The sequence below is a fragment of the Engystomops pustulosus genome, chromosome 3 (assembly GCF_040894005.1).
Source record: "Engystomops pustulosus chromosome 3, aEngPut4.maternal, whole genome shotgun sequence".
NCBI lineage: Eukaryota > Metazoa > Chordata > Amphibia > Anura > Leptodactylidae > Engystomops > Engystomops pustulosus.
The window spans coordinates 14,351,063-14,495,241 of NC_092413.1; the positions used below are offsets into that span (position 1 = coordinate 14,351,063).

Below are 144,179 nucleotides of genomic sequence, written 5' to 3' on the forward strand. Positions count from 1 at the left end.
ATAGGCACCTCATGCCGGAACGTAGTAAACCGCATTTTGTCTTCATCCCAAATCTATGTGAAAAGTGACCTGTAATCTACCACTGTCAGCTCAATCCCATCCCCATTATTTCATCTTTATAGTTTTAACCCTAATGGTTGACTAAAGGCTTACAGGAAGGATATAGGAATATTGCATGCTGAGAAATCTCTCCACTGGGGTCTACCGAAGATCATTTCTCCACTGCACAAGGGTCTGCCGGAAATCACTTCTTCACAGCACTGAGGTCTACCAGAAATCACTTTTTCACAGCACTGGGGTCTACCAGAAGTCATTTTTCCACTGCACTGGGGTCTACCAGAATCACTTCTTCACAGCACTGGGGTCTACAGGAGATCACTTCTTCACATCACTGGGGTCTACCGGAGATTACTTCTTCACAGCACTGGGCTCTACCGGAGATCACTTCTTCACAGAACTAGGGTCTACCAAAAATAATTTTTCCACTGCACTGGGTTCTACCGGAAATCACTTCTTCACTGCACTGGGGTCTACTGGAGATCACTTCTTCACTGCACTGGGGTCTACCGGAGATCACTTCTTCACTGCACTGGGGTCTACCGGAGATCACTTCTTCAAAGCACTGGGGTCTACCAGAAAACATTTTTCCACTGCACCGGGTCTACCAGCATCACTTCTTCACAGCACTGGGGTCTACCGGAGATCACTTCTTCACAGCACTGGGGTCTACCAGAATCACTTCTTCACAGCACTGGGGTCTACCGGAGATCACTTCTTCACAGCACTGGGGTCTACCGGAGATCACTTCTTCACAGCACTGGGGTCTACCAGAAATCACTTCTTCACAGCACTGGGGTCTACCGGAGATTACTTCTTCACAGCAATGGGGTCTACCGGAGATCACTTCTTCACAGCACTGGGGTCTACCGGAGATCACTTCTTCACAGCACTGGGTTCTACCGGAAATCTCTTCTTCACAGCACTGGGGTCTGATACATCTGAGATAATTTTTCCACTAAGACCACAGTGAGATCATTTCTCCCCTGCACTGGGGTCTACCTGAGATAATTTCTTCACAGCCCTAAGGTCTACCTGAGATTTTTCTCCACTGCATTGGGGTCTACCTGATATCATATCTCCACTGCACTGGAGTCTACTTGAGATAATTTTTTGACCATGATGGGGTGTACCTGAGATCCTTTCTCCACAGCAAAAGAATCTAGCAGAGATCATTCCTTCACTGTACTAGGGTCTACTTGAGATAATTTCTGCACTGGATCTACCTGAGATCATTACTGCACTGTACTGGGGTCTACCTGAGATCATTTCTCCACTGCAGATAATTGCCCATTCTTTTATCCAAATCACCATCCATGTCAATGTTCACATATTACTGGTTCTGGTGGATATTGATGCAAATGGTGATTTGGGGCCAATGTCCTAGTGACATGATTGACTTGTCAGACCAAAGGGCAGGTGCGTAGCTAAAAATTATTGGGCACTGTAGAAAACATTTGACTGTTCCCCACCTAACACACACCCATAACCAAGGGAACCTGTCACCAGCCACCAAATGACATCTACTCTCTTGGATTTTGTCCTAAGGGTCACATTGTCATCTAAACAAAACACCAATCAGCGATCTAGACTGGCACTGATCTAGACTGGCACTCTCATAGTTGGTTTTATCTGTTAAATAAACTAGGTTTTGGTACCATATTTAGGCAATAGCGGTCAACGCAATTTAAAAAGTTAGATAACGACCCACATATAGCTCCGGGCCCATGGCAGTCTTAACCTCCCCTACTTATACAGTAGGGGAAGTGACTTCCTAGGTGACCCCCAAAGACCTATCTAATTAGGATAGAAGTACAGGTAGAATTCCCTTTAAGATCATTGGCCTACAAAGGTTGCAACACCCACATAGGACCCACCATTCCCATCTGGTTTTATGTCATTACCTTTGCCAGCCAACCACTGGCTGCATCATATTTTCTAGAATTTTTAGGAAATTCAACAATTTTTATTGGCAGCCATTTTGATAGACCCTTCGGTTTAATAATAAAAGATGGTTGATTGGTACATGAAGCACCACAATTTTATTGTTGCCCGTATCTTAAGATTCCCCTTCAGTTTAACAGTAATTTATCATGTTTGGTTGGTCGGTAGAGGAAGTACCACCATTTTTATTGTTGCCCATTTCTTAAGATGCCCCCTTCAGTTTAACAGTCATTTATCGTGTTTGGTTGGTCGGTAGAGGAAGTACCACCATTTTTATTGTTGCCCGTATCTTAAGATGCCCCCTACATTTTTAAAAATAATTTATCGTGTTTGGTTGGTCAGTACAGGAAGTACCACCATTTTTATTGTTGCCCGTATCTTAAGATGCCCCCTACGATTTAACGGTAATTTATTGTGTTTGATTGGTCGATAGAGCAAGCACCAGTATTTTTATTGTTGCCCATATCTAAAGATGCCCCCTTCACTTTAACGGTAATTTATCATGTTTGGTTGGTCGGTTGAGGAAGCATCGGTATTTTTATTGTTGCCCGTATCTAAAGATGCCCCCTTCACTTTAACGGTAATTTATCATGTTTGGTTGGTCGGTTGAGGAAGCATCGGTATTTTTATTGTTGCCCGTATCTTAAGATGCCCCCTACGTTTTTAAAAATAATTTATCGTGTTTGGTTGGCCGGTACAGGAAGTACCACCATTTTTATTGTTGCCCGTATCTTAAGATGCCCCCTACGATTTAACGGTAATTTATTGTGTTTGATTGGTCGATAGAGGAAGCACCAGTATTTTTATTGTTGCCCATATCTAAAGATGCCCCCTTCACTTTAACGGTAATTTATCATGTTTGGTTGGTCGGTTGAGGAAGCATCGGTATTTTTATTGTTGCCCGTATCTAAAGATGCCCCCTTCACTTTAACGGTAATTTATCATGTTTGGTTGGTCGGTTGAGGAAGCATCGGTATTTTTATTGTTGCCCGTATCTAAAGATGCCCCCTTCACTTTAACGGTAATTTATCATGTTTGGTTGGTCGGTTGAGGAAGCATCGGTATTTTTATTGTTGCCCGTATCTTAAGATGCCCCCTACGTTTTTAAAAATAATTTATCGTGTTTGGTTGGCCGGTACAGGAAGTACCACCATTTTTATTGTTGCCCATATCTTAAGATGCCCCCTTTGGTGTAATGGTAATTTATCATGTTTGGTTGGTCGGTTGAGGAAGCACCAGTATTTTATTGTTGCCCGTATCTTAAGATGCCCCCAACGGTCTTAAAAATAATTTATCGTGTTTGGTTGGCCGGTACAGGAAGTACCACCATTTTTATTGCCGCTCATTTCTTACGAGTAACTTATCATGATGACTGATAACTGGTTTGGGCCACCGGGTGTTGGATGTTGTTTAAGATATTTTTATTTTCACCCTGGGAACATACCGTTCTGTGATGTAATTTATTTTTATAGTCTTAGATTCACTGATGTAGAGACATCCCTGGCATTTTTGACATTTTTAAGCGAGTGTTTGCTGTGTGTTTAGTTTCAGGATACCTGTCTAATGTGTCGGCATCGCAGACCTATGACATTCTTCTAATTCTTCCTGGCAATGACTACCCAATTGTCCATTGTATGCAAAACCGTGGTGTTGCTGTAATGGCATGTTAGATATTAACTCTCAGGCTTGAGGAAGAACGTTGGCTTTGTGTTATGTAGACGTCATTATTTGTTCTCCCGTCTTACAGGTGTAATGTATCGAGCACCATCCAGGTGGTCAGAGAAGATAAGGGAAGGGAAGAACTTCCCTCCTTGATGGAGATGGAGCTGGTCTAGTCTGGAATCTTTCTTTGTTTGGGGGTCTGGTTTGATGTATGACCCTGATAACATGGTCGGTGGTCTATCTATGTTTAAGACGAACCTTTTTAGTCATAAGGTCTCTGTATTTGTTAAGTATGAGTTGGTATTTGTGGCCTGTGTCTGTTTAGGGGTTAGGTCTAGGATTGGTATTTGTGTTATATCAGCTGGTCTGAGGTCTGTATTCTATTACAGTGTACAGGCGGTCCCCTACTTAAGGACACCCGACTTACAGATGACCCCTAGTTACAGACGGACCTCTCTGCCCACTGTGACATCTGGTGAAGCTCTCTGGATGTTACTATAGTCCCAGGCTGCAATGATCAGCTGTGAGGTGTCTGTAATGAAGTTTCCTTGGTCCCATTAGAGCAAAAAATTATGTCTGGAGCTACAATTATAAAATATACAGTTCCAACTTACATACAAATTCAACTTAAGTACAAACTCAAGGAACTTGAACTTTGATTACGGGATCTGGCATAGACTGCAATTATTTTTGAGGTCTGGGGTCTCATTTTTGTAAAGGTCTGGTTTGGGGGGGTGTTTCGATTGTAAGATACAAGTTATTCATGTCCAGTAGGTAACTAGTGGTCATTTAAGGTCTCGCAAAAGTCTGGAAAATACATCTCTATATAAATGTCAGCCAGCGATGCCAAATAAAGATATTTTTAATGTTTTATCTTCGCGTTTGTAAAGCCTTGTAGATGACACAATCTCAGGTCTGTAGGGTGGACGTCGTCCAACATTGTAGCTATTTATGGGGTAAAGAAATAGCAGAAAATATCCCATTGGGGGTCAGTGCTGCAGTTTGTCTATAAACTGTTTGAGTCCTGGTATTTTTTTTTACATACCATTAATATGACGCAAAATTTTTCACGTTGCTTCCCACATATAGTAATGTTTATCTTGAAGGCCTGGGGTTTGGCTGTGGTACAGCGGCGCGGTCCCTGTGTGGCCCGATCATCCCGTGATTTGTTGTGTGATACGGTAGCTTTGTTTATTTGTCTAGCGCTCGCCCGGAATCCATGAACGTGATAACGTTACTCCATATATTTTTTAGGATATTTTTAGGCTCGCGAGTTCTCGTCATGCCTGTTATTGTAACAGCGCATACTTCTCAGGCTACTTTGATCCTAGAATAATTTATTAATCAATGACATTAACTTATACAAGATCTCGCTCTCCACCGGGATTTCTTCAACCATGTAATAGCTGACGGCGACAAGCCAAGTTCTCTCCTACAATTATCAGAGCTGTGAGATGATTGTGCTCAGAGGAGAGGAAGCTTGTCCTAATATATCAATAGGACGCGCCATCCAAGTGCTGCTATAGGGATCATGACCCTAATGAGAAGGAGGGCTTTGCCTTTGTTCTTTGAAGTTGAAGTCACTAATGCACAACCTGTTATGAAAAATACACCAAATACAAAAATAGCCATCAATACCTCTTCTCCAAGAATAACTAATAGGAATATAACTACTATAATACTGCCCCCTATGTACAAGAATATAACTACTATAATACTGCCCCCTATGTACAAGAATATCACTACTATAATACTGCCCCTATGTACAGGAATATAACTACTATAATACTGCCCCCTGTGTACAGGAATATAACTACTATAATACTGCCCCCATGTACAGGAATATAACTACTATAATACTGCCCCTATGTACAGGAATATAACTACTATAATACTGCCCCCTATGTACAAGAATATAACTACTATAATACTGCCCCCTATGTACAAGAATATAACTAATATAATACTGCCCCCTATGTACAGGAATATAACTACTATAATACTGCCCCCTATGTACAAGAATATAACTACTATAATACTGCCCCCTACGTACAGGAATATAACTACTATAATACTGCCCCTAGGTACAAGAATATAACTACTATAATACTGCCCCCTATGTACAAGAATACAACTACTATAATACTGCCCCCTATGTACAGGAATATAACTACTATAATACTGCCCCTATGTACAGGAATATAACTACTATAATACTGCCCTCTATGTACAAGAATATAACTACTATAATACTGCCCCTATGCACAAGAATATAACTACTATAATACTGCCCCCTATGTACAAGACTATAACTACTATAATACTGCCCCCTATGTACAAGAATATAACTACTATAATACTGCCCCCTACGTACAGGAATATAACTACTATAATACTGCCCTCTATGTACAAGAATATAACTACTATAATACTGTCCCCTATGTACAAGAATATAATTACTATAATACGGCCCCCTATGTACAAGAATATAACTATTATAATTCTGCCTCCTATGTAAAAGAATATAACTGCTATAATACTGCCCCCTATGTACAAGAATATAACTACTATAATACTGCTCCCTATGTACAAGAATATAACTACTATAATACTGCCCCCTATGTACAAGAATGTAACTACTATAATACTGCCCCCTATGTACAAGAATATAACTACTATAATACTGCCCCCTATGTACAAGAATATAACTACTATAATACTGCCCCTATGTACAGGAATATAACTACTATAATACTGCCCCCTATGTACAAGAATATAACTACTATAATACTGCCCCCTATGTACAAGAATATAACTACTATAATACTGCCCCTATGTACAAGAATATAACTACTATAATACTGCCCCTATGTACAGGAATATAACTACTATAATACTGCCCCCTATGTACAAGAATATAACTACTATAACACTGCCCCCTATGTACAAGAATATAACTACTATAATACTGTCCCCTATGTACAGGAATATAACTACTATAATACTGCCCCCTATGTACAAGAATATAACTACTATAATACTGCCCCTATGTACAGGAATATAACTACTATAATACTGCCCCCTATGTACAAGAATATAACTACTATAATACTGCCCCCTATGTACAAGAATATAACTACTATAATACTGCCCCTATGTACAAGAATATAACTACTATAATACTGCCCCTATGTACAGGAATATAACTACTATAATACTGCCCCCTATGTACAAGAATATAACTTCTATAACACTGCCCCCTATGTACAAGAATATAACTACTATAATACTGTCCCCTATGTACAGGAATATAACTACTATAATACTACCCTCTATGTACAAGAATATAACTACTATAATACTGCCCCCTCTGTACAAGAATATAACTACTATAATACTGCTCCCTATGTACAAGAATATAACTACTATAATACTGCCCCCTGTGTACAAGAATATAACTACTATAATACTGCCCCCTATGTACAAGAATATAACTACTATAATACTACCCCTATGTACAGGAATATAACTACTATAATACTGCCCCCTATGTACAAGAATATAACTACTATAATACTGCCCCCTATGTACAGGAATATAACTACTATAATACTGCCTCCTATGTACAAGAATATAACTACTATAATACTGCCCCTATGTACAGGACTATAACTACTATAATACTGCCCCCATATGTACAAGAATATAACTACTATAATACTGTCCCCTATGTACAGGAATATAACTACTATAATACTACCCTCTATGTACAAGAATATAACTACTATAATACTGCCCCCTCTGTACAAGAATATAACTACTATAATACTGCTCCCTATGTACAAGAATATAACTACTATAATACTGCCCCCTGTGTACAAGAATATAACTACTATAATACTGCCCCCTATGTACAAGAATATAACTACTATAATACTACCCCTATGTACAGGAATATAACTACTATAATACTGCCCCCTATGTACAGGAATATAACTACTAAAATACTTCCCCTATGTACAGGAATATAACTACTATAATCCGGCCTTTATGTACAAGAATATAACTACTATAATACTGCCCTCTATGTACAAGAATATAACTACTATAATACTGCCCCCTATGTACAGGAATATAACTACTATAATACTACCCTCTATGTACAAGAATATAACTACTATAATACTGCCCTCTATGTACAAGAATATAACTACTATAATACTGCCCCCTATGTACAGGGATATAACTACTATAATACTGCCCCTATGTACAAGAATATAACTACTATAATACTGCCCCCTATGTACAGGAATATAACTACTATAATACTGCCCCCTATGTACAAGAATATAACTACTATAATACTGCCCCCTAGGTACAAGAATATAACTACTATAATACTGCCCCCTATGTACAGGGATATAACTACTATAATACTGCTCCCTATGTACAAGAATATAACTACTATAATACTGCCCCCTATGTACAAGAATATAACTACTATAATACTGCCCCCTATGTACAAGAATATAAGTACTATAATACTGCTCCCTATGTACAAGAATATAACTACTATAATACTGCCCCCTATGTACAAGAATATAACTACTATAATACTGCCCCCTATGTACAAGAATATAACTACTATAATACTGCCCCCTATGTACAAGAATATAACTACTATAATACTGCCCCCTATGTACAAGAATATAACTACTATAATACTGCCCCCTATGTACAAGAATATAACTACTATAATACTGCCCCCTATGTACAGGAATATAACTACTATAATACTGCCCCCTATGTACAGGAATATAACTACTATAATACTGCCCCCTATGTACAAGAATATAACTACTATAATACTGCCCCCTATGTACAAGAATATAACTACTATAATACTGCCCCCTATGTACAAGAATATAACTACTATAATACTGCCCCCTATGTACAAGAATATAACTACTATAATACTGCCCCCAATGTACAGGAATATAACTACTATAATACTGCCCCCTATGTACAAGAATATAACTACTATAATACTGCCCTCTATGTACAAGAATATAACTACTATAATACTGCCCCTATGCACAAGAATATAACTACTATAATACTGCCCCCTATGTACAAGACTATAACTACTATAATACTGCTCCCTATGTACAAGAATATAACTACTATAATACTGCCCCCTATGTACAAGAATATAACTACTATAATACTGCCCCCTATGTACAAGAATATAACTACTATAATACTGCCCCCTATGTACAAGAATATAACTACTATAATACTGCCCCCTATGTACAAGAATATAACTACTATAATACTGCCCCCTATGTACAAGAATATAACTACTATAATACTGCCCCCTATGTACAGGAATATAACTACTATAATACTGCCCCCTATGTACAGGAATATAACTACTATAATACTGCCCCCTATGTACAAGAATATAACTACTATAATACTGCCCCCTATGTACAAGAATATAACTACTATAATACTGCCCCCTATGTACAAGAATATAACTACTATAATACTGCCCCCTATGTACAAGAATATAACTACTATAATACTGCCCCCAATGTACAGGAATATAACTACTATAATACTGCCCCCTATGTACAAGAATATAACTACTATAATACTGCCCTCTATGTACAGGAATATAACTACTATAATACTGTGTAATATTTGTGCCCTGTGCTCATGTAGGAAACATTGAATACACTTTATCTACATTTGCACACTATCACCAGGACTCTGTATTCCCTATGGTTCTGCTGGAGAATTCCAATGAAAAGCTGAGTATTTTATCGCTCTCTTACTTCAGATAATATTAATGTAATAAACTCCTTATCACGGCTGCCAGTCCAGCGCTGCTTCCTTTTTGGACACCAGTGAAAACAATGTTCCAAAAAAGTTGATTCTTCTTCAGACAAAGCTTAAGGAATGTTATCCGTCCATTGACTTCAATCACATTCACAATAAAGTGGAGATATCTGTAATTGTTGCGATGCTGGGGCCGTGGATACGTTGAAGGATCTAGTCATTGTTTCAAAAAATGTACTTTATAGCTCAGCCAACAGGAAACATGGACACATTCGATGATTCATACAGATACGAAGCCTAAAATCTGGACGACCTTACCCCCTCGTAGTCAGACTTGACCTGCTGTCCTTCACACCATGTATTACAAGCAAAGCCCGTGAGGAATGATCAATGGCCGAGGTTCAAAGGAACCTATCAATGTAACAATACAATGGAGAGATGGGTGGAAGGGGGCGAGCCTATCTTATTTACCCTGGACATGTTAAGATTTCGGAGCTCAACGCTGCTGTCAGGAAGAAGGAAATTTAATTACAAGAGGGGGGGGATAGAGACCAAGAATAACAAAGCAACTTTTTCTTAACAAGTTTTGGGAAGGACATGAAATCTATTGGCCTCCTGAAAAGACTCAAATATTTGGTTCAACCTTCGAAACGGAAAAGTCTGGATGGACAAAAGATGAAATGAAAATTTATGGACTCGAAGGAGGGTTTGGGAATGTGTAATGTAAACCAGGATGAGCCTTAGTCGTAGGGTGTCGTAGGCCAAGGATTTGGGAAGAAGCCCAGTGCCCGAGCCTTCTAGGGGGACCTTTGCCACCCAAACTAACCACCAAATTTGATACTCAGGAGGATCTTCACCCATGAAATCCTTGTACATCTGTTCCTGCTCCCAATACACATGTACACAAGGACCTTTATACGTCCTCCAAAGATCTTGAGACCTCAGATAGACAGCAAGCAGAAGGGACACATCCTCCATTCCCCAAGAAGCTGATTCTAGGACCAGATGTAGGAAGTGATTCCAGACTTGTAGGGGCAATGATATTCATACAGCCAATGGGGCTCATTTACTAAGGGTCCGAATGCCGCATTTTCGTCGGGTTTCCCGAATATTTCCGATTTGCGCCGAATTGCCCCGGGATTATGGTGCATGCGATCGGATTGTGGTGCATCGCCGTCAGCTTTCACGTGACAGAAATCGGGGGAGTGGCTGTCGGACAACCCGATGGATTTGGAAAAACCACGAACTTTAAAAAAGAATTTGTGTCGCAAGATCAGCACTTACATGCACTGGGAAGAAGAAGTTGAACTCTGGCGGACCTCGGCGCAGCAGCGACACCTGCTGGATATCAGGCGCACGATCTTAGTGAATCGCGGTACACCCGAATCCTCGTCGGACAACGCACTGCGGGATCGCGACTGGACCGGGTAAGTAAATGTGCCCCAATGTCTTAATATGCCCCTTTGTAGGCCAAAAAAATATGCAAGTGAAATGTATAAGGTGACCAAAAACCTGCGTAAAAAATTATGGTTGGAGTGAACTTAAAGAGGACCTTTCACGATCTCCATCAACTCCAACTATAATAGATACCACTCCAATGATCTGGATCTCTGTAGATCTCATTGTTCCTCAATAATCAATGCCATTATTTTTGGATCTTTACTGTGAGATGGGCGGAGCCAGGTATCTGCTTCAGTTATGGAACGCCCATCTGACAATAGAGAGACTAAATAGTATATAATTTATGGAAAGTACCATTAAACTGTGCTATTGAGGCTCCCTACTGTCAGATGACTGGTTCTGAGATGGATTAGACTAACTAGCTCCTCCCATAAAAATTAATAAGTTATAGTTAACTTAGTGATCTCCTGCCGATTCTGTTCCACACTTTGCCTGCCCCCACTGATCTTTTCTTGGACTGGAAAGTAGACACCAGATGCTTCCCAGGTACCAATTAGTCTCTACTGTCTGTCTCTAGTAGACACACAAAAATGACCTCTCAACCCATCACCGATTGAACGTTATCACCAATGTGGCTGGTGAGTGGCTGAACAGTCAATTCCTGTTTGTCTACACAGTCTTGGCTGTAGAGGCCTAGGAAGTGCTAAGTGTAACTGGAGTGTTGGGGGATTTGTATATATAATCAGAATTATTAGTGCATACCCTTTTCATAACTTTATTTGCTAACATTTCTTAGGATGTTGTATTTCCACCTAAACTAACTTTGTCAATTCACAATTCTGTCCACAATTGACAGTTAACAAAATAATATATTCTATTATTAATGGGGTTGACTTCATTGGCTGATTACTGTATTCCCCACCCCCAAAAACTCCTAGTGATGATCTGAGATCTGAGCCTCAGCCACTGTTTAATTTCCCTGCAGTGCCACCAGTGGAGAACAGGAGCATTACACATCTTTAGTCTTCCAGAGAGAAAATAAACTCTTTTTAGTTACTCTCTGCTCTAGATGTCTACTCTGTTATAAGATAAATGGGTTCCTCACCAGACAGATCCATTAAAGGCACAATGTCTTGTTGGTAGAAGGATTGTATACAACAATTATAGATGTAGTTGTATAATTGCACACATCGTATAAAACACTAACATAGAAGAGCCGTGAGGTACAATAGTTGTGTTTCCAACCTCTGTAAACTGTATCGCCGTGCCAAACCAACCGGTTACATCATATATGAAAAAAATAACAGGACCAAGACCGCGAGAGTAGCCGCCTTGCCAAGAAATAGTAAACTGTCCCCTTGTAAAAGTTACGAAATGGAGAAGGAACTCGTTTCAACTTAACGAGCCTTCGAGAAGAGGCCTACCAACCTTCGACACAACCTAAGATGATATCATCCTATAGAGATGTTTTATCAAGAAACCCGCATGTAACGGGTCCTCACATCTCTAGAACACAATGTACAGCATAGTTTATGTAGTCTACATCTCCCCCATAACATGGCAAACAGCCAAAACATGATCCAAGCCCAAAGTAACTAAAAATGGTAACACTCAGCAATGCAAATGACAGACTAGATATGATGCAGTCACAAACTCAAGAGGCCACGATCAGGAGCGGTTGATTTTTTTTTTACCCCAAAGTTCATTCATTTATGTACTTAATATTTTTTACAATTTTTCAAAAATTTTACAATTCTTTTAAGGCACCAGTGCGAAGGCTATACCAATGGGTTAACTCGGTCTGACTATGTATCTGACAGAACTCCGTATCTAAGAATCCCTGGCAAGGAAAACTGGCCTCTTGGCTCTTTCTTGCGCCGTGGACCCAGAATACTAGTGTGAAGGCAATAACAGTGGGTCCTATTTCTGTATCTGAAAACTCTGGCCAATACAAAGTGGAATCTTTGTTCTCTTGACACCCAAAACATATGTCCCGCAAGCCATCAGAGCTCAACTGATGATTATACAGCATTATTCTTGAGGGTGCTCTCTTGTGTAAGAGTCAGTTCTCCCTTCAACCTAACTTCAAAGTGGGTCTTTACAAACAATAACCCTGATGGTCAGAAGGAAATACCAATGGGTCACATTGGCTTTCCTAATTGCCAATAAGAAGTGATGACATCATTCTGCTAGAATAGATATACAAAAATACTGCACTCTAGGCCTCAACAAACAATAACCCTGGTGGCAGAAGGTCCCTCTTGAAGAACAAAACCACCAATGCAAAGGAAATGCCAATTGGTCACATTGGCCCACCTATTAGCCAATGTGATGTGATTCTTTTATTGAATACATACAAAAATAATCTAATCTGGGTCTCCACAAATAGTAACCCTGGTGGGTTAGATGTAAATTAGAAGGTGGCAGAAGGTCACTCTTGAAGTTCAACACCACCAATGCAAAGGCAATACCAATGGTTCACCTTATTGGCAACAAAACTCAGTTAATTTCCAGAACTCCATATCTGAAAGCCCCAAACAAGGCAAAGTAGCCTACTGGCTCCCCTTGACATACTCCTTTAGGTCTGGCTCCCAATAACATACCCTTTAGGTCTGGCTCCCCATGACACACAGCTTGACGTCTGGCTTCCCATGACCCACCACTTGAGGTCTGGCTCTCCCTGAGGTTTGACAAGCCTTGTAGTCTTGAAGGTCGTGAAGAAGTAACCTTGGGTTTGGCCACTGCCTTTCAGTCTTTCAATACCCATTAACCCAATAGACCCTCTGAGGGTTTATCATTATCAGCCTATTATACGTAGCTGATACTTTTTGACAAGCGCATGAAGGAAGCTGCCACATTGCCGGCTGATCATTACCTTGACAGGAGGCCATGATATTACAGGTTGAGGCTCCAGAATGAGCACATCGGTTCTGCTGGGAACATCTCATCTGCATTCTGTTCCTTTCAATCTTCTTTTGACACATAAATGAATAAATTGCTGTTACACCCAATCCCGTGACAAGCCAAATATATGACTTCATTAGACGGATCCAGCCACAGCTGAGAACACACACGCAGCTATTCTTATTGTACGGTCACATGGCCAAGAAAAAAAAAACTGAAGTATAGATTGCCCACCTCATCCAACGTGCCAGCCTTGCTATGGCTCATCATTTCTCTTGGAATGGTGATGATCTTAAAGGAGTTGTCTTGCAACTTAAAGGGGTCAACTTGAGTTTTTTTCACCCCCCTTATCCAACACAATCATGGGTGGAAGTAGACAAAAAAAGACCAGGGTGTATAGACACTGGTGGGGACAAAACCTTTAGGGCAACCAGAGACACTCTATAAGAGATAGAGATACACAATAAAACATTAACTATTCAATGCTTTTTCACGAGAGACCTCGTTCTGTAATGGCCGTGTGGTCTGGACATGCTGTGAACAATGGCCGTGATAAGCTGACCTCTTAAAAATCCATTAACACGCCGCTGATAAGATTACGGGGCTCATTAGGAGCGAAAAATCATTTTTATTTCATCATTTAAGTGTTAAAAATGCCAAAGTGGTTTCCATTAGCCGCCATAGAGTTATGTTTATTTTAGTGCGTTATGTGAGAATTGTCAGCTCAATGCCAGATGTCTGCGCACAGCTACAGAGGACAAATGGTCAGTGACACTTCTCAATAAGTAAGGACCATCGACAAGTGAACCTGCACTTACACTTGCCCTTAAATTTATCATTGAGATTACATGGTTATTGATGTCTGATCTCTAGCATTCCAGCCTTAGGGAACCTTGGGTCGTCAGGGTCACTAGGAGTTTTTGCATGAGCTGGGAAATTTGAGGCAAGAGGGTTGAAACCTGAGAAAGACCTGATGGAGACTGCCAGGCAGTATTAAGAAATTTTTGATGCAATAGCAAACTTTTGACTGGGGCCATCTTACCCCCTTCCCCTTTGTGGTTTGACATACAGCTACCCCTCCTTTAGAACCCCTTGATCCCTCCCTCTATTATGCCAGCAAAGTATAACACCCCCCTTTTAGTGGTCCCCATATAGACCTCCCCTACAATACCCCCCCACACATGTAGGAGACCCACCACCTATAATACCCCTTTTTTCCTGCCCTCCTCACCTATAATTCCCCCACTCTGTTGGCCCTCCACTTAAAATGTTCCCCTTCTGATTAGAGATGAGCGGAACCGATGTCCGTGTTCAGGTTGGCGGCGCAACCCGGACATAATGCCAGATTGAGGGCCAAACAGTCAATCCAGCAAATTGACGCCTCTTGCAACAAGCCATGGCAAATTCCCTCACCCTTGCCCCTTCCCCCTTCCCAATCAAGGCCAAATGCAAGGGGCAGCAATTTGCCAGATTGGCTGTTTGCACAACAATTCGGTATTATATCCGGGTGGCACGGCCGAACATTGGGTCCGCTCATCTCTACTCCTAATCTATAACCCTTCCAACATATTATTTGTGCTATTTTCCTAATCATATGCTCCTCTTTCTGTACCCCCAAATTGTGTCCCCCTTTTCAGTTCCCCCACCTTATGTACCCTTGTCTTCATTTATAGGGCCCTCAAAGTTTGCTTAAGATGTCAAAGTCATCCCTGCCCAATCCATGACTCTGTTGCAACCTTGTGAGCCTGTTGCAGAGAAGTCGAGACACCTGTATATTAAGGTCAAAATGTCAAGGTCATTAAAATAACACCATAGGAAGAAGCCCTATACTAAACTATCGTACAGTGTGTAGCACACTTTAGATATAGAGAGCTACAAACGGTTCGGGACCGATCCAGAAAAATCCCAAAACAAGTACAAAAAATTGTTGAGATAAAAAACTTTTTTATTCTCCGGCCGGAGCTCCAAGTCAGTAGGCTGTATTTTTTTGTAGTGTTCCAAGAATCTTAATTTTTTATAATAAAGTTCACTTATTCCATTACATAAGAAAGTACTCCAATCGGAATAGACCACTGTTCAGAACATCCTTAGTGCGTTTTTCTCCCTTCAACTCCACCACTCGGCACAGTAGGTCGCTAGGAAAAAGTAGACGCACAAAATTATGTAGTAGGGAAACGCCCCGGAAGAAGCTGAAGGTGGCGAAACCCAGGGTTGGGCGAACTTGTTAAACTGGCGTCCCATTGATCATTTTATATGCGCATTTTAATATTACTTTTGTATAATTTTAAAAAATAAAACTTTCATCACAAGAACATTATACTACTACGCTATTTTGTGCGTCTACTTTTTCCTAGCGACCTACTGTGCCGAGTGGTGGAGTTGAAGGGAGAAAAACGCACTAAGGATGTTCTGAACAGTGGTCTATTCCGATTTGACTACTTTCTTATGTAAGTGAACTTTATTATGAAAATTAAGATTCTTGGAACACTACAAAAAGATACAGCCTACATACTTGGAGCTCCGGTCGGAGAATAAAAAGGTTTTTTATCTCAACAATTTTTTTGTACCTATACTAAACTGTTGTGGTGATGTACTCTGTCCACAACCCATTACTCCAAATAGATACATTACCAAATGGTTCTTCCTTTTTTTTACATATTATGGAGGGAATTTATTAAGACTGGTGTTTTGAATGCCAGTCCTAAATATTCTCCCACTGGCGGTCCTGCACCTGTATCTGCTAAGAGGCTCCAGCCTCTTAGTAAATAAGGGCGCAAACTCAGCTAGTTCCTACTTTAGTAGACCTGCTATGGTACGTTCCAGTTTTTGGGCGGGCTGGGTGTTCACACTCCTGCCCACCCTCTGTCTGCCTTGCTCCCCGCCCACTTCCTGACATGCCCAAAGTGGCTAGGGGAAATGGGAAAATTGGCAAGAATGGGGGGGGGTGTCTTTTCATGTGCCTTTTCCACCAGTTTTCTGCAAAATGATTCTCCACCCATTAATCCATATCCATCAGTACCATTGGCTGTACGATGGGATAAAAATTTTTTTGGTAAAGCAGAGAAATAATGAAAGTGTCATGGGTTATCCCGCGTCCAGTGCAGTTCCATTAGGAACACGATCTTACTAGGTTCAGCCGTGCTCTGAGTTACCATTCAATCCTTTACATTCTCTGCACATTCCAAGGATCAAGCTGTTATGATATCAAAAGATATTAAAAAAGATTTTTCTATGAAAAGCAGATGTTTTTCCACATGGTATTAAAATGATGGAAGAAAAACCTTGCCGGGGAGCAGTCACACGAGAAGCTACAAGTTTTGTTTGACTAGTTTCTCTGATAAGGTCCCGTGTTATTGTTGTGTATGGCGGCCCCAGCATATTTGTCTACTCATGATTCCCAAAGAATTTTCATCCATTGTTCTGTACAATGGGGCTCCAAATCTGTAAAAACAGGAAAATAAAAGTAGAATAATCAAAGCAGAACACAATGTTAAAGGGACATGGATTTCTGTGGCTGTGTTTTTAAATTGTGTTTACCTTTAACATATAAAAAAATTTAGGAAAATACTTTTGATTAAAATTTTCCTAGCATTAACTGCATACAACGCTTATGCCCACCTATAACAAACCCTGTGATCAGCATCAGTGGCATCCTCTGTCCGTGAGGTGTGCAGCTGAAGATGCTCTGACAAGTGTCATTTTGTTTCATCCTGTCCTTACTAGTCTGAATACCACTGCACACATTTCCTAGGAGCCTCAATTGATTTCCGCCACACCCATCTGTCTCCTGTGAATTTTGTTCTGGTTTGCAAACAGTTAATCCACTGTGATGGACAGAATCTCCCTCCACTCACATTTCTGTCAGAGAACGAATCCAATCATCTTCCAGGCTATCTCATAAAAGTTTTTTCTGAATAGTTCATCCTTGCTTTCTTTAGTCTTATTTTGAGCTAGCTGGCATTCATCTTGACTTTTGTATCTTTGATTCTTCTTTTGCCTGTTTTCTGACTGTCCATTTTGCTGGCAATTTTGTACTGCATTTGTCCTCTTGGGTCTGACCTGTATCTTTTATTCTCTTTGGTGTTTTTATCTTACTGTCTTTGTCTCTTTCTTTGCACTTTAGTGCAGGAAGGGGACGTTGACCAGTTGCCATCTACCACTAAGGTTATGCTGGTCAATTAGTCAGGGACTGCTGGAAGTAGCTGTAGTCTACTGTCTTTGTCTGTACTTCTTAGCCATCCAGGCTGTTCTCTAACCCTGCATAACACCCTGATACTAATATATAAAACATATGTAAAAGGTCATGTTGTGTGCGTTTTGTTTGTTTTTAATTAACTATCCATAGTCTTGTTTTTGTGCATACGGAGCATGCACACTATTTCTAACCATTATGTGACCTGTATTCTGAATTGTTTAGCAGTTTTGAATTCTCTATTGTCTCAGAGATGGTGGCAGGAAACAAGCTGTTATGATACCTCCCATTCCCCACACACACATGAAGCAGAGTCTTCCCCGTAAATTTCTTAGTCATTAAGAAGTATCAACACACAGGACATAATAGAGAAGCACTGACCAGTACAGATGTGAATTAATCAATTTTGGTGAGTTAGAAACTTAAGATTGACCTAGTCTAGTCTTTTGCCTATGTCTTTCCCTACTTGGTTTACTCCTCCCCCTTCTCTCCCCATAGACTTCTCTCCCCTTAGCCAAGTCCCTCTTGTTCTAGCAAGATGTATTAAGCATGGATTTCAGAGTCAATAACATTTGAAGAAGAAGCGGGAGGAGGAAAAGAGCGTAAAAATGAGAAAGAAGCATTTTTCTCTGGAAATATACATCAGAGAATAGTAATAATAAATTGCCTGCACTATTAAGTTATGAAACAGTAGTAGACTTTACTCATCAATATAACCCAAGGCCGTTCCATACAAACATAGAGACCTATACAAGGACAAATTCCCAAGTAGACCTGGACATGATAATCTAAAGTTCTCCGATCTACCATCCATTGACTTCTAGGACAGCAAAACCTATATGAGACGGGTCAGAGGGACCTGAATTTCCCTGTTCGGCTGATTGCCATGGGTCGGATCTATATCAGAAATATATCTTTAGTGATACTCGCCCCTCTAGGGATAATTCAAATCCTTAAGCCCTGAAGGATCACATAAAGTTACAATCCTATAGAACGTTCAGTCTTGAGGCTTATCTGACCCTTCCAAGGTTTCTCGAAGCAGTGAAGGGGTAAACAGAGGATTGAGATATATTACAGAACATTCGTGTAGGAGCTGCGGCCCATAAAGTCTTAAATGAAACTTAATCAGTCTTCCAGCCATAAAAAATGTGAGTTCACGTAGGGATCTTTTTAACATTCTCCCAGAAAACCAATGCTAAAAACATGTTTAGTGGACGGCAAGGAGATCCTGGCGGCTCGAGATTCTGGTTTTATTGTTAATGTTTTATCTTCTTCTCCTCCGAAGTCAGAAGGAATGTTGACATAACAAGACTCCCGGGAGCGGAGCAGGACCTTGGGATGGAGTTAAGGGGATGGCCATTATTGTTACCATATTTTATGACTGCTCCTCTGCCGCTAATAAAGTTTTTGTTATATATTACGTTAATTCTAATAAAAATATGGTTTAACGTCTTTGTTTCAAAGGCATTTCCTGAGAATTCTATCATTTTTTTACTTCTTCAGACTGGGACAGGCAACTCAGACATGTTTATTTTTCTAGGCTTTAGCTACTAATGACTAGAGATGAGCGGACCCATAGTTTTAGTTTGGGTTTTGGCGTTCAGGTCGGGTCATGGATAGGAGCAAAGGACATCAATTTGCCAGATTGGCTGTTCGCCCACCAATTGGCAAAACATCAGGGTTGTAGTTTGATCTATCTTAAGGATAGGTTATTAGTATAGATGAGTGGACCTATACTTTTAGTTGGGTTTGACATTGAGGTCTGACCATCGCTAGTAGCGAGGGGAATCAATTTGTCGGATTGGCTGTTTGTCCGCCAAACGGCAATACATCCGGGTTACATGGGTTGTAGTTTAATCTATGTTAAGGATAGACTATTAGTAGAGGTGAGTGGACCTGTACTTTTAGTTGGGTTTGACATTCAGGTCCGGCCATCGCTAGCATCAAGGGGCAACAATTTGCCGGGTTGGCTGTTCGCCCGCCAATCGGCAATACATCTGGGTTGCATGGGTTGTAGTTTGATCCATCTTAAGGATAGGTTATTAGTAGAGATGAGTGGACCTGTACTTTTAGTTGGGTTTGGCCTTCAGGTCCAGCCATGGCTAGTAGCAAGGGGCATTAATTTGCCGGATTGGCTGTTCATCCGCCAATCGGCAAAACATCTGGGTTGCATGGGTTGTAGTTTGATCTATGTTAAGGATAGGCTATTAGTAGAGGTGAGTGGACCTGTTCTTTTAGTTGGGTTCGGCGTTCAGGTCTGACCATTGCTAGTAGCAAGGGGCATCAATTTGTCGGATTGGCTGTTCGCCTGCCAATCGGAAATACATCTGAGTTCTATGGGTTGTAGTTTGATCTATCTTAAGGATAGGTTATTTGTAGAGATGAATGGACCTTTACTTTTAGTTCAGTTTGGTGTTCAGGTCGGCCATGGCTAGTAGCAAGGGCCATCAAAAAATTTGGGTCATCCGGCCATGCCCCTTGCGTCTAGCCATGGGCAAACCGGAAAACCCAACCCAAACTAAAACAATGGGTCCGCTCATCTCTACTAATAGCCTATCCTTAAGATAGATAATCTATAGGTGATTGGTGGAAATACAACTCCCAGCACCCCTGCCAACTAGTTGTTTGATACTTAGAGTCTTCTATCACCGCTCATTTTGGGAGTGGTAAGTATTGGATCCTCAAATATCTCTTAGGTTCAGAATTACAGCTCCAGTTTGTTTGTTACCTCTATTAACAGGATAACAATTGGACTGAATGGGTCCAACTGCTGGGACCTCTGATTGCCCATCACGAGAATTGACCCCCCACTGATAATACTGTCTACAAGAGTGCGGCAGATATAAGAGTGCTGTGCTCGACAATTTCCAACGCTTCCATAATATGGAATGGAGCAGCATTGTTGTCCTGTGGATAGGGGATAACAGTAGTTTTTGGTACAACCCTTTAATATCGAATTTTGTTCCAAAATAATAGACATATAGATATATAGAGGCAGTTGCTTTTCCTGCTAACCGCCACGGATGGTCTGCCACCTAAGATAGGGAAATGTATACAGAGTAATGGGATTGGGCAGCGTATATGAGCATTATTTTTATTACTGTACGGTGGTATTCACTGAGGTATTCTGTGGCACAGATACTTATGGACTGGCACTGTAAATGGTAGAGGCACTGTAAAGTATTGTGCCTTAGGCAACTGCATACCAATGTTTCTTAGGATAGGGCCATGTAAGGTCTGGTTACTGGAACCATTCTTCACAGTAAGCCGCAATCACCAGAAGTGGAACTCTAATCTCTGATTGCTGGAAAAGATGAGTTTGAATGAAGTTAAAGGAAATCTACCATCAAAATCAAACATAACAAACCAGGGACACTCATAGATGGGCTAGCAGGGCAGTTCCCAGAGCCCTTCCATGCTGCAAATGCACAAGCTGTTATACTGTGCATGGACTGTGTGCTGAAACTTCCTGTTGTGTAGTGATATTATAGCAGGCAAAGGGAGGGGAGACAATGTAACAGCCTGTAAATCTGCTAATGAAGGAGCTCTGAGAACCGGCCCAGTAGCCCGTCTGGCTCATCAGCATAATTTTAAAAGTTGATTTTAGAAGGAAGGAGGCTGTGGATAAGAAATATAAGAAGATACCACAGTCCTGGTGTCTGGATCTATGAGTAATGTCCCTGGTTTATCAGGAAGGATTTTTGATCTTAGATTTCCTTAAAATTCCTTGGACCCAGTGGAGGCAGAACTGGCCTGTCAGGTTACATTTTAGCATAATGGAAGTGCACATTTGTTTGATCATCTCCATTAGGTTTCGGGTACAGGATGGGAAAGATGATGAGCTGAAGGGAGGAGTGGGTGAAACAAAAATTTGGTTAAATTGTACAGGTATTTACTTACATGTGTAAGGTTTTTTTAGGCTAAAATACAACTGTTTTTAAGGAGATATTCTGGTAATTCTTTAGAGATCCAATTACTGCCGCTGTGCAGATTTGCCTGATTCAATGAAATGACTCTAAGGGGTCCTTTTCTTGATAGTCTCTTCAGACAGCTGATGATCAGGGTTGTTGTATCCTGTCGATCTAATATGATCACATATTGCAAGCAAAAGCAATTATTGTATTAAAAAATGTACCCCTATAAAGTGTACCTCATCTTTCAACAAAATTAGCAGTCCAGTTCATGTACATCTGTAAAATTGTCTCAGCTTCTCTTGAAGTGGGCGGGACTTTCTGCATGTGACATCAGCTAAGGGCATTGAGGCCAGAGCACTGAGGACATGCACATGAACCTGCACAGGCAGAGCAGTTAATCAGGGCACATAATCAGTATTTCTTGTACAGACTGTTTTTTTAAATTAATTCACTGATTTTTTATTTTTTTTTTGCTATTATACTATATGGAAGCTGCCTCCTATCTGCAGACCACTTCTTTACTGTGCAATGAGGTCTGTTTGAAGAGGATTCATTGTGTACACACTGTGCTGTGTGTGTAGGATCTGATAGCCTTTCACTAGAATTGATGGGGAGCCTAAGCTCTGTCTTTATTTGTGCATGCATCTGCACTTTTATACATATACATCTCTGCCACATTCAAACTTTCAAACACAAACAGCCCTGCTACATACCATTCCTGGGGAAGGAAAAGACTTCCATCCCGACTGCGGCATGTTTGTTATTGGAAGACCTGAAGCATGTGGTCAGTCACATGCCTAGTACATCACCCCAGGTCCTGTGTTTTTTTACATGCTGCCAGGAATGATCGAGATTGATATTCTCAGGAGTACGCACCTCTCCTAGTGCCCCTAATGCCACCCATCCTCTACTCCTCTCCAGCATCTAGATATGGATTCCCATGACCAATGCTGGAGAAAGCATTTGACAACAATTCTAATACCTGTATCCTGCTGCTGTCTTCTTCCTATCCTGAGATACATCCTGGTATATATATCAGCTCTATCCTCTCAGCTTCTTCTGAAGTGGGCGGAACTTCCTGGTTGCGACATCAGCTAAGGTCACTGAGGCTGGAGCATGTGACACAAAGGCAGGGAGAGCAGCCTGGAGGTACAAGGTAAAATCCCTGCTAGAAGGCAAACGGCTGAAGATAGCTAATAAGTTAGGCAAAAGTTTTTCTCTTTACAGTTCTACTTTAAAGTATTCTGGGATTTGGATGTATATGTACGCCGTTCTTAGAGATTTCTTCTTAAAAAAAACATAAAAGACACAACTTTACAACTGAAATAATTTATTTACCACTACAGCACCACGAAAACAAACATACAAAGTGTTAAAATACAGAATAAATCAGTCAAAAATACAGCTGAACTGGTTGTATATTTTCTTTCCCTACACGGTCTATACAGGTGTATTGTTGATTTAAAAAAAAAAAGAATTTTTTGAAAAAAAAAAATGTAACCAAAACTTTTTTTTTGTTTTTTTTTTGAAACAACACATTATAAAAGAGAAAAATAAACCTAATTCCAATGGTAACACAGAAATTCAGAAGTGGTAAGTGAAAAAAAAATAATTTTTTTTTGACTAAACAATGCACTTTTGAAGAAATCCATTTCGCTCACATTTAATTGCGTCTACCGCAGGGTAATGGGTTTGACATGCAAAATAAAGAAGCCTTTGCTATCCAAAATCCCACCAGTAACCATTACTCATTGACTTCTCCCTTTAATCATCTCAACCCTTCAAAATTGCTTTACTGAAAACTTGGCGTATTTCCTGGAAAGCCAAACAAAAACTTCTAAGAATGGTGAAGTCAATAATATATATATTTTTTTAATTTTTGTTTTTAAAAAAAGTTCATGTTAAAAAAAAAAATTAAAAATTAAATACACCTTTTATAGGTTGTTACTTGTTTATATGGTGCCTCTCGGCCCTTTATAAAATATTTTACACTGAAATTATTGGAATAATGGCGTAGTCACTGCACCTTCCTAGCAAAAAATAAAAATTTAAAAAAAACAAAAACAACAGATAAAAAAAGACAATAAAATAAAATCACTTACACATTGTTTCCTGCTCATATTTATAACTATTTACAGAGTTGAGAAGAAATAATAATTTTTGTTTTGTTTTTCCGGAGCATACTGTAGTTTGTAGAGTGTAATAACATGAGCTGATACGTCGTAATGTATTTCGGTAATGTCGAGAGTTATTGGGCATTTGCTGTACATAAAAAATTCAGAATTTTAGTAGAAAATAGAATATAAATATTTCACTGAAAATGGAATTTTGAAGAATTATACTTTTTAACTTTTATGACTTAAAGGGGTTGTCCAGTCACAACAAATTAGGCCGTGTCCATAGAACTTGCTGATTGACAGGATGGGCAGCATGGTGGCTCAGTGGTTAGCACTACAGCCTTGCAGCGCTGGGGTTCTGGTTTCGAGTCCCACCCATGTCAACATCTGCAAAGAGTTTGTATGTTCTCTCTGTGTTTGCATGGGTTTCCTCCAGGTCCTCCGGTTTCCTCCCACACTCCAAAAGATACTGGTAGGGGACAGGGACGGATTTGGCAAAATTCTGTGCAGCGCAGTGTAATCTGTGTGCGCTATATAAATAAAGGAATTATTTCTATCATTATTATTATTATAGGGGGTAACTTGCTGGTCTGTGAGGGTTTCTGTTGTTACCCCACTGTATCCTAAATGAACAGAGCAGCCGTTTGTACATACATCCTGCTGCTCCATTCAACTCTATGGCACTGGTGGATAGTCGAGCACCGTATCCATCTCCATCAGTTCCATAGACAATGAATGGGGGGGGGGGGGGGACAGCGCACATGTGTGACTGGCTGCTCCATTAATTTGGGGTTCTTGTGATCTGTGGGATCTCACCTGTGGATTGGTGCTAATTTTTAAACAACCCCTTAAAGAAATTCAGCCACAAATCTAATTTATAAATTAAAGAAATGTAAACAATTAATTTCCTAATTCTGTTTCAATGTTCTAAACCCCCATTAAAAAAATTATGGGAGACATTGAGGGGGAATACATTGGGGAGGATTTATCATGGATTGTATGCCCAAAAACAGACGTTGTAGTCTATTCAAAATTCCCGGTACAAAGCCAGGACTTCTCCGCCCTTTATGCAAGTTGGGCAGGAAAGTTGCGGTGCCAGGCTGTACAGTAGGCCGGTGCACTGTCTATAGCCAAGAGGGCAGGGGCACCATCATGCAACTAGCACCAGCGTATGATAAATGTGCCGGTGTGAGCCACCGGCGTCCAGATTGCCAGATACTCAAAGTGGCTCCAGCCTAGCTTCCGGGATGAAATCTTTACTAGGTCAGTCGTGGTGGAGATTTCAGGTGTGGTATCCCATGGTTTCCCGGTGAAGACAATAGCAAATGCAGACTACTGAAGCACCCTGTGAAGCCCAAAATGGTGCGTCGGGTAGAAAACTGACAAAAATGTCAGAAATGGAGCATTTTACATAGGGGACAAGGCTTTGGACGAGGTTTCTTGGGTTTAGCATTATTGTTTTCCTAAACTTATGAAGTGAAACCCATTAATTTAGAATAATATACGCCGAAGCACTTAGCACCAGCGTATGATAAATGTGCCGGTGTGAGCCACCGGCGTCCAGATTGCCAGATACTCAAAGTGGCTCCGGCCTAGCACCCGGAATTAAATTTTTACTAGGTCAGTCATGGTGGAGATTTCAGGCATGGTCTGCCATGGTTTCCTAGTGAAGATTATAGCAAATGCGGACTACTGAAACGCCCTGTGAAGCCCAAAATGGTGTGTCGGGTAGAAAAGTGATAAAAAAGTCAGAAATGGGGATTTTTACATAGTGGACAAGGTAAATTAGATTTATTGGGTTTGGGATGGTAAATCAGACACATGGACGAGGCTTCTTGGGTCAAGCACTACTGTTTTCCTAAACTTATGAAGTGAAACCCATAAATTTACAATAATATAAACAACTACGACTACAAATCGTTGCGAGTCTGTAGACCCCAGCTATGTGCACACCTATATTTACTCTAAGCTTTCGAATTTTCTCAATTAAATTGATTCGGTGTTGCGAAACGTAACGTTTTCTATTCTGCACGAAATGTTTTTGGGGTAACATTGATTAAAAATTTAGATCCGATTCCACATTACAACAATGTGGACCCTAAGATGTACAGAGTAAAGCCAACAAATCTCAATTGCATTACCATTAAAAAAAAAAATGTCAAAAAATTTTTTTTGTACAGTTTGGTAACATGCAGAATGTAAAAAGAAATAAAAAAAAGTCCAGGTAGCTTACGGCGTGACTATGAGCAAGATGTAGTAACATAAAATATGTATTCTAGTGCAAGTCAATGTACAGGACTCAGCTCATACTGGCCAGCTACACAGAAAATCATCAATTTTTTCGAGCAATCAAAAAGTGCCCTAACGGTAAATGAAAAAGAATGCTATAGCTGACATTTGTACAGAGTATAAAAATATGGTATGATTGTACATTTAACACATAATGAACACAATTATTGGTTTTCAATGTTTACAACGGAGATCTACAGAAGTTTCCAAATAATGTTGGCTCCACAGCGCCTCCAACCCCCCCCCCCCCCCCCCATTATAATACTATCGGTACAATTACATATACCCAAAAACAAACACATATAGCATAGCTATACAGCATCATAGTAAGGTCTGTTGATTAGACCACTAATAATTAAATATTTCACTGGTTTAATAAATGAAATTTACATGAATTCGTTCATAGAAAAATGCCTCAAAAGACTCCAGAGAAGGATGTAGTCAACGACTCAGTTTGGGGAAATTGATAATTTTGGTTGGGTATAGGGTCACAGATATAAAGATCCTTACTCCTTAGCTAGATGTAAGAGGACATTTCTAAAACAAAGGCAAAGGTAAAAAACAGAATAGGGTAGGCAATGGACTAGAATATTCGATATCGTTGGAAAATAACAGGCTCTGATTGGATGCTATGGGTACATTTTCATCGAGGATGACCCATAATCTGGTCATCTTTGTGGATAATTTAGTTCATCATAACGGATGACCTATCAACCCAGCGCCAATTGGCCCATCATAACTACAATCATGGAGTCAGATGCAGTTGACTCTGAGAAGTGGTCGATTCAACGGGGGAACCTCAACAGTCGTAAGAGCTTCCCACCGCTAGATACAACATCTGCCCCATGTTGATGATAGTCAGATCAGATGTTGATGTCAGCTGACCAAAAAAACAAAAAAAGAACATGGCTTCTTATGGTGGCCATTGTTCTAGCTGAACAAAATATACCGTAGATTGCGTTGGGCCAAATGGGAATTTTTTCCACCATGAAGAACCTTGGCAGTACCCATAGCAATCGGTCAAGCAAAGATCGTCTTGATTTTTGTCTTGGGCAATTTGTCTGATTCCTTTTTCACTAGATCTGACCCAAGTTTTTATCGTAAACCATCTTTTATTACACTTAGAGAGCAGTGATGGTAAGAAATTTGATCAAAAGTAGGGATTTTTTTTTTCCAAAGTGTAAATGGCCGGTTGTAAATAAATCGAAGAGAAAACCGAGTGTTACCAGGATGGATACAACTTCTCTATGAGGGACATTTGAATTATTTTCTTCTTTCACATAATAACACTAACACATTATTCCAGTGTTTCTTTTTTATATTAATGTTTTTATGTTTTTCAAAGATGCTAAGAAAAAAAAAAAATTGAGAAAAGTATCAATAGGTCGGAAACTACGTGAGGCAAATCTCCTATGTCTATACACCTCTACCTTTTTATTTATTAATTTTTTTCTATTTTATAGTGTTGTCAACTAGAAATACAAAAACATTTAAAAACTAATTTTTTTTTTAAAGTGTGCCATTCAAAAGCTGGTTGTGACACAAGCATGGGAGGAAAACCAGAAAAATCTCATGATGTATTCAACAGAGTACCAGAGAGGAAAAATGATGTGTCAACAAAATTAGTTTCAGGAGACCTGGGTTGATCCTGGCAGGCATCGATAAAAAAATTGGCCGAAATCTCTTACTGTAACACAGGAACGTCATAGTGGGTAACGTTCCACTCCACGTTTTATTAACATCTAAGAATAAAGCCTTCAGTGATGTATAGTTTCTGCCAGTTATTAAAAATAATCTTTCCAAAAAGTTCACACTAGTACCGTTTTTCTTCTTTTTTTTTTTTTTAGAATATAACACTGATCAAGGCCTATTTTTTGCTTTTTTTTAACTCTGAAAAAGTTTTTTTTCCCACAAAAACACAGGTTGTTAGGGTTGGTCTAGCCACATTTACATGACTTTACGATCATATTTGAAAGCTGTTCGATTTTCGGCGTCTTTCCGACATAGTACAAGATGGTCAGAGATTCTAAGTCTTGAGATACACAACATGGTGAGGCTGATGCTTCTGGGTTGATAGTGTTGTATAGTCCGAGAACCTATAGTAAAGAGAACAGAAAGTTAGTAAAGGAAATGTGAATATATATGGACAAAAGCTTTGGAAGCGGTAGGTCACAAAATGAGTTAGAGCCTATTGGTTCTCTTTAAGGTGTGATCAGAATTTTTTCGACCTCTTCGCCCCTTCACTTGTCTACACTAAAGGTGACCATACACGTGAGACTGATGTTGGACGAGACTGATTTTTGAGGAATTGGCCGACCAACTAGGGTGTATGACAGCCTCCTGACCATCTCTTTAATGTGTGATCAGAATTTCTTCAACCTCTTCACCCTTCACTTATCTACACTAAAGGTGACCATACACGTGAGACTGACATTGGACGAGCCTGATTTTTGAGGAATCGGCCGACCAACTAGTGTGTATGACAGCCCCCTGACCATCTCTTTAAGGTGTGATCAGAATTTCTTCAACCTCTTCGCCCTTCACTTGTCTACACTAAAGGTGACCATACATGTGAGAATGATGTTGGACGAGAGTGATTTTTGAGGAATCGGCCCACCAACTAGGGTGTATGACAGCCTCCTGGCCACCTCTTTAAGGTGTGATCAGAATTTCTTCAACCTCTTCGTCCTTCACATATCTACACTAAAGGTGACCATACACGTGAGAGTGACATTGGACGAGACTGATTTTTGAGGAATCGGCCGACCAACTAGGGTGTATGACAGCCTCCTGGCCATCTCTTTAAGGTGTGATCAGAATTTCTTCAACCTCTTCGTCCTTCACATATCTACACTAAAGGTGACCATACACTTGAGACTGACGTTGGACGAGCCTAATTTTTGGAGAATCGATCGACCAACTAGGGCAGTGATGGCTAACCTATGGCACTGGTGCCAGAGGTGGCACTCAGAGCCCTTTCTGTGGGCACTCAGGCCATCACCAGAGATGACTCCAGGTATCTTCCTGCAGTCCCAGACAGCCCAGGACTTACTGTGTATAGAGCTATTTTAAAGTGACAGCTGTACCTGGGACTATTTTCTGCTTTATTGGTGTCCTCAGGTGCTGCTATCAATGAAAGCTGTGACAGAGAAGGGAGTATAAATCACAAATTACATTTCCGTGCTGGCACTTTGCAATAAATAAGTGGGTCTTGGTTTTAATTTGGGCACTCGGTCTCTAAAAGGTTTGCCATCACTGAACTAGGGTGTATGACAGCCTCCTGACCATCTCTTTAAGGTGTGATCAGAATTTCTTCAACCTCTTCGTCCTTCAATTATCTACACTAAAGGTGACCATACATGTGAGACTGATGTTGGACGAGCCTGATTTTTGAGGAATCGGCCGACCAACTAGGGTGTATGACAGCCTCCTGGCCACCTCTTTAAGGTGTGATCAGAATTTCTTCAACCTCTTCGTCCTTCACATATCTACACTAAAGGTGACCATACACGTGAGACTAGCGTTGGACGAGCCTGATTTTTGTGGAATCGGCCGACCAACTAGGGTGTATGACAGCCTCCTGGCCACCTCTTTAAGGTGTGATCAGAATTTCTTCAACCTCTTCGTCCTTCACATATCTACACTAAAGGTGACCATACAAGTGAAAGTGACGTTGGACGGGCCTGATTTTTGAGGAACAACATCTCTCCGAAAAGAAGGATCAGACACCTTGATTTCGACAAGCACAAACATTTTTTTATCTCGGAGGAGATAAGCCAATTCATGAGACATCTATCCCATGGAGGATCTTCATTTGTTATCGGGGAGTCTGGTAGGAGATCTTTTAGCTAACATAACCTTATGTTTATGGCCATTTTTAGAAGACGGTTTCTAAAATATCTAGAGCTGTAATGGAGGATAATCTTTCTGGTCTTTGAAGTCTAAAATGTTTCCCAAACCAGTACTGAGACTGTAAACCCAAATGGCAATGCATCTTTTTATGGATATGCAAATAACCGGTATGTAGAACAGAGTAAGAGCTATGATACTACTAAAGTAGTACCTTATATACTCGAGTATAAGGCTAGTTTTTCAGCACAAAAAATGTGCTGAAAAACCCAAACTCGGCTTATACTCGAGTCAAAAAAATAAATATATCTAAACTCACCTTTCCGGCGATACCCCTGTATATCTTCTGTGCAATCTGTCCGGCAGCAGCAGCAGGCTATATACACTGGGGCAGGGTCTGGCAGGCTATATACACTGGGGCAGGGTCTGGCAGGCTATATACACTGGGGCGGGGTCTGGCAGGCTATATACACTGGGGCAGGGGCTGGCAGGCTATATACACTGGGGCAGGGGCTGGCAGGCTATATACTGGGGAGGCTGTGACCAATGCATTTCCCACCCTCGGCTTATACTCGAGTCAATAGGTTTTCCCAGTATTTTGTGGTAAAATTAGGGGCCTCGGCTTATACTCGGGTCGGCTTATACTCGAGTATATACGGTAATTATGGGGACAATCAGTACTTAAGGTCTTAGGGTAACATGTAAGAAGTCCTCAAACAAAATCATTTATTGACAAGAACAACAAATATATAAAATTGAAATATATATAAAAAAAATATTTTAAAACCTTATGAGTAAGGAGACTATTTTCAGCCCATAGTACAGGCTATAGGAAGTGTATAGGTTACCCGGTGGCAGCGCTTACGGATTTATAAGGATGCCATTAATAGGTTAGTAAAACACAACGTGACCTTTTCCAACAGGTTCAATTGACTATTTATAACCAAACACAGAGGACCTCTTCAGTGCCGCAACAAAGCCCACGTTGTGTTACATTCCTGCTGGCGTCTTGTGTACCGTACATGCCCAAAAGATATTTGTGACAGCTGAACTTCCTGAGAATATTTTTCCTGTACTGCAAGGAACGAGGCTTCACTGAAGTTTTGGATGTTCCAATATATATTTGAGCCATGTGGACTAAAAACTCCCCTAAGGCGCGCTTGTATGCTACAAATATCAAATTCTTGTGACCAAGTGGTGGTATATAATATTGAAAATTTAAAAATGGAGAACCTCTTGTGATGCTTTGCAACTAACAGAAGCCCAGCGCAAGATCTTGTTGTTTATCGGCTGATAAGTGGAACTCCAAGCTACCATATGAATAGGGGCCTGAAAGTCCTCAAAGTCAGCGTGTCCCACCAAAGTACCAGAGGATCTCTTTGTTGGCCAAAGACAATAGTAGAATCCAAATTTTCCAGAGGAACTCGAATTAAGGCTGCTTGGGTTTACTTCCCAGGAGTGGATGTAGGTAGGTCCAAGGAACCCCAGCAGACACTGGTCAAATTGCCCCACATGAATGTAGGACTGGTGGCCAAGTCAAAGGCCCATTTACCTCTATTGAACTTCAACTACAACTATGTCCCACAGCCCCTTAGAAGTGAATGGAGAGCTAAGTATGCACAACCAACATTCCAGCTGTATGGGGCACATGCTTTTAGGGGTTTCCTATGAGTTTAGTAATGTTAATCTTTTCAGATCTTTTAAAGTGATTGGCAAAGAACAACTATTGATAGCCTTTTCTCAGGACCGATTCATGAGAAGACAACCAGACGGAAGGGTAATGTGTAACCAACTATTGATGGCCTTTCCTGAGAATGGGTTATCAAAAGTTAATCTTGGCCAACCGTCCTAAGGCTGATTTTTTGTGAGAACCACCACACACTAGAACAGCGTTCCCCAAACTACGGCCCGTGGACCGTTTCGATCCGGCCCCCGACGTTTGCCGCGGCAGCGCTGGGACCTCGCAGCCTGCGACAGTCGGGCAGGAGCCTCTGTCCTTTGGACAGGAAGCTCCTGCCCGTCACTGTATAGTGCTCGAGCTCATGCCGCTCGAGCACTATTACTGGAGCGATGTGGCCGGAATACAACCCCGGCGCACATCGCTCCATGAACTAGGTTGCGCGGCCGCGCGATGACGTCATCCCGCGGCCGCGCACCCCTTCCTTCTCGGACACGGCAAGAAGATAGAAGACGCGCTGCGGTGAGTACAGGGTTTTTATTTTTTATTAAAAAGGGCAGTAAAAAGATTGTGGTGGGCGGGGGCCAATAGTTAGTTATGAGGGGCAGTATAGGAAATAATTAGTATGAGGGGCAGTATAGGAAATAATTAATAGTGGAGGGGCAGTATAGGAAATATTTAATGATGGAGGGGCAGTATAGGAAATAATTATGAGGGGCAGCATAGGGAATAATTAATTATGAGGGGCAGTATAGGGAAGAATTAATGGTAGGGGGCAGCACAGGAAATAATTAATTATGAGGGGCAGCACAGGAAATAATTAATTATGAGGGGCAGCATAGGAAATAATTAATTATGAGGCGCAGTATAGGGAATAATTAATGGTAGGGGGCAGCACAGGAAATAATTAATTATGAGGGGCAGTATAGGGAATAATTAATTATGAGGGGCAGTATAGGGAATAATTAATTATGAGGGGCAGTATAGGAAATAATGGTGGGGGGGGCAGTATAGGAAATAATTAATTATGAGGGGCAGTATAGGGAATAATTAATTATGAGGGGCAGCATAAGAAATAATTAATTATGAGGGGCAGTATAGGGAATAATTAATGGTAGGGGGCAGCACAGGAAATAATTAATTATGAGGGGCAGCATAGGAAATAATTAATTATGAGGGGCAGTAGAGGGAATAATTAATTATGAGGGGCAGCATAGGGAATAATTAATGGTGGGGGGCAGCATAGGGAATAATTAATTTTGATGGGCAGCATAGGAAATAATTAATGGTGGGGGGAAGCATAGGAAATAATTAACGGTGGGGGAAGCATAAGACATAATGGGGGATGGGCAGCATAGGAAATAATTAATGGTGGTGGTGTAGGAAATAATTAATTATGAGGGGCAGTCTAGTAATTAATGGGGGGGAGGCATATTTAATAATTAATGGAGAGAGGTCCCAGTATATTAATTAATTAATTGGGACAATATATATAAAATAGTTCATAAGGGAGTGCAGTATATTAAATAATCAATTGAGGGGGGGTACCAGTGTATTATGGATGCGGTCACATGTACCGCTATTTATTTTTAAACTTAAGTCCGGCCCTCCAACGGTCTGAGGGGGACAGTGAACGGCCCCCTACGTAAAAAGTTTGGGGACCCCTGCACTAGAAGATTCATCCAGTGGTGGTGCTGATGCAGAGTGTGAACACTCATATAAGCCGGTTCTGAACAGATATATAAATGGACTGCAGTATAAGGACTCACCCGAGTATGCTGGGTGTCGGAGCTCCATAAATAGGGACAAGCTCCAGCACAGAAGTTGGCGTTGTAGCCTTTGGGTTCATGGATCCACTTCCATCCAAGGTCCCTCTTGAAGTCAATATACAAAGGACGTAGACAACAATTGTCCTGGACATTTCTAGAAAGGAAAAAAAACTTTATTCAACATTTCATTACATTTTTGTCATGTCTCCTACCAAGTGACAAGCATCTGGCCACTCACGGGACACCAAAAACATTATAGGGCAATGGAAAACCTGATGTACTCTCTGGACACGTGTCACCTTACGTCCCCTCCACACAAAGTCAGAGTGCAGGGGTGTGAAGGGGGGCGCACTGGGTGGTACACGGCGTTCCTTTCCCAACACCTGGTGTGGCAATGGGCGCAGATGTTCACTGTATACATAAGGTGGCTGGAGCCTCTTGATACACTCGGTGTAACAAAGGGGAAGGATGAACATGATACTTTGATAAATAAATCCCATATAGTCTAATTAACTAGAGAATTAAAAAAAACGATAAGGGGTGGGACAATGCTCCAAAGTAAGTGGATCCCTGCTAAGGCCAGAATAGGGCCACTCGGCCGTTTTAACCCTTTAGTGCTCTTTAAAATATAACTTTTAATTCTTATCTAGTTAAAAAAAAAAGACGGGACACACCAGAGTCTATTTGTGATACACTCCGTGGATGCGCATTAGGGTTGATGCATACGCAGTAGACACAAAACACAGGATCCATTGGAACCAATCGCGGCTGGGGGGGTGGCACCCGACCGGAGACAGTGATTGGAGGAGCCACACACACCCACAGAGTGCCTTTAAGACGGCATCTGAAGTTGCTATTGCCCCGAAACCCCTGAGGACGCCACTTTAGTTGCCGAAACATGTCAGGGGGGGGCGACGTTAGGTTTTAACCCAGAGATAGAGAGCAGCCAGCAAAGCAGCAAGCCAGCCTAGTTTGAATGTTAACAAGAATGATAGACGGTAATACAAGCTAAGATATTTCTAAAGGAATTTGATAGACAAAGACTAGTTTACCTCTAGTCTCTGACAATTTTAAATTAACCGGCATCGAGTCAGCAATATAGTCCTTCCATATATTTTGTTCTCTTTTTTTTTTTTCAACTAGATAAGAATTAAAAGCTATATTTTAAAGAGTACTAAAGGGTTAAAACGGCCGAGTGGCCCTATTCTGTTGTACATTGAAAAGGCATTAACCCAGCTTACTATTGGTTCTATAAAATAAGGATTCTAATGTAGACAACCCCTTTAAAAGGTCTTTGCATCAGTCAGTAATTTTATCATAGACTCTAGGCACGCACCTGAAGCAATACGCAGCATCTAAGGCCCGTTTCCTCCGCCGATTTGATTGCTGGGATTCTTGTCTGTATGACGGTAACAGCATGAGCAGTAGATGTGGGGTCTGGCTGTGTTGCTTTTTCTGACTAAATTTCAGGTTTTTGTTGTCCAGAATGGGATATATGAAGTTGTCATCAATTCCTAAAATGTAGAAACTACAATAATTATTCAATCTGCACATATTGCGTCTATCGACGGTCTATCTATGATGTATGATGGGGCTCCAATAAATGAATGATGCTTTTGCAAAGTTTTTTAAAATCTATTATATATTAATCTAGGTATAATAAGTAGAGATGAGGGGACCCGATGGTTGGGTTCGGTGTTCGGGTGTGTGACTTGGAAATATTGGTGGATTGGCAGCCAAACAACCTAAACGACAAATTGACACCCCTAGAAACTAGCTATGGTTATTATAGTACACAATGGGGCAAATTTACTTACCCGCTCCTGTCGCGATCCCCAATACGGACAGTCCGATGAGGATGAAGTCCGGCACGATTCATGAAGATAGTGCGCCCGAGTTCCTGCTTCCGTCGCTTCCCGGCCGAGGTCCGCCGGAGTTCACCTTCTTCTTCCCGGTGCTTGTAAGTGCATGTCTTGCGACACAATTCTAAATGTCAAATCTTGCGCGTTGTCCGAATCCGATTTCTGTCGTGTGCAAGCCGACGCCAATACGCCAAAATCCGATGGCGTGCGACACAATCCCCAACGCAATGCGGCGCAAAACAGAAATTGTCGGGAAACCCAACGAAAATGCGCTCCGCGGACCCTTAGTAAATGAGCCCCAATGTTGGTCCCCTGGGTGTCCCCCTGGCCATTCATAGTCATGGCAAGTGCTAATACGTCAATATGTCCGGGCCAGGCGGTTCCGAACACCAAATCAGAACCTGGCTATCAGGTCACATCTAGTCTCGGGCTTCTCTTTTTGAAAATGTGGAGTATATTTTTGGGCGATAGATTAGTTTGTTGTCTGAATGAAAACAGGAGACTTGTCTTGGGTTTGAAATAAATGTAGCCTTGTGTAGGATCTGTATTAAAGGGAGCTTGTCAGTAGGTTTGGGGTTCCTTATTCATACATCTGAGGATTAGGGCCTCAAACCTTTTTACCTCACCTGGGTTAGTGACTGGTTCACCAAATTCCAGGGTGATAAAGACGACTTAAATCCGACTTGAACATTTGGCACATAGTCTACCATTTTTCACTGCGTATGCTCTGTACAAGCGCATATTCAGTGAAGCAAGATATACTGGCCTTGGGTGCGCAAGTTCCAGGGGAACAAGAAATTGAAAATTTCTGTAACCCTTACCACCTGGAATCTTGAAATGCAACCACTGACCCAGGAACATAAAAAGGTTTTGGATCCTACTTGGCATGCTGGTGGTTTAGGGACCCCAAACCTATTGACAGGTTCCCTTTAAGTGGGATTCTGGCATTGATATTAATTCAGAAGTTCTTTCGGGAGTCTGATTCGGGTTCTATATTTATTTAGGGGGTATAGATGCCGGTTATTATTAAGGAGGTGCAGTCTTGGGTATGTATTCTTTTAAGAGTTCAAGTCTGTGGTCTGCATTTATTTTGTAGTCCAACTTTGGGTCTGTATTTACATTAGAGAACTGATCTATGAGTCTGGGTCTGGGGTCTGTATTGATTTAAAAGACATCAGTTTACTGATGGTAGATGAGTCCTAGTAGGAACGTTCCTCAGGTCTTCTTTTATTATAACTCTATATCCCACGATCTCGGAAATACAAAGTTATGCAATTTAGCCTGTATGCTCATCCGAGCCCCTCAGGGAGCCTAGGGGGCGCAGAAACTCCAGGACAGTTAGCACTATGAAGGGTGTGCATACATTAAAATACTAGGCTCCCTGAGGTGCTCGGGTGACGTAGTCTGAGCGCCCCTGACTAATTTGCTTAATTTTTGTAACTCTATATTTCCAAGATTGCAGGTTATAGAGTTATAATAAAAGCAGTTCTATGGAACGATGTTCCTCGGGAACTTCTTACTAGGACACATCTAACATCACTAAACTCATGGTACGTCCTTTAAAGAGCTCACAGTTTTATGTGCCTCCTTAGGATCTGCCTCATGCCGCTTCTTATCACTTTGACACCTATTACCAAGTATCAGCATAGAGTATGAATATGTGCAGTAGTAGGGACACGACAAGGAAAGGTCCTCAAAAGGCAGGAAATGTGTCGGAAAGGATTGTACAGACATTGGCCGGTCAACTGTATTAGAGGTGACCACCATGTGACTGTATAAAAGAGAACCCCCAATATCTGCCAATACACATTATCATCCCAAAGCTTCCACGTACCTGCAAATCTGGTCTCCAACTCCTCGCTTTTGTTGGGGATGATGTAGTTATTGAAAGGGACAAAGGTGCAACAAGGACAATGTAAACTTATTTTAAATCCAAGATTCCGATCTGTAAAACAAAAAAAATTGGAATTTAATATATTCATGTAGGGGAATTTGTACAGAATATGATTGTTCTGGGAGGGCTTAATGATCATCAAACCTTTGGGCAGGGATGAAAGATAAACCTTTAGTAGGGGCAGAGCTTAAAGGAAATCTAACAGGACCATATAATATATTTAAATCTCAGCCCACGTACATGTCTGTGTGTGACTGCTGATCCAGGCTCTTACCTTCATTATGCCTGGAATTGGCGCTTTTTGGAAAAATAACAATATTAAAAATGTAAGTTAGGCTCAGGGGCTACAGTGTATGTCACAGTAGCCCCTTCTTGCTCCGCCTCTTGCAGGTGTTTATCCCCTCCTCCCTCCCCTTCCACTGCCCGAGAGCCAGAGAAGTGAAGCACTTCCGGATGCAGATACCGGACGCGCATGTGCAGAAATTTCTGTGCATGGGCAGCAGAATGGGAGGGAATAAATACCTGCAAGGTGTGTGCATAATTATATGCAGGCAGAGAAAGAATAGACTACAGTTACATACACAGGATCCTGGAGCCAAATTTACATATTTTTAAAAATGTAATTTCTCCCAAAATTTGCAGATTTCAGGGATAATAAAGATAAGATCCATCCTGGATCACCAGGCACGCACAGTGTGCACAGGCACGCACATTGTGCATAGCTGGAAATGTGTGTATGGTGTAGGTAGATTTTCTTTAAAGGGAACCTGTCAACACAGAACCCCACTACAGACCCCTCACGGTACCACAGTACCTACTGCAATTGATTTTCCATGGTTCCTTTGTGCAATCTGTACTTTGCAGCTTTGTCCCAAAATAAACTTTTATTCGGCCCGGTTTCTCTGATCCATCCAATTGAGCAGGAGGAGGGAGACCAGCAAAGCTCTCCTGCCCCCTTAAGGCGAATGTGCCCAGTATACCCCCCTCCACATGCCTCTTATTCACGTCACTGCGCTCCAGTTTGACAAATCTGTTACTGTGCAGTGCGCCTGTTATTGCGGCTCTGTGCGGCTTGTCCCCGGGTGTGCCCCGACGTGCATAGCTGGCTGGCTCTCGCACACTAGTTGCGCATGCGCATGAGATTTCAAAATCGGGTGCAGTGACATGAACAGGGGGCAGTGCCAAGGGCGTGTGATGGGATGGGCTTACCGGGCACAGCACCCATGAGAGCTTTACTTTGTTTAACGAATAAAAGTGTATTTTGGGACAAAGCTGCAACTTACAGAATGCATAAAAGAACCATGGAAATACCACTACAGTAATCTAGAAAGTACTGTTTGGGGTTTATAGTATGGTTGGGTGGTGACAGGTTCCCTTCAAAAATCACCTTAGGAAGAATTTGGGGTGGGGTTTATTACAGCCAATCCCATTTGAGCAAAGTTAAAGGAAATCTACCATCAAGATCATGATAAACCAGGGTCACTTACTCATAGATCCAGGCACCGGGACTGTGGTAGCTTTATCGGACCATACCAATAAAGCTAGCAATCACTGCACTACATAGCCGCCAAACACCGGACCAAGCTTACAGTGGTCCGGCGTATTCATGAGGGGGTGGTCCAAGGTGCTCCCATCTTCACAGCTTCACCGCTGTAAGCTTAGTCCAGCATTCGGAGCGCTATGTAGTGCAGTGTTTGCTAGCTTTATTGGTATGTTCCGACAAAGCTAGCAATTTAACACTGCTATTACTTGGGCAGAGCCTGGGGGATTTAGTGGGTGACAGGTCCTCTTAAAGGCAGGGCCTCATGACAACCAATCCCCTCGAGAAGAATTAGGGCAAGGCTTAGTAAGAACACGTTTTGCTTGGGGCAAGATTTTATAAGCATTAACCCTATTGTGTTGAGTAGGACCAAAACATAAAATTCCCTTAAATTAGGACTTAAGTGTAGTACATGGAGAAACTTCAGGTCAAGATCTATGGACCTCAGCAAATAGATTTAAGGCTTATAGAAGGCCAGTTGTACCAATAGTTCCTGTGATTGAGGACCATTATTCATAGAATAGGTCCATATGCTTCAAAGAGGTCCATGGCCAAACAATGGAAGGGCCTCCACAAACAGATGATGAGGGGTTCTCCTTACCTCTGTGACGGAGCCATTCTTTTATAGCTTCGGTCACATCGAATGATAACCACTCCCCCTCCGCTCTCGTTTTCACAACTTTACTGTCTATGTAGCGCTGCATCGGTGACGTTAAGTCTTTGGATTTTAGAATCTGTATGGAAAGAAGCCCCCAAAAAAGATGTAAGACGCAGCAAATACAATACCCTTATCGCACAATAATCTTAGATATGATTTTTTATGTTTCCCTTTGAATGGGACAGAGTAAATTTAAGTAGCAAAAATGGATAGAATAGTCAAACATCTAAACATTCGGACAATAGAGAAGTGGAGAAGACGCTCGCAGCAAGGGTCCCGCAGACACACCTCATCAACACTTCATTGCCTTCTTATTGTAGAATATGAAATAGGATTTAAAGGGAACCTGTCATCAGCAATTGGCCTAATAAACCACTACCAGAATATTGCCAAACAATGTAACACCTTCTAGTTTTTCTTTCTTTCATGGTCCAGCGTGGTGGCATCATCCAGAAAATAGACTTTGAAGTGAGATGTAAATTGGTTGTATCAAGTCAAGGAGGCGGAGAGTTTAACACTGAAGTCAAGGTGGGAAGCTCTGAACATCTCCTCCTCTGTGATTGACATCATGCATCGGACTTCAAGAGATCTGGTTAATGTTGTCTCAGGATGTAGGACCATCAATTACAGTGAAGAGGGGGCTTTCTGAGGAAGAGAGAGCTTGACTTCAGTGTTAAAAGCATCGCCTCCTTGACTTTATACAATCAATTTGCATCTCATTTCAAAGTTGATTTTCTGGATGAAGCCACCACACTGGGCCAGGAAAGAAACACAATCTGGAAGGTGTTCAGCTGCTTGGCAACATACTGGTACTAATTTCTTAGGTCAATTTCTGATGACAGGTTCCCTTTAATCATCAGGATTATGGGATTCCCAGTGGATTTTGCATTGTTATTTTCGCTCTCTCCTTCTATTTGTATTATATCTGTCCGTTATATTGCTCTTATCTCTGCTCTATGTCTCCAAAAAAGTAAATCCCTGATTTTTTTTTCGTCTACTATCTCTTCTAGTAAATATTGTCTTAGGTCCAGCTGCCAGAGCAGAGCTCTGTTTGTATAATCCTGCCTATTGACCCATCTGTGAATATAAACTCTTGTCTTATCAGAGACGTGTGATTGCTCCAAGATCTTCCCAGTATCTAAAAAGCTTGAAAACTAGCACCGAAAACTAGCACATGTCAACTGCTGAGAAAAATTCCCATAAAGCGCAGCCTTATCTGATCACATTCCGATAATGTCAGCATCTGGCAGAAATCCTCCAACATGGAGCTCTGACCCCATGCGACTCTGCTTAGATTTCTCTTGAGAATCATGTTGTCCTATGATTATCTAATCTCCTCGTATATCCCAAAAGCATCAGCGGAGCCCTAACATTAATCCCTTGTATCCCGTGAAGATCTCCTACGCCGTGAAGGAGAAGAGCGATGGTCTGAAATTTGTGACTCAAAAGCTGCTGTCAAACTACAACCTCTAGAACAGCGGTTTCCAACCTGGGGCTCGCGACCCCAGCGGGGGTCGAACGACCAAAACACAGGGGTCACCTAAAGCCATCAAAGGCCACAATTTTATTGCGTCTTTGCAGAGAATCACATGGTTTGGGGTCACCGCAACATGACGAACTGTATTGCGGGGTCACAGTATTACAAAGGTTGAGAACCACTGCTCTAGAATGTCCTGGTGGCCCGAATTGTAACACAGGGCCCACCCATCATGAACTAATGGTTAGAAGAACCTGATAACGTTAATCATGAGAGTTGAAAACATCCAACGGACTCATGTTGATGGTTATACAAGTAGCATGGCCAAGAAGTCACCCTGTGCCTTGCCTCTTCCAAAATTCCAGGAGTCTCCTGTAAAAAAACATCTACTAATGTAGATGTAGAACATCTACTGTTCCAAGTCGAAGAATCCACCTTGAATTGGAATAAGCGTCACCTTAAGAGTCCTAACTCTCTATAGTCAATGAATACTTCCATATCCAGGAATTTACCATAGGAGAACATGAAGGGTGGTCAAAAAATGGTGTTGAAATGCAATATTGTTGAAAAATATACCACCAAATGGGTATTGTTTAGTGATGGCTGTAAAATCCATTCAGATAACCACTAAAGATCTCACTTGAGAACAGAAGAAAATTGGGGGTTTGTTGAGTACTGAAAGCAGAGAGCTCAAGAGACTTCAAAGTCTCCCCTAGACACTCATAAATATCCTTTTTCTACTGTTTTAACCTTTTCCAATTTTGAGTGAAATTTTTTAAAATTCTGTATGTACCGTAGATGTATTTGGAAACTATTTACTAATTTCCATTGGGATATCTCATTAAAGTCATTAATGACCAATGATTAAGACAAGACATCAATGTCCAATCCAATCGGCCATTGTCCAGTTGGTGTGAGCCATGATAGTGACTAAAAAATGGCTAGCTTTGTTATGTCATTCACTGATGACCAAGTTTCAAATCCATAATTTTTATCTAGTAGAAGTGGTCCTCCAATCAGGGTCTTCATCTATTAGCATGAAGTGGAAGGTCGTTACAAAGACTATGTGGGGGACTGAGCTTATTGAATCAATAGGTCCAGTGTAGAGACCCAATGTTCAGGTTCAGGCGCAATCCGAAAATATTGCTTCATCAGTGGCTGAACAGGCAATCCAGAAAATGGATTGGCAACTAGCCATGGCTGTGATTGGCCAATCTGGCAATATGTTCAGGTCGCGAAGTTGAACGTTGGGTCCGTTCATCTCTAGTTCTGTTTAATGCTCTATAATAACTGTGGTGATGTTGTAGGGAAATACTACAACACTAAGGGTCTTTTTGTGGTGCAATCTGTCATCATTTATCAATTGGAGACCCTTCTGACAAACCATAACTCTCCTGAGAGTGGAATATTTTACTTACCTGATATAGTTCTATCCGCTGCTCCGATACTCGCGCTTTTGGATTTTGTAAACGAAACACTCTAAATTCTGCCTTCACTAAATTAGAAACGTTTTTCTCCATTGCAGAGACGTCAAACCGGACGATTCTGAAGTAAGGATTGTAATAATTTGGGTGGATGGCATCTGCAAAAAATACAGAAGACGATGTTAATATCTACACAAACTCAACAATATGTTGATACAACCAGTCATCTTAACAGGATTTTTACAGGTGTTTGACCATCAATATAGTGTTGAAAATTGAAAATTTGATTGTTATTTTGTCCTACATCCATAAAATCCATTGGCATCAAGGCAGTGGAATTATGATATCCATGGTGATGTCACATCTAGGGATTACAAGAAGAGCTACAATTAATGCATCTTCCCCATGAGGACTTGGCACATAGATTCAGCATTGATAGTGTATTAATTTCAAAAACCACTATGCAATTCATTATTACTCCTGTGGTGGGGATGTAGTATAGCTGACACTATAGGTTTTCAAAGAGATTAATAGGAGTTTAAATGGAGGTCCTAGTAATAGGACAATCTGTGATCTACTTATGGTTAGACTTTCCTTCTAGCGAAAACATCTTAGATTTTCCAAGACAAACCACAACTTAAAGTGTACATATTATTTCATCTTAGTTTTTGTATTCTACTAAATTCAGCAGGTTCAGATACAGCTGAGAAGTAGGGGTGCTCCATCCATGAAGCGAGTTGAGCCTCTTGCCTCAGGCAGAAGCACCTGCAGAAAGATGTGGGGTAACATTAGGGACGCAGTCACCTGCTGTAGAGGTGGATTTGACACCTAAAAATAGGTGTGAGATGCAGCATGGAGAACCATTTACAAATGAAATAACCTGATATATTACTTCTGGATAAGGCAGAGGGGGAGCAATTCAGGAAGCAGAGACCTTATATTAATCCCTGCTTAGATCAGTTCATTCAGTGGATCCCATAATGTCATGAGCTCATAGAGCGATAATGATCCATCTTCCCGGACCCACAAGAAACAGTGACATTGAGTCCCAACACTTGAGATGGAATGAAGAACACATAAGAAATACTGTCCTCGTCAAGTCCTGAAATTATTGCTGCCAACATGTCATCACTACCTTTTTTTGGTGGAGGAACATTTCAATTTTGATGCATCTACAATCGACCATCTACAAGATAGTACTCAAGAAAGAAGATGGATTTCTTTTGCAGTCCAATGTCTTTTCAGGGGGCTGGCTGGATGGATATGCGACCTGTTTTCAGAACCAAGCCAGAATCAGAAGACTACAGTGGGTCCAGTCCTTAATCATGTATTTCATTTTCCCAGATAAATATGGATGTCTATTAACCAACAATCTTGGTTCTTCAACATCAGTATGATATGTTGACCTACGGTGCCGTATTGACCACCAATTTATCTCCATCAACTAGACACATCAATTAGATGCCTTGAATGCAAATTCCTGGGCCTCAATGTAATATCTGTAATGGGCCCCTACATTTGTACTTTGTAGATATGGATCTTCTAAGGCTTCCAGACCTGGGAGTAACCGATATCTCTGCACCGTATATTGTTACACACTTGATAGATAAAATAGGTGATCGACATCTGAAAAGCAGTGATTCGACATCTGGCCAACCAGCTAATCTAAGCTGACCTCCAATCCTAAGGATAGGTAATCAATTAATAATGGAATACGCCTTTAAGCATTCAAGCTTTACTGCTTCTATCTTGGTCAGATCTTCCTTATTTGACAAACTACCCAAAGCTTATCTAGACTCCCGTCGATGAATTTAACACCATTATGTACATTTTTAAGATTGTGGGAAATTTGTACTAACATAGTTGGGCTCTTTAAGAAAAAAAAAGTCTTCTGTGACATAATTGTAAGGCAGAGTTTTGTTTTCCGAGCATAAGCTTGTTGGCAAATCCGTCGTTGGCAACAAACATCGAAAGATTAACGCGAGTCAAGAGAAAATAAATGTCTCTTGTTTCCTCGAAGGAAGCAGCCGAAGAGCGCATTCTACACGGAGGAGGATGCGCTCGGTGTAATGGCCTGACTCGTGTAGGGATCACTAGACTCTTTCTGTGGTAATTACTGCCGGTAAACAAGTGTAAACGAGATTTATTTTTATGGTCTTTTGTGTTTATGAAGCTCCTGTTCTTTGGTCTACAGCCAACGCTTCACAATTTCTGCCTCCGACCTGGTCCTGGAGACACGGTAGTCATCGAGAGAGGATTCTCCAAATATTTACAGTTACTTCTCCTTATTAGACAGTTGTTATCCGTCTAGATCCCAGCCAATTCCTCTTCCACTCCAGCAATTAAAATAATTAGGCAGTCTCCAAAGCCGATCTACCATGAAGGCCTGAATGTACAGTATCAATGCGGGACGCTCACAATGGCGGTGGGACAGAAAAGGCATCTGCAGCGGGGGGCTGCACCCATATTCATAAATATTAGTACAGCTCGGAAACCTGTCTGGCTTTATTGATGTCGGTGGCTTCTTCAGGATTGATGGCGGCCTCTGGAATGTTAGCCGAGACAGGCAAAATGGATCTCACTACTGTGTGAAAATCTGCCTGCAATGTGCCCAGACTATAATAGACTCGATGAAAACTTTAGAATATTCCAATTAGTGGAGAAATTGTGAGATCCACTGCTTAATGTGATAATTATAAGAATGGGATATGGATAGGTGGCCAATTACACCGCCAATGAAGACCGCAGATATAGGAGGATTTTTTGTCTCTTAGATATATGTTTAGATTAACAATAGACATTACATAGATAGAAATGAGATATAGATGAATAGATCGATCGATACCATAGCTAGTCTGTAACTAGATATTGTAAGTATCATTAGAAAGATAGACATATAAGGGGGACTTATCTCATGGTTTACCAGCGTATGAAGGAAACCTCACCCCCTTGTTACCCATATCTTATGGTGTACTGATCCTCCGTCACCCAACGGTTCTAGTAGGAGTCTCTGGTCTCCTCATATACAAGGCAAGAATTAAGCTGCAGGCAATTCTACATTAGGTTGTACCCCGCACAGGATTACACCCTAGCTTGCGCCAGAACGTGCTACCCTCTGTTGCCAGACATGCCCCTTTTTGCTCACTTGACGTGAAGGTGGCGCAAGTGGGGACATAGGCTCAATTCCTGACCGTACATCAAGAGTTGGTCCTGTTTCGAGGTTTGTAGTCCAGGAAACTTCGTCACAAACCAAACAAATCACCCCAGTAGCAGTATATTTATCATAGGCTGGCACTAGATGGTGCCCCCACCAGATTTATCAGGAGGCTCCAGTCTCCAATAAATTCCGGCGAGTAGCTGCGATGTGCTGCATCGGCAGGGCACTTCTGTGTCAGGTCTGACCTAACCCTAGCCGGCTCAAGAACGAGCGCAGGCTGCAGGCAATGTGAAGGCAGAAATGTCCTGCTTTTGCCCACTGTACCACCGGCTGTATCTACCTTCAAATCCCTCCATGTTTGGCGCAATTCTCATAGTCGGGAAGATGCACAATATTGCACAATATTACAATGGATTAACATGGATATCATCTGACGCGTTTCAGACCTTACTGGTCTTTAATCATAGATTAAATCGTAGATTAAGGCTCAGCAAGGTCTGAAACGCGTCAGATAAATAGAAGAAAAGAAAGTCCATGCCAACACAGTGTCCAAGCTCCTGATAAGGAGGGGTTCAGCCCCCACAGGTCCTGGAAAGTCACCTAAAATTTTTGCTGATGCTTGAAATGCTACCTGCCTTTCTTCTAAGGTAGAAGAGAAATATAGAAATATGAAATAGATGGATGGATAGAAATAGATATGAGACAGATAGACCTTTTGGTCGGCTTTTCGGGCAGACTCTAACGTGAAGTTCCTTCTAACTTCAATATGGGGTGATATAACAAATATAGGACCAGCGGGTGGGGGAGGAGGGGGATGTAGGTGTACACTCTCTGTGTTTGGGACAGGTGTGGGGTGTTTGGGAAGGTGTGGGGGTAAAACACCAGATTGTTAACAGATTCTTACAGAATTAGACAGGATCTGCCATAACATTGCTATGAGCCTGAAGCAGGTATGTGCCTGGCTGTCATACACACCACCACTGTGTTCCTTCGTACATGTGTTGTAGACACGTTCCATTACCCAGGAATGAGGCAAGCTATACATTTATTTACTCTACCGTAATGGACGGGAACGGGCGGCCTGGATTCAACAAATTTAACTTTGCAAAATTCTGCATTTTTTTTGAATAAGCTCTCTATTCTTCCTGCCAGTTTCCAAGGTTTCTGCTTATAGTCATTGAATTGTCATAGTTTAGATCCTGAAAAACATTGGTTCTGGTCATTAGATGGACCGAAAGGCATGTTTTTTGTTTTACAACTTGCAGCACAGTTGTCAGAGTGGTGTCAGGTCACTGCCTCCTGCAAAATCAACATACTTATTGGGGCACATTTACTTACCCGGTCCAGTCATTGTCCAACAAGGATTCGGGTCTGCCGGGATTCACTAAGATCATGCGCCCGATATCCAGCAGGTGTCGCTGCTGCCCCGAGGTCCGCCGGAGTTCACCTTCTTCTTCCCGATGCATGTGAGTGCTTGATCTTGCGACACAAATAGTTTTTTAAAATTCCGCGGTTTTTCCGAATCTGTCGGGTTGTCCGACAGCCACGGCCCCCATTTCTGTCACATGAAAGCCACATGCGCCACAATTCCCCACATGTGTGCCAAAATCCCGGGGCAATTCGGCGCAAAATGGAAATATTCGGAAAACCCGACGAAAGTGCGGCGTTCGGACCCTTAGTAAATGAGGCCCATTGTCTTCTGCAGTTGTTTCGAAGACCCAACTGACTGTGAACTACTCTGACGGCATTCAAAAGATAATCATCACCTAAGAAGATTAGGTCACTGCTTCTCACAAGATCTGCACACTCTTACCCTTCTGCTGTCTTCATTATTATGACCCATTTAGCTTTATATGAGGGTTCTGTACACTCAAACGTCATCACATTAAAGTTCAGGTCACTGCCTCCCATAAAACCATGGCACTGGTATCCTGCTGTTGTCGTCATTACCTTGACCTATTTGGCTGTAGAATATTCTACACAAAAACATTGACCAAATCACATATCCGCATAATTATGACGACACACAAAGATAAAAAAAAAAAAAGAAGATAAACAGCAGGTGAACAGTGTGATGATTTTGTGGGAGAAGGTGCCCTGAACTGTAATGTGATGATGTTTTTGTTGACCTAGAGAGAATCATATACAAAAAAGGAAAAGAAAGAGCACTCAAAAAGGAGTGTTTATAGGTCACGGGAACAAGGGCAACAGCAGGAGAATAGTTTGTTGACCTTGAGGAAGGCAGTAACCTGACCTTCAATGTGATAATTTTAAGGGTCATGTCCTATTTGTACAAATAGGTACAATGTCATAAGGAGATAAAAGTGATAAAACACATAGGGGCACATTTACTAAGGGTCCCGTGGGCGCATTTCCGTTGGGTTTCACAAATTTTTCCGTTTTGCGCTGAATTTAACTGGGTTTTTGGCGCACGCGATCGGATTGTGCCTCATCGGTGCCGGCTTGCATGGGACACAAATCGGACAACCCGACTGATTCGGACAAACCGCGGAATTTAAAAACCAAATTGTGTCGCATGATCAGCATTTACATGCACCGGGAAGAAGATGGTGAACTCCGGTGGACCTCAGCGGGGGAAGCGACACATGCAGGAAATTGGACGCACGATCTTAGTGAATCGCGGCAGCTCTGAACCCTCGTTCCGGATCGGCAGTGTCAACAGGACGAGTAAGTGAATGTGCCCATAGTCACCTACCACATGTAAATAATGAAAGCAGCAGGAGTAGAGTCTGCTGACCCCGTAGTGGGCAGTAACTTGACCTTTCATGTAGTGATGTTTTTGAGGGTCAAAGGGACCATAGGGACAATGCCATGATGTAAACAAGGACATAAGACTCTAAAGTCACGAAAATAATGAAAACAGCAGAAGAAGAGTGAGCTGACCATGTAGGAGGCAGTAACCTAATTGACTTTAAAGTGTTATATCACCGTTCACATCATAAAAATTTTCCCTACTTACATGAGTCTCTGTCCTCACAGACATCATCGTGTTAATGGCCAGGTCACTGCCTCCCACAAAACTAACACAGTCCTCTCCCGCTGCTGTCATCATTTACAAGGTTCCATCAGACTGAATCTGTGTCCTCAAATCCACACTCAACACTCAATAAAGGCATATAACTCGCTCCCAAAAGATGAGCTCATCTGCCCTGGCTTTCCTTAAAGGGTCAAGTGGATCTCGAGTTATGGGATCGTCAAGAAAAGTAGCACCTTTAAAAAGAAAGCTGTCATCTTCTCGGTGGCTTGAAGCGCACCACAGTCATTGCACAGCGCGCTAGGATGATGTTTACTATAGATCGCATGGAGTATGTTTCCACCTTCCTGTTATGAAACGCAAACTGGCAGATAAATGACCAATAAAAGTATGAGAATTTGGGAAAAAGGACTAAAGGTTTTGGCTAAAATTTGCAGCCTTCTTCTCCTGGGGGAGAGGGATAACAGTAGATCTTCTGTTTTCTATTCCCTCGCTCTTGAATGCAATGAGAGACGAGCACAAGTCTCAATGGTGCGGCCTTTGCCAAACCACCTCGTTGTCACAGCAGCGCTGCAAATTGCCAAAATAACATGTATTTCTGTCAAACTCTGCTGCCGGGATTATTCTCACTAGTAAGACGCTAAGCAACATTTCAGCAGATCCGACTGTAAAGTGCCGGGATCCAAATATGACCGCACCCTGAGCGCTCTACTCCACACCCAATCCTACTAGAAAGAGAGGACATGTGTTACTGTCATTAAGGGCCACTCTAGTATCCATACATTATAATAATGGTCATAGTGGTGGAAACTCAACAAATGACAACCAACATTTCACAAAACATCTAAACAGACCCAGACCCGGGGCACACTGCTTAAGTCCAGACTCGGGGCACAGCTGTCCAGACCCAGACTCGGGGCACACCGGTCCAGACCCAGGCTGGGGGCACAGTGGTCCAGACCCAGACAGGATATAGTTCAGGATCAGTACACGATAAATAATGTCATCTCAGTCCAGACCCATACTTAGGGCACACCGGTCCAGACCCAGATTCGGGGCACACCGGTCCAGACCCAGACTCGGGGTACACCGGTCCAGGCCCAAACTCCGGACACACAGGTCCAGACCCAAACTCCGGACACACAGGTCCAGACTCAGACTTGGGGCACTCCAGTCCTGACCCAGACTCAGGGCACTCCGATCCAGAGAAAGACTCGGGACACGCACTGGTCCAGACCCAGACTCGGGGCACAATGGTCTAGAACCGGACTTGGGGCACACCAGTCCTAACCCAGACTCGATGCACACCAGTCCTGACCCAGACTCGGGGCACCCCAGTCCTGACCCAGACTCGGGGCACCCCAGTCCTGACCCAGACTCGGGGCACACCAGTCCTGACCCAGACTCGGGGCACACCAGTCCTGACCCAGACTCGGGGCACACCAGTCCTGACCCAGACTCGGGGCACACCAGTCCTGACCCAGACTCGGGGCACACCAGTCCTGACCCAGACTCGGGGCACACCAGTCCTGACCCAGACTCGGGGCACACCAGTCCTGACCCAGACTCGGGGCACACCAGTCCTGACCCAGACTCGGGGCACACCAGTCCTGACCCAGACTCGGGGCACACCAGTCCTGACCCAGACTCGGGGCACACCAGTCCTGACCCAGACTCGGGGCACACCAGTCCTGACCCAGACTCGGGGCACACCAGTCCTGACCCAGACTCGGGGCACACCAGTCCTGACCCAGACTCGGGGCACACCAGTCCTGACCCAGACTCGGGGCACACCAGTCCTGACCCAGACTCGGGGCACACCAGTCCTGACCCAGACTCGGGGCACACCAGTCCTGACCCAGACTCGGGGCACACCAGTCCTGACCCAGACTCAGGGCACACCAGTCCTGACCCAGACTCAGGGCACACCAGTCCTGACCCAGACTCAGGGCACACCAGTCCTGACCCAGACTCAGGGCACACCAGTCCTGACCCAGACTCAGGGCACACCAGTCCTGACCCAGACTCAGGGCACACCAGTCCTGACCCAGACTCAGGGCACACCAGTTCTTACCTATACTTAGGGCACACCAGTCCAGACATAAGCAACAACGAGCAAGATTTGAGGTTGGAGTTGGATCTGGTTACAGGGTGATCATGCCATGGACCTGCCTCGGACTGCAGTGGTGGAAACTCAACATATGCCACATCAGAATTTTATTGTAGGTGCATTGTCTTGCGACACAATTTCAAACTTAAATCAGTCCAAATCAGTCGGATCGGCCGACAGCACGCCCCCTGATTTGTGCCGCATGGATGCCAGCGCAGCTGCGCCAAAATGTGACACAATCCCAGCGCAAACTCCTGTTAAATACCGGTCAAAGCTGTGCAAATCCCGAAAAACAGCGAACGAACCGACAAAAGTGCGATCCGCGACCCTCAGTAAATAAGCCCCAGTATATACATCCTATAATGCACAGCTCTCTGAACTCTATAGGTCAATGAGCCTGGAGTCTGGATCCTATGAAATAGATTTTTTTGCTGATTCTTTGATGCCTTCGGAGTTAATGCAGGAGGTCAGGAACGTTCACTGGAGACTTGTGAATGTGTAACGTGACGGGCGCTCGGTGCAGATGTGGAGGATGCACCTGCACTCGCTTCTTTCCTAACTCCGCTGAAGATCCCGGAGCCAAAACAAAAGGATATATTCTCCAGGCCGTCGTAACCAGAGCCGAAGGGGGCTCATCCACAAAATAAGCTAATTATACCAAATCAGCAGCGATGTCCTCAGATTCATCCCAATCAGTTAAATCTAGAACTTACAACAGAACACACTTTCTGGGAATTTACTAAATCCACTTCAATTTCAACAAATACTTTGTTGTTACAGGTCGACTAAGCCAGATTTATCGTAACCGTCAGTCAGGCTGATCGCCGTCATTAGCCAACAATCCCTGGAAATGCTGAGAAGTCACAGGGGTTATCCAGGATTACAAGACAGGGATATATTGAGAAACAGCGCCCCCTCCCGTCCGTGGATTTAGTTAGTACTGCAGTATATCCAAGTGGATAAGATGTAGTTGTAATACCAGGCATGACCTAAGCACAAGAGTGGTGCTATTTCTAAAAAAAAAGGTAGAAACAGAAAGCAAATTCCCCCCCCCCCCCCCCAAATTACTTCTTAAGCATAAATTACATTCCCCTAGGTAATACATGAACATATTATTATTAAATTATTAATTATTTAAAGCAGTGATTCCTTTAGTCATTGGTAGGCACCAGCATTTTTGTATTCCTTGCTCTCAGTTAATGCACTGTGTATCTGTTGCATGAAAACAAATCCCTTAAAGGGGTTTCCAAAGACTAAGACACTGATGAACCCTTCCAAAGTATAGATCATTAATATCAGCGCCATAACTTGTATAGTGGCTATGTCTGGTATTGCAGCTTAGCTTCATTCACCTGAGTGGGACCAAGCTACAATAATGACTGATAGTCATGACATTGTTGGCTTGGGAAGAACATAAATGCTGGTGGCACTCGAAGCAGCTGATTGGTGGAGGCTCCAGGTATCAAACTCCACCAATCTAATATTTATAACTTATCCTAAGCCCTGGAAAAAAAAAAGGAAATGGTTTTGTTTCAAAACCTGTTTCAAGAAATTAGAGTCTATAACCGCCGCAAAAGGAGTCTCTGGAGGACCCAAACATCCATCCGTTGCATAAACTTTCTACAGATGTCAATGGACATGGTGTAATACCTTCAATGTCCTGTTGGAGTGCTGCAGGGAAACTTGTTATTGAGATTGCCTAAATTTTACAACTGTTTGGTAAAATTTTGAATTGTTGGGCATCTGGTGATTGCTCATGTTTGAGGTCCAGTTTCAAAAAACATCCCATCCATATCAGTTTTTAAAAAACAAAAATACAACAACGATACGTCTGGTATTTTTAAGGACTATTCATGAATCCACTTAGAGGGGAAAGAGGATATGTGAGTTTCACATTGAGCTTGTAGTAACATTCAGCTGATGTTCCAGTAATGGAGGCTCGACAAATTATTTTTCAAAAATAATCCATCATTTCATTACGAAAGAACATTAGAGGCCGTTGCCAAGTCAATTCATCCACATTCACATTAAAATATGGAAATGAATTGGCCCAAAACGCACAATTCTCTGACCGTGAAATGCTCCAATGTGAAATAGAAGTCAGCTTAAAAAAATTTCCATCCAAAAGTACTTGACGTCCGGATTTTGACCGCAACACGTTGACCTCCTTGTGGGACAACTGACTCCATGTCCATGTTGGGTTAGCTGGGCCCACTGGAGATCTGGAAACTGGGCCCATTAATACAGACACTGAAATGTAACAATTCAAAGAGGTGATAGTGTGCCCTAGATATGTAAGGGTGTCCACCGACTAAGATGGGCAACTCAGCTCTAATGGCTAAAGAACTGTAATAGTGGCTAAAATAATAATGCCTTAAAGGGGTTTTCCCACCAAAGAATTTAGGCCCTACCCACAGCATAGGGTCAAACTAGCTGATCGGTGAGGGTCTCAGTGATGGGACACCAACAGATCTCGAGAACGGTGGGTCCAACGGGGTCTGAGGTACCACCGCCAGACCCCTCATCGCTCCCCGATAAGAGTGGAGCAGACAGACGCTCATGTCCGTTCTGCTCCATTCAACGCTATTGAGCTGATGGACATGTCCGCAGATCCATGGTCATTTGATCTGTCCATGACCAATGTACTACCTTCTACCTTCCAGGACCTCATGATAGTGTTCATGCATACAAGATTAAGGTCCTGGAAGTGAGAATGGTCATTGACAATGAAATGACCAACCATCTGCAACCATGTTATGGACAGGAATATCGATAAATTACCTAATATTCTCAAAAAAAACCCATGAAAACAGAGGCCAACACCTTTAACGTTGAAATTGGTTAAAGGAGTTTTCCATACTAAAATTCTAATACCTATTCCAAGTATAAGTCCTCAATATCAGACAAGTGGTGGTCCATAGTCCCAATGACTACAAAAATAACCTCATCCTGTTTGGATGTTGATCTAGTGTTGACTTAGATTGGCTGGTAACCTAAGCCCCACAAAAAAATCGTATACGTTCATATAATTCACCTGTAGGGGCAGAATGACCCACGAGCAAGTCTGGCATTGGAAGGTCTAGGCCAGTGGTTCTCAACCTTTCTAATGCTGTGACCCCGCAATACAGTCCCTCATGTTGCGGTGACCCCAAACCATGAGATTCGCAGTAAAAATGTAATAAAATTGAGGCTCCGATGGCTTTAGGCGACCCCCGGTTTTGGTCGCTCGACCCCCACTGGGGGCGCGACCCACAGGTTGAGAACCACTGGTCTAGGCCAAAAGAGTGGGATATGTTCTTCTCGTATGGAAACTTCTCTGTGATGTTTATAAGAGCTACAATGTCCCATAGACAGAGATTGCCCTTATGAGCCACCCCTTTAAGACAGATTTCTTAGCAAGTTCTCTGTAGTCAACGGCAAACCTAGAGTTAAAAAATCTAACCAAGGCCTTCGTTTTGGCTCACTGGGGAAAACAGGTCATCAATAACGCGCAGAAATAAATATTGTAACCTAACAGTCTGCCGTCAGCCCATTATACATCTTGGATTTCCAACATTTGTTTGCAAAAGCTGTATGATACCAGACGATACGTAGGCTTTCTATAGAGAGCAGGCTCCAGAGCCCATTAATTAAAGGGGCGGCCCCCAGTTTACCGCACTACGGGTCTACCAAGTTCGGGGGGAACGATAACATAATAACATTTTGAAAGTTTTTATATGAGCACAAATAAACATCTCCCAAAGTCCTGTGTCTTTACGATGGGTCACCGGCGTCTGGAAGCCATCACTAAGTAGATAATAAACACAATGTTGAAGGAAATGGGGGTGGCAGAGCACTTCCCAGCGATTGCACAAGCACCCTTTGCATTATTCAGTACGGTATTATGTGTCTCTACCTTGGGGCAAGGAAATTGAAGTGTAATTATCTCTCTCGCTCGTTTCTGCATAATGTCAACTCGGCTTCGGTTTTCCAATTAGCCTCGTTAACTCTCAGGCCCATGGAAAACAAAGGGACGTGTGATGGCACATACCGCTGACCTAATCAGCATCCAAAGTCATAGGAACTATAGCGGTATTACAAGATTTCATGGCACGTGATGAATGAAGCTCCTCAAATGAGATGATGCAACCAGGAAATATTCATTTCTCACAGGCGATGAGGCAATGATTAGTCATGTACGTATAGTAGTTCCAGTAGAACATTACTGGAATAATATGGTGGCCTACCATGGTCAAGGTCTCAGCCACAACAAGAAGACTTCTGCCCAGTGACTTGAATGTGGAACCAATGGCTACTAATCCCAAAGCTTAGTTTGGGCGAACAAGTAAGGTCTTATTCAAAATAGATGAGATGTCCTCATATATAGGAGGCCTAAAGTTGGGGACATCATAGAAGGGAAGCCCACGAGGTGGATTTTTTTCAGTATGAAGTGGATTTGTTCTGTAGTCAACGAAGGAGGTGAACGTCTTGGCAACAATGAGACTCCTGCGTAGTGACTTGTATGTTGAGCCAATGGCTACTATTCCCAAAGCTTGGTTTGGTCAAACAAGTAAGGTCTTATTCAAAATATATGACATGTCCTCATATATAGGAGGCCTAAAGTTGGGGACATCATAGAAGGGAAGCCTACGAGGTGGATTTGTCTCATAGTCAACTGGAGAAGTGGATGTCTCGGCAATAATGAGACTCCAGAGCAGTGACTTGCTTGTTTGGGCAGTGTCTCCCAAAGTTTGGTTTGGCCAAGCAAGCATGTGGTGTCAATGGCAAGATTGGAGGAGGTTCTATCAAGATCGTCTGTGGTTATCTCCTCTGAGAATAAAGAGTCAGGTATAAACTTGCTTTTCTGCATAACCCAATAACAGTCTTCGAAAATTTGTGTGTGTGTATTTATATACAGATGCTTCCTTTCTTACCTTCCAACCTGGCTGGACACGTCCAACCTGTCGACAGATGATCACGGTTTTAAGACAATGGCTTGTCACAAAGTGACATCATGAATGTATCCTTGTGTGACCACTAATGGTTATGTTGTGGAAGAATTGCTCCTCAACCAATTTTGAGCCAAGTTCTTCTTGGTTTGAGATCTCCTGAGATGATTGGTGTGAGAAGACCAGATCTGAACAAAGAATTTTTGGAGTTTTTTGACCTGGTCATCTCATGGTCTTCAGCTTACGATATCCTAAGTTAGGAGGAAAGGTAAGGAAAGATACATCTGGCTCTGGGTTCTCTCCACATGTATTGTGTCAAAAACAGGAAGAGATCTCAGCCATAAAAATAAGTTATGTGTAAATGTGTAAATGTGCCTTCTACTTGGTCCTGGCTGAATGTGATATGTGGCCACGATAATGTGACTTATAGGAAACCAACCATGAGGAATCTACCATCAGAAGAAGATCCAATGGTAGATTCCTCCTGCTGCTTCTGCTATAATCTGTAATTTAATAAACCTGGAACTTCACCTAACTTGATCAAATAGTTATTTTAGTAATATGTAAATTAGTTGCAGAGGCTTTTGGGGCGTGTACTACCCTGGCCGGGCACTGGGAGCTAAGGCTAGGACACACCCCAGTAGCCTCTGCAGTTAATTTACATATCGCTAAAATAAAGTTAGGTTAGTCTGCAGGATTATTAAATTACAGATTAGGGAAGAGGCAGATAGATGAAATCTACATTCAGATCTAGAATTAATATTCATTTTATTGCAGTACTTCCAAAAGGGCCCCTATTTTAATAGAAGAATCTGGACTTGGGGTGAAATTGGGCAGCTTCCTCACACTGCTTTGCTCTGAGCTCTCTGCATTGAACTGCTCAGCCAATGCCCCCTGCTCTGTATAGAATGTAAATAAAATTTGGTTGGATACTATTGCAAAAGGGGAGGGGCTGTGGAGAAGATCAGCAACACAGCAGTGTGAGGATACTCCCCGAGTGCACCAAGTGTTCAGAACTGCTGACAGTTTCCCTTCAATATCCCCAATATGATACTTATCCATGACACCCATCAATGAGAAAAAAATCCAAAAAGTTTAGACTTTGTTATCTAGTTTGGCGCAGGAGTATAGAACTACACCCCCGACCCCTGGCCGCCCCTGGGCGCTGCAGTTACACACAGACACCATCCAGCTCTGAATACAATCCAGATGGCAGCGGTGGATGAATATGTCATGGCGAGAAGGCGGCGCTCAGGAAATGCTGCGCAGCTATTATGGTGGAACCTATAATTGACATCTATTATAGCTGGAGACATAATAAATTAGCAGTTGTAGCAGTTTCGCTGTGTCATCGTCAGAGAACATGGGAATGCTACTCGGGGGTACGACAGGCTGCTCCCATAGAAACTTCTAGAGCTGCATCGTTTTCTCCCATATTATATAGGATACTGGATTATTGCTCTTGGCATGAGGTTTATATTATTGTTGTATATATGGTCAGATATTCGTCGTGTCACATCCCCTCTGCAGGAAACCTCCAGAAATCAGAGAGACCTATGTAAATGGCCAACCAGAGAGCCCTATATACAATGCCAGAGAGCCCTATATACAATGCCAAACAGAGAGCCCTATATACAATGCCAACCAGAGAGCCCTATATACAATGCCAGAGAGTCCTATATACAATGCCAACCAGAGAGCCCTATATACAATACCAGAGAGCCCTATATACAATACCAGAGAGCCCTATATACAATGCCAAACAGAGAACCCTATATACAATGCCAACCAGAGAGCCCTATATACAATGCCAGAGAGCCCTATATACAATGCCAGTCAGAGAGCCCTATATACAATGCCAGTCAGAGAGCTCTATATACAATGCCAGAGAGCCCTATATACAATGCCAGAGAGCCCTATATACAATGCCAGTCAGAGAGCCCTATATACAATGCCAGTCAGAGAGCCCTATATACAATGGCAGTCAGAGAGCCTTATATACAATGCCAGCGAGTGATCCCTATAAACAGTGCCATCCATAGTCTTACATTCAATGGCAGCCAGAGATCCCTATAGATATAATGCCAGGCAGAGAGCCCTGTATATAATGTCAGTCAGGGAGCCCTATATATAATGCCAGCCAGAGAACCCTATATATAATGACAGCCAGAGGGAATTATATATATATATATATATATATATATACATATATATATATATATATATATATATATATATATATATATAATGCCAGGCAGAGAGCCCTATATAAAATGCCAACTAGATAACTATATACAAAGCCAGCCATAAAGCCCTATGTATAATGCCAGCCATAAAGCCCTATATACAATGGCAGTCAAAGAAAACTATATATAGTGCCAAAAAAGATCCCTATATATTTAATGCCAACCAGAGAGCCTTATATACAATGCCAGCCAGAGAGAACTATATACAGTGTCAAGAAGAGAGCCCCTTATATAATGCCAGCCAGAGAGAACTAGTGTATATACTATGCCAGGAGATCCCTATATATAATGCCAGCGAGAGAGAAGTATATACAATTCCAGCCAGCTGTTACATTCTCTGTTCATCAGATGATTCCTGGAAATGCCAGACACCCCAGACAACCCCTTTAAGTCCCTTCCGCCAGAAAAGTCTGCAATAGTTTTCTCTCTTAACTTGAATGGTTTATTTCCGAAATATTTATCCATTTAAAGAGTTTAGGCTTATACGAGAAATCTGTATTATTTCCAGAGACAGCGCCACTCTTAACTAATAGGTTGTGTCTGGTACTGCAGTATTCACTTAGATGCAATACTAAACACAGCCACAGACCGGGGTGGCGCTGTTCCTGGTGCAGTCCCTACCACATACATTGTTGCCTATCTGTAGTAAACAATGTTGTACAGTAGTGAAATGTGACGACGCCTCGTACCGCGCTCTATATGTTATTGTCAGGCACGGATACTATGCGCACGCTGACTGAAAACAGCTTTACGAGCCGGGAGATGTTTCCTAAAACAAGGCACTAATTATAAATCTTCCCATATCCGGGACAGAACCGCTATTCCTAGCGCTACAGTAGCTTATAATGTACAACCCACAATAAATGCTTCCTGGCGTCGAGTCAAATACTAGACTTGTCTTTCCATTTCCGCACAGCGGCGAGGATCCCACATGACGAGAGGGTCGTAAAAATCCAGTCGTGTAAGAAATAAACGCATGGAGGATGGAATTCCTACAGAAGCTTATGGCGACCGAGTAACGGATGGACAACAAGCTAAAGGGGTTTCCTGGGCTAAATTCTTGATAAGATACCCAATTGGTTGGTGGGGATCCAATACCCAACAACCCCACATATGAGCTAGTATTAGAAGGAGAGTGCTGCTCTCTGTGTAGTGGTCAAACGAGGTTACTGCAGATTATCCCCCATTTATTCAGACCAGGATGTATGCTGCACTTACTCCGTTCCACCACTACAGAGAGAACGGCGCTGTTTGAGATCATCTGTAGACCTAAGGATCGGTAATTTATAATTTTAGGCTGGAAAAACACCTTTAAAGGGAACCTAAGATAGGTTGTAGAAGACGATCACATCTGTAGTGCAAATATATCTTTCTGCTTTCTCTAAGCATTTTTATTTCAATATAATTGTGTGTTATAACTTACCTTGCACCCTGAAAGAATCCTCTGTGTAGTCCCAGAGGTTGGGCTTTGGTTTGGAGGCGTTTCAAAAAACAACACGTGACTTGTCTGTGCTGTTCAGCTCTCAGCCCCCACCATTGTGCTCCTGTACAGCTCCTCCCTCCCCCACTGATGTCAACTCATCAGGCTGTGACTTCTGAGGAAGCAGGAGGGAGGAGCTGTACAGGAACACAAAGGTGGGGGCTGAAAGCTGAGGACTCTGCAGCACAGACATGTCACATGTTGTTTTTTGAAACGCCTCCAAACCAAAGCCCAACCCCTGGGACTACACAGAGGATTCTTTCAGGGTGCAAGGTAAGAAATAACACACAATTATATTGGAATGCAAATGCTTAGAGAAAGCAGAATGTCATATTTGTACTGCACTTCAAAAAGGGAACCTGTCAGGGCGACATTAAACCATCCACAGGACCAGGGATTTAGTGTCGCCCTGCATTAATGAAGGGCTCACATGAAAAAAAACAAACATTTATACCGATTTATATTATTAGAATATTATACTTATTTATACCTACATTCAGAGCTTGCGGTGCCTGTGCGTTGCTGCAAGTGAAATCGGCGTAGTACAGCCCAGCTATAGGTACAGCGCATGCGCAATGAAACCGGGAAGATATCCAAGCTTCACTTGCCGTAACGCGAGCGGTGGTGCCCAAAGCGGGATCTGCAGATGGGAGTCCGATATGTCTCATCAGCTCACATTCAGGCAAGTACAAATGTTTGGTTTTTTATTTAGGCCACGCAAAGTTAATGTACAGGTCGATTTGGGGCCATAAATCACAGGCCCAGAAGGACATGTAGTTTTTGGTACAGGGTCCAAAATCGACCTGACAGGTCCTCTTTCAGTTGTAATATAGGTAACACAAGGTCACTGACAGCTATAAAAAAAAGTCAATGGAAGACGCTGATGAAAATGCCTCGTCACATGACCTAATATTGGCACTTACGTATGGAAGCAACGCAAAGCTTATGCACCGACGGCACTTGGTGGTAAACGGTCTTCTTTATCAAAGAAAAACGGGGAATATTTTATTGATCATGTGCCAGGAGATCAGCAAATCTTCCTTCTCTTCATTTTCACAATCCAGTCTCTTCCAGTAAGACAACTGTCTTCAGCGGGAACCTCCCCCACCACAAAAGAATGAGATTAAGAATTTTTAGATTTCCTTACTAATAGAGATGAGAAGTCTCGAAGGTCAGGTTTAGGTTTGGGTACGGCCGTCTAACCCAAACACATTGCTGGATTGGCCGAATAGCCAATTGGGCAGGTTGACACCCCTAACAACCCACCTCCCCTGGCCAATCACAGCCATAGTTAGTTGCTACGGGCGTCAATTTGCCGGATTGGCTGTTCGGCCATACCCCAAACACCAAACTCAACCACATCTCTACTTATGGATTCTACCAAGGTGTTTCTCCTGCGTGTTGTGTCCCTCCATACATCAGGCATCGTTCACATGTGTCTGGTTATACGGTTGAAGTGTCAATCTTTGGTAGCAGCGAAAACATTTTTCTTCAATTTTTGGATTTTTCCCAAATCATTTGCTTTGTTTTTCTTTCTGCCCTGCTAAATGATGAAATCCAACATCTGGCGCTGAGAATGCCCCAGTGTTTTCTGTAGCTCAGGTTAAATTAGCAGCGCTATAATTACCAGTGCGTGTATCAACTTAAAATATATTTAATTTTAATCTATTTAATACCCCGATTTACAAAAAAAAAGTAAGAGAAAGCAACACATGTAATCCTCTTCAGGTGTTTGGCTTATGTCGGGCAATTATGTAGCCGGCACTTAACCCATCTGTTACCAGGAAGCTCTGAGCTGTGATGGGGACAGAGAACCAGGCTATAAGGATCATATTAAAAAATCCATTCGTTATATAGTCTAATGGCCACATACCGGCTCGTTTTTGGTCATGGTTTGGATTTTCAGCTATGGGAAAAGTAGGGGGTTTGATGTGTCCATCTATGTGGATTTTGAGAGAACTCAACGTCCAAGATCCGGAGACACAACATCGGCTCAATTTGTTCATATTTCTTATATGACGTCAATATATTACAGCACCATCGGAAATGGTCTACACTCACATCAATCACACCCTAGGACAGTGATGGCAAACCTTTTAGAGACCGAGTGCCCAAACTACAACCAAAACACACTTATTTACCCTGATGTGCCAATGTGCCATTTTAAGCAGTAACTTATTGCTACCGGTTCTTCCACTTCTTTAATTGTATCGGCTGCCTGATGCCACCAATACAGTTGAAAGAAGGTGGGCAAATTCAGACTATCATTGTAGCTTCTCTCCAGGGTGTCTCTGTTTAGGAAGAATGGTCAGGTCCAGCAGGAGGACCACAAAGATAATGCACTTCTTTTAACACCTTCTCACTTTTCAAGCAGTTCCAAACAGTCAATGAAGTGTCGCTGTAAAATAGCGCTGAGCGCAGCATCTCATAAGTTGTCTAGGACTGCAGGAAGATTTAATGGATTTTGTCCTGTTTGGTGAACTCTGTCCTAGGCTGATGGCCTGAGTGCCCACAGAAAAGGCTCTGAGTGCCACCTCTGGCACCAGTGCCATAGGTTCGCCATCACTGCCCTAGGAGATAGATTGGGAATGTTGAAATTAACATGTAATCTTCTTCTAATCTCTCCTCGCGAAAAATTAGATAGTCATCGGAGTATATTTGCAGCTGTTTCCTCCCTTCTCCACATTGAAAATATGTGCAAAAATTGCTCAAACCAAGCATATTGGGAGGGAGGCCAAATGGACATTTCGAAGCAGTAGCTATCGAAGATGTACAGGCACATTGACCATCGCCTAATTTAACAGTAGAAGCTACAAGATCTAATGAAGTCACCAAAACATGTGGGCCACGGAGCTAAAACTTATCATGAGCTAAAAGGGTTCCTCAACCTCCACATCAAGAGCCGTCTTGACCACTAAAAAGCACCATAAAGGTCCTACACCTTCAACTCAAAATAAACTTTGCTGTCTTTGACCCCTAGACAGGTGTTCCAGGATCCAGGGTCTCACTATTAGAGACCCTTTCAAGCAGTTGATTTTGTCTTCTTCACCATTTACCAAGAACATCACTTGGGCCTAAACTACGGTGGTAACATTCTGATTCAGTCTCTGTTATCTCTTGGCCATAACTTCTAAAGTCTCAAGAGACCCCTAAAAAGTAAAGACCTATCTTACTACAATATTTACCTAATTAATTTGGGAGTGACCCACCTACCCTAAAAACAACTTTGGTTAAATATTTGACCAGAAGAACCTTCTGGTCAAATCTTCTAGTAACTTAAGAAGAGGGTTATGTTGGGTAGAGATCTTGATAGAAAAGAACGAGCAGCTACACCCGAAAAGCTGCAAGATCGTCCTCCACGTAAATGAATCAATGTTTTAGAACAAATTTGTTATTTTTGTGGATCTATGGAACTTACCCGGCTTACATAACGGTTCACACAAGGGGCATGTAAAACTGATTGCTGTAATGACATCCTGCTCTAAGTCTAATCACCTGGTTTTCTGTAGATAAGGTTCCTCGTGTGTTTATTGTACTTTCTAACCGATGACGAGTAAATCCCAGACCTCCAGGAATCCTTCATGCTGGACCAGAAAAGTGATGGATTATCAATTTAATGGAATCTGTTCTTAGACCAGGAGGTCAGAGGTCTACAAGCCTCGAAGTGATAGGTGACATTTCTATAGAAGAAGCAGGTGAAGATTGAAAAGTTGGTGGCAGCTTGACCAGATAGAGATGACATAGGCCCCCACAACGTGCTCCACGTATATTTCACACCAGCAGGTTGAAATCTCAAAAGTGTTGCCATCACACATCACACATCCCTCACAATTCTGAGGAGGACGTCAGCATCCTCTGTCAGCACATTAAGAAAAAATAAACCGTTCTAACATATTTATAGAGCCCTTCCATTTGTCTAACCACTTCCATTGGACTTCTTTGAAGAATTTAAAAACAGGATGTCAATTCCTCTCTTGCCAGCTTCACACCCACTCGTTCAGGCCCAGACCACTCCCATTATTCCTCTTTCAGCAATGGGAAAGGTGTAGGAGGAAGAGAGGAATGAGCGGTAGAGATAACAGTAATCCCTCTCTGTGGGAAAACAAACAATCACCGTCTACCTTTTGTACGACAAGATAAATACGAGATATTTTCTGTAGTCTACCTTGTCTCCCGACTCAAGACTTAAGAGCCCCCATACCTAAAATATATGTTATGTCCATCTGCTAGGCAACGGAATATAATCTAGAGACTGGGAAAAGGGTAAGATTACGGCCACAAGGTCAAGAAAAGTCCTTGCTTCGTCTTTACATCACCACCATCATGAGCACAACTTTATCTCTAGAGTAAGTGGTGACCATCGACATGAGCTATAAGGTCACATACATCTTTAATAGTTGTAGGAGGAAGTATGACTTCCTCAGATTGGCAAAGTGAGTGACTTCTATCTACAAAAAATGCTAGATCCTTCTAAAGTCAGGAGGCCCAATACATTTTAGATGATTAGGAGATCACTTTGAAATCTGTGGGTTCACCAACTTTTATCTAATGTGTATGGTGGTCATTTGATTTGTCTAACTTTCTTAGGACCAATTTCTGTAGGACCATCTAATTTGTGATAGGCACTTGGGTTTCTTTCGAAATATGGTAGTTAAAGAGAAGATCAGCCATATTGAACTTCATCATAGCTGCCACCGGAGGAGACGCTCATTGATTTTTACTGTACATCGCTTATTTTGGATTTGCTTTTTAATTTAGACTAGAAGATCACTTTTAGTGTAGCCATTTTGTGAAAAATAGCTGAAAGAACCTTGACTTAAGTTGGGGCTCAAAACTTGGGAGCCTCGTAATCATTTATAGTTGACACATCAAAAAGTTGCGATTTCTAGAGCGTGTATTGTAGATTGACAGCCTACTGTATGCTGAAAACGATACGGAAAGTCTGAATGGAAAGTGAAGATTGGTGTAGAGTGACCTGAATACAAATTTCCACATATTATGTAACTGGCTGTTTTCTCTAAGTCACTAAACTAAAACCCATTTTCGGATTGTGCTTTGTGTACTTTGGAAGACGCCAATCTCTTGAATATTTCAATCCGTCTGTCTTCAATCCCCATGTTTTCATATGTTTTATATTGCGTGGCATTTAGCCTAGCCCCTTATTCACCGGACATGTATGTCACTACCACTCGTAGCTTGACTCCTTTCTACTAAGGCGATTTAACCCTTCACAACCAGGGGTCACTGCTCCTTTAACTACTGTGAACATTCTTCTCTAGCATCCATGCCCACCAAGGCCATTATATTTTATTTCTTTCTAAGATTTGGCAAAATAACATCTCAAGTCCTCTATGGACATCTTTAGCTGATACGATAGGATCTGTATAATAGCTTATATTACACAAGTAGTGATACGGAAGCAAATCACTTTGTCAAACAGTAAATCTGTTGATTGAACATCTGGTGGACCATAGAGGAGGTTCATCATAATATTCTGTAAACCCCATTATGATGGACCTCGTCTATGGTTAAGTGGAGTTAGGGTCAGGGGCTGGATGTTAATGGAGGGTTGCGAATGAGGTACTTTTATAATTGAGGAGCCACCTTCTCCTCCACCTCCTCGCCAGTGACTTGGAAGCAGAAGCACCCAACTGCCCGGCCATCTTGTGAAGACTACTCAGCAAAGGAGTCTTATTTTGTCAACAAGTCACAGGGGTTAGGTCTTTCAGGGCCAGTTTTATTTGGCACATGATGGGGCATAGGGTAAGAAGTGCAACCTCCTCCCCACTTGGTGGCTTGGTAACTTAGTTGGCTTATGGATTACAATTTGGGGCCCCCCTACAGAAAAGCCATGTGCTAACGAGATGAATTTACATACGAGTGGTTTTTTTTGTAAACATTTAAGTTATACCATAAAAGACAGAATGCTAGAACACTTATTTCATTCCCTATCTGAGGAGACTTGTAGTTTAGTGGAATAAAACTAATACCCCTTTAAGTAAGAAACTGGACCAACTAGAGGATCCTTTGGATGTCTGGTGGGTCTTTCTAACACTGGCAGCTGTGCCTTTAAGAGCAAAACCTCAACCATGAGCAATCCATCAGCAGATAACATATTACAGCAGACAGTATCACGTAAACTGATGACATAACCCATGAGATTACATTTAACAATAATTAACAGAAATATCCGAGTCTGTGCTACATATTAGACAGGCACTCACATGAAAAAAGTCACCCACAAACTCACATATCAATGTCAACTATTCTTAGCCTCATCATACAGAACAGGAAAGGCCTTCAACACAACAGCCTCAGAGACTTGTAGTTTTAGACAAGCCATAAAGAGGAAGTTAGGGATCCCAAAGGATAACCCCCCCAAGGGCATTTACCCTTCTGGCCCTCCATATAAACCATACATGTTTCTATGGATGTGTTAAGATTACGAGAATCCTCCACCTGCAGTCCTCCTTAAAGGGTAATTCTAAAGTTACCTGGTCAAAAATAGTTTTTGCACAGATGGAGAGCCCCTTTGATAACAATTCCAACGATACCTATATCATGCTGCTGGCTTCTTCCTAACCTGAGATTCATCCTGGTATATCCATCAGCCATTCTTCTAAAATACAGCTTCTCCTGAAGTGGGCAGGAACTTCCTGGTTGTGAAATCAGCTTAAGGCATTGAGGCCAGGGCAGCTTTCCTCGCTTCCCATAATGCTGAGCTCTCCTCTAATGCATTATTACTAGCAGCTCAGCCCAGAATCTCCGGCTGAATCATCTCATCAGTGATACTACTGTGCAACACAGATGTGACCCTAACTTGATGGATAAATTAAATCTCAGTATGGATATAAGGATGTCAAACTAAGAGGCATTTCAGTTTGTGTGACCTATTACACACGCATATACATCTACACAATGTTACACAGATAGACTTATAATCTATTACAGCCTTATGGCTACTATACACACTACCTGCTAAGATGGATGTTTCAGCAAGGCTGCTAAGCAGGTGTTCTCTCTCCCCTCATCTCAGGACAGTGGAGGAGGGAGTACAGAGAACGGAGGAGACATAGCACACACAGAAGTAAATTGTGTTCATCTTATGTATCAGACTTCTGTGCTGCTACAACCTGCTTCTCTTAACTGACCCCACTATAGCCTTATGGAGATATGGAGGTGGTTTAAAGAGCAGGATTATGGGTAATATTGTGTGCACACTAGATTATTACACTGGGCAGCTGCAGCGGGGGAGACGTGTACTGTCTGTGGGAACATAAGTGCACAGTGTAGACTGGACAGAGCAGACACGATGGAGCTGCTTCCTGTAATCACTGAGCAGAGACTGAGGAGCACACTGCATAGCTCCAGCCTCTCACCCTTTCCTGACTCTCAGGTCTGTAGAGGGCCAGGCCAGTACAGGGGCTGAGGGAGGCAGAAAACCAAGAATTAGAAAAAAAACAGGTACAATTAAGTAATGAGTGTACACTGGAAAAATGTCAGTGCTCAGCAATTGCAGCTATAGGGAAAATTTTCCCCTTGCTGCTAAAATCAACTTTTAAAATTATGCTAATGAGTCAGGAGGGATTCTTAGGGTGTTTCCATAACACCACGGTGCCGCAGCTTGTGAGTATCTTGTAATACACTCACTGTTACACAGGTGATTACCAGCCCAAACCAACCGCTTCTGGTCACGATTCCTCTACCTATTGTGATGTTCCATTGGGTTGGCCGCTAAGCCTCTTTCAGACATGGTAGAGGCTAGGTAGAGCATGACACATCATCAATGAGGTGTCCATACTTGGAGAAGGGGACAAACGCTTACAATAAAATCGAGTTCCTCCCCTTTCTGTCTCCGCCTCTCTGCTACTACTGGCCCTCACCTCTATGGAATCGGAAACATTACACACAGAAATAAGTGATGGAAACAATGTGGCGTGGAGGCAGGAATGGCACATTAGTAAAGATAAACTAATGGGATAAATGGGGGTTTATTGACAGAAGAAAGAGTCGCCAAGCCAACTTCTGTAAAAAAAAATATAATATCCTAAAACCAAATGAATAAAGTTGCCGGATGATTACAATTCACCAAAATATCGTTCATATATACTCAGAGTTCCTCAGCAGCAGCAGAAACCAAGACTGTACGGTTTAAGCTTCGACACTTCACTACAGTTTATTTTTTTCCTGTCCAGATGGAAAAAGTTTTACCTCGAAAAAAAAAAAAAAAGAGAAAAAGAAATCCAGCCCCAGTTCAGAGAGTAGGCGACTGATACAGACAAGGAAGGGATTTGGAAAGGAATGGTGCACAGGGGAAATGAAAAGTAAAATGTATTCATGAATAAATCCATAAAATGAGATGAGGGAATGTGATGCGGGATGGTGGCGGCACAAGAAAAAACTCGGACAGAAACAATATAACTTGTTTGATTGCCGAGAGCGACAGAGGTGAAGAAGGAAGGTTCGAAAAAACAAAGTAATAGCTACAAATCTAATCCTCGTGTCATGGCTCCGTCTGCCAGCCTGTCTACGTGGATATATTCCCTTCCCTTTCTCCCCAGTCACCTGGTGAAAAAATATAGCACAAGAACACGACATTCGGAAAAACATTAAAAGCGTCTCAAGCGTACACCTCTCCACCGCCAAAAGTGTCTAAATGGGTTGGGTCATGAACAAATCTGATATCCAAATGGGCAACAAGGTCACATTGATGTAATAAGAGGGGTCAAACCACACCTTGAGCCTAACCTGACTGTACTTAAATAGCAGATACTAAGGGATAGATTTGGGCAATAATTCATCTGCTTGATGCTTTTTGTTCTGCTTCTTGCCATTCTTCCAAAGTCCAAAGAAGAAAACAAGGGGCACTAGCACTGTATCCCCTTCTAATATATTATCTAATTCATAACTCTCCTGCTACAGCTCATCCTATTCAGCAGAGCTCAGTCATGTAAACAAAGAATCACAGAGAGTCTGCACCCGGTGCAAAAGTAATTAGCAAGACTGCCAAATCACTTAATGAACATTCAAAGATTATCCAGAAGGCGGTAAAGGCACATGGGCAACTTAAAAATGTCAAAAATATAAATAGGTGTAAACCCTTAGACTCATCAAAGTCACCATTATAGTCAATTTAAATAGCAACCTGTTGAAATTACTTTTTGAAACATGTTCTATGTAGATGGGGTTACCCTACTGTTCCCATATCTTCGTAAAATGACAATATACAATTTGGATAATAAAACCGTGCATAATGCAGAGAAACCACTGACAACTGATGTAACTTCAAGTGGTTGTTCACAAAACAACTACAGATGATGGAGCTTACAGTACCTTTTCTGACAACTATACAGTGTATAGAGCTGTATAGTTCTGACACAAAGTGACTCAAGCAGGATTTCCGATTCTCTTCGTAAAAAAAAATAGGAAAGTTGTGGACAAGCCCCTAAAGAGCTAGTCCAGATCTAAACTGGATTATGTTTTTTAGGCAGACCGACTCCCATTCACAGACTGTTAGATGCACATTATTGATTTTGCAACCACATGGCGTTCAAGCATCAAGAGCAAGGGGCACCAATGATACTTGAGGTGACCATATTGAAATCCAATAAAAACAACTTCCCAAGAAACTTATTAGAAATATTTTAGAATGTTAAAACCAAATGTGGATGGTAGTAGACATTGGTAGTTCCTATGCCCAAGGGGACAGCAATGGACCATCCTCTAGTGGTATCTCTATGGCTCCAAGAACTTTCAAAGTGTTCTTCCATTTGCAATCCATAGATAGATTTGCAGTCCCTATCTCCATACTTAAGCTCTACATGAAGACCCCAAGAGTTCCTGGGGCAATGGACACAGCAGTGGAGCTCCCAAGGACTTCTCATGAATTGCTTTTCCTTCGTGGTTCCTTTGAAGTTTCAATCTTAGGACAGAGATGGAATTATGGCCCATCCAAAAATTTGCTTCTGAATTAAATTGAGTTGGGAAGTGTTTTTTAGTGTTTGTTCCCTCTTGTAGACCCAATGGATCTTCATCTATGGAAAGTGATAACATCTTCTCTCTATCTACCAACAATAATACTGATGCCTGGACCTCTGCACCCCCTTATATGCACCTCTGCTTGTAATGGCACATACACAGAATTCAAAAAATTTAAATAAACCTCAAAAAGTAATCATCATCCGAGCAGTAATCCTCCTCTCACCGATGAATCCAGGCCAGAGGTTTAGTGCCATTTATGAAGTTGTTTGTCTTGATGATTTTCACTCGGCGGGCCAGCGCATTATCTCTGACTTCAACAAAAAATTTTTTTTTTTTTTAAAAGCGCTTTCCTCCCTTATCCTGCTCCGACTTTGCCAACTTAATCCACAATGGCAACATTCTAAGGCATTAAAAACACAGCTGTTGTCTCGAGCAGGAATGCTGCGCTTTGCAAAGGCGGCTGCAGTGATTAGACTCTGGTGTTTCTGGATGAGGTTGAACCGGGGACTTGGAGCCAGTTGGAACCAAGCGAAGCATACAACAAAGATTCTCACCATAAGGCATTTACAAAAGACGTGCTTATTTTCCTTCTTCCATGCAGAAAATAGTTGCTTTAAGTCAGCATTTGGGAATTATTTTTTGTGAGACGGTATGTTTAGCTCAGCACATCAGTCTTTTATTGTAGTTGTCCTCCTCGGCTTGTGGAATTCGAGGTGGAACAAAGACTTTTTCTAAGAGGGAACAAGTTGGCTTTTATGAAAATGAGGCATCAAAAAAAAGTTCCTTCAAAAAGTTTGCTATATAGCATCTGGTCATAAAGTGGGTACCAGGGGTTGGTGGCCCGTTTGTTGCAGCGGCAGATTAAGACTGTCACGGGCCCTGGGCTGCATGAATAATATGGCCCCTACAAGCTTCTTGGAGAATGGAGGATGTGTCCTTCCCGCCTGCTTTCAATATGTGGTTTCCAGACCTTTGGAGGACCTTCATGTGTATTGAAAGCATGAACAGATGTATGAGCATTTCATGAGTGAAGGTCCTTCTGAGTATAAAATGTGGAGGGTGGTGTGGGTGGTCATGAGCCCGTAGAAGGATAGGGCACTAGGCTACCACCCAAACCACCTATAGAATAATCCACTACTGGGTGGCTGGGTGAACATCCCATCATTGTTTACATAGACATAGGTGGCTCAATCATACAAGAAAATGTGCTTGGCAATGTAGCAACCCAAGGATGCCATTGACCGAGCTGAACTGATCGATGAGGATTAAGGAAGTCCAAACCCCACAAATCAAACCCACCTTCACAGAAGGAGAACTTAATTTTCATCTCCAAGTTTCCATAAACATGTAAATGTAGGGTGGACGTAGGCAAGTAGATTCAAGGAAACCCTTAGACATCACAATCTCTGTCAAAAATAGAAAATTCAATGGATATCCCTTCACTGGTCAGTAACTTTTCAACAAACTTTATGTACATCAATAGTGCAAGACAATACAAGAATCTGTGTCATATATCTTCTCTGAGGTAAGTGCTTCCTTCTCTATTTACTTTTGTCTCCTATCACCCTTCCTCCTAAACTGCTTTTAAATCTTAAAGGGAAACTGTCACAACCCATCACAAATAGAGCTAGTGCTGTGATTTCATGTGATCAGATACATACATTGGGTAGAAGTTGCAAATTTTAGTGGGTAAAGTACTGAATTGTGAGTATGGGGCGTTGGAAGAAGTGGAAATTAGTGAGGATGGGAGGACACATACCCCTGACTCACTGCTAGATCTGGCTGTATGCCAGGTAGGATAACAAAGTAAATTTTATGGGAATGTGAAGGAAACTATTTTTTATCTAAAAGAAGAGTGGCATTTAGTTAATAGGGCTCTATGGGAGCCTGTCACTAGCTGTGTTTGTGAAAAATGTGGTGACAGGTTCCCTTTAATCCTGTTCACAGTAAAGGGGGCAAATTGCTGATCGGTGGGGTCTCAGTGATCACCCCCACAAATCACAAGAACCGTTGTACCCCCTTTTTACCCCAGATGAATAGAGCAGCCAGCAGCGCATGCGCCCTGCTACTCTATTCAACCTTTTGGTGCTCACTATCTCCATCAGTCCACTGGCCACTCCATTCTTTTGGAGAGTGACAGGGTACATTTTTGCTTTCCGTGGGGGCCCCAACACTGAGACCCCCACCAATCAGCTAGTTAGTCCCTGTGGATGGTAGATAACTTGACGTCACTGTTCACATCTATACTGAATTTCATCTTGCTATGCAAGAAGTACATAAACTCGCTGGGGTATCAGAATACATAGTCTATGAAGAAGAGAGGGGTGAAGTGAGTCACAGCAGCTAGATCCCCATTCAGCTCCTTTGCTCTTTGACTACTATAAATTCACTTGCTAAGGGGAAGTCTTAAAAATCACATAATGAAATGTTACTTCCCATGTACACACATCGGACTACTGACTAAGTGTGACGTGAGAGCAAAGAGAGTTATCGAGCTTCCTTTTAGAGAGACACAAGCGATCAGCTGGGTTTGAGAGGATCTCAGTTCTTGAATTTGCAATGCAGCACCCCCACAGGTCATATATAAAACTACACATTTTGTGTCCTCCACAGCAGGAGGTTCTCTTTATAGCTGCTCTGCGCTCTGGTCTATTGGTCGAGGTCCCAAACGTTGAACTGTTACATCAGATTTTCCAAAATACAGTCTGATGCTTTTTGTTTTTTTTTAAATATTCAATTACAGTGAAAAACTCCAGTTTTTCCCACTAAGTGATAACGTCAGCCTCTGTTTATAGAGATATTCTCCAGATATTCCATTATCTACACTTGAATATCGCTCTCACATTCAGCTGATGACTTCAATGGAAGATGTTTTCAATTTGGATTTTTTTTTTTCCCACAATCAAGTGAGATAAAATCCAAAAAATTGAAGGGGTGGGAGAAGAGGCCATGTGAACACAGCTCGAATAATAAACATTTTCCTCCTAAAGTCAAGAAGTTCAGGCCAGGTGATAAAACGCTTGTGTAGAACCTTGGCTCCGGTCATTTTCCGCTCGTCTACGCTTCGTATGGAGAAATTTGCTTCGTTTTTTTGGAAGCCGTCCTCCTGGCCCCTCTAGATGTAGACTTTTATTGAATTACGGCTCCTGTAATTGACACGTTTTCAGAAGTGCAGTGCGAACCAATTACGATGATGGCTACATTTTTCCTTTCAAATAAAAAAACCAAAAACTATCTTCAAAATAAACCAGTTAACAAAACGACAAATTTTTTTATTGCCGTAAATTTAAAAAGTTTGAGCTGGAGATCGGGGGAGCCGGGATTTTGGGACACTGGAAGTTAAATTGAGGGAGTTAGAAAGTTGTAGTTTAAAAAAAAAACACCCAAAAACTATCTTCAAAATAAACCAGTTGACAAAACGACAATTTTTTTTATTGCCGTAAATTTAAAAACAAGTTTCAAAAACTTTGAGCTGGAGCTTGGGGGAGCTGGGATTTTGAGACACCGGGAGTTAAATGGAGGGTAAAAAAGTTTAAAAAGTTGTAGTTTAAAAAAAAAAAACACCCAAAAACTATCTTCAAAATAGAGAAGTTGAAAAACGATGATGTTTTTATTACCGTAAATTTAAAAACAAGTTTCAAAAACTTTGCGCTGGAGCTTGGGAGAGCTGGGATTTTGGGAGACCAGGAGTTAAATAGAGGGTAAAAAAAGTTAATTCTGTAGTTTTTGGGAGGTTTTGTAGATATTGCTTTTTCAGCTGGAGGTAGAATCCAGTGTATTTTAAAGGAATCCGAGTATCAATAAACACATAAGCCCTTGCTGGTAGGTGTTGGATATTCCGGAACTGGACATCAGGTATGGAAAGAAAAAATTCACCAGATGATATTCAAGGAATCGTTCACATTTACCTCGATAATTTTAAGCAGTCTATAGTTATGGTGATGTGAATGTCACATAAAAAGGGACAACTAAGGTTTCAACTTAGAACAGACTCGGGAAAAGATTCCGGAAAAAATTGCTTAAAAATAACAGTGCCACTACTGTCAACAGGTCATGGCAGGTATTGCACCTAATTACATATCAAAGAGATGGAACTAGGATGTAATTCCAGACATTGATATACACTATATATAAAATGCAAAAAAACTTTTTTTTTTTTTTAGTTTTTGTTTTGTATTTAATCATGAAATCCCCTTCAAGGGGATTTTTCAAGAACAGACATAATAAACCATACTCTGCCCCACACTGTTTCTTTGTTGAGAAGTGCAGCATCGGAAAAGTCTTTCTCCGAAGGTTTCTTGCCTTTGTCTCTGCCCGATTCCGCTTGACCCCTCCCATAATGGATGTGTGAAATGGTGAAATCACTGTACACTGGTAGATACAAGTGCAACAAGAAGGACAGCAGACTCGTAAGGGCAGGGAGAGGGCTTCCTGTCTGCTCTGGACGAAATTTGAAGAAACAGTGAGATGCTTGTCAAAAGAAGGAGGTGGGGTTCACTGGCAGCGAGGGAGAAAACTTGACTCTTCTATTCAGAAGTTGACTCATCTATACTCATTTGCATATAAAAACGGCTGTAATTAAGATATGGTGCCTCGGTGGCCGATAATTTAAAGTGATATGGGGAGGAATTTTAACCCTTTACAAAAATGTATGACTGGTGTAAGGGGTAAAATTCTGATGAAGGGTTCTCTCTAATAATATAGGGGAGCTGGGAATGAGTTTGCCTCTTGTCCCTCTGCCAAAGCAATGCTAACAGTGACGTCACTTTGTGTCTGGTACCTTCCAGGTCCCTGGCCCGATCCTTGACCCTTGATGGGCCACATCCTCAACAAATGAAGACTTTCTTGTACTTATGTCACAAGTCAGTCACCCAATTTCTGGAAATCTATGAGGAACGGTAAAGGATGTTTTTTCCCTTGTGTGAATGCGCAAAGAACAACCCTCTGGGGCTCGAAACAATTAAAATAATATCATGAAATCTAAGAAGGGAAGACAGGAAACTAAACGGTGAATATATATCGAATAAACATAAACAGGAACCGGCGCTGACTCACCATAGACTGTGGTAAAAAGAAGGGAGAAAATCCAAATTAAAAAAATATTAAAAAAAACAGGCTTAATGTTTTCTATACCTTTGTTGTTTCCCAGCCTATCGAAGAAAATCAGAATTAATTCTCTATGCAAATTAGGTTGTTGGTGCAATATAGGAAGGGCTAATCCTTTGGTACTTTTCTATACTTTTTTCTATACCGTTACATCTCTGTCGGCTGAGGTTGCGTTGATAACAGTCAGTTTGTTTCATGCCTTTTGCTAGTCTGAACACCGGTATATTCCTTTCCTAGCAGCCTTGATTGATATCCACCACACTAACCTGCCTCCTGTGAACTCAGCTCTGGTTCACTAACAGTTAATCCGGTGAGATTGACAGAAGCTCTCCCCACTTTAATTTTTACTGTCTAATGTCATAGAACCGATCCAGTCACTTTCTAGACTGGGACTTTGGCATGTCATATAAGGTTTTCTGGACCAGTGCTCTTTTATCTGCTATAGTTTTGTACTTAGTAAGCTGTGTTCATTCTGTCTTCAAGTTTCTGGTATCTAATAATCATTTGCCGGATTCTCTGTTTGCTTAGTGATTTTGTACTGCATTGTCCTCCTGGTTCTGACACATAATTAGCATCTATCATTCTCTTTTTGTATTGTATTGTCTTGTCTTTGTTTACACTTTGGTGCCAGACAGGAACATCAACCAGTTGTCTCCTACCACTTAAGGTAGGCAGGGGTAATAGGCAGGGACAGGGGTTTAGTCTCAGGACTAGCTTTTCCTGTCCGTTCCCAGACCCTGAATAGCATATACTTAATTTCTATGGTGGATAGAAAAATGGAAAACCCTTTGAGTGGCCGGGGGAGAAAAAAGAACGCAAACTTACGGTAAGTGTTTTTCAGGTCTGCGTTTTTGGGGGGGGTCAAGGGATCTGCTCTAGACAATAAGTGACCTTCTTGGACCAGGGAACAACAAAGGAAGTGAAGTTCCCAGGACAACGGGCAGTGAAGTCCTGAGGTCTGAGGATGCCGCTCATTTATTATCTGAACCGAGTCAAGTGAGCTCCCAAAACTTCTGTCTGGCAAAGATTTGAAATATAGTTCTGAAATAACATGTAGAAAGCCCAAAGTCTGGGGCTGTTTTACTACTACATCCTCTTAAAGGGCTTTTCAAAGCTAAAAATATTGGTGATTGGTTGTTACAATTGGTCATCAATATCAGATTAGTTGGATCTGACACCAAGATCCCCCCCCAGTGGTCAAACCAGGTTACTGCAGGTTAGCTCTAATTCACTTGAATGGGAGCTGAACTGCAATTTCACAGTTCAGCCACTAAGCAAAGAACGGCGCTGTTCCTGTTCCATTCTCTGTTGCTGAGAACTGCTGATCTCGGGGGGCCTAGTGTCAGACCCCAATGCCAAGAACAAAAGAGAGATGTATAGTATAAAAGAGATGGGAGAATAGATTCTTCAGGTTGGAAGTTTTATATTCACATATTGGAAAAAATTCTAGTGTTTTGTGATGCAAAAATCATAGAAATTATAGTCTTAAAAAAATGTAAGTCCTTTACTTTTAACAACTACCAAAAACCCTTCAATAAGTCAATAAAGTTATCATCATATTCAATATTGAGGGAGAACGTGGGCGTTTGGCAAATCCGGGAGATTCCATTGTGCAGTACGGACAGTGTGCCGAGCGGATCTTCTTATCAGACTCTCTCTGTTCTACTAGAAAAATCCTCTGTCAGATGGAAAAAATCTCTGGCAAACTCGATATCTCGCATAGAAACGCTACATGTAATAGAGAGATGCACTCGACGTGGACAGAACAGTACACAGTAACATGGTGTCAAGAACAGACATATCAATTATAGAATTTTTGGGTAGTGTCTGCATAGAGGATTGTTCCTCCTGTTACCATAAGGGGTAGAAGTAGCAGATGGGATCTTGTTACTATAGAAGGAAAGGAAGAAGTTGTTAGTATAAGAGTAGAGGTGGCAGGTGGGATCTGGAAGCTATCGAAGAAGAGGAAGTAGTCGGGGCCCTTTGCTATAAGAGTAGATGTAGCAGGTGAGATCCCGTAGCCATAGAAGAAGAGGAAGTAGTTAGAACCTGTTGCTATAAGAGTAGAAGCAGCACATGGGATCCCGTAGCCATAGCAGAAGAGGATGTGGTCAGAACCTGTTGTTATAAGAGTAGAGATAGCACATGGGATCCTGTAGCCATAGAAGAAGAAGATGTAGTCAGAACCTGTTGCTATAAGAGTAGAGATAGCACATGGGATCCTGTAGCCATAGCAGAAGAGGATGTAGTCAGAACCTGTTTCTATAAGAGTAAAGGTACCAGGTGAGATCCCGTAGCCATAGATGAAGAGGATGTGGTCAGAACCTGTTGCTATAAGAGTAGAAGCAGCACATGGGATCCCGTAGCCATAGCAGAAGAGGATGTAGTCAGAACCTGTTTCTATAAGAGTAAAGGTACCAGGTGAGATCCCGTAGCCATAGATGAAGAGGATGTGGTCAGAACCTGTTGCTATAAGAGTAGAGAAAGCACATGGGATCCTGTAGCCATAGCAGAAGAGGATGTAGTCAGAACCTGCTGCTATAAGAGTAGAAGCAGCACATGGGATCCCGTGGCCATAGCAGAAGAGGATGTGGTCAGAACCTGCTGCTATAAGAGTAGAAGCAGCACATGGGATCCCGTGGCCATAGCAGAAGAGGATGTGGTCAGAACCTGTTGCTATAAGAGTAGAGATAGCACATGGGATCCCGTAGCCATAGAAGAAGAGGATGTGGTCAGAACCTGTTGCTATAAGAGTAGAGAAAGCACATGGGATCCCGTAGCCATAGCAGAAGAGGATGTGGTCAGAACCTGTTGCTATAAGAGTAGAAGTAGCACATGGGATCCCGTAGCCATAGCAGAAGAGGATGTGGTCAGAACCTGTTGCTATAAGAGTAGAAGCAGCACATGGGATCCCGTAGCCATAGAAGAAGAGGATGTGGTCAGAACCTGTGGCTATAATAGTAGAAGTAGCACATGGGATCCCGTAGCCATAGAAGAAGAGGATGTGGTCAGAACCTGTGGCTATAAGAGTAGAGGTAGCAGGTGGGATCCCGTAGCCATAGAAGAAGAGGATGTGGTCAGAACCTGTTGCTATAAGAGTAGAGGTAGCAGGTGGGATCCTGTAGCCATAGCAGAAGAGGATGTGGTCAGAACCTGTTGCTATAAGAGTAGAAGTAGCACATGGGATCCCGTAGCCATAGAAGAAGAGGATGTGGTCAGAACCTGTGGCTATAATAGTAGAAGCAGCACATGGGATCCCGTAGCCATAGAAGAAGAGGATGTGGTCAGAACCTGTTGCTATAAGAGTAGAGGTAGCAGGTGGGATCCTGTAGCCATAGCAGAAGAGGATGTGGTCTTGGCCCCTTTTCTATAAGCGTAGATGTAGCAAGTGAGAACCTGGACCTACAGAAGTAGTGGAAGTAGTCGAGCCCTGTTGCTATAAGAGTTGACGTAGCAGGTGAGACCCTGTTGTTATAGAGAAGAGGCTCCTGTTGATATATAAGAGAAGAAAGAATTTGAGCTGCTTTTGCTAAAGAGTAGAGGTATCAGCTGAGCTCCTGCAGTCTCCTTTTTGCCAGGACACATTCACACTTGGCAGAATCAAATGTGCAAACATCATTAATTAGTCTCTGTAGACAATGAACGAATGAATGGCTCATGCTTCTCACAATAGCAAAGTGTAGCTCGTTATCTGCCTCATACCCTATGGTCATCACAAAGAATTACAAGGAAACCAATAAGAGTTCTCCCACCATAACGTCTAGTAAGTCTACTATTTCTTAGAAGAAACGGCTCCACTCATGTCCACGCCACTCACGATTCTTGCGTTGTCCGAGTGAATGCGGCTGAACCATAATTTCAGACACAACCAATGTACAAGACTATTGTCATTCCTAATCCCGGACGAACCCCCAAGGAGTTAAGTGCCAAACTAAGCTCTGCTTCATCTGTAAACAAAAACTTTTCGTTACACTGCTGGCAAATATCCCACAAGCTAATCCTCAGGCGCCCCATAGGCACGCGCCTCCATAGAGAAGCTGGAAGTTTGTAGAAGAACCCTACCCACATAATTGTATATTGCGATAGGAAACAAGCGAGGGACGTATAGTTGTGGCAGGGGTGACGTTGTTACGACGGGTGTATATGGGTTCTTAATGCTAATAATCATACACAAAGGATTGAGCGGTTTAACTCATTGTTTACACTGCAGACCGCTTTTACGGACTCGTTGTTTGCTATCTTTGGGTTATCCCTGGCAATGTTTTTGCGAGACGTCCAGCTCTATCTCGTCAGGCGAAGCCGCTGAGTGATTAAGGAACATTTCCTCCGTCCGTGGACTGTATTATGACATGTGTATTTGTAAAGGCCTCCGCAGGCTGCTATTACAAAGAACTTCACATACCTAGCTGCCACATTAACAGATGTTAAACAAACTCCGCTCCTTTGTTCGCCGTCTTTCTCTGTAGCTTTTCTTAAACATTTATTGCAGGGATATAAACTTTGGTATTTGGTTTGCATATATTCAGGGGATTATGCAATTATTTCTGTTTAACAAACTTGCAAAGAAAGACTGGAGTGTTCTCGGGGGGCTACCGTACGGCAGCTCCGCACGTGTGAGGCAAATGTGGAGTGATCACGTCTAAACGAAAATGTGATCTCAAAAGGGAACCTGTACATTGGGCGCATGCACAGTGAAGTGTGTTGTATTAACTAGTGATAAGTGGACCCGACCCATACGCGGTCTAACTAAACCGCCAGAAGTCTATGTTTGGTTCACCCCACCTCAACCGGTAACGCTGGTCGCAGGTGTTATCCTGTACATGCTGTGGGAAAAGCTGCTGCAGCATGTAGTTGCTAGTGGAGCATGCACACAGCCATATTGGCAGTGATCTTGCTGCTCCCCGTGTTGCAGAACCTTTACACATCGGTGGGTGAGCGTATCCATTTAAAGAAAATGCACCACAAGCAATAACATCCCACGGTGGAAAGCTGTCCGATTTCAGGTGTTGTCAGTGGGTGAATGGATCCATTTGAAGGGTTAACACCTGAGATCGGTGCTCGATTCAGGTCCAGGTTCGGCCGAATACGCTGGACTGATGGGTCCGCTCATCACTAGTAATGACCCCTGCTTCCTTTACCATATGAAATCTCCAGAAGTTGACCACCGACATAGGTGAAAAAATTTGGCACCCGAAACCCCAAATGCATGAAGGTGGTTTAGAGGCTCCAAACCTATTGACAGGTTCGCTTTAAAGAAGTTTGATATGGATCAATTTATGATCAATGGGGGAGCAATGCTCAGTCCTTGTTAGCTCACGTTTTGCAATCTGTAGTCGGCCTGACACATTACAATGATAAGCAGAAAGTATATGTCACTCCATCTCCAGGGGGTGCTCAAATAGGATACCACTCCATTGGGATTGCCGAATTCTCTTCATAGACACATTGCAGTGCACATGGTTCCATGTTCTGTATAGTGGCCATGAGCTCATACTGCAGTGAAGTGAATAAGGGCAAAATCTGCAGTTGTGAAGGTCACTTCACAGTGCAAAGAGCCATCTTCTGACGGCTCTGTGCACGCGATTGAAGAACTGGTGGCCTTTCCAAAGAATAGGCCATCAAAATAAAATACTGGACAACCCTTAGGTGTTCACACTGTGGATTTACTGCAGAGTAAATCGTGTCTTTGGTAGATCAAGAACATTTTACAGTACTAGGAGAGAGGATGAGATATTCTTGAAGCCCAAAGTCTGAGCCCCAGGAAACCCACAAAGGTGCAGTGGTGGTTACCACAGTGGTGATACACTTCAATGATGTATTCGTCACAGGGCCCCTCTAGTCCAAAAGAGGAGACAAATCTAATACAACTTTTAACAAGCAAATACTGTGCGTGGAAAATTTATGCCCCCTCATCCTCCTTCTAGTTAAAAGTAATTTACTCCCGTGCCAAAAGGGGACCTCCTACAGAAAAGGGATTTTATTTTTAGCCAGGCAATGCCGCCCATTCAGCGATACGATGAATGTGTTGAATGCTATTTACATCTTACATCTCATTTCATTGCAGATGATCAATCAATATGGCAGCTCGCATAACCAAAAATATGAAGATAAATATGGCTCTTTGTTGGTCACAATCGCGGTTTGTATGCGCGCATCAATGTACAGTTATGGTTATGGAAAGCAATGAAAAAAAAATCTACTTGTGACTACATTTACAGACTTATTAGACCTCATTTATCAAAGCTGTCCATGTTGTCCATAGCATAATAAATAATCATAATAAACCAAAGAGTAGTCCATAATAAGGCAAGTCTTATAAACTTAGCCATCCTTATGGTTTCTCCATGTCTACTAAGCTTGGGCAACGTATGGAGGAATCCTTATACCATAAACAGAAAGGTAAATGTTAGGCACATTAAACTACTATCGACTAAACGTAGCAATTTTGGTAATACCAGCTGACCGGCTACTGTGTATTAGATGTTCGGCCAATATACCGTATATACTCGAGTATAAGCCGACCCGAGTATAAGCCGAGACCCCTAATTTCAACACAAAAACTGGGAAAACCTATTGACTCGAGTATAAGCCGAGGGTGGGAAAGGCATTGGTTACAGCCTCCCAGTATATAGTCTGCCAGCCCCTGTGGCATACAGCCTGCCCAGCCCCTGTAGCATACAGCCTACCCAACCCACCCCTGTAGCATACAGCCTACCCAACCCCTGTAGCATACAGCCTACCCAGCCCCTGTAGCATACAGCCTGCCCAGCCCCTGTAGCATACAGCCTGCCCAGCCCCTGTAGCATACAGCCTGCCCAGCCCCTGTAGTAGGAAAAAAAATAACACTGTACTCATCTTTCCGACGTCCCCCATACGTCCTCTTCTGTCTCAGACTGACAGAAGAGGACCTACGGGTGATGTCAGAAAGGTGAGTTTTGTCTTTATTTTTTAGTTGACTCGAGTATAAGCCGAGTTAGGGTTTTTGAGCACAAATTTTGTGCTGAAAAACTAGGCTTATACTCGAGTATATAAGGTAAGTTCTTCAGATGATGAGAAATTCTCCATGTTCAAATCCAATGGATACACACTTCTACCAGAGGTGTCTGGTGGTGGTTTTCTTCCCTGTTCCTACTGAGAAGGTGAAAAACTAAAGGGTCTTTGCCAAGCAAGAGTTCTTGTTGGCTCATCTCCAGTATGTGTGACCAGTGGGCTACATCCATTGACCTTAATTGCTAAGTGGTCTCCAATACAGATTCCCAAAGCCTATGGAAAAGGGTCAAAAACTTGCACTCCTATGTCCATATTCTCAACGGTATCAGCTGAGGCTGTCTCTACCGTGTCTATGACCTCCGACAATTTACCGTTGGATGAAGGAGTCATATTTCCTCCTCATTCATGGATTAACATCTTTGAAGTGCTACAAATCGTTTGATCAAAGATTTTGAAAATTCTATTCACACCAAACTTTACTATCATAAATATTAATTTTACCCCAGAACAATTTACTGCTAGTATGTTTGAATCGCTCATACAACAACTTTCAAATCAATGTCAATCATCTACGTTGTAGCCTAACTAGTAATGTTATCAAACAGAGAAGGAAGATGTAGAATTGGATGGAGTTGTTGGTTGATTGCGGTGGTTAGAAATGAATATTTGCCATAAGTATCAAAATTTTTAAGCCTAAAGAAGCTGAAGGATATTGAGGACACACCTCATATTTTTGGCACATTAACAGTGGCCTTCACACGCCGAAAAAAAAAACCAAATTGGTTTGTCGATAAGACAACTTGCAATATCTCAAATAGATATTTAGAAACTGTAAAATTGATGGGGACCCACAAGCTACAGAACCATAAAAATCGAAGAACAAGCCTAAGAATGTCTCAATCCTTGAAGAAGAGGAGACAACATATGCATTGGCCCTCTCTGCCAAAAATGGATTGTTGTGGAAACCTTCAAGATCTCTTAGTTAACCTTCAAATCCATTAAGTAGGCTTTTGGGATTTAAGGTTGACTTGGTTGGAGAAATTGCATCATGGAATTTACTGAAGACCCTTAAAGACCTAATATTCTAAGAAAAAACACAATATCAATAGGATATGGCAGTGATAAAGCATAAAGTCCTTTATCTAAGCCAAGTAAAAACCTCATTTGTAGGTGAAAATCATAAAGTCTGAGGTGTAGAAAGACGAGAAGATCCATCACTAAAACCTCTGAAGCACAAAGCAGCTACAGAAAGATAGATAATTACTGGATGAAATATCTTAAGTGGTGGGGAGAAAGCTGAGAGATTCATGGAACAGGTGAGCAAACAGATGTCCCGAGGAGTCAAAAGGAGTCAATATTGTGACAATGTATCAGGAGAAAAGCAAAGAATGAGACAACCACAAATCCATAAAAGGAGAATGTGTGTATTTTGGGGGCTGGGATGACAGAAGCCCCATGCGCACGGCAAGTTATTGTCTTTGAGGAACATGAGAGTAAACAGTATATACCGGTCCATAATACTCCATTACAAAAAATGTTCACAACATTTTGCTTCTTCAACACTGCAACTGAAAAACATCTCCAGTCTCAAGGTAGCAAGACATACACGACTTACATTGTGGTCAAAGATGGGAAATTCACAAGAGATTCCTGACCAATGTTTCCAAGAATCCATCAAGTTTTCATTTGTTGCCAACAGTATGGTAGTAGATGGTTTGCATCATATGCCTCAACAAAACCGCATTGACCTTCTTAGATCCAGCACATTATGGTCAACCACATGGAGCTCATTAGATACAGTACATTATGACCAGTTACATAGCCCTCAAAAGATCTAGACCTCTTATATTCAATTCATTAAAGCCAGTTACCTTGATCTTATTAGATCCAGTACATAATGGTCAACGACACTGACCTCATTAGGTCCAGTACATTATGGTCAACCACTTTTATCTTCTTAGATCCAGTAAATTATGGTCAATCATATTGACCTTGTTAGATTCAGTACATTTTGGTCAATCACTTTGACCTTGTTAGATCCAGTGCATGACGGTCAAACAAGGTCAAAGTGATTGACCAAAATGTACTGAATCTAATGAGGTCAATATGATTGACCATAATTTACTGGATCTAATAAGATAAAAGTGGTTGACCATAATGTACTGGATCTACCACTTTGACCTTGTTAGATCCACAATTACACCATTAGGTCCATTGAATTATGGTCAACCACACTGACCACATTAATCTAACACATTATTATCAACCAAATTGACCTTTCTAGATCCAGTACCTCATGGTCAACCACTTTGACCTTGTTAGATCCAGTGCATTACGGTCAACCACATTGACCTCATTAGGTCCAGTACATTATGGTCAACCACATTCACCTTGTTAGATCCAATGGATGATTGTCAATCACAATAACCTCATTGGGTCCAGAACAATATGATCAACCACAATGACCTCATTAGATCCGATGCATTATGGCCAACAAACATGACCTTTCTAGACCCGGACATGCACGGTGTTCCTCTTACTAGGACGTACCACAGATTGATGGGCCGTACCAATGCTTCTATCTATTTTACTACTTGATCACTGTGTAAATTTAACGAACCTGAAGAGAAGAGTCATTTGCTCTCGAAACGCGTTGTCCATAACAAATAGATGGATTAGTCTCCATTCCACCGTTTGAAACCTGATCTCAATTCATCTGGGTAGTGCGTCTTCACATAGTCTGATTCTCCATTTATCTTTACAAACCTTTCTAGACCCAGAACATCATGATCAACCACTTTGACCTTGTGCATTACGGTCAACCCCTTAGACCTCTTAGCTTTCAATGTATTACGGCCAGTTAAGTTACATTGACCTCATTGGGTCCAGTTCATAATGGTCAACCACACTCACCATGAAAGTATACACTGGTTATTTCTCAGTGTGGCTCTGACCCCATTATCCTCAAAATGAGTTTAAGATATCCTCTGCCTATAGGTTATATTGTGACATGAGGACATCAAATTGTGGGTTCCCCAATATAAGAGAATGTTGGTCCATTCCCTCCTTCCATATCCAGAACCTTCTATATCTTTGACTAGGGCTGAGCTGCAATACCAGAAGCTGCCTAATGGTGGCGTGGTTCTGAACAATAAACAGACTCACTAGTTTTCTAATCTCAGGCAATCCCTATAAGTCTAGTAAACTACTTAGAAACTACTTAGGAAGAATTAAAGCTATTAAGCAATAATAACGCTCAAAGGTTGAAGAAAGGATCCAGATTAGGAGCTTTCCCTGGACAGAGGACGCGGGGAAAGTGACATTTCTTAGTAGAGGAATGTACGGCGAGGGATTGCTCGTCTATTTTGGAAAGGCATGCATGAATATCTATCCTAAGGCAAAGCTAAGAAGGATATTTTATTTCCACCACCCCCACACTCCCCATCCATAGCCGCTTATCATAACTTCTGTCTCCTGCACGGATCACGCTCATCAGTTCTTCATGCCTTCCTCAGGATCCAGAGCGGAACGAATGTACAGGCACAAAAACTCTACACGACAGGACACAGAGCTTTAGCTCTAGACTACAGTCAGTGGTGGCCTCCCAGACTAGCTAGTCCTATTGATGGAATTGGTCTACAGGTCTAGAGAGGACACCCCTGGCCAATCATAGCCATGGATAGTTCTGGGTCAGTCGGCTGAACCCGAACTTTTAGGTCAGGTCCGCTCATCTAGGACACCTCAAGGTTACCAGTGGATGGTGTCCACTGCTTGGTGGCATCTATACAACGAGACCTGGTCTGATTAATATCAGGTGGACCTATTTGTATTAGGGTCTTGACAAGGTGCATCTGTGTCATGTGTCCAGAATGTAAGTGGTGTCTATGTGGCATGAGTCTAAAGTTGGAGATGTACATATGTGCAGGGGGCTTAACAACAGGGGTGGCAGTCATAGCAGCTGCTATGGGGCCCACATGGTTAGGGGACACCAGCATCTGGGGTACTGGGTTTGTGTATGCTGGATGTGTGTATATGTATATATGCTGTATGTCTGTATATGGTGATGTTTACATGTTCTATATATGTGTTCATATGTTATGTGTATATGCTGCATGGGTTTGTATGGTACTGTATGTAGGTGTGTATATGATGTATGTATGTATATATGGTGGGTACATAGTGTATATATGTCTGTGTGTATATGATGTATGTATGTATATATGGTGGGTATACAGTGTATGTATGTGTGTATATGCTGTATGTATGTATATATGGCGGGTATATAGTGTATGTAGGTGTGTATATGCTGTATGTATTTATATATGGCAGGTATATACTTTATGTATGTTTATGCTGTATGTGTGTATATGGCATGTATATACTGTATGTATACAAGTATAGTAAATGTGTGTATATATGAGTGTATACATGTATGAGTATACCAATATGTATATTTTTTAAGGCTAAAGAGGGGGCCCCATTCAGAAGTCAGCTATGGGGCCCTGTCTTTCCTGGTTACAATCCTGCGTATGTGATATGTATTCTGCATGTGAGTGGTGCCTTAGCGAGATATCCCATCATGTGGGCGATGCCCATGTGATATGTATCCTATCACAGTGGTGGCGAACCTATGGCACGGGTGCCAGAGGCGACACTCGGAGCCCTTTCTGTGGGCACTTGGGCCATCGCCCCAGCGCACCAGACAGAACTCAAAGAATCTTCCTGCAGTTCCAAGCAACTTAAAAGATGCTGCTTTCAGTCGTATTTTGATACTTACTTCGCTACTTGGGACTGTAGGAAGAGGGAAAATGAGTTTGGGTTTTGGGTTGCAGTTTGGGCACTCGGCCGCTAAAAGGTTCGCCATCACTGGTCTATCATGTAATTGGTGCCCATGTGATATGCAACATTTTAGAAATCTAACGTTCCCCTGTTTATGGCAAAGCTTCACCTCTCTGGGGCAGAGCGTGAAGCAGACCGATCGCTAACATCAACGCAATGAATCGACTTGCTATTGTGTGTTATTGGAATTACCGATTACTGGTTGCGGTTGAAGGGCAGACGCTGCGCACAATTTAACACTACGAGGAAATTACAAAAACATTGGCCCGTTCCAGCTCTCAGCGCGTTACTGTCATATAGAGCAGCGTGGGTGGTAACACCCTGCAGAACACTCATCTATTTGGGTTAAAGCTTTAACCGGTCTCGCACTTACAGGGAGCGGAGGAGGAGGCGGCGTGAAGCCAGGTGGATCCGGCATCCAAAAAACAGGAATTCACAAAAAGAGCTGGATATAAAATACCAGGATAAAGGGGGTATGAAATTTTCACAAATACCCCTGGGGGGAGAGAATAAACACATATTGCCAAGCGTGCAGGGTCACCACAAATCTCCAGCAGCAGCTCCTGGTCTCCAGTCCCAATAATGACAAGTGCATTCCGTACGTGACCACTGTGCCAATCCCAGGGGGGGGGGGGGGGTGTCACAAACAGTATGAAGGTAACGTCTACACTTCTGTTATGGGACTGTACTGGGAGATGTATATTTTATTTACCTTATTCTCTGCCAACTCTATTACACTCTGCATGCTGATAGGACACTATGTACAACCTGCTCAGCTCCTCCTGCTCTATAACATGCTGCCTGCAGATAGGACACTATGTACAATCTGCTCAGCTCCTCCTGCTCTATAGCATGCTGCCTGCAGATAGGACACTGTGTACAATATGCTCAGCTCCTCCTGCTCTATAACATGCTGCCTGCAGATAGGACACTATGTACAATCTGCTCAGCTCCTCCTGCTCTATAACATACTGCCTGCAGATAGGACACTATGTACAATCTGCTCAGCACCTCCTGCTCTGTAACATGCTGCCTGCAGATAGGACACTATGTACAATCTGCTCAGCTCCTCCTGCTCTATAACATGCTGTCTGCAGATATGACACTATGTACAATCTGCTCAGCTCCTCCTGCTCTATAACATGCTGCCTGCAGATAGGACACTATGTACAATCTGCTCAGCTCCTCCTGCTCTATAACATGCTGCCTGCAGATAGGACACTATGTACAATCTGCTCAGCTCCTCCTGCTCTATAACATACTGCCTGCAGATAGGGCACTATGTACAATCTGCTCAGCTCCTCCTGCTCTATAACATGCTGCCTGCAGATAGGACACTATGTACAATCTGCTCAGCTCCTCCTGCTCCTCTATAACATGCTGCCTGCAGATAGGACACTATGTACAATCTGCTCAGCTCCTCCTGCACTATAACATGCTGCCTGCAGATAGGACACTATGTACAATCTGCTCAGCTCCTCCTGCTCTATAACATGCTGCCTGCAGATAGGACACTATGTACAATCTTCCCAGCTCCTCCTGCTCTATAACATGCTGCCTGCAGATAGGACACTATGCACAATCTGCTCTTCTCCTCCTGCTCTATAACATGCTGCCTGCACATAGGACACTATGTACAATCTGCTCAGCTCCTCCTGCTCTATAACATACTGCCTGCAGATAGGACGCTTTGTGCAGTTTATAGACAGGTTTAGGCTTTCGGCAGTCGTTCTGTGTAACCATCACATCCATGAAGTCTGTTTCCCTTTATGAATCGGCCAAACAATGTTTCACTCTTTGAGACCCCCTTTGATCCCCACAAGCTGCTGTTCTGGTGACAACCTGACACCTTTCATTAGGGAAAAAAATAATAAACTGGCAAAAAAAAAAGTCAATTAAAATCCGATTTCAAAAACGGGAAGGTGATAGAATCGTAAATCACAGACACATAGTTATACATCAGAACAAGCGGCCGCAGGGTCCCAAACCAGAGACCACCCTGCGAGAACACGGGACCCCAGATACTCGACAGAACAACACTTACAGCGTCTGTGCAATGAATGACCCTCTTGTCTCCCTGTACACAAGTGTGAGGCCGCTCATAAATTACAATAAACCCGACTGAGCTGCTGCAGAAAATGCTATAATTTGGTTTTTCAAAGAAAAAAAATAAAGCTAAAAATAAGATATTGCTACTGCACATGTATATAATGTATCACCCTACATAGTACAGTATATAATGTATCACCCTACATAGTACAGTATATAATGTATCACCCTACATAATACAGTATATAATGTATCACCCAACATAACACAGTATATAATGTATCACCCTACATAGTACAGTATATAATGTATCACCCTACATAATACAGTATATAATGTATCACCCTACATAGTACAGTATATAATGTATCACCCTACATAGTACAGTATATAATGTATCACCCTACATAATACAGTATATAATGTATCACCCTACATAGTACAGTATATAATGTATCACCCTACATAATACAGTATATAATGTATCACCCTACATAGCACAGTATATAATGTATCACCCTACATAGCACAGTATATAATGTATCACCCTACATAGTACAGTATATAATGTATCACCCTACATAACACAGTATATAATGTATCACCCTACATAGTACAGTATATAATGTATCACCCTACATAGCACAGTATATAATGTATCACCCTACATAACACAGTATATAATGTATCACCCTACATAGTACAGTATATAATGTATCACCCTACATAACACCGTATATAATGTATCACCCTACATAGTACAGTATATAATGTATCACCCTACATAGTACAGTATATAATGTATCACCCTACATAACACAGTATATAATGTATCACCCTACATAGTACAGTATATAATGTATCACCCTACATAGCACAGTATATAATGTATCACCCTACATAACACAGTATATAATGTATCACCCTACATAGCACAGTATATAATGTATCACCCTACATAGTACAGTATATAATGTATCACCCTACATAGAACAGTATATAATGTATCACCCTACATAACACAGTATATAATGTATCACCCTACATAGTACAGTATATAATGTATCACCCTACATAGCACAGTATATAATGTATCACCCTACATAACACAGTATATAATGTATCACCCTACATAGTACAGTATATAATGTACCACCCTACATAGTACAGTATATAATGTATCACCCAACATAGTACAGTATATAATGTATCACCCTACATAACACCGTATATAATGTATCACCCTACATAACACCATATATAATGTATCACCCTACATAGTACAGTATATAATGTATCACCCTACATAGCACAGTATATAATGTATCACCCTACATAACACAGTATATAATGTATCACCCTACATAATACAGTATATAATGTATCACCCTACATAGTACAGTATATAATGTATCACCCTACATAACACAGTATATAATGTATCACCCAACATAGTACAGTATATAATGTATCACCCTACATAGCACAGTATATAATGTATCACCCTACATAGTACAGTATATAATGTATCACCCTACATAACACAGTATATAATGTATCACCCTACATAGTACAGTATATAATGTATCACCCAACATAACACAGTATATAATGTATCACCCTACATAGTACAGTATATAATGTATCACCCTACATAATACAGTATATAATGTATCACCCAACACAGTATATAATGTATCACCCTACATAGTACAGTATATAATGTATCACCCTACATAGTACAGTATATAATGTATCACCCTACATAACACAGTATATAATGTATCACCCAACACAGTATATAATGTATCACCCTACATAGTACAGTATATAATGTATCACCCTACATAACACAGTATATAATGTATCACCCTACATAGTACAGTATATAATGTATCACCCAACATAACACAGTATATAATGTATCACCCTACATAGTACAGTATATAATGTATCACCCTACATAGTACAGTATATAATGTATCACCCAACATAACACAGTATATAATGTATCACCCTACATAACACAGTATATAATGTATCACTCTACATAATACAGTATATAATGTATCACCCTACATAATACAGTATATAATGTATCACCCTACATAGTACAGTATATAATGTATCACCCTACATAACACAGTATATAATGTATCACCCAACACAGTATATAATGTATCACCCAACACAGTATATAATGTATCACCCTACATAGTACAGTATATAATGTATCACCCTACATAGCACAGTATATAATGTATCACCCAACATAACACAGTATATAATGTATCACCCTACATAGCACAGTATATAATGTATCACCCTACATAGTACAGTATATAATGTATCACCCTACATAGTACAGTATATAATGTATCACCCTACATAGCACAGTATATAATGTATCACCCTACATAGTACAGTATATAATGTATCACCCTACATAGCACAGTATATAATGTATCACCCTACATAGTACAGTATATAATGTATCACCCTACATAGCACTGTATATAATGTATCACCCTACATAACACAGTATATAATGTATCACCCTACATAATACAGTATATAATGTATCACCCTACATAACACAGTATATAATGTATCACCCTACATAACACAGTATATAATGTATCACCCTACATAGTACAGTATATAATGTATCACCCTACATAGTACAGTATATAATGTATCACCCTATATAATACAGTATATAATGTATCACCCTACATAACACAGTATATAATGTATCACCCTACATAGCACAGTATATAATGTATCACCCAACATAACACAGTATATAATGTATCACCCTACATAGTACAGTATATAATGTATCACCCTACATAACACAGTATATAATGTATCACCCTACATAGCACAGTATATAATGTATCACCCAACATAACACAGTATATAATGTATCACCCTACATAGTACAGTATATAATGTATCACCCTACATAGCACTGCATATAATGTATCACCCTACATAACACAGTATATAATGTATCACCCTACATAACACAGTATATAATGTTTAACCCACATAGTACAGTATATAATGTATCAACCTACATAGCACAGTATATAATGTATCACCCAACATAACACAGTATATAATGTATCACCCTACATAACACACTATATAATGTATCACCCTACATAGTACAGTAAATAATGTATCACCCTACATAGTACAGTATATAATGTATCACCCTACATAGTACAGTATATAATGTATCACCCTACATAACACAGTATATAATGTATCACCCTACATAGTACAGTATATAATGTATCACCCTACATAATACAGTATATAATGTATCACCCTACATAGTACAGTATATAATGTATCACCCTACATAACACAGTATATAATGTATCACCCTACATAGTACAGTATATAATGTATCACCCTACATAACACAGTATATAATGTATCACCCTACATAGTACAGTATATAATGTATCACCCTACATAACACAGTATATAATGTATCACCCTACATAGTACAGTATATAATGTATCACCCTACATAACACAGTATATAATGTATCACCCTACATAGTACAGTATATAATGTATCACCCTACATAATACAGTATATAATGTATCACCCAACATAGCACAGTATATAATGTATCACCCTACATAACACCGTATATAATGTATCACCCTACATAGTACAGTATATAATGTATCACCCTACATAACACAGTATATAATGTATCCTCATACATAGTACAGTATATAATGTATCACCCTACATAACACAGTATATAATGTATCACCCTACATAACACAGTATATAATGTATCACCCTACATAGTACAGTATATAATGTATCACCCTACAAAGTACAGTATATAATGTATCACCCTACATAGTACAGTATATAATGTATCACCCTACATAGTACAGTATATAATGTATCACCCTACATAGCACAGTATATAATGTATCACCCTACATAGTACAGTATATAATGTATCACCCTACATAGTACAGTATATAATGTATCACCCTACATAATACAGTATATAATGTATCACCCTACATAGCACAGTATATAATGTATCACCCTACATAGTACAGTATATAATGTATCACCCTACATAACACAGTATATAATGTATCACCCTACATAGTACAGTATATAATGTATCACCCTACATAACACAGTATATAATGTATCACCCAACATAGTACAGTATATAATGTATCCCCCAACATAGTACAGTATATAATGTATCACCCTACAAAGTACAGTATATAATGTATCACCCTACATAACACAGTATATAATGTATCACCCTACATAGTACAGTATATAATGTATCACCCTACAAAGTACAGTATATAATGTATCACCCTACATAACACAGTATATAATGTATCACCCTACATAGTACAGTATATAATGTATCACCCTACATAGTACAGTATATATTGTATCACCCTACATAACACAGTATATAATGTATCACCCTACAAAGTACAGTATATAATGTATCACCCTACATAGTACAGTATATATTGTCCTACATAGTACAGTATATAATGTATCACCCTACATAACACAGTATATAATGTATCACCCTACATAGTACAGTATATAATGTATCACCCTACATAGTACAGTATATAATGTATCACCGTACATAACACAGTATATAATGTTTCACCCTACAAAGTACAGTATATAATGTATCACCCTACATAGTACAGTATATAATGTATCACCCTACATAGCACAGTATATAATGTATCACCCTACATAGTACAGTATATAATGTATCACCCTACAAAGTACAGTATATAATGTATCACCCTACATAGTACAGTATATAATGTATCACCCTACATAATACAGTATATAATGTATCACCCTACATAGCACAGTATATAATGTATCACCCTACATAGTACAGTATATAATGCATCACCCTACATAACACAGTATATAATGTATCACCCTACATAGTACAGTATATAATGTATCACCCTACATAACACAGTATATAATGTATCACCCAACATAGTACAGTATATAATGTATCCCCCAACATAGTACAGTATATAATGTATCACCCTACAAAGTACAGTATATAATGTATCACCCTACATAGTACAGTATATAATGTATCACCCTACATAACACAGTATATAATGTATCACCCTACATAGTACAGTATATAATGTATCACCCTACATAGTACAGTATATAATGTATCACCCTACATAACACAGTATATAATGTATCACCCTACATAGTACAGTATATAATGTATCACCCTACATAGTACAGTATATATTGTATCACCCTACATAACACAGTATATAATGTATCACCCTACAAAGTACAGTATATAATGTATCACCCTACATAGTACAGTATATAATGTCCTACATAGTACAGTATATAATGTATCACCCTACATAACACAGTATATAATGTATCACCCTACATAGTACAGTATATAATGTATCACCCTACATAGTACAGTATATAATGTATCACCGTACATAGCACAGTATATAATGTATCACCCTACATAACACAGTATATAATGTACCACCCTACATAGTACAGTATATAATGTATCACCCTACATAGTAAAGTATATAATGTATCACCCTACATAACACAGTATATAATGTATCACCCTACATAGTACAGTATATAATGTATCACCCTACATAACACAGTATATAATGTATCACCCAACATAGTACAGTATATAATGTATCCCCCAACATAGTACAGTATATAATGTATCACCCTACAAAGTACAGTATATAATGTATCACCCTACATAGTACAGTATATAATGTATCACCCTACATAACACAGTATATAATGTATCACCCTACATAGTACAGTATATAATGTATCACCCTACATAGTACAGTATATAATGTATCACCCTACATAACACAGTATATAATGTATCACCCTACATAACACAGTATATAATGTATCACCCTACATAGTACAGTATATAATGTATCACCCTACATAGTACAGTATATATTGTATCACCCTACATAACACAGTATATAATGTATCACCCTACAAAGTACAGTATATAATGTATCACCCTACATAGTACAGTATATAATGTCCTACATAGTACAGTATATAATGTATCACCCTACATAACACAGTATATAATGTATCACCCTACATAACACAGTATATAATGTATCACCCTACATAGTACAGTATATAATGTATCACCCTACATAGTACAGTATATAATGTATCACCGTACATAGCACAGTATATAATGTATCACCCTACATAACACAGTATATAATGTACCACCCTACATAGTACAGTATATAATGTATCACCCTACATAGTAAAGTATATAATGTATCACCCTACATAACACAGTATATAATGTATCACCCAACATAGTACAGTATATAATGTATCACCCAACATAACACAGTATATAATGTATCCCCCAACATAGTACAGTATATAATGTATCACCCAACATAACACAGTATATAATGTATCACCCAACATAACACAGTATATAATGTATCACCCAACATAACACAGTATATAATGTATCACCCAACATAACACAGTATATAATGTATCACCCTACATAGTACAATATATAATGTATCACCCAACATAACACAGTATATAATGTATCACCCTACATAGTACAGTATATAATGTATCACCCTACATAACACAGTATATAATGTATCACCCTACATAGTACAGTATAAAATGTATCACCCTACATAACACAGTATATAATGTATCACCCAACATAGTACAGTATATAATGTATCACCCTACAAAGTACAGTATATAATGTATCACCCTACATAATACAGTATATAATGTATCACCCTACATAGTACAGTATATAATGTATCACCCTACATAACACAGTATATAATGTATCACCCTACATAGTACAGTATATAATGTATCACCCTACAAAGTACAGTATATAATGTATCACCCTACATAGCACAGTATATAATGTATCACCCTACATAGTACAGTATATAATGTATCACCCTACATAACACAGTATATAATGTATCACCCTACATAACACAGTATATAATGTATCACCCTACATAGTACAGTATATAATGTATCACCCTACATAGTACAGTATATAATGTATCACCCTACATAACACAGTATATAATGTATCACCCTACATAGTACAGTATATAATGTATCACCCTACATAGTACAGTATATATTGTATCACCCTACATAACACAGTATATAATGTATCACCCTACAAAGTACAGTATATAATATATCACCCTACATAGTACAGTATATAATGTCCTACATAGTACAGTATATAATGTATCACCCTACATAACACAGTATATAATGTATCACCCTACATAGTACAGTATATAATGTATCACCCTACATAGTACAGTATATAATGTATCACCGTACATAGCACAGTATATAATGTATCACCCTACATAACACAGTATATAATGTACCACCCTACATAGTACAGTATATAATGTATCACCCTACATAGTAAAGTATATAATGTATCACCCTACATAACACCGTATATAATGTATCACCCAACATAACACAGTATATAATGTATCACCCTACATAGTACAGTATATAATGTATCACCCTACATAGTACAGTATATAATGTATCACCCAACATAACACAGTATATAATGTATCACCCTACATAGTACAGTATATAATGTATCACCCTACATAGTACAGTATATAATGTACCACCCTACATAGTACAGTATATAATGTACCACCCTACATAGAACAGTATATAATGTATCACCCTACATAGTACAGTATATAATGTATCACCCTACATAGTACAGTATATAATGTACCACCCTACATAGTACAGTATATAATGTACCACCCTACATAGTACAGTATATAATGTATCACCCTACATAGTACAGTATATAATGTATCACCCAACATAACACAGTATATAATGTATCACCCTACATAGTACAGTATATAATGTACCACCCTACATAACACAGTATATAATGTATCACCCTACATAGTACAGTATATAATGTATCACCCTACATAGAACAGTATATAATGTATCACCCTACATAGTACAGTATATAATGTACCACCCTACATAGTACAGTATATAATGTACCACCCTACATAGTACAGTATATAATGTATCACCCTACATAGTACAGTATATAATGTATCACCCAACATAACACAGTATATAATGTATCACCCTACATAGTACAGTATATAATGTATCACCCTACATAGTACAGTATATAATGTACCACCCTACATAACACAGTATATAATGTATCACCCTACATAGTACAGTATATAATGTATCACCCTACATAGAACAGTATATAATGTATCACCCTACATAGTACAGTATATAATGTACCACCCTACATAGTACAGTATATAATGTACCACCCTACATAGTACAGTATATAATGTATCACCCTACATAGTACAGTATATAATGTATCACCCAACATAACACAGTATATAATGTATCACCCTACATAGTACAGTATATAATGTATCACCCTACATAGTACAGTATATAATGTACCACCCTACATAACACAGTATATAATGTATCACCCTACATAGTACAGTATATAATGTATCACCCTACATAGTACAGTATATAATGTATCACCCTACATAGAACAGTATATAATGTACCACCCTACATAGTACAGTATATAATGTACCACCCTACATAGTACAGTATATAATGTATCACCCTACATAGTACAGTATATAATGTATCACCCTACATAGTACAGTATATAATGTACCACCCTACATAGTACAGTATATAATGTACCACCCTACATAGAACAGTATATAATGTATCACCCTACATAGTACAGTATATAATGTATCACCCAACATAACACAGTATATAATGTATCACCCTACATAGTACAGTATATAATGTATCACCCTACATAACACAGTATATAATGTATCACCCTACATAATACAGTATATAACGTATCCTCATACATAACAGGCAAATTATTTCCAGGGACACTTGGCCACTGAGCCGGGGCATTTAAGGCCGCGCTGTTTTCCGGGGGAATTTGCTGAGCTACAAAACTGCATTATGTCAGGTCTAATAAATTTTGCTGAGATTCACCATTCTGTATTTATATTTAGATTTATAGTGGGATGAAAAAAAATATATATATTGAAAATTGCACTTATAAAATTGCACTACTTATATGTAGTTTCACAGGCTGTTACAATGTGGAGAAGCACTTCTCCCTCCCACTGTGTGAGACAGTCTAACAGCCTGTGAGGGAGGGGCTCTGGTGGGATCACCAAACAAGCCACCGATGAACAGTACATGGCCAAGAGAACTCCCCTCAGACAGCGAAAGGGGGGATGTGGTAATACACAGTTTAACAGTCTGTGAAGCTACAACATAGAGGGGCTCTTGTAACGCCCCCAAAGCCCTTCTGGCTCGTTTGCATAATTTTAACAGTTGATTTTAAAAATTAAGGAGGCCATGGATTACAAATATATATGAAAATTACCACGGTGCATGCTGTGCATAGTGAAGCAACGGTCAGCACACCTTCATTTATGCCCAAGAGGACCCCCAATAGCCAACAGCTAAATGGGTAGTTCAGGCATATGGACACTATGCAACTGTCCAATATCAGGAATAGGTCAAAAACGTGACAATAAGGACAAGTACATGATACTCACTGGACATCAAATTATATCAACACTCGGGAAGCACTGGTGGCTCTTCTTGTCTCATGTAGCCATAGTTAATCCATTATAAATAAGACAAAGAACCTAGATTGACTTGGATCCAAAAGTGAGGTCTGTTGGTAGGGTTGGGCTGAAGTTCTGTAGACCAAAGTTCTCTAGATTATTCTGGGGTCTACGTTTTATCTATACACAACATGTCCATTGCCACTTATTTCCAGACTACCCAACACCAACGCTAACCAGACAACTCTTGTGGTGGGTTAACTCTCAGGGGAACATCATGAGATGCAATTCAACATTACTGAGCCTTTTTGAACTGCCCAACTATCTCGAGAGAGATGTAAAGCCTTCATATGCATAAGATGACCCTGCCAAAAGTCCAGCCAACTTTGTTTGGCCAGATGGCCGGAGATTAGCCAACGTTTTCTATGGTAGGACCATTTGTGATTTGTGGCCATAATTAACTGTAAAACTAAAATTTATCAGGTCATATGGAGAAGGTCACAAAAACAGCTGTGGTTCCACCAAACAAACTACCTATGAACAACCAGCTTCAACCACTTCATGGCCAAAAGAATAGTTTAGTCATTATAGACAATGAACCTAGATTGACTTGGATCCATACATGAGGTCACACAACATGTGCATTACCACTTTGTGGTGGGCCAACAGTCTGGTGAACATCACTGAAAATGAAACCTTTTTGAGTTGGCCAGCTATCTGGAGAGAAAAAGATGTGAAGCCTCCATTGACATAAGATGGTCCTACCAAAAGTCCAGCCAACTTTGGTTGGCCAGATGGCCTGAGGCACCATTATAGGTTATTTGTGAATCATGGCCAGAAGAACAGTAAGGCTAAGTAAGGTTTTTTTTTTCTGTAAAACAAAATTTATCAAGTAATATGGAGAAGGTCAAAACCAGCTATGGTTCCACCAAACAAACTACCCAAACAATTCATGGCCAAAAGAATACATAAGAAACATGAATGTCTCATGTAGCCATAGTTGAGCCATTATAGACAAGACAATGAACCTAGATTGACTTGGACCCAAAAGTGAGGTCAGTTGGTAGGGTAGGGCTTAAAGGAAACCTACCATGAGGATTCCATGAAGTAGACCTGATGGTAGATTCCTCCTGCTGCCTCTGCCCTAATCTGTAATTTAATAATCCTGGAACCTAAAATATCTTGTTAAAAACTTTATTTTAGTAATATGTAAATTAACTGTAGAGGCTACTGGAGTAGTCATAGCTCCCAGTGTCCGGCCAGGCTCGTACACGCCCCAGTAGCCTCTGCAGTTAACTGTAGAGGCTACTGGAGTAGTCATAGCTCCCAGTGTCCGGCCAGGCTCGTATACGCCCCAGTAGCCTCTGCAGTTAACTGTAGAGGCTACTGGAGTAGTCATAGCTCCCAGTGTCCGGCCAGGCTCGTATACGCCCCAGTAGCCTCTGCAGTTAATTTACATATTACAAAAATAAAGTTTTTTTTTAACAAGTTAGGTTCCAGGATTATTAAATTACAGATTAGGGCAGAGGCAGGCAGGAGGAATCTACCATCAGATCTACTTCTTCTTCATGGTAGGTTTCCTTTAAGTTCTCTAGACCTTTCAAAAGAGAAGATTATTCTGGGGTTTATGCTCTATTTATACACAACATATATATTGCCACTCTTTACTCCTGACTACCCCATACCAATATATCCTTACTTACTACCAGACACCTTTTGGGGTGAGGTAACTCTCAGGAGAACATCATGATCCTTTTAGAGCTGGTCAGCTGAAGCCTCCATGGACATAAGATGATCAAGCCAAAAGTCCAGCCAACTTTGATTGCCCACATGGCCTAAGATTAGCCAACTTTTTCTTATGTGGCGCCAACCTAGGTTATTTGTGAATAAGGGCCAGAAGAACAGTAAGTGCTTTTTTTTGCTTAACTGTTAAAATAAAATGTAGCAGGTCATGCGGAGAAGGTCAAAAACCAGCTGTTGTTCCACCAAACAAACCACCGGTGAACAGCTCATGGCCAAGAGAGTACGTAAGAAAAGAGGTTTAGCATGATGGAACATCTGGTTTAAACCTGAGCATAGACCTCTGTTGGCAGGTTCACAATTTTCGACAGGAACTGTTGGGTCAAGTAGACCCTCGGCCAAGAGTTGTCATAAGGGAAACAAGAATGCATTGGTAGTAGGTTTTTTTGGATCTTCTTGGAGGAGCTCTTCAGGAGATGTCTAGAACTGCAGCTCAGGTCTACTTACTGGAATACGGCTAAGCTGCAATACCGGGCACAGCCCACTGGCAAAAGTGGGCGCTGTTCTAGAAAATTTTAGATCCTTTCTCTAATTCCAAACAACTTAGTCCTGGATTGTTGGCATCTATTATCCAGTATCCCGAGTCTCGTTCTTCCCTTCTGCCTCTCCTAAAAAGCTGTTTTGCGTTAAACATATGCGGCACTGAACATATCTTAATCTGTTAAATCTTCCTCCAACACTCTTGAAGACTGTGCTACTGTTTTGGAATAGAAAAGGTATGTCAGAAAGAAGGGCTCCCGGGGGAGATCTATTGAATATGTTTATTAAATACAAAGTTGAAGACTGTAAAGACTCTTATAAAAAGCAAATAACAGACTCCAGTGTGAGAAAGGTACAAACTCCGAGGACTGGCACACGGGCAAATTGGCAGAGCCCCCGCTGCTGCGGCCAGTAAGCACAGTGTGTGTAATGTGGAGCGTGAATGTTAAAGTCAACCTGTAATTTAGGGCCTAAAATTTCTAGAAAAAGAATATGATCCAGTGTCTTGTACATACATAAGCCAGGAAATCTACCATCGAAATCCATCATGATAAACCGGGGACATTACTCATAGATCCAGGCACCGGGATTGTGCTAATAGTCTTATATTTGCTATCCATGGCCTCCTTCCTTCTAAAAGCAACTTTTATAATCATGCTAATGAGCCAGAAGGGCTACTCTAGACCCTCTGTGATCTGGCTTTACAAGCTGCTACACTGTCTCAATGTAACAGCCTGTGAAGCTACAGAACGTACGGGCTATGAAATCACCACCAAAGCCGTTCTGGTTTATTGGCATAATTTTAAAAGTTGATTTTAGAAAGAAGAAGGCCATGGATAATAAATTACTACAGAGTCACGGTGCTTGGGTCGATGAGTAAGTGTCCCTGGTTTATTATGATGGTAGATTTCCTTTAAAGGGGGTTTCCTGATGCCCAAATCATCCCACGAATTAAAACACCATTGTTTAGGGCACTCTTTAAGCTTTCCAGAAACATCTTTCTTGTTTCCAGGGGATCTATGGTTTTGAAGAAAAAAAATTTTTTAAATATTTTTGGCTTAGGTGCACTAGGGGCGGGGCAGTGCCTACTTGTGCGCTTCTTTTTACTACAAAACACCAGCCCTTTACACAATGAACTCCCATAGAAATAACAGGTAGAAATGAGAAAATGGGTGTAACAGCCCCGCCTCCAGTGCATCAACAACCTAATTTGCACATAAATCTAAATGTGCCAAAATACTAGATTTGTGTTAAAAAAAGAAAATAATGTATGTAAAGGTTATAAAGTGAGATAAGCAGTGTGGTTTTTACTTGTGGGGTAACACCGTAGTTGGTAGATTTCCTTTATTGTTATAGAGACCACACAGTTTTTCACAAAATTGCTCCAGGTCCACCCACCTCCCTCCGACTGGCTCATAAAGTCACATGTTCTTGTCAGGATATAGTGGTGAACCAGGAACTAGACAGTTGGACTACCGTGAAACGGTGAAATGTGACTGGGCGGAGAATGTGATTCAGTCAGATTCTAAACCAACAGGATGTAGTCGTGAACCAGGAAGTAGATGGTTGGAGTATCGTGAAACGGTGAAATGTGAGTGGGCGGAGAATATGATTCAGTCAGATTCTAAACCAACAGGATGTAGTCGTGAACCAGGAAGTAGATGGTTGGAGTATCGTGAAACGGTGAAATGTGAGTGGGCGGAGAATATGATTCAGTCAGATTCTAAACCAACAGGATGTAGTCGTGAAACAGGAAGTAGACGGTTGGAGTACCGTGAAACAGTGAAATGTGAGTGGGCGGAGAATATGATTCAGTCAGATTCTAAACCAACAGGATGTAGTCGTAAAAAACAGGAAGTAGACAGTTGGACTAGCGTGAATCGGTATGTTTCTGCTCCTATTAAAAGGTGCCTACATCTCTACATTAGTAGTTTGGGAAGCATTTAGGACCTGACAGCGCAAAGCGCTAGGGAGGGTATGTTCACCACGAGAGCAAGGTCTGCCCTCACGACCGACGAGTACCGGTATATTGTTTTCTATCGATTACTTGATCTACTTTCTGTCAATGGCCTAATAAACTACTACGAGAATATTGTCAGAACACCTTCTAGATCATGTTTCTTTCATGATCCCAGCATGGTAACATCATCCAGAATTGTGATGTAAATGAGATGTATAAAATTAAGGAGGCAGAGAGTTTAACGCTGAAGTCAAGTTCTCCCCACCTCAGAATGCCCTCTTTACTGTAACTGATGGTCCCAAATCCAAAGACATCCCTAACTGGTTCTGCTAAAGTCCAGCGCTTGATGTCAATCACAGGGGAGGAGGTGTTCATAGCTGGGGAGAACTGGACTTCAGTGTTAAACCATCTGCCTCCCTTACTTTATACAACTTATTTGTGTCTCACTTCAAAATTGATTTTCTGGATGATGCCACCACCCTGGGCCATGAAAGAAACATGATCTGGAGGGGGTTCAGCTGCTTGGCTACATACTGGTAGTGGTTTATTAGGGCAATGTCTAACATGGTTTCTTCTAACATCTTTGTAAGTCAACGTAATTTTTATAAAATTTTAGGGTCAATAATTTAGAGTCTTCACCCAACTACAAATATAGAATTCTGTACTATTTTTCGCTCGTGAATATCATTTTGTATTTCGATGAGGTCATCTCACCCACCGCCCGGCCATAAATCAGCATAATTTCTGCTCCTTATTCCACTGTGGTTCCTACTTTACCTCACACACGCGTAGAAAAACGAGGTGGTTTTTCCTATCCAAATAAACTCTGCTAAGCAGAATTTAGGCTGAAGAGCGCTTGACAGCTAGCAGGAGCGGTTTTGTTTTTTTGAAAAATGTTTAGGGGGTGGTTTTTTATTATGCACTTATTTGCATAATTCCTATAAGGAGGAGTTATGAAAGAAAGACAAGACCACATTTTTATGGAAGTATGAAGATATCTGCAACATGGTTTATCCAGCCACATATAGTAGATATATATATATATATATAACTATACACCTCGGATACAGAAGCATTATTAGAACTTGGTGTTGGGGCAAACCCAAAGTGTAGTTAAGTAGTAGAACCCTCCTACCTCTGCTGACTTAAAATTATCCCTTTAAGAAGACATATGGGCACTGCCTCCCTTGTTGATGTGAGAAATGTTATGACTAGAGCAACACTCACTTATAGTCAGAAGCAGAGACCCTGATGACGGGTGGTCCCTGATGACATTGAGGAGGGACATGGACGTACACCTCAACTTCACTGAACAATCTGTCAGGGTTCAGGGTCTGTGGACCCCCTTTACCGTGGCGGGAGATGGTACTAGCCGACATCTGGGACCGAAGTCTAAGTGGCACCTGGTCTTCACCAGAGCCCGCCGCAAAGCGGGATGGACTTGCCGCGGCGGGGTACCACCAGGTCGTTCCACAGGTGCGACTAGCCCGCGCAGGTTCGAGGTCAGGACCAAGCACGAAGTCAGGGCAGGTGGCAGAGATGCAGAGGTCGGAGATTAGGTCCGAGGTCACGACAGGAGGTCAACTCAGAGGCAGGGAACAAGGAATGACACAGGAACTCACTGGGAAGCTTTGTCTAGGGCTAATAAGCGCGAAGGCTCCCTTCTCTCCCCGACGGACTTTATGGGAAAGACCGAAGTGCCAGCGCTAATCAGCCCTTTAAATTTACGAGCGCCGGCGCAGCCAGGGCTGGACGGGAGCAGGCTCGTGGGAAGGTAAGTGAGGGTAGGGGGCGCCGTGGTGTGCCTGCAATCCAAGGCATGGACAACCGTGACACAACCGTTGGGGTACCTGAAGGTTCATAAGGACCTCTGGGTTTTTTAGTGTCCTTAATCGTCCTTAAAGGGCCAGTAAGTGCCACACTGAGTGGATGTATGACATGCAGCTACCCCCTCGCCCATGTCAGATTGGTGGACCCATTAAGGTTTCTTGGCTCCACTAATGGACTGAAATGTGATAACTGTCTCTTTATTCCAAAAATTGGCCCAGATCAGAAAAACTTGGCTTAACAATACACATGACTTCAACCCAAGTCAACTTTTTACATTTTTGTTCATAAAAATAATTAAAAATGCTTCTTCTTGAAATGAATGAAAACAAAGGATTGACCACAACAATCGTAGATCCCTTCAAGAGTGATTTCTTAATTCCACTAGAGAAACATTCAAATAAAAGGGCATTCCAAGAACTTTAAGAAGGACTGGAGATGATTTAAGGTCTCTCTACCCCGCAGTGTAAACACAACTATTAGGAGTCTCCATTTTGCTGTGTCCAAAGATGCTTCTACGTACGATGAGTTCTGTAAACTACAAACAGATGCTCCCCGGCCGCCCAGTCTGCCCTCCCTCCGAGGATGATGCAAAACTTCCTGGGGTGAGAAGCTACTGAGGTCCTTAAACAGAAGCCTAGAAACACACAAAACAGAAAGATTCCAAACTACTGACCCATCCCTGCAAGAAATATCTAGAAATATTCACAGATGACTCAAGTTTATCTTTGCTTATATACAGGAGGAGTAGGAAATTCATTAAGAAGAGACAACACTGCCCTTGAGTGAACTAACTTGGGTCTCTGTCAATTACCTCCTCCCTACCCCTTGTCTAGGACCGTTTCTGTTATGGGGGTCCTGTTAGCATGCTACTGCCAAGTCCTCTTCTCCGACTGCTTCTGTTATGGGGGTCCTGTCAGTATACTGCTTCCTACCCCTTATCTAGGACTGTTTCAGTTATGGGGGTCCTGTCAGTATCCTGCGGCCGAGCCCTAGTCTCTGCTTCTGTTTAGGGGGCCTGGCAGTATCCTGCAACCTAACCCTTGTCTCGGACTGTTTCTGGCTGTGTAGCCATTGTCTCTGCTTAGGTTTAGGGAGGGTCCTACTGCCTAGTTCCGATCTTGGACTGTTTCATTTATGGGGTCCTGTCCGTATCTTGCACCGCGACCATAGTGGTCAAGTAATACCAACATACAGTGAACCAATAAATGATCTACAGTGGGTATGGAAAGCCACTGTGCTCTTAGGAACCTTGAGTACTGCAGACATTCTTTTGTAACCTTTGTAGCCAGATCTGTGCCTTGTCAAAATTCTGTCTCTAAACTCCTTGGGCAGTTCCTTAGACCTTATGATTCTCATGTGCTCTGACATTCACAGTGAGCTGTGAGGTCTTATATAGACAGGTGTGTGCCTTTCCTAAACGAGTCCAATCTGTTTAATTAAACACGGCTGGACTCCAATGAAGGAGTAGAACCATCTCAAGGAGGATCAGAAATGGCAGCATGTGAGTGTAAATATGAGCGTCATAAAAAAGTGTTTGAATACTTCTGACCATGTGATATTTCAGTTTTTCTTGTTTTAACATTATCAAAAATATCTATATTTCTTTTTTTTGTCTGTCAGGATGGGGGCAGAGTGCACATTAATGAGCAAAATAAGAACTTTATTGATCTTGCCAATTGGCTGCAATGTAACAAAGAGTGCAAATTTTAATATGGGTCTGTACCCACTGTATACATAAGTTTTATACAGTGTCTACATATATTGCTATGTGCTTTTCACATAACATGGGTACATCTTTGGGACCACCCTGTTGTCAGCTTTAGAAATCCCATAGAAGTGAATGGTGGTCCTACTTACAGTAGGTGTCATTTGTGGCACAACCCTTTAAGGGAGGATGAGGATGAACATTTCTACATTTGAAGAGTGTAAACAGGGTTAAATAAACCATTTCATGAGTCCACAACTGTTACCAGTGTCTCTGTGGTTTCCTGGGATATCCCCGAAATACACGTGATTCAGCCTTACTCACATCACAAATTCTGGGATACTAGGAAGGGGTTAATCAAATTCTGGCCAAGGAAAAATCGAAATCCCAAACAGAAGGGTGGCGGGTTGGAAAAAAAAAAGCGAAACAAAGGAATTATATGAGGGAAACACTGGTTTTGGAAAGAATGACAGCTTTATAGTCGAAATTAAAAAAAAAATTCCGCTTTTGACTTCCACAGGAAGCGTCGAAATTAAAGTTTCTGAAATAAATCCAACACTTAGAAATTCAATTATCTCCCCTCCAGAATATTTTAATCACGGGGCGAAAAAACAGATGTTTAAACATCGAGGTCTAAACTCCAAGGCAACTTCTGGCCTCTGCATGGGGTTGTTGTTGTTTTTTTTTTTTACTTTTTTTGTTTTTTTTTAGTTGAAATTTTCTTTTTAAAGTTAAAAAAAAAATAAAAATTTTGAAAGAAGAAACAAGAAACAAGAAGCTTCTCCATTGTTGCATCTGGCGAGCTGCGAGTCTTGCGAATGAAACAACGGCCTAGTCAGGAGCCGGGACAGATGTGGTATTTCGCAGTGTGGTGTGGGGTTTTGATACGGCCAGATAGAGCCAAATAAACACGGCCGGGGTCAGGGGAACAGAAGGAAGTTTTGTGCCGAGCAGAAGAATACTGCAGTATTAGCTAATTGACTTAATGTTAAGTCAACAGAAACACTCCGTCTCCCTCCGTCTTGTTTTTCAAGGGAATTTTTTTTTGTATGAGAAAAAAAAAATAAATAACAAAAACATTTGTTCGGTTTAAAAAATAAAAACAAAAAATAAAGAAAAATAAAGAAATTTTCGACGGGGTTGGAACTGGCAGCCACGATGAGCTTGGGGTCACGGGTTCAAATCCAAGGGGCGCGTGATGTGCACTACGTGTTCCCGTCCTCCCCGGGATGATGATGATGATGACATGGTTTTCCTCCTCGTGCTCCGATTCGATTCATACGGAAAGGTTAATTGCTTTCCCATGAAATTGTGTACGGCTTTGGTAGGGAAATTACGCGGGGGAGCTCCGGGGGGAGCGGCTGTAAGGTGCGCTTAATACTTTTTTTGCACTTCAAAAATGTCAGCACTGGGCGTATAAGTGAAGGGTAAGAGCCCGGATTGTTTCCACTGGAGACGTTTTTTTTTGGCTTTTACTATATACAAAGACCTTGTAGTAATCCAAAGTCCATGGCTCAAATTTATCACATTGGGTCTCATTTACTAAGGGTGAGAACGCCGCACTTGTCGGGTTTCGTGATTATTTCCGTTTTGCGCCGAATTGCCCTGGGTTTTTGGCGCACGCGATCGGATTGTGGCGCATCGGTGCTGGCTTGCATGCGACAGAAATGGGGGGCGTGGCCGTCGGCCAACCCGACGGATACGGACAAACCGCGGAATTTAAAAAGCTAATTGTGTCACAAGATCATGCACTCACATGCACCAGTAAGAAGGGGGGAATTCATCAAGACTAGAACGCCAGTCTTAAAATTACCCCCTCGGGCGGTCCTGCGCCCCTATATTCACTAAGAGACTAGTTATCCGGCAGAGACTATAGTAAATATGACAGGCCGGGTCTGAGAAACTCAGAAGCTGACAGGGAGATTCATGTGGATTCTCTGCCAGAAAACTGTCGGAGAAACTATAATGAATCTCCCCCCACATCTCTATACCTTACTTAGAAGCATCATCATGTAGGACATTAATGAGTAGTACTAACTTGAACTGGTGGGAATAAAGCACTTGGAGTGAGATAGAAACTTACTACTAGCACCAGCAGTCTCAGGTTACTTTCTCTCCTCTTAATAATCATATTACAGACTGTTTCCTCTTTCTTTCTCTAACCTCTCTCCGGCATCTCCATCTCTTCTCTCACCTTTCTCAGGGTCCTTCATTTTATCTGTTCCCACTCAGACTCCTCCCACTTTCCTTCTCTATCCTCTCTCTGACTCTTCCCTCTTTGCCTCTAAGACAACATTTCCATATCCTCTCTCAGACTCCTCCCTCTTTCCATCTCTATCCTCTCTCAGACTCCTCCCTCTTTCCATCTCTATCCTCTCTCAGACTCCTCCCTTTTCCTTCTCTATCCTCTATGACTCCTCCCACTTTCCTTTTCTATCATCTCTTTGACTCTTCCCTCTTTGCCTGTAAGACAACTCCCTCTTTCCATTTCTATCCTTTCTCAGACTCCTCCCTCTTTCAATCTCTATCCTCCTATAAGACTCCTCCCACTTTGCATTTCTATCCTCTCTCAGACTCCTACTTCTTTCAATTTCTATCCTTTATAAGACTTCTCCCTCTTTCCTTCTCTATCCTCTGTGACTCCACCTGCCTTCCATTTCTATCAACGGTAAGACTCCTCCCTTTCCCTTCTCTATCCTCTCTGACTCCTTCCTCTTTCCATCTCTATCCTCTCTCAGACTCCTCCCTTTTCCTTCTCTATCCTCTATTAGACTCCTCCCTCTTTCTACCTCTATCTTCTCACTGACTCCTCCCTCTTTCCATCACAATCCGTTCTCAGACTCCTCCCACTTTCCATCTCTATCTTCTCTCAGACTCCTCCCTCTTTCCTTCTCTATCCTCACTAACTCCATACTTTTTCTATAGTGTCTCACAGCCCCTCCCTCTTGCCTTCTCAATCCTTTCTTAAACTCCTCCCTCTTTACTTCCATAATTATGTTCTCAGACTCCTCCTCCCTGACAGTCAAAACCATTTAATAAACTTACATTTTTTTTCTAGCAATTCCTCGAGGCCCGCCATAACATAGGTCTGACCTCTCACATCCGTTATACTCTTATTACGTTACAGATCTCTTTACAAATTATAAAATCCCATTTTTGAGATTAGGGGAACAAAAAATGCCTAGGAGTAAGATGGGGGAGATAAGTCTCTGGCAGTGCGGTGGTCTGCAGTGCGGGTAAGTCCCCGAGGCGCTGCCTAATAACTCCACAGAAGGAACCTATTATCTAATGACTCACGTTATAACATGTCAAATAGAATGATCCCACTATTTATGATAGCGGCCTAATAATCTGGCCGTGTATCGCTCTACTATCAGGCGAGGAGCAAATGACACGCCGCCTCGCAACACTTAATTAGAAAAACAACTTGCAACCGGTTACGCACATGTGTGACACAAAGAGCGAGCAGCTGTGGAGCGGGATTTTCTGGACGCGGAGGAATGTGTTCATCTGCCACCGGGTCTGACTATGTATGAAGCAATGTGGATTGTACAAGGTAATAGTAAAAAAAAAAAAAGAACTTTTGAGAAATAGCGCCACCTTTGTGCAGAGGCTGTATGTGGTACTGCACCTATATTAATCAAAGGGGATATTCCCAGGGTGGAGAGATGATACATTTATGGTAACTGGGATAAAATGTAACTTACTAAAATGGATAACTAGAGTATTCAGTGCGTCGCTGGACTATTGCTACGCTGTTACCATAATAGATCTGTTCTCAGGGACAAGGAAGCAGTGACTTTTCACTTGCAGTGATGGGTTATAGGGTCACCCCCTCCAAATAATAAGAGCATCATTGCATCAGGTGATCGGGGGTTGGATTAATTTTGTGGTACTGTAGAAATCCAATCCCCTCAGTCACAGCTTACTATATAGATGAGCCGTTTAGAGGGAGCTGGACCTCTTTAGTAGTGCAGTGTAAATCCAGTGGTATGGAGTGTAGAAACTGCAGTGACTGAGGGAGCTGGACCTCTTTAGTACTGCAGAGTAAATCCAGTGGTATGGAGTGCAGAAACTGCAGTGACTGAGGGAGCTGGACCTCTGCAGTACTGCAGAGCAAATCCACTGGTATGGAGTGCAGTGACTGAGGGAGCTGGACCTCTTTAGTACTGCAGTGTAAATCTAGTGGTACGGAGTGCAGTGAAACTGCAGCGACTGAGGGAGCTGGACCTCTGCAGTACTGCAGAGTAAATCCAGTGGTATGGAGTGCAGTGACTGAGGGAGCTGGACCTCTTTAGTACTGCAGTGTAAATCTAGTGGTACGGAGTGCAGTGAAACTGCAGTGACTGAGGGAGCTGGACCTCTTTAGTACTGCAGAGTAAATCCAGTGGTATGGAGTCGCATTCATGCATAAGTACCCTATGGTGTAGATACTCATAGTACTAAGTATTTCATACCTGTGCACAGTCTCTTATAACGTAAGTTATATGTTGCAGATGCTGGAGGTCCAAACGCTTCCAGAACAAGGGAGCAAAAGTAACCCCCCCAGTCCTATGGAGTGAGCAGGTAATTGGACTTCCATTCACTTCTATGGGGCTGCAGGGATGGTGATCTTGAAGGGCTCCTTAGCAATGCACCAACTTATTCTGCAGCAGTTGCAAAGGGTTAATATACAGATATACTCTCTTTAAAGGGGTGGGATCACCCCTTTAAAAGGAGTTCGACAGTGCAATGTAGAGGATGCGTAAAGCAGCACGGTGATGATTATGCATGACCTCAAAATCGACAAATGCACTATAATCACAAGTGCTCCGGACGCGGCCCTTTGATATACAGTTCACAGGGCTCACTACACTAAAATATTCCTAATGGATTGTTCTAGCACCCAATCAGAAGCCTGCCAGAGTACTATTTTGCCTGAGATGAGACAAGTTTATCGGTTGCAAGAGGAGCGTCAATTCAGACTCCACTATATTCAATTCTATAGCACCTGTTGCTGGTGTCATATTAAAGATAAGAATCTCATCTTTCAGATGACACCAGGCTTGTGATTCTGTGAGCTACAGAAACGGAAATGCGGATAGAGAAATAGTTAGAATATAGTTATATAGATTTAATATGACACCAGCAGCATATTTCTAGGTGCTACAGAACAGTAGATAGGGGTGTCTGAAGTGACCCTCCCCCTAAATCAAAATTTGACTCTTCTCCGCTCAATTGCATATGTTTTTGTGGGATATTTTTTATAGGTAAATTCCACATTAAAGAGGGAATTGTAGAAAGGACATTTGATCCCTGACCTGAGGGGGCTGCTAGTTTAATCAAGGGAAATCTGATGACACATTCCCTTTAAATGCTGAGGCCCTGCACTTAAAGGGGCCTATTCCTTAATTTCTCTAGTCTCCATAGTACTCAATTGTTACCAATGGAAAACCGACAACCATTGCTCAGCCATCACAGCCAAGCCCCTTTTTTCTCATTTGCATAATTATAAAACCTTACTTTTCTCAAAAAAACGACAAATCACTAGGAGTCAGGAAAGTTATATCTGAAAAGCTTACAAAAAACCCTACAAGATGATGTTTTTACTTGAGGGGTGATTTGGAAGTCAGGAGACCCCCTTTAAGTGTTTTCAATGGGAGGAGATTTATCAGAAGCGTCTGAGGTAAAAATGTTCCAGTTGCCAATGGAAACCAATCAGAGCTCAGCTTTCATTTTATAAACAGCTGTGGGAAAATGAAAACTGGGCTCTGATTGGTTGCCATGGGCAACTAGAACAGTTTTACCTCAGACAGTTCTGATAAATGTCCCTAAAGGGGTCAAAATGATAAAATTGTACATTTTTTGGACCTACACCTACCATATCCAGTCCATGGAGCCCAAACCTGAAGCCCCCAGACCAGATGTTGTCCTATTTGTAGCCCACGACCTCTCCCCTAAGGCTTCTGCCGATGATGTCATTGTTTACAGGCCTTAAGTCCAAGTTTCTACCGTATAACGTTCCCTTTATTCCAGGACTTGGACCGATCTTCTACATTCACTTGACTTTTTTTCAAGACTCGACCTAAACTAACCTGGACTTTTTTTTTTCTTCCAGGGGCCACAAACAGACCTTCCCTTTAATTGCTTTGACCTATGTGCTAATTTTTGATTTCCCGTAGCCAAGGCCCTTTGCTGGGCTTTGGACGGCAGCCATTAGGTGTCTGTCAGTCTTCAGCCTGTAATCAATCATCGGCCCTAATTCCTAATCCCCTGCCATTGAAGGATCTAATGCGTTTTTGCGTAGGGTATAATTATAGGCCGCATATTTGGGCGATATGTGCAGGAACTTGTGTTTAACCCCCGATTGTCCTCCCGAGAGTCGACTTTCGAGGTGCTCAGAACCACATACAAATTGTAGCAGATGTGAGATCATTTACAGTCTCGGGGGAAGGTGGAGTTCCCCTTTAAGAGAGCGATTACGAGACGATAAAGGCAAAGCTCAATCTTGTCACACCGAAACTGTTCAAGGCCTCAACACCTGTTCTTCCCCATGATCTATTCCCTGGAATCATGACATGTGTAACATTCATTCATGAGATGCGTCTTTTTATAACCATCTGCTGAGCCGGCGTTAAAGGGGAAGTCCAGGATTAGAAGATATGGCCGGTTGCCAAAAGAAACAGCGCCACAACCATCCACGGGTTGTTGCAGGGATTGCAGCACAATGGCATTGAAGTAAAAGGGTTATACCGGCCACATTAGGGGCCAAGACTCAAAAACACTGGACCATAACAGGGGCCAAAACTCAAAAATAGCAACTACAATGGGGACAAGACCCAAACATAGGAGCTACAACAGGGGGCAAGATTCAAATATAGTAGTCACAACAGGGGCAAGTTCCAATAATATCAGCTACAATAGGATGCAAAATACAAAAATAGTAAGTACAATGGGGGCAAGAACCAAACCTAGTAGACAAAAAAGGCCTAAGACCCAATGATACCGGTCACATTAGGGGACAAGACTCAAAAATACTGGCCATAACAGGGGGCAAGACCCAAAAATACAGGGGGCAAGGGGCAAGACCCAAAAATACTGGCCATAACAGGGGGCAAGACCCAAAAATACTGGCCATAACAGGGGGCAAGACCCAAAAATACTGGCCATAACAGGGGGCAAGACCCAAAAATACTGGCCATAACAGGGGGCAAGACCCAAAAATACTGGCCATAACAGAGGGCAAGACCGAAAAATACTGGCCATAACAGGGGGCAAGACCCAAAAATACTGGCCATAACAGGGGGCAAGACTCAATGATACCAGCCAAGACTCAAAAAAAGCAACTACAATGGGGACAAGACCCAAGTCTAGTATTTACAACAGGGGGCAAGACTCAAGGAAACTGGTCACAATTGGGGCAAGATTTAAAAATAGTAACTACAATAGGGACAAGACCCAAACCTAGTAGCCAAAATAGGGGTAAGACCCAATGATAGCAACCACATAAGGGGGCAATACTCAAAAATACTTACCATAACAGTGGGCAAGACTCAATGATACCAACCAAGACTCAAAAATAGCAACTACAATGGGGACAAGACCCAAGTTTAGTAGCTACAACAGGGGGCAAGACTCAAGGAAACTGGTCACAATTGGGGCAAAACTCAAAAATAGGAACTACAATGGGGACAAAACCCAAGTCTAGTAGCTACAATACGAACCAAGACTCAAAAATAGTAACTACAATGGGGACAAGAACCAAACTTAGTCGCCAAAACTGGGGCCAAGTAGCCCAATGATACCAGCCACAATAGGGGGCAAAACTCAAAAATATTAAATACAAAAGGTGGTAAGACTCAAAAACAGTAGTTACAATAGAGAGTAAGATGCAAACAATTTGGCCATAACAGGGGGCAAGATTCAATGATTCCAGTCAAAACTTAAAAATAGCAACTACAATAGGGATAGAATCCAATATTATCGGCTACAATAGGGAGCAAGACTCAAATAAGACTCAAAAATAGTAACAACAATAGGGACATGACCCAAACCTAGTAGCCAAAATAGAGGCAAGAACTATGATACCAGCCACATTAGGGGGAAACACTTAAAAATACTGGCCATAATAGGGGGCAAGACTCATTGATACCAGCAAAGACTCAAAAATAGGAACTACAATGGGGACAAGACCCAAGTCTAGTAGCTACAATACGGAGCAAGACTCAAAAATACTGCTCACAATTGGGTCAAGACTCAAAAATAGTAACTACAGTAGGGACAATAACCAAACTTGGGAGCCAAAACCGAGTGATACCACAATAGGGGGGTAAGATTCCAAAAATATGAAATACAATAGGGGCAAGACTCAAAAACAGTAGCTAAAAGATGAGACTAGAAATGATAAGACCCCAAAATTCCAGCCACTCCAAAAACTGCGACCCAACAGTAGAATCACCTGGCAGGTGACAACCCCCCCGACACCCCACCCGCCTCCCCGGTCTCACCCTCAGACACGGTTGCCTTTAAACTCCGGCAAATAACCGGAGTAACGTCTTGGATAATTATTTTGCGCTTTCAGCCAGGAAGTTCTTTTGAAAAGCGTCCAAAAATTACAGAAATGCAAAACAAAGCAAAGCGCCTTTCACACAATGAAGCGCTCCCGTGTTATGGGACCTGACAGACAACCTGCGAGATCCTGCAGACGTGTTTATACAATGTAAACGCGCCCGAAAAATGGAAATGAGCAATACAAGATAAACTTCCAGATTACACCAAACCTCATTAGCTCGGCCGTCCCTCCCTAAATAATTTGTGTGAACGCCATGAGAAGACAAGCGCTGCAAGTTACGGGTCAGCACCGATAAATCAGCACCAATTTTTGGAACCAAAAAGTTAAACGTTGGAAACATACCTTATAGGCGGTATAGTATGAGGCGTAACTGTAAGCGTATACTACTTCTAGCCAGGTCTTTCAATGGGTGGAGAGGTGCCTTATGGGACTCTTGGGGCACCTGGCCTATGCGGTAACCAGCAGAATAGTGAGTGCAGCTCTGGAGTATAATACAGGATGTAACTCAGGATCAGTACAGGATAAGTAATGCCATGTATGTACACAGTGACTGCACCAGCAGCAGAATAGTGAGTGCAGCTCTGGAGTATAATACAGGATGTAACTCAGGATCAGTACAGGATAAGTAATGTCATGTATGTACACAGTGACTGCACCAGCAGCAGAATAGTGAGTGCAGCTCTGGAGTATAATACAGGATGTAACTCAGGATCAGTACATGATAAGTAATGTCATGCATGTACACAGTGACTGCACCAGCAGCAGAATAGTGAGTGCAGTTCTGGAGTATAATACAGGATGTAACTCAGGATCAGTACAGGATAAGTAATGTCATGTATGTACACAGTGACTGCACCAGCAGCAGAATAGTGAGTGCAGCTCTGGAATATAATACAGGATGTAACTCAGGATCAGTACAGGATAAGTAATGTCATGTATGTACACAGTGACTGCACCAGCAGCAGAGTAGTGAGTGCAGCTACGGAGTATAATACAGGATGTAACTCAGGATCAGTACAGGATATGTAATGTCATGTATGTACACAGTGACTGCACCATCAGCAGAATAGTGAGTGCAGCTCTGGAGTATAATACAGGATGTAACTCAGGATCAGTACAGGATAAGTAATGTCATGTATGCACACAGGGACTGCACCAGCAGCAGGATAGTGAGTGCAGCTCTGGAGTATAACACAGGATGTAACTCAGGATCAGTACAGGATAAGTAATGTCATGTATGTACACAGTGACTGCACTAGCAGCAGAATAGTGAGTGCAGCTCTGGAGTATAATACAGGATGTAACTCAGGATCAGTACAGGATAAGTAATGTCATGTATATACACAGTGACTGCACCAGCAGCAGAATAGTGAGTGTAGCTCTGGAGTATAATACAGGATGTAACTCAGGATCAGTACAGGATAAGTAATGTCATGTATGTACACAGTGACTGCACCAGCAGCAGAATAGTGAGAGCAGCTCTGGGGTATAATACAGGATGTAACTCAGGATCAGTACAGGATAAGTAATGTCATGTATGTACACAGTGACTGCACCAGCAGCAGAATAGTGAGTGCAGCTCTGGAGTATAATACAGGATGTAACTCAGGATCAGTACAGGATAAGTAATGTCATGTATGTACACAGTGACTGCAGCAACAGCAGAATAGTGAGTGCAGCTCTGGAGTATAATACAGGATAAGTAATGACTGAGTTCATGTGGCCATAAAATATTACAGAACAGTCAGTAAGGTGGAGTTTCCCTTTAACTAGAATGAAGGTTGAACAGGAATACATTTCTCATCCACGTTTACGATGGGAAATCCAAATCTCGTCTCCCATAAATACTTCTCCCGCTTCACCCTGGAGATTTGCGCTAAGTCGTATCAATCCACATTAACTCTCTTTAGAGGGTCCACTTAGCCAAAAATAATATTTAATAGAGAATAATCCTCGGGATATACGCGCTGTCCATCACTGGGGGCTATAAATACCTTGCAGGATGGGCTCTGCCGCGCTCTCTGTATATATAGACGCCACGAGCATATTAGGGGCATAGTTGTAATAGCTGGGAGATACTCGCTGCAGAGTCATTCCCATGACACCGGCTCCATCCTATGACCCACTGTCTAAGCTTATCAGGCCCAATGTTACGGGTTCTGACCGCAGGGGGAAATCCACCGGACCTATAAATAGTTGATATCCTAATCTCGTAATCGCCATCAAATTGGACGCCTCTTTAACGTGAAATTCATTTCCACGTTTTTTTATGAAGATAATGACTCTGTCCAATATAATTACACGGCGCCGGGAGGTAATAATCACTGGATTCTGAAAACGTCTGTCGCCCTCTATTGGCCACGGATGGAAATGCAAGCGAAATTTTATAAATATCCCCCCAAAATAGGATAGAGATTTTTTTTTCCATTGACACAAAGGTGGGCTGCAGACGTGTAACATTTCGTATATCTATCACAGGGGGTCTATGGGGGTGTACGTGGGGCTCATTAGACGTGACGCACTACAATGGGGGCTCTATGAGACTCTAATGTCCTGATCACTTATTTGGTGATTATAACGTAGGATGAAGACAAGGCGACGAGCGCTCGTAATATGCACTTGGCTCCGGCAGGTAACAGGCATTTTTCGCCCGAGGAAAGACAAGGGTGGAGCGTGTTTATCATATCCCGTATGTAATGAGCCATGTTAAAATATCATTAAGAGCATGAGAATTCTTGGCGGGTCGGCAGGAAGGGAAAACCTGTTATTTTTCGACTGTTTTCGACTGTTATTTTTCGACTGCAACTTCAGAGTAGCAGCTGCTGCAGAACCTCTTATTTTTTTATGATTTGTAAAAAAAAATTTAATGATTTTTTTAAATATATATATATTTTACAATGCACACCCCCCCCCCCCTCCCCCTCCCTGTAGATCTGTGCAGGCTCCGAAGCAGCCGGTTTTTGCTGAGCAAGATGTTTTACAGCAGCTGAGCTCAACTTGTAACCAGATGAGGTAGACATATAAAAAAAGGTTTGTCTTGTCAACTGGTGCCAGTAAGGTGCTGGAAAGCCCTTGAGGTTTTGTAGTGGCAAAGTTTTAAAGGGACGATACAACTGGTGTAACTCATATGTAAGGGAAGTCTAGGAGATGAAGTAGTTAGAATGGAGGGAGAATTAGAAGCAGTAAAATTATACAGTATAACTGGTGCCAGTAAGGAGTCGGAAAGCCTGTGAAATTTTGCAATGGTGATGATTTAAGAGACGTGCAATTCATATGTAAGTGACATATAGGAGATTAAATTGTTATAATGGAGGAAGAATTAGATGCTGTAAACTTGTGCAATATAACTGGTGCCAGTAAGGAGTCAGAAAGCCCATGAAATTTTGCAATGGCAAAAATTTAAAGGGACGATACAACTTGTGTAACTCATATTTAGGGGACATGGAGGAGATGAAGTTGTTATAATGCAGGGGGGAACTTAGTATAAAACCAGAGTAGCTGGTAGATGGTAGTAGACATATACAATATAACTGGTGCCAGGAAGCTGCCACAAAGCCCTTGAAATTTTGTAATGGCAAAGATTTAAAGGGACATTACAACCAAGTGTAGATTTGCTGATGCTACTCATAGGGCAGATAAAGCAATGATGGAGTCATAAAGCCACAATGTCCAGCATACAATTGGCTAACAAGGCTTGCTGGGAGTTGTAGTGTCACAAGCCTAAACCAACTAGTATCACACTAGTATCATACGATCCGATAGAGGCCTCCCTGTTAACCCCGTCATCCCGGGGTATGTGAAAACATTATAGCTATGCATAAACCTACAGAAGGGTATGAGATTTTTTCGCTTTTTTCCCTTTAACTGGAGGTTACCTTAAGGTCCAGTCCGGGCAGGCAGGGGTTAATGCCGTCACCACCAGGAGAGCTAACAGTGCATTGCAAAATTTCTCTTGGCTGCAAGTCAATTTCCAGAATGCAATTCACATTCTGTATTCGCTTTGGGTTTTTCTTCTTCTTCTTTTTGCCTATGTGTAACTATTACCCAGTGATACTACAGTAAGTGGGGTGTCCTGCTGCACCCCAGTAACCACAACCACTAATAGAGGCAGTCTACTATCTCACTCTACCACCAAATGACCCTCCATATTATCTGCAGGATGGGGGTGAATTTTTTGGGTGCAGCCAAGGAATAATCACTATGTCCTATGAGTGTGTGACTACAGGAATGGTGACTACTGTAGTCAGAGGGGAGGGGGGCGAGCTCCAAATATACTGTTGGGGAATTATGAGTGACCCATGTGATGTGATATCCACAGCAAGGTCAATCCACCATCTGTGAGGCCTAAGGGGGTTATACTACATACTACATATACCCCAGTGAGTTGTAACTATAACTCCCAGCATGCCCTGTCAGTCTGAGAACGATGGCAATAGCAGTTCTACTGCCACAAGTTAGAGACAACTTTTCCAAAAGTTTCTAAAAGTTTTTCACAACTTTCCAACTACTGGATAACTACGACTCCCATTATGTTCTACAAAGATGGTCAATGCTATATGCAGATAGTAACATATGAGAAAATGTACACAGTCCAAGGGTAGGGGGGAGGGGGGCACTTACTTTCAGAGGTGAAAGGAGGTGGAAGAAAATCTATTTTGTAAACTTCCTTGGCAAAGTACTCCTCATCAGTCCTCTCCTTGTCGCAGATGATGGCCCTCTGGTTGGCTTTCTCCTGCAGCAGGTCCCTTGTGCTGTTGTAGATGGCAATGACATCCTGGGAGACCTCCTCGGGCTCGGGGTAATCCTCTGGGGGGCTGTTGAGTTTGAGTTTACTGAGGATCTGCCCTCTGATGGCCTCGATCCTCTTCCGCATGAACTGATCCATGTCCAGGGTACTGCAGGTAGACAGGCTGAGGGCCAGCATGGCCAGGTCCAGGGTGAGGAACATGCTCACCAGATAAGGAGAGTAGTGCATCTTGGTTTATCCCTGGGATTATCCAATCCACAAAGAGGACACTGAATGATACAAAGTATCTGTACAAATAATTACAATAATAACAAAACGTGCAAAATGAAAAAAAGAAAAAAACAATGCAAAAAAAAATTAAAATCCCCCCAAAAAAGTTTCTAAAAGTCCCTTGAAAAGTTTCCACAAAAGTTTCCCAAAGTTTGCTACCAGTTCCCAAAAGTTTCCAAAATGTGGGCAAAAGTTTCTAAAAGTTGCCAAAAGTCTAAAAAAGTCCTAAAGAGCCACATGTAGTAATAATAATAATAATAATAACACCAATAACAGAGCTGGTGGGGATGAGCAGTCCATGGAGGTGGAGAGGGACGCGGCTCCTGATCACCTCCACATCGCAGGCAGGACGCACAGAGACTGCTGCGGGGCAGGGAGCTGCTGCTGCTGCTGCTGGGGGAAGGCTGGAGGTCTGACGTGTCGTGCAGGCTGCATCCAGGGCTCGGGTGCGGGGGGCAGGCAGCGGCTCCCCTCCTCCTCCTACATGCGGTGCACGCTCTGCCCCAAGTGTCACACTGCAGGCGGCTCATAACATCACATCACATTTATAAGGTCCCCCCCCCCACCACCACCACGTGCCGCCCCGACCCCCCTCCCTCCCAGCACCGTGACGTGGTGTGTGCACCGCTCCGCTCCTCAACCAGGGACTTCCCGGCCCGGGACACAGCGGGAGAGGATGGGGAGAGGGATAGGAGATAGATGGACAAATAGATAGGAGGTAGATGGATGGATAGATATGGAATGGCTAGATAGGAGAATGATAGATAATGGATAGATGTCACGAATTAGATATAAGATGATATGAGATAGGTGAATGGATAAGTAGATAGATAGATAGATAGATAGATATGAGATAGATAGATAGATATGAGATAGAGAGGTAGATAGATATGAGATAGAGAGATATATAGATAGATAGGTAGATAGATAGATAGATAGATATGAGATAGATAGATAGATAGATATGAGATAGATAGATAGATAGATAGATAGCAAGATAGATAGATATGAGATAGAGAGGTAGATAGATATGAGATAGATAGATAGATATGAGATAGATAGATATGAGATACATAGATAGGAGATAGATGATAGATAGGAGATAGATAGATAGATATGAGATAGATAGATAGATAGATAGATAGATAGATAGATAGATATGAGATAGATAGATAGATAGATAGATAGATAGATAGATAGATATGAGATAGATAGATAGATAGATATGAGATAGATAGATAGATAGATAGATAGATAGATAGATAGATATGAGATAGAGAGGTAGATAGATATGAGATAGATAGATATGAGATACATAGATAGGAGATAGATGATAGATAGGAGATAGATAGATAGATAGATAGATAGATAGATAGATAGATATGAGATAGATAGATAGATAGATATGCGATGGATAGATAGATAGATAGATAGATAGATAGATAGGAGATAGATAGATAGATAGATAGATAGATAGGAGATAGATAGATATGAGATAGATAGATAGATAGATATGGGATAGATAGATAGATAGATATGAGATAGATAGATAGATATGAGATAGATAGATATGAGATAGATAGATAGATAGATAGATATGAGATAGATAGATAGGAGATAGATAGATAGATAGATAGATAGATAGATAGATAGATAGGAGATAGATAGATAGATAGATAGATAGATATGAGATAGATAATAGATAGATGATAGAGAAGATTGATAGTCTTCTGCTGTACTTTGCACATGTATTTATGAAGTATTTGCCCCTTAGAGGGGTGTTCTGGTACCAATTCACACCAGGCGCCAAATATATGTTGAAAGTCTGACATAATTGTGTTGCCCCCCTGTTAAACTGGTGCACTCAGTCTACGTGCTTTGGGCGCCCCCACATAGTGCGCCATATTTATATTAAGATTGTGCTCCGCTCTTCATGTATCCGCCGCACTCTGCAGGTGGTACACACCGCTGCACTACTGACAGGTAGGTGAGCAGATATAGATAGATGGATATTGGCCGTGGAATAGATACAATATGGATACATAGATATGAGATCGGTGAGGGATCAGTAGAGCTGCTGGATGACCCATCGGAGAACAGGAGGACCTTTGGTCCTGAGGAGACCCGGTGATGTGCTATATTAGGGTTATCTTGGTGACCTCTGAGGTGTCATATGTCAGAGGTTTGCTGGAGGTTCGGGTGTCAACTAGAATGATTTCTTTACCTCTCTGTAAGGTTCATAACAGCTTCAGATGTTGACATCTTTTTTCAAGTCTTGGAATCATCTTCAAAATTTCTTTAACGTAGTCTTCACCGGGTTCTAATAAATGCCTTAAGCTTTTGTTCTAGAATGGTGAGGGGCTTCATGGACAGGAAGTCCCCAAACATTTACAACCATCAAAAACTTCATACACCCATCACAAAACCAACCTGACCTTGTTCTGTGGGAATCAAACAGGAGCAATGGTGGAAACATTTTGCTTCTTGATGCATTGGTGTCCTGGGTCCTCCATAGGGGAGACACTTCTTTACACCTGCACTTCTGTCTGTTTTAGTGTGGGACTGTCCCACCGGAGAATCAGAGGATCCACCGTTGGGCCCATCCCACCAGAGAATCAGAGGATCCACCGTTGGGCCTGTCCCACCAGAGAATCAGAGGATCCACCGGTGGGCCCAAGCTCTAACCTACTACTGGACACACAGCAGAAGTCAACTTATTTTATAGTCTTGCTCCATTTCCTAGGGGATGATGGAGGGTGAACCCCCAAAATAATTTTATCTGAAGGACCCAAGGAACCCCACTGGGCTGGTCAATAGATGAAAGCCCTGAATGGGGGAGATACCTTCTAGAGCAGTGGTGGCGAACCTCTGGCACCCGTGCCCTCAGAGCCCTCTCTATGGGCACCCGCGCCATCATCCCAGCGCAAAGTTCACCTCTTCTTTCTACTGTATTGGTGTCCTCAGGTGCCTATATGATTTAAACCTGTAACAGAGCAGGTAGTAATAAGTTACTGCCAAAATTGTCATATAGGCACTTTGCAAAAAATATGTGGGTTTTGGCTGTAGTTTGGGCACTCGGTGTCTAGAAGGTTTGCCATCACTGTTCTAGAGTAACCTAGTGGAGGATCTAACACAAGTTGTATCAAAGTGCTCAATTTTACGCTTTTTGCATAAATGATAATATAGAAGGTATTTTGCAGTCCCATGTAAAATCGTATCTCACATACTGTCATATTGTGAGTTGTGCAACAAACTCAGCTCTGCTACATCATGCAGGTAATGAGAAGTCAGCACATCCTTCCTACGCGCCTGATCGTCCTACAATGATGGGGTCTATATACAGGACCTAAAACTAACTCGAAGAGCTAGAGGTCATCGTGTAGTCAGCAGCAGAGCGCCATCTAGTGGTCACTAGTGTCGAGTCTAGACGATTATTCCGGCACTGACCAGTCTAGCACCTCTCGGGTTACGGTGCCCATTACTTTATGTTATCACTTTCTAATGGATACCGAAATTTTTTTTAAATTTTTTTTAAATTTTTTTAAATTTTAACTTTTTTTTTCCCCATTGACAAGCACAGTATACATAAAAGCTATTATATCACATATGCATAGTTTCAATTTTTTTACCCAAAATTTTGTTTTGATCTATAATTTTTTTTAACCCACCGATCCTCAGGGGTAGGCACTTAAAGGGGTTCAAAATACCCCCCCCCCCCCCAATAATAATAGTAGCCTTTAATAAGAGCAGAATGATACATTCTTACCACAAACCAATAGAGCAATGTAAGGATATGTAGCTTTTTCTATATATGCAAATTAGCGGCAAGTGCTCTAGGGGCGGGACTAATTTGCTTGAATTGTTTACACACAGCTGCCGGTGCTCGAGCCATCCTCTGAAAATTGGGCCCGCCCCCAGTGCACTTACAGGATGATTTGCATATTTATAAAAAGATGATTATCTCAGAAATGCTTACTTAGTTTGGGGCCACTAATGTATGTTTATGCTCCAATCAAAGGCTACCATAGGTTTGCAACTAACAGATCCCTTTAATTGTCAAAGGAAGCCTTTAATTAAAAGCAGCATCTAGTGGGATGTAAAGGAAGTAAAATGTAGCTGCCTTATTCTAAAAACAGCTCCCCTCCAGCCTGCAGGCTGCTAGTGGTACTGCAGATCATTGCTATTTAGTGAGCTGTAATACCAGAAGCAACCATATGCATGTATCTAAGCTCTCAGGTGTGATACACAAGATGGAAAAATAGGAAAAAGATAGAAGAGAGATACAGGAGATTCCTTGTAATGAGAGATGAGTGGACTCCATGTCCAGGTTCAGCCCTGGCCAAGAACGGGGTACAAGGCCCCCCCCATTATCAGTGGCTTTATGCACTTTTCTAGTGTGATAGATAGATAGATAGATAGATAGATATGAGATAGATAGATAGATAGATATGAGATAGATAGATAGATAGATAGATAAATAGATAGATAGATAGATATGAGATAGATAGATAGATATGAGATAGATAGATAGATAGATAGATAGATAGATAGATAGATATGAGATAGATAGATAGATATGAGATAGATAGATAGATATGAGATAGATGATAGATAGATGGATATGAGATAGATGATAGATAGATAGATATGAGATAGATATGAGATAGATAGATATGAGATAGATAGATATGAGATAGATATGAGATAGATATGAGATAGATATGAGATAGATAGATAGATAGATAGATATGAGATAGATAGATAGATAGATAGATAGATAGATAGATATGAGATAGATAGATAGATAGATAGATAGATATGAGATAGATAGATAGATAGATAGATAGATAGATAGATAGATATGAGATAGATAGATAGATAGATATGAGATAGATAGATAGGAGATAGATATGAGATATAGATAGATAGATAGATAGATATGAGATAGATAGATAGATAGATAGATATGAGATAGATAGATAGATAGATAGATATGAGATAGATAGATAGATATGAGATAGATAGATATGAGATAGATAGATATGAGATAGATATGAGATAGATAGATAGATAGATAGATAGATAGATAGATAGATAGATATGAGATAGATAGATAGATAGATAGATATGAGACAGATAGATAGATATGAGATAGATAGATAGATATGAGATAGATAGATAGATAGATAGATATGAGATAGATAGATATGAGATAGATAGATATGAGATAGATATGAGATAGATAGATAGATAGATAGATATGAGATAGATAGATAGATAGATAGATAGATAGATAGATATGAGATAGATATGAGATAGATAGATATGTGATAGATAGATAAATAGATAGATATGAGATAGATAGATAGATATGAGATAGATAGATAGATAGATAGATAGATAGATAGATAGATAGATAGATAGATATGAGATAGATAGATAAGTTACCGTATTTTACACACACTACAGACACCACAGACAGTACAGAGCTCAGCAGACAATACAGACACTTCCTGCAGTCCTTGTTTACAATTCATGACCTTCTATTTACAAACAATCTATTTACAACCCCCACCCCCCACCCCCACCTCTAGGTCTGGGTGATGGGTTCCCATAGGACAGGTTAGGGTTATAGGGGGACACTAATCATAGGCTGTTAGACTGTTTTGAGCGTCTTTTAGCGCAAAAGTAAAAAATACATCACAAATGGCCTTTAGATTGCAAAATATTTGGCTTTAAAGCTTTGACCAGTGATGGATAAGGACAATGGTGCTGGCTTTGGGTGATGTATAAGGTGCCATATTTGCAAATCATCTACATATGATATTTAAAGGAGCAGTTTGTGTTCTTATGATATGTAGACTCCATACGCTTTTGCTTATTTATAGGCGCAGTATTATGGATCTCATTTATACGCCATTTTCTGGCGCACGGCAAAGTTCGGCACTTAGTGGTTCTGAGTCCCTGCGCCTTATCTGACATAGTGGGGCAGATTTACTTACCCGGTCCGTTCGCAATCCAGCGGCGCGTTCTCTGCGCTGGATTCGGGTCCGGCCGGGATTCATCAAGGTAGTTCCTCCGCCGTCCACCAGGTGGCGCTGCTGCGCTGAAAAGCATCTTAACGCGCTGGAGTTCACCGGCTCGGGCTGAGTGAAGGTAAGCGCGTCCCAAGCGACACATTTCTTTTTTTAAATGCGGCGGTTTTTCAGAATCCGTCGGGTTTTCGCTCGGCCACGCCCCCCGATTTCCGTCGCGTGCAGGCCGGCGCCGATGCGCCACAATCCGATCTCGTAAACCAAAATCCCGGGGCAATACAGGGGAAATCAGCGCAAATCGGAAATATTCAGGTAACACGTCGGGAAAACGTGAATCGGGCCCTTAGTAAATGACCCCCAGTGAGTGCCTCCTATACAGATGTTTGCACGGGATCTATCACTAATTTGCGCCTAAAAAGGCACAAAATAGGCACAGAAAATGCACCTCCTCTGAGCAGGTGCACTTCCAAAAAACTTCCCTTTTCAGTACTAAAAACATACATTTTAGGTTCCCAAATGAAGAATTCCCTCTATGCAACATGGAAAATACTTCGGAGTAGTTTTAAAATGTAACATTTCTCCAGTAAGGACTTCATCATTGTCTATGGGATCATCTCTGGGAGTGATTATTGTCTTATTGTACAGATCTGAGAATATTATCAGTCTCCATTTCCTGTAAATTATAATAAAAAAGGAAAAGACTCATTTCAGCAAGAATTTTTTTTTTTTTTTTTTTCCCCCCATCTCTGTAACTTTTAGTCCCTGCAGTTACATCACAATGTGGTCCGGACATTGTACAAGCTGAGACTTTATGTGCAGAGATGACGCCCTGAATGTTCTGTCACATTTTCTCAGTCTCCTTTCATTATTGCTCACAAATGAGATCTAACAATTGGAGACAAATTTGGTGCTAATTTAGGCGAAATGAATGGGACATGAGACAATTCCAAAACGCATTTACTAAGGCAGAACCAGATCCATCATAGATCAGGAGCCCAAAAGAAGAGCAAACCAGGAGCAAAAACCTGAGAGCCCCTATGATTAATGTCCCCCATAGTCTCATTCTCCAGAATTCCATCCTTGTGTTACTTTTCTATGAATTCTCTGTTAACTTCTTTCGTTCTCCGTCTCCTGTGATTGATCCCAGATTCCCTTCCCAGGGGCTTGGGCCCGGAGTGGCGCTGCTAGCGGATGTGAGTGTGTGGTATATTTGTGTGCGGTGAAGTGCTGCAGTTTACGTTTCCGCGATAAGATAGATAATTCTGTCTATGAGGAGATAACATCCCATTAATGTTACCCAATAGGACGTCTTATCAGCCGGGACCATCGCAAATAAAAATACAAGAAGCAATCTGCCTTTTAGGTTTCTATTTATTCAGTTATAGCAGGATCTGGTGCACTGCAGGAATGTCCTCACACTGCTGTGCTCTTAGTTCTCTGCTACAAAGCTCCAAACAGTAGGTAGTAGATTAGGTGGATGAATACTACATGAGTCACTAAGAGCACTCACAGCTGGTAGCAACTCACAGCTAAGTGCTATACACTCACCGGCCACTTTATTAGGTACACCATGCTAGTAACGGGTTGGACCCCCTTTTGCCTTCAGAACTGCCTCAATTCTTCGTGGCAGAGATACAACAAGGTGCTGGAAGCTCCTCAGAGATTTTGGTCCATATTGACATGATGGCATCACACAGTTGCTGCAGATTTGTCGGCTGCACATCCATGATGCGAATCTCCCGTTCCACCACATCCCAAAGATGCTCTATTGGATTGAGATCTGGTGACTGTGGAGGCCATTTGTGTCCAGTGACCTCATTGTCATGTTCAAGAAACCAGTCTGAGATGCTTCCAGCTTTATGACATGGCGCATTATCCTGCTGAAAGTAGCCATCAGATGTTACAGGGTACATTGTGGTCATAAAGGGATGGACATGGGCAGCAACAATACTCAGGTAGGCTGTGGCGTTGTACCAAGGGGCCCAAAGAGTGCCAAGAAAATATTCCCCACACCATGACACCACCACCACCAGCCTGAACCGCTGATACAAGGCAGGATGGATCCATGACACCACCAGCACCAGCCTGAGCCGCTGATACAAGGCAGGATGGATCCATGACACCACCACCACCAGCCTGACCCGCTGATACAAGGCAGGATGGATCCATGACACCACCACCACCAGCCTGACCCGCTGATACAAGGCAGGATGGATCCATGCTTTCATGTTGTTGACGCCAAATTCTGACCCTACCATCCGAATGTCGCAGCAGAAATCGAGACTCATCAGACCAGGCAACGTTTTCCCAATCTTCTTCTGTCCAATTTCGATGAGCTTGTGCAAATTGTAGCCTCAGTTTTCTGTTCTTAGCTGAAAGGAGTAGCACCCGGTGTGGTCTTCTGCTGCTGTAGCCCATCTGCCTCAAAGTTGGACGTACTGTGCGCTCAGAGATGCTCTTCTGCCTACCTTGGTTGTAACGGGTGGCGATTTGAGTCACTGTTGCCTTTCTATCAGCTCAAACCAGTCTGCCCATTCTCCTCTGACCTCTGGCATCAACAAGGCATTTCCGCCCACAGAACTGCCGCTCACTGGATGTTTTTTCTTTATCGGACCATTCTCTGTAAAACAAAACAAAAGAAGGGACATGTGAGAGGAATAATATGCACAAAAATTTGAAAAATTAATAAACAATTTTTATTGGTCAAAAATACATAGTAAAATTACATGTGTTAAAAGGTGGCTTCAGGAGAGACGAACTTCACATGTGCAGCAACCATGATACACAGGGACAGTAATACATTTTTTAAATGTAGGCAAATGAGGTAACCAACCATAGTAAACTCTGCCCGTCCAGACCTCAAAATATCATCATCATCATCCACAAGAAATGTGATAGTATCAAAAAACATAAGCATACATGCATAGGTTAAATATAGTGGTCTGGGTCCTTGTGACCATGAGTACCTGGCTGCAGGAGTCCCCCAACGCGCGTTTCAACCCGCTGGTCTTTCTCACCCCTTGAAGACTGTTTTTTGGGTGAGTGCCGCGTTTTCTCTTTTTTATTGCATTTTTGTTATATAGCCTGCCAGCCCCTGACCCCCCAGTATATAAGCAAAAATACAGCAATAACAGCTATGTGCTGCACACCTCTCTCATGGAGCTACAAACAGTCAAGGGTTGATCCAGTGAACCCAAAATGAGTTCTGACCGGAGCTCCCGATTCCCTTGTTTCCGTGTGTCCTTCTCTTCCAATATGTCAAAATAGAGCAGTTCACTCTCCTCCAGCACAGATTCCTGAATCCTCCGATAAGAATATACCGCTATTCAGACCAACATTCCTGCGTTTTTCTTGTGACCTCCTCCGTATGCAACATATGTTGCGGTAGATCGCTGGAAGAAATTCCCCCGCAGATAGCGTAGTACAGTTTACACTCAGGATTTATTTAGATTAAAAACATACTCACAAAAGAGCGATAAAAATGCGCATATAAGACTCCAATATGGGACGCCAGCTACACGTTCTCGCCCGACCCTGGGTTTCGCCCGGTTTGGCTTCTTCTGGGGTGTTGCCAGTATATAGCCTGCCAGCCCCTGCAGTATATAGCTAGCCATCCCCCCAGTATATAGTCTGCCAGCCCCTGCAGTATATAGCTAGCCATCCCCCCAGTATATAGTCTGCCAGCCCCTGCAGTATATAGCTAGCCATCCCCCCAGTATATAGTCTGCCAGTCCCTGCAATATATAGCTAGCCATCCCCCCAGTATATAGTCTGCCAGCCCCTGCAGTATATAGCTAGCCATCCCCCCAGTATAAAGTCTGCCAGTCCCTGCAATATATAGCTAGCCATCCCCCCAGTATATAGTCTGCCAGCCCCTGCAGTATATAGCTAGCCATCCCCCCAGTATAAAGTCTGCCAGTCCCTGCAATATATAGCTAGCCATCCCCCCAGTATATAGTCTGCCAGCCCCTGCCCACCTCCAGCATATAGCCTTCCAGTCCCTGCAGTATATAGCTACCCCCCCCCCCCAGAATATTGCCTGCCAGCCCCTGCCCCCCCCCCCCGGTATATAGCCTGCCAGACCCTGCAATATATAGCTAGCCATCCCCCCAGTATATAGTCTGCCAGCCCCTGCCCACCTCCAGCATATAGCCTTCCAGTCCCTGCAGTATATAGCTACCCCCCCCCCCCCAGAATATTGCCTGCCAGCCCCTGCCCCCCCCCCGGTATATAGCCTGCCAGACCCTGCAGTATATAGCTGGCCATCCCCCCAGTATATAGCCTGCCAGCCCCTGCCCACCTCCAGCATATATCCTTCCAGTCCCTACAGTATATAGCTACCCCCCCCCCAGAATATTGCCTGCCAGCCACTGCCTCCCCCCCGGTATATAGCCTGCCAGACCCTGCAGTATATAGCTAGCCATCCCCCCAGTATATAGCCTGCCAGCCCCTGCCCACCTCCAGCATATAGCCTTCCAGTCCCTGCAGTATATAGCTACCCCCCCACCAGAATATTGCCTGCCTGCCCCTGCCCCCCCCCGGTATATAGCCTGCCAGACCCTGCAGTATATAGCTAGCCATCCCCCCAGTATATAGCCTGCCAGCCCCTGCCCACCTCCAGCATATATCCTTCCAGTCCCTGCAGTAAATAGCTACCCCCCCCCAAGAATACTGCCTGCCAGCCCCTACCCCCCCCCCCCCCCCGGTAAATAGCCTGCCAGACCCTGCAGTATATAGCTAGCCATCCCCCCAGTATATAGCCTGCCAGCCCCTGCCCACGTCCAGCATATATCCTTCCAGTCCCTACAGTATATAGCTACCCCCCCCCAGAATATTGCCTGCCAGCCACTGCCTCCCCCCCGGTATATAGCCTGCCAGACCCTGCAGTATATAGCTAGCCATCCCCCCAGTATATAGCCTGCCAGCCCCTGCCCACCTCCAGCATATATCCTTCCAGTCCCTGCAGTAAATAGCTACCCCCCCCCCAAGAATACTGCCTGCCAGCCCCTACCCCCCCCCCCCCGGTATATAGCCTGCCAGACCCTGCAGTATATAGCTAGCCATCCCCCCAGTATATAGCCCGGCAGCCCCTGCCCCGCCCAATATATAGCCCGCCAGCCCCTGCCCCGCCCAGTATATAGCCCGCCAGCCCCTGCCCCACCCAGTATATAGCCTGCCAGTCCCTGCACTATATAGCTAGCCATTCCCACAGTATATAGACTGCCAGCCCCTGCCTCCGCAGTATATAGACTGCCAGCCCCTGCCCCCAGTATATAGTGAGCCAGCCCCTGCCCCCCAGGATATAGCCTGCAAGTCCTTGCCCCCCCCAGTATATAGCTTGCCTGCCCCCCAGTATATAGCGAGCCTGCCTAGTATATAAACTGCCCCCCCTGTAGTATATAGCCTTCCAGTTCCTTTAGTATATAGCCTGCCAGCCCTGCAGTCTATAGCCAGCTTCTGGCCCCCTGTAGTATATAGCCTGCCAGTTCCCCAAGTATATAGCTTGCTGGCCCCTGGCCCCCAGCATATAGCCTTCTAGCTCCTGTAGTATATACTCCTGTCAGCCCCCTGTAGTATACAGCCTACCAGCCCCCTCTAGTATGTAGCCTGCCAGCCCCCCCCCCCAGTACATAGCCTGCCAGCACCCTGTAGTATATAGCCTGCCAGCCCCAGAGTATATAGCCAGCCAGCTCCTCTAGTATATACTGTAATAAGATTCACTCCGGCACTGACGTGGCTTGTTAAAAACTTTCAATCTTTATTTTCTTCCAGTTTTGGAAAATACATAATAAAATGAAACATGACATCCCAATGGCAACACCAGTTGTTACATATTGCGGGACATAGGACTAGGCGTTTCAGGTGCTACACGAAAGGTGATTACAGTGTTAGTTTTTGATAGACTCGAGTATAAGTCGAGTTAGGTTTTTTCAGCACAATTTTTGTGCTGAAAAACTTGCCTTATACTGCAGTATAGTCCTGGAATACACTGTAGATCCATATTTCACAGTCCTGCTGCTACTATTAACATACATAAAGGTCTGATTACACATGTCTCCAGGGACAATACATAAAATTGCAGGTACATCCTTTTTAAGTTGTCTTTTTTTAAACTGAACAATCCTGATTTTTGTAGCCTGGAGAAGTGGAGACCAAAAGTAAATCCCATACACAAAGTGTTGTTCTATAGAAGGGTAACATTACATTGGGGTCAGAGGTTTCCTCTCGTTCGATAGAGCCTAATATTTGGCTTGCTTTTGCAGCTGCTGCTTGACACTGAGTATCGCTGTGGAGCACACCGATCAAAATAACCAAATCCTTCTCTTGTTCTCTTGTGTTCAGTTGAAAAATAGAAGTGAAAATAGTTTAAAGGGCCCCAAAACAATAAAAGACATACCGCCATATAGTGTTGAAATAAAACCAAGAGGCAGCGACCAGATCATGGCTCCTTACGTAATGTTATCTCATAATAGATACAAGGGTCACAAGCATTATGTGCCAAATCATACAAGAGCCCCCCCATCCTTCAGCCATCCTATGTCATACCCCCCAACTTTATAATGTGCAAACAGGGGCAAAAGTTTTGGGTACTTACTGTATAATGTCCACATTAGTGGCCCGCCCACTGTATGATGCTGTCTGGTGGCCCCCCACCGTGTCATGCCCTCCAAATGTGGCTCCCTACTTACAAAGCTCCATTAATGTGACCCACCAACTAAGTATGACCACCTTCCCGGAGCCCCCACTTACAATGCCCCTATTATCTTAAAGGGGTTTTCCTATGAAACAAGTCAGGCCCTATCAACAGGATACGGCCTATCTTGCTGATCGATGGGGGTCTCAGTGAGAAGATCCACACAGATCACGAAAACGGGGGGGTCCGATGTACTCCAGACGGACCACTCGTCGCTCCCCGACATGAGCGGAGCAGCAAGACGTACATGTCCGGGCTGCCCCAATTATTTGTATGGAGTTGACGGAGATTGCCGAGTGTGTTGCCATATGCGCCGCTCATCTCGGGGCATAAATGACCCCCATCGGACCCCTTGTTGTAATGATCTCTGGGGGTCTCATCACTGGAACCCTTCACCGATCAGTAAGTTAGGCACTATCCTGTGTAGAAGGCCTAACTTGTTTCATGGGAAAACCCCTTAAACCCCTAATTATAATTTCCCCTTCCTTTACACTCCTTCCATTACAATGTCCCTCTTAATTTTAGCTCTGATTAATAATATCCCCTTGGTTGCAGCCCCCCTCTTATAATTCCTCCCCAATTATAATAGTCCTCCATTATTGTGGCCCTCAAAGAACTAACACCAGCACCTCTGTCTATACCTCCGCTCTGGAGGCTAGAAGTCGTAATGATGTCATGACATCAGTGGCAGAGGTCTAATGCTAGCGAGGGAAGCTGATGGCTCCCGGCTTTACCATTGTACTCAACTCTATCTGCTTCTGGTGGAGTTGATAACAGGATAAACACCCAACTACCGGTCCAGTAAGGCAGATACAGACTGTCCCACATAATCCAGAATGGTTTGGAGGTATGTAAGGTGTTGTCCGGGAATATGGAAAACCTTTAGGCCAGTGGTGGCACCCAGGCCATTAACCCAACACAAAGGTCTCCAAAGGACTGAAGGCCTCCTCTTGTAGTTTAGAGCAACCCCATGCATTCTTGGCCATCTGGAAATGCAGGAGGAGCGAGGAAGTGTAGACAGAGCTGGATTATCATTGGAGCTCCTGCTCCGGGCCCCACCATTCTTCCGGTTTGGGGCCCTGGAGAGAAGCTAAAATGATAATCCAAATTTCTCCTCCTTTTCTCTACTCTATTGAAGTCCTTACTACATAGATACAATTAAAAGCTGTGAGCAGGGAGTATGAGTTTTTTTCTGAAATTGCAGAGTTGACCCTTGGATTTTGGTATTAACTTGGATACTTGGTCATCATTGCCCTGGGAGGTGGGAAAACAAAAGAAAGCAAACTTACCACACTCTAGTACCTGGTTCTTGCAGCGCTTTGGTCTTTCTTGTTTTCGGAACTGCTTCTAGGGATGGTCACAGAACCCACTTCAGACAATCAGTTGCCTCGGACTATGAGACTGTTGACCATGGAAGGTAGCTTTCTTTGCTGTCCTTAGGTCCATTCGTTATCTGAAGCTGGACTTGTGACACAAAAGGAACTTCTGGCCAAACACGATGTAGGAACTGGGAGCCGAAGAAGGGTAAGTTTGCCTTCTTTTTTTATCCCACCCTACCCCTTTAAGTGACTAGTATTTGAAATGACATTGTCATTTCTACTATTTTCCCTTTGTGTCAGCCTTCAGTATAGTCCTGAAGTAGGATCAGGATGTACAGAACTAGTAGAAGAGTGATACAGTACTGCATAGCATTATGGGAGTAACCGTGGCTACAATCCATGGGGCCTCCAGGAAAAATGCTTTAAAGTTACTCCAGAAAGTTTTTTTTATACATATCCATATTTGCTGAACTTTATAACACCCCTTTCCATTCCCTACGCTCAACATTTAAAAAAAATCTATCCAAATATCTTGTTACTTCATAGGCGAACCAGCCTGGGATTTCGAAAATTTTGGATCTCCGTTGGCTTGGTGACCATCGGAGGTATTAACGCTCTTTCAGGCACGTACGGAATTAACATGTTACATGAGATGAAAGGAGCTAACATTTCTAACTATGCTTATAGTAGTGTAGTGAGAAAAGTTTCACCGGGGAAAGCAAGTCATAGGGTTAAAGAGAAAGGTCGGAGCTACTCAGTTGCTCTGGGAAACATAGATTGTTTCATCAGACAACTTGTATACCATAAAAGAAAGCAAGGTCTCGCCAAGCTCCATTCAACTACTACTGAATGTTTGTGTTGGCCCAGTTCTTCGTACGGGAAAATCGTTCACCAGAATTGCGAACTAACAAGTTCTCTGTCGTTATGGAGACAGGGAATAAGGAAGCTTCCCAAGAAAGACGGATCGCAAATGTATGTCACTAAAAAAGTTTCAAACGTTGAGGTTTTACTGTGAAAATGAGAACATATATGGAAATAAGGAGATCTCTGGAGGCAATCAGTAAAGATCGGGGTTGGACTGGCCAAGTAAAGGAGCCAATGCTCTGGCTTTATAGAGTTCTAGAATAAGAATAGTGTCAGTCTGATCCACCAAAGGACCAAAAGCTGTGACTTGGACACAATAAAAGGTTCTGGAAGAAGGTTGGGATTAGAGTGGCTTACTAAATGATCAGAGGCTTTGACAAATTAAAGAGCTCTCAAAAAAGATTAGAGACTGGTCCATACAAGAGGATCTGAACACTATATCTGAGCTCTAATGAAGATTGGGGTGGGACTGGCCCACTGAAGAACCAAAGGCTCTGACACAATAAAGTGCTATTGAAGAAGATGGAGGTTGGACTGGGCCACCAAATGAAAAATGTCTCTAACACGACTAAAGGCTCCGAAAAAAAGACCAAAGGCTGGTCCACACAAGAGGATCTGAACACTATAAAAAACTCTAATGAAGATTGGGTTGGGACTGGCCCACTGAAGAACCAAAGGCTCTAACACAATAAAGTGCTATTGAAGAAGATGGAGGATGGACTAGGCCGCCAAAAGAAAAATGTCTCTAGCATGACTAAAGGCTCCGAAAAAAAGATCAAGGTTGGAATGGCCCACCAAAGGACCAGAGGCTCTGACACAATGATCAGAGTCAGATTGGCCAACCAAAAAGCTCTAAAAGAAGATGAGGGTTGTTCTGGCCCACCAAAGGACCAGAGGCTCTGACACAATGATCAGAGTCAGATTGGCCAACCAAAAAGCTCTAAAAGAAGATGAGGGTTGTTCTGGCCCACCAAAGGACCAGAGGCTCTGATAAAATAAGGAATCTACAAGAAGATGAAGGATCATCTGGTCCACCAATGACACAGAGGCATCGACACAATCAAGGAGTCTAGATGAAGATCAGGGTTAGACTAATCCACCAAAGGACTGTCGGTGCTGACAAAAAAAAACTCTAGAAAAAGATGAGGGTAGGACGAGCCAACCAAAGGGCCAGAGACTCTCACACAATATAGCGCTCTAGAGGATGACAGCCTCAAATGGAGGTGACTTAGGGGCCAATGAACAGAATTAACTTATTTAGGAAATGTCCTGTGAGTACAACGAGAAGAAAAAATTAATACATAATGGAATTGTGTTTTATAAAAATGGGTTTATGAAACGCCAGGTCACAATTCTCAATCCTCCGTGCTGTCTTAGTGACTAAGACAGCTTGTCCTTGTCTGAACATTTGAAAAAAGTTGAGTTAATGCAAACACCTCGCCAAAAGTGGTAACACTGGCCAGTTTGGAGGCATCCCAAGCGCTAGACTCAAAACCTCAGAATTTATCAACAAAATTGTTGGTAACTATGAATCTCCTGCTGTTCATTCTCCAACCATGCACAAGTCCTATTCATCCAATCACTAGCCATAGTGGTGACCACCATCACATGGTGCACCGGACGCAGCCAATAGCCACGGTCTAAAGAGTTGGCTGTAATTCAATACAGGCAGTCCCCGGGTTACATACAAGGGGTCTGTAGGTTTGTTCTTAAGTTGAGTTTGTATGTAAGTCAGAACTGTATACTTTATTATTGTCACCCCAGTCAAAAATTTTTGGTCTCTGTGACAATTGGATTTTAAAAATGTTGGATTGTCATAAGAACCAGGAGTAACAATAAATCTTAATTACAGGCATCCAGAGGTCCGTTTGTAACTAGGGGTCGTATGTAAGTCAGGTGTTCTTAAGTAGGGGACCACCTGTATTGTAAGATTTTTTACATGAATAAACATTCCAAGGGGTTGATACATTTTAGAGACTCTATACACTGTCTCTTATTTGCTCCGTGACAATCATGGAAAACAAAAAGTTTGAAGAATAACATATTTTAATATGAATTTTTGAATATTTTCCCCTAATTTCAAAAAAATATTTTTGTAGAAAATGAAATATTTTTCATAGACACTTTACATTGTATTTCTTTCATGTCTTCTTAAAAGTTTGACAAGTTAAAAAAACTTTTCCAGCCTGTATTTTTAGCATATTTTGGCTCCATTTTTGAAAATTCCATTGTAAAAACATGGTAACCCTGTTTGCGATAGAGCAAAGTTATTTTCTAAATTCCAGGGGGTAAATGCTGGAACTCCAGCGCGGACAACCTTGGCAACAGGTGCAGGTGAAGCATACATCAAAAGCAGAAAGAACCTCCAGCTGGACACAGGAAGCCGGTATACAGGTAAAATCCACAAATCCTTTATTCAGGTCATTTTAAAAACTTGTAGAACACAGCACAGCGGAAGAAAAAAACATGAAAAAAATGGCTAAAGAAACCCACGCGTTTCGGTATCATACCTTATTCATGGTACAATATTCATGAAGCCATGAATAAGGTACAATACCGAAACGCGTAGGGCTCTTTAGCCATTTTTTTCTTCCACTGTGCTATGTTCTACAAGTTTTTTAAATGACCTGAATAAAGGATTTGTGGATTTTACCTGTATACGGGCTTCCTGTGTCCAGCTGGAGGTTCTTTCTTCTATTGAAGTTCTAAAATTTCATCTAGGGTAGGGTTGACAAATAGGTAGGGAAAGCTGGGTTGGTCTACTATTAGGGGCACACCATCTACATCTTCCCTTTCATTATTGCTTGACTGTACGCCCCCCTCAACAGCATTACACCTGTATATTGAAATGTTTTACTAATTAAAAATTACTAATTACTAATTAATTATTTTTTAAAAATTATTCAAAATAGTCCAATTGGTAAACATTGGGGGTCATTTACTAAGGGCCCGATTCGCGTTTTCCCGACTGGTTACCCGAATATTTCCGATTTGCGCCGATTTTCCCTGAATTGCCCCGGGATTTTGGCGCACGCGATCGGATTGTGGCGCATCGGCGCTGGCATGCACGCGACGGAAATCGGGGGCGTGGCCGAACGAAAACCCGACGGATTCGGAAAAACCGCCGCATTTAAAACAAAAAATCTGTCACGGAGCTTGCACTTACCTTCACTCAGCCCGAGCCGGTGAACTCCAGAGCGTTCAGATACTTTTCAGCGCAGCAGCGCCACCTGGTGGACGGCGGAGGAACTACCTTAATGAATCCCGGCCGGACCCGAATCCAGCACAGAGAACGCGCCGCTGGATCGAGGAAGGGACCGGGTAAGTAAATCTGCCCCATTTTGTTATGTGTTTTCCATTGTTGCTTTTGTTGGGAACAGAGATTCTTAAGAGTCAAAGAAAACTAAATTGTAATCCAGTTTTCCCCAAGAAACCTATATTTATGTAATACCCCCCAACACACATTTTTTTCTGGGAGCAGGTGTTATCAATAGTTTGACATCTTAAAGAAACTTTCCCTGTTCTCTGCAGAGCAACCTGTATTTTTGTAATATCCCCCCCCCCCCCAGTCCAGTCCATACTGGAGCTTGTACTTTAAAAATTCCAGAAGTTCCTCGCACTGGTGGTTGAGAAAGAATTTGATGACAAATCAACTATTTAATGCTGTCTGCTCAAACCTTGCTTTTTTTTTTTCTCCTGCACTGAGAAGTTGGCAATCCAGCTTACAAAAATATTGAAGGAAAAGTAGCATTCAATTGGCGGACTTCACTTTGCTTCAAATATTCCACATTAGAAATTCCTAACGATCACTTCTAAAAATTCTGTCTGTGTTACACAATAGGAAAGAATGGAATTTTTTGGAATCAATATTTTGTAGATATTTGTTGTTAATACTGTAAAATGTGCCGCTTTTCCAGTGATGGGTTCCCCTTTAATGTTACAGCTCAGATGGAAGGAATCCATTCATACGAGACATGAAGGGTTCAGGAGCTCGAGAGGCAAATTAGTTACTAGACGGGTGTAGGGCCGGTCCAGATAAACGCAGACGGGAGATTAAAAAGTTGGGAAATCATATCAAATCTGAATTTATAGATGTGTTATTGACCATATATCATCTGCACACAGAGAGGGAGGTCAATGTGTGGCTCTAACCTCATGTTCAGTTACGGTAACTGGAAGACACAACCCAAAACCCAAGATCCGAGTCTGATGGTCATTCAATTCTAGTCGTAATTCTTGTTTCAGTTCACAATACTGATGGGCTGGGGTGTTTTTGAGATTAAGGCTAGTAAGTAGAAACGTACCAACTGATGAACATAGAGAGGGAGGTCAATGTGTGGCTCTAACCTCATGTTCAGTTACGGTAACTGGAAGACACAACCCAAAACCCAAGATCTGAGTCTGACGGTCATTCATTTCTAGTCGTAATTCTCGTTTCAGTTCACAATACTGATGGGCTGGGGTGTTTTTGAGATTAAGGCTAGTAAGTAGAAACGTACCAATTGATGAACATAGAGAGGGAGGTCAATGTGTGGCTCTAACCTCATGTTCAGTTACGGTAACTGGAAGACACAACCCAAAACCCAAGATCCAAGTATGACGGTCATTCATTTCTAGTCGTAATTCTCGTTTCAGTTCTCAGTAGTGATGGGCTGGGGTGTTTTTGAGTTTAAGGCTAAACTAGTAAGCAGAAACATACCAAGTGATGAACCCCATGAAACCCACCAAAATTTGTTGGGATCCTTCACAGTTGTTTTGGCTTTGAAATGGAAGCCAAGATTGAAAAGCAAAACGTGACTTGTGAGCTCTTGATTTTTTCATATCACATCGCCTTCCCACCTCCATTTCTGTTACCATCTCCTCTGAGCATGGACCATGGTGTCCTCTGCTCCTTCACCGTCTTGGCAAATCTCCACATACCTGGTGATTAGAGGAACCTTCCCAAACAAGCAAGTGCCTGAGCCTTAGAGGAACTAGCTCTAGTTACTTACAAAGGTTTTGTGACGTGATACAACTTTGTTGTTACTGACCCAGTATTTTATTTTTATGACTCAGCTTCCATCAGTACTATTCTGAGAGGAAAAAGACATGCAAAGAACCTGGAATGAAATGTATGTCCTTGAATGTGGTTTTAATGGGAATCTGTCAGGGCCATTTGGGACACTAAACCATCCAGAGGTCCTCATGGACCGGTGGTTTAGTGTCCCAAATCACCCTGTATGACATCTTTCTAAGGGTGCATTAAAAAAATTTATACTCATCTTGGTCCAGAGTTCTTGGCACATGGGTGTTGATACAAGCGAAGCCGACGTAGTCCACCCTAGCTTCATTGTAGGAATGTGAGAAGAGATCTTCATACGCCTCATCAGACTGCCATCTAGCTAAGTATAACTTTGTTTTTTTTTACATTGTACCTTGAGAAAGAAATCGTACAGGACCTGTAAATCATACAGGACCTATCCTTGGTTTAAGGGCAAGTTAGGGGCAGCACGGTGGGTTAGTGGTTAGCACTACAGCCTTGCAGCGGTGGGGATCTGGGTTCAAGTCCCAAAGTCAACATCTGCAAAGAGTTTGTAAGTTCTCTCCGTGTTTGCGTGGGTTTCCTCCAGGTCCTCCGGTTTCCTCCCACACTCCAAAAACATTCTGGTAGGTTGATTAGATTGTAAACCCCATTGGGGAGAGGGAATGATATGACAAGCTCTGTGCAGCGCTGCGTAATCTGTGTGCGTAATCTGCGTTATCTTTAAAGCGTGAAAACCGATATTGTCAAATGGACAACACCCTTTGGGATTAGGGCAAGTCATATATTTACAACTCCCAATATTGGAAATTCCTCTGATCCTGGGACGTTAACCCCCTTGATTTTGCAATCAGTTTTGCCACTGCATCTAAGTGGTTAAACAGATGGAAAAAGTGTACCATGTCTCTGCCCAATGATGCAGAACCAAAAATAAAAATGATAAAAAAAATAAAGACATTTTTATAAAAAATATGTTAGAAAAGAAAAAATTGCTCCATTGATCAAAAAAGTCATAAAAGTTGAAGAAATAAGCCTATTGTGAAGCGATATGACAACAGTAGGAAATATAATAACGTTCCGTCGTGCGGTTTCAGGTCTAGAACAGTAACTCACTTTGTCCCATCCTGGCGCCGCGCCATGAGCTGACTGCACAGGACATATGGAGTCCGCTTATAAATGTTCTGTTATTACAGACTCCTACTTACTCCTGCACCAGAAATAGAACAAGAGGCAACGATCAGCTCACAAAACTTGCTAAAATCTGCAGCGATATCCCCCAAAAAATGAAAACACGGAACATCACGTTTTGTTTCTGAAGCAAACAGAAAACAGGAAATGAGATTTTCCCGGAATAATGAACCCAAAAAAGTGATAAGAAAAAGGATGTTGTGTAACCTTATCAGTGGGGGTCAGAGGATCCAAAGGGTCTTAAAGGGAGAGAGCCGGGAGGTAATAAAGGCAATCATGGTGCAACATCAATCCCATGAGGAGGGAGAGAGGTCATCCGGCTGTCTGAGACTGAAAGTAGAGGAATTTTACCCCCGTTATCCGTAACATTTGGGCGCTATTTGCCGTTACAGGGTTCACTGTTGGGAATAACAGTTTCTTTTACAATTTGATAGATTGGGACTTCTGGGATATTTTTATACCTAATATTTTTATGATTTTATTAGTTTATTTATATCAGTTATGGGGAATAGGGGTGATTTCAATGTTTTTTTTTTTTGTACTGTATTTGCAGATCCTCTAGGGCACTTGAACTCTAAAGGGGTCTGATTGTTCCTCTAATATACTGCAATACATCACTATATGGTGGATCTACTGATGATCTCTTACAGAGTGCCACAAGCACATTGTAACAGATCTAATGAAATGGCAGGTCCTAGGGCAGTGATGGCGAACCTTTTAGAGACCGAGTGCCCAAACTACAACAAAGACCCGCTTATTTATCGCAAAGTGCCAACACAGGAATTTAATTTGTGATTTATACTCCCTTCTCTGTCACAGCTTTCATTGATACCAGCACTCTGAGGACACCAATAAAGCAGAAAATAGTCCCAGGTAGAGCTGTCACTTTAAAATACCTCTGTGCACAGCAAGTCCTGGGCTGTCTGGGACTGCGGGAAGATACCTGGAGTCATCTCTGGTGATGGCCTGAGTGCCCACAGAAAGGGCTCCGAGTGCCACCTCTGGCACCAGTGCCATAGGTTAGCCATCACTGTCCTAGGGTCTCGTACAGCTTCCAGGCTTTCAAATCGTCTCTTCCTGATGACGTTGCGGAGTGAATGATCCACCCAAGATGATTGTGCCCAGGCACCACCAGCATTTAAATGGCTTTGCTGAGGCATTCAAATGGTTCAGACCATGATTATAAATGCTGGGTGTTTGCTGCATAATACAGGAAACACCCAGTGTGTATTATATACATCCTTGAAGTCCTTAATCATTACGAGGTCCTTAATCATTACCTGTGTTTGACGACAGAGGGCGTTCCTGGTGTTATCATCGTGTGCCGCCATCTATCAAACGACGGCAAAACAAATTGCAGACTGATTGATTGGTTAGTTTTGATTGGGCAGCCCTTTGAGTAAGACGTGTTTCGTGTTTTTCGCTAAGATGGAAAAAGAGCAGTATCGTTCGGTAATTCGCTTTTTGTTTTTGGATGGCCAAAAATGTGAGGAGATAAAAGTACAGTTGGTCGCTGTTTATGGGGACACTTAGCCATCTATGGCCACAGTTAGATATTGGTTCAACGAATTTAAACGTGGACAAACATCCGTTTTTGATGAGGAGCGACCAGGACGGCCGGCAGACTTGGTTACCGAGGAAATCATTCAAAAAGTCCACAACATGATACTCGCTGATCGACGAACGAAAGTGCGCGAAGTAGCAGAGGCTGTAGGTGTGTCGACCGGAACAGCAATTAATATTTTACATGATAAGTTGGCGCCCGATGGGTGCCGCGATTGCTCACAGTGGACAGCACATTCATCCGGAGTTGTCGCTGCCAAACTGCATGAATTGCGTTATCAATTGCTGCCGCAACCCCCGTATTCACCCGATCTGGCTCCCCGCGACTTTTTCTTGTTCCCTAACATGAAGAAATGACTTGCAGGAAAATTTTTAGCTCAAACGAGGAAGTCATCACCGAGGCGTATTTAGGAGAGTTTGAGAAATCCTTTTTTTATGGAGGGGTTAAAAAAATTCACAACTCATGAAAAAGTCACTGGGGGTCATTTACTAAGGGCCCGATTCGCGTTTTCCCAACGTGTTACCCGAATATTTCCGATTTGCGCCGATTTCCCCTGAATTGCATCGGGATTTTGGCGCACGCGAGAACGCGCCGCTGGATCGTGAATGGACCGGGTAAGTAAATCTGCCCCACTATAGGCAGCCATTTTTTCTCATAAGAAAGACTTCTGTAAAGGTTTTTTTTAAGGGTAATAAAAGATCAGTGGTTATCCAACACTCAGATCATTCAATCAGCTGATCCTAGTTCACAGAGAATGATGGCAGAAGTCCAGCTCCATCCTCTGTGCAGTGGCCAGTGTAGGGAACCGCAGGCGAACTTGAGCACCCACTACTCAGAGAACATGTAGAACTTTAGGGCTGTCCAAATTAAACTGATCCATTGATACTATGGGTAGGATTGATATCATTGTCTTGGAGATGTCAATAAAGTTTATGTGGATAGTTTGGGGATGGTGGAACCAGAGACATATTTTGAAGTTCCTGGGCTACACAGAAGCTGAAATTTACTGCCCATGCGCGGACACGAACAGAGCAGGAGGTAGAGCTGGAAGAGGCTACTTGGGCGTGGAGTAGGCTTAGCTGCCAGAGAGCGGACAGTAGCCTCTAAAGGTAATTTACAGAAATCACAGATGATTTAAGTTAAGTTAGATTAGTTACCAGTATAATATAAACCAAAAACAGTTCAGGGATGAGAATAGAAGAAGGAATCTACCATCAGATAGTGTATTCCTGAAGGTAGGTTTCCTTTGAGGTCATGGCCTAGACTACTAGGAACACCCACTGTCTGGTGAGGTTTGCCTAAGTCCAGACCCTTTTCAGACTTTTTTAACCAGGTTTTTTTTTTACCATCATTTGGTAAAATTACCAAATTTTTGGTTAACTAAGGACAGCCTGGGTCAGTTTGATACAAGTTATAGAAAAGTCATAGGCAGATACAGACTAAATCAGAGGGGCTATAAATACCACCATATAAAAAAAAAATCTGACCTAGAACAGGCAGCAGATAGGGGAGCAGGAATGTGGGAAGGGGAGCACCGGTGGGAAAAGACACTGGTGAAGGATTCTTGGCCACGAGTCGGAAAAAAACAACCAACGTAAGGGGAAGTGGAGGTGGTGGTTTGTCTTGGCTAGTGGTTGTATGGAGCTCTTTAGGAGTTACGTATGGTGATGAGTCCAGATGTTATTGCTGGAGATACATAGAACGTCTTGGCTGAGGTGCTCAAGATACATCATGATTGCAGCCAAGTTACCATAGAGACTCCATAGAAAAACTAGTAATAGCTTATGATTATTTTGGTCTTCAGTCTGTTTTCTGGTGTTTTTCTCCTGCATGTGGCTCAAGGGGCCTTCAAACACATTTTTGCTTGGGTGCCAGTTACCCCTCTGACCTCCCAGTCAACAGACAAAGAGTTCCAAGACGGGATATCTTCTCTTCTTCATGCTATAGGCCCACTTAGAGAAGTAGGCTTTAGTTGGTTAGACCGGACACTTTAAGCCAGACATGCTTCTT

The 144,179-nt window shown here is 41.9% G+C and overlaps 1 protein-coding gene across 1 annotated transcript; it reads right to left on the reverse strand.

The window, feature by feature from the left end:
- Positions 1–23,231: 23,231 nt before the first annotated feature.
- Positions 23,232–119,987, reverse strand: TGFB2 (transforming growth factor beta 2). The gene is made up of 7 exons (XM_072140109.1): positions 119,089–119,987; positions 42,470–42,633; positions 39,518–39,650; positions 37,317–37,427; positions 34,957–35,134; positions 33,621–33,774; positions 23,232–28,420 (listed from the first exon to the last, which is right to left on the reverse strand). Exons 1-7 carry the CDS (start codon positions 119,441–119,443, stop codon positions 28,262–28,264), a joined length of 1,254 nt encoding a protein of 417 aa, XP_071996210.1. The 5' UTR covers positions 119,444–119,987; the 3' UTR covers positions 23,232–28,261.
- Positions 119,988–144,179: the final 24,192 nt, after the last annotated feature.

Excerpts from the sequence above, each read along its gene's own strand:
- TGFB2 (XM_072140109.1), bottom strand. The coding sequence starts at position 119,443 with ATGCACTACTCTCCTTATCTGGTGAGCATGTTCCTCACCCTGGACCTG. Across the intron at positions 42,634-119,088 it reads ACCTCCTTTCACCTCTGAAA|ATGCCATCCACCCAAATTAT; the intron begins GTAAGTGCCCCC and ends TATTTTTTGCAG. Across the intron at positions 28,421-33,620 it reads CCGACACCCAGCATACTCGG|GTTCTCGGACTATACAACAC; the intron begins GTGAGTCCTTAT and ends TCTTTACTATAG.